This window comes from Dermacentor variabilis, chromosome 5 (genome assembly GCF_050947875.1).
Source record: "Dermacentor variabilis isolate Ectoservices chromosome 5, ASM5094787v1, whole genome shotgun sequence".
NCBI lineage: Eukaryota > Metazoa > Arthropoda > Arachnida > Ixodida > Ixodidae > Dermacentor > Dermacentor variabilis.
Window position 1 is genome coordinate 166,258,748 of NC_134572.1, and position 121,896 is coordinate 166,380,643.

Consider the following 121,896-nt stretch of genomic DNA (forward strand, 5'->3'; position numbering starts at 1 on the left):
CAAAGAACTTTAACTACAAGGTCCTGAGAAGCTTTGCCCTAGGGCAGAGCTGCGGGCCGCTCCCACGTGGGGACGGGTAGGCCGAGCCTAACGAGACAGATCGCGATTAAATTTCCCGACAATTGACTCACTTCCGAAGCTTCCACAAAGGGGTCGATCAAGGTCGAGAAATTCGGTCTCGGTTGAGCTCGCCCGTGATCGAAAATGCACCATGTGACACCCGGCCATATTATATAGCACCTCTCCATCCGCTAGCACGCTGCAAGGTAAGCCTTACCGTTGTCTAAATGGCTGTTGCAAGTGTCCTGCATTTATAATTTCATAGATAGGCAGTATGACACATCGTGGCTGATGTTAGAAGGTGCATTTGAGTTTGAAGCTCGCCATGTTGTCGTGTGTAGTGTAAAGCAACATAAAGAAGTGACATAAGAGGAGAAGTGACGGGGAATGCGGGAGATGGAAATTCAAGATGATGAGCAAAACGTGAACAAGGTGAATGCAGGAGCCAACGTTTCGACAAGTGGACTTGTCTTCTTCGAGGAGAAGCGACAGAAACGTTTGCCTAGCCATTTATAATTTTCTATGTGGCACAAAAAGAATGCCTTGTTAATAGTTTTTATTTTCAAGGATTGATTTATTTCTACTACAATTTAGAAGATTCAAAAAGTAAAAGCACAAATTCACAGTTTAAATCTTACTATTAGTATTCATAATTTACCTTACTCAAGTTTAAGTATATCTTTTTTCTCTTGTTTTTTTTCTTTTTAACATTCCTATCAACGCAAGGCTAACTATAGTATTGACCAACACTTTATCTAATGTAGTCACAGTTTATTTTGCATCTTGGATTATTTGTTTTCCTTTTTTTCGTGTGCTATTTATTTATAACCAATTTATTTTATTTTATTTATTGAATCATATTACCACCCGATTCATGGCCTATCCGCCACAGTGGGTTTGTGCCATTAACTGAGACTTCATCATCATCATCATCATCATCATCATCATCATCTTCGTCTTCTTTCTCTTCGTCTTCTTTCTCTTCGTCTTCTTTCTCTTCGTCTTCTTTCTCTTCGTCTTCTTTCTCTTCGTCTTCTTTCCCTTCGTCTTCTTTCCCTTCGTCTTCTTTCTCTTCGTCTCCTTTCCCTTCGTCTCCTTTCCCTTCGTCTCCTTTCCCTTCCTCTTCTTTCTCTTCGTCTCCTTTCCCTTCGTCTCCTTTCCCTTCGCCTTCTTTCCCTTCGTCTTCTTTCCCTTCGTCTCCTTTCTCTTCGTCTCCTTTCTCTTCGTCTCCTTTCCCTTCGCCTTCTTTCTCTTCGTCTTCTTTCTCTTCGTCTTCTTTCTCTTCGAGCTGGAAATAACAATAAAGGGAAGACAGATGACAGCGGCATCATGTTTTTTCAAAGCAAGGTGAAGGCTTATTGTCCTCAATCTAAAAGAGAGCATTTTTTTCTGTAGCCATATTCAGGCCTTTATATCGATACGAAAAAATATTCGTAGCTAAGTGTTCTCAATTTAATCAGTGTTTATTTGTATCTCCATGTAGGCATTAATCTCTACACCAATTGCGGAGATCCCATTCCCAAAGTCGCGTCCATTCGAATCTCGGGAATAACACTCGAAGGGGCGGGCCCCCCTACGAATAGCATCACCATTCACAAACTAGCAAGAAAGACGGATAGCGGCATCGGTCTAATCAGACGGGTAGCTAACAGAAGGAGAGGCCTGAGCGAAGAGAATCTGATAAGGCTAGTCCACGCTTTCTTGTTGTGCCATATTACGTACGTAGCGGCCATGCACGTCTGGAAGAGGGCCGAACGAGACAAGCTAAATGCCATAGTAAGGAGGGGGATCAAGAGCGCGCTCGGACTACCAAACTACACACGCACCGACCGACTCCTGCAGCTCGGTATTCATAATACCCTGGAAGAAATGGCAGAAGCGCAAGAAAGGGCACAGATTCTCAGGCTCTACGGCACCAGGGCGGGCAGACGACTCCTAACTGAGTTGGGCGCACCCCCGGCCACTATCGAAGACGCCTACCAGGGCCTTCCGAAAGAGCAGAAAGATAACATCATCATATCGCCCGCCCCGCTCAATATGCATCCCCAGCGCAACGTAGAAAGAAGGAAGTCCAGAGCGGTGGTGCTCATACGCCGCGCTGAGTCGCGTACCTCAGGACCTTATTAAAGTTTTGCATCCATCCATCCATCCATGTAGGCAGCACAAGTGCAAGTACTTGATAGCACTGCACTGGACATTCATGCAACAGACGCTGAATTTTCTTTTTTTCTACTGATATGCCTCAGCAGCGGAATAAAGAACAGCTGACAGATACGAGGAAGAAGCACGAAGGTAGGATTAATTTGGAGTTGCCAAGCGCTATAAAGGTAAATGGAACCAGTTTAGCCGTAAATTATTTCCTATAAATTGAATATATAAATTATTTAATATAATAATATATATATAAATTGAATTTTGCATCTTGGATTATTTGTTTTCCTTTTTTTCGTGTGCTATTTATTTATAACCAATTTATTTTATTTTATTTATTGAATCATATTACCACCCGATTCATGGCCTATCCGCCACAGTGGGTTTGTGCCATTAACTGAGACATCATCATCATCATCAGCAGCAGCAGCATCATCATCATCATCAGCATCAGCATCAGCATCATCATCAGCATCAGCATCAGCATCATCATCAGCATCAGCATCATCATCATCATCATCACCTTCTTTCTCTTCGTCTTCTTTCTCTTCGTCTTCGCTCTCTTCGTCTTCGCTCTCTTCGTCTTCGCTCTCTTCGTCTTCTTTCTCTTCGTCTCCTTTCTCTTCGTCTTCCTTCTCTTCGTCTTCTTTCTCTTCGTCTCCTTTCTCTTCGTCTTCCTTCTCTTCGTCTTCTTTCTCTTCGTCTTCTTTCTCTTCGCCTTCTTTCTCTTCGTCTTCTTTCTCTTCGCCTTCTTTCCCTTCGTCTTCTTTCCCTTCGCCTTCTTTCCCTTCGTCTTCTTTCCCTTCGTCTTCTTTCCCTTCGTCTCCTTTCCCTTCGTCTCCTTTCTCTTCGTCTCCTTTCTCTTCGTCTCCTTTCCCTTCGCCTTCTTTCTCTTCGTCTCCTTTCTCTTCGTCTAATTTCTCTTCGTCTCCTTTCTCTTCGTCTCCTTTCCCTTCGCCTTCTTTCCCTTCGTCTCCGTTCCCTTCGTCTCCGTTCCCTTCGCCTTCTTTCCCTTCGTCTTCTTTCTCTTCGTCTCCTTTCCCTTCGTCTCCTTTCCCTTCGTCTTCTTTCTCTTCGTCTTCTTTCTCTTCGTCTTCTTTCCCTTCGAGCTGAAAATAACAATAAAGGGAAGACAGATGACAGCGGCATCATGTTTTTTCAAAGCAAGGTGAAGGCTTATTGTCCTCAATCTAAAAGAGAGCATTTTTTTCTGTAGCCATATTCAGGCCTTTATATCGATACGAAAAAATATTCGTAGCTAAGTGTTCTCAATTTAATCAGTGTTTATTTGTATCTCCATGTAGGCATTAATCTCTACACCAATTGCGGAGATCCCATTCCCAAAGTCGCGTCCATTCGAATCTCGGGAATAACACTCGAAGGGGCGGGCCCCCCTACGAATAGCATCACCATTCACAAACTAGCAAGAAAGACTGATAGCGGCATCGGTCTAATCAGACGGGTAGCTAACAGAAGGAGAGGCCTGAGCGAAGAGAATCTGATAAGGCTAGTCCACGCTTTCTTGTTGTGCCATATTACGTACGTAGCGGCCATGCACGTCTGGAAGAGGGCCGAACGAGACAAGCTAAATGCCATAGTAAGGAGGGGGATCAAGAGCGCGCTCGGACTACCAAACTACACACGCACCGACCGACTCCTGCAGCTCGGTATTCATAATACCCTGGAAGAAATGGCAGAAGCGCAAGAAAGGGCACAGATTCTCAGGCTCTCCGGCACCAGGGCGGGCAGACGACTCCTAACTGAGTTGGGCGCACCCCCGGCCACTATCGAAGACGCCTACCAGGGCCTTCCGAAAGAGCAGAAAGATAACATCATTATATCGCCCGCCCCGCTCAATATGCATCCCCAGCGCAACGTAGAAAGAAGGAAGTCCAGAGCGGTGGTGCTCATACGCCGCGCTGAGTCGCGTACCTCAGGACCTTATTAAAGTTTTGCATCCATCCATCCATCCATGTAGGCAGCACAAGTGCAAGTACTTGATAGCACTGCACTGGACATTCATGCAACAGACGCTGAATTTTCTTTTTTTCTACTGATATGCCTCAGCAGCGGAATAAAGAACAGCTGACAGATACGAGGAAGAAGCACGAAGGTAGGATTAATTTGGAGTTGCCAAGCGCTATAAAGGTAAATGGAACCAGTTTAGCCGTAAATTATTTCCTATAAATTGAATAACTAAAGCTACAGTGTAACATAAGGAAGTCGCAATAGTTGCACATGGCATGCAAGAAATCAGTAGGTAGTTTTTATCATTGAATAAATGAAATTAAGAAATGGCTTGATTGTCAGTGCTTGTTTCGGGTTCTTTTTGCAACACATGTAAACTGCAGCAAATAAAACTAACAAATATAAACATAGTGTTCCATGATAGCCTGAAAACAAGGACATTTGTTTTAAAGTACACTTCAATTTTATATGATGAGAAGCCAATGAACAAGGACGCCAAGGACAACATAGCTGAAATTACTTGTAATCACTTATTGAATTAAAGAAATGATAAATTAATGGCAATGAAACTGGATGAATGAGCAACTTGCCGTAGGTGGGGAACGACCCCACGTCATCGCATTACGCGTGCGATGCTCTGTAGCAATATTGCTCATCGTACGCGTAATGCGAAGACGTGCGATCGTTCCCCACGTGCGGCAAGCTATTTTTCATCCACTTTCATTGTGAATTATATAACATTTCTTTAATTCAATTAGTAAGTAGAAGGAATTTGCCCTATGTTGTCCTTGACGTCCCTGTTCGTTGGCCCTTCTCATAATATAGTGAATAAAAGTCGGACCCCTCAGTTAACCCCTTTCTTCTCGTTCACTTCATTTTTATTAAATATTCATGTAAACTCAAGCAGAGTATATAATCTCATTTTATTCATACCAGGAAAGAAAACGTCCTCGTGACGCTGCTCCATAGATTTTCCCATGTCAGTTCGGCCCTACTCATCAGTGAAGGCATAAGCATGCATGCAATGAAGCTCGTAGCTGCTTGTGATACGGTTGCATGATTGCATGATTATTTAGATTTATTCAGTCTTTAAGCTACTACACCTTTTACCGAGGCATATTGAATAAAGATAAACGCATGTGTAAATCCAAGAAGAAATAGGGCAGAAAAAGTACTAAACTTTTGATATTATTCACCCCATAGCATTCATGCAAGAGCGGTCCTCAATGATTTGCCCATGCCTTCTTGCTTGACAGGAAACAATGTTGTAGCATCAAGGTTGACTTCACTAGCAGTGAAGAAAGACAAGACAGAGGGAACATGCTTACCTCCAGCATCGATTCCAGCCACATCCCAGGAGAATAGTAATGCAATTGTGCAGCAGCAAGACGTCCTCGTCGCGCGACCACGAGCATTCAATGAGGTAGTTGCACAAGCAGCGAGAGCTGGAGTAAAGTCTCCAGATTTCACGTGCAAATACATTCAGCATGCATTCACAGCCTCAAAAATAGAAGGAATCGCATAACTACACTACAAGCAAATTCACGGCACTGAATGCTGTACATAAAAGGGATGGTGGCAGCTTCCATTTCCTATACTTTTTACACAATGGTGTGCACATTAAGTACAAAAATGAGGCCGCATGATATGCGTCCACTTTTGAAATCTATAATAAGAGAGCACAATGTTCAAACTGCTGCAGTGTCAAGAAGGATTTTACTATAGAATACAGCAAAGGAGGTCTACACAGCCACTAGATGGCATTAACATCGTCATGAGGAAAGAGATTGGCCTCTTAATTTCAAAGGAATGCCCTTGTATTGGAGCATCCCCAGATGAGCTAGTCCCTTGCGATTGTTGCCCGCGGATGATTCTAGAGGTAAAATGTCCAATTTGTGTAGAGAAATTCAGGCAGAAGGAGATAGAAGTGCCTAAGAATGAAAGGCTGCCCTTTAAAAAAATCAACCAGGTATTTCTGTTAAGCCAAATTTCAAATGAAGCTTGCAAGTGTTGACAGGAGTGACATTTTTTCAAGCCCCCAAAAACTTTATTTTGTCTTAATTTTGATTAAGTTCATTGCACGTCTGTTGTAGAGAGAGCCCTGTACTTCTTCAAGCAATGTTTGCCTGGTATAGCGCAATAAGATAATAATATGCGTTATAGCGGTTGTTTGAGCTGCGTGCTTATCTTAATAACTTGCTCATGATGCCAGTTGATACCATAAATAGCGCAATAAAGACTATTAGTTTTAACAATAAAACCATGGTGTTTAATTTACTAGTGCCCCGCTGTGCTCTATGAGGGATGCCATACAGCGGGATGTTGCGTTTCGCCTGCGACACGTGGTTTTGCCGGCGCGACTGCGGCGGGGCGGCAGACATTTTGGCCCGATCGTCGTCGCCGCAACGCTCCCCGCCAGGTGTTTCCAGGCGCGACTGCGGCGATGCGACCGCATAGGGATCATCCTCGCATTCCAGTCATTGTGCCAGAACCAGGCGATGCGAAAGCAGGGATCATCCTCTCATTACAGTCATTGTGCCCGACGGGCAGCGCTACAATAGGGTGCTACGAGATCGTGCTCGACATGGTGCTACGGCAGCGCTACAACAGGGTGCTACGAGATCGTGCTCGACATGGTGCTACGGCAGCGCTACGACAGGGTGCTACGAGATCGTGCTCGACATGGTGCTACGGCATCGCTACGACAGTGTGCGTCACCATTAGCCCATTGTACATTCACGTGCTCGTCTTTTGAGGGGTTCCTTCTTGCCCTCAACTGCGAGAGTATAAAAACAGCTGCCCCCGGACGCCAAAAGGAGGGCTCCGATTTCTTCTGCTGAGTAAAGTGCTCTCCCGTCTCTCTACTTCGGTCAACCTGACCGCCAACTCTTTGCGATGTTAAAATAAACAAGTTGTTTTGTTGTTACCAGTCGACTCATGCTTTGCCGGGACCTTCGGATGCTTCCAGTTGTACCCCAGGCCGCCAGGCCAACGCTACCCTTGGGGCTTGCGACCCAGGTACAACCACGGGCGTCAGCGCCGAGTTCCCAACAGATCGTACCAGCGGTGCGATCCAAACATCTGGTGGCAGCGGTGGGATCGCCTCCGACTTCAAACAACTGTCTGCCAGCGGTGAGATCGCGACAACGGAGGCCAGCAGCGAAGAGATGCAGTTGACTGTATGCTGAGCAGCTCATCGACGATCCGGGAGCAGTGCAACGAGCCCTGTGTGATGACTGGTTGCCTGCAGCGGAACGACTGCGCTGGACTCTTGGCTGCGAGGTTTGGTGAGTGCGGGACTTTCTTCTTCTGAGCTTTGCCAGGCTTTTGTTATTGTCAGAAACAGAGCTGGTATTTGTGGTTGTCGTTGCTGCCGGGTTAGTTGCGGCAAGACAATAATAGGCAGTAGAGAAAGCAGCATTCAGAGCAGCCATGGATTTGAAGTCGTTGCGCAAACCGAAATTGTTGGAGCTTGCAAGAGAGTTGGGTCTGGATGTCTCAGACAAACTCAGAAAACCAGAACTGCTAAAGGCTATTCTTGAGTTAGAGGCTGAGGATGACGAGCTGTCGGAATGCCTTGAGACCATTGAAGAGAGGGAGACTGCAAAAAGACAGGAGCGCGAACTTAAAGAGCAAAAAGAAAAAGAAGAGCGCGAACTTAAAGAACAGAAAGAAAAAGAAGAGCGTGAACGTAAAGAACAGAAAGAAAAAGAAGAGCGTGAACGTAAAGAACAGAAAGAGCGAGAGCAACAAGAGCGTGACCGTCAACACGCTTTGGAAATGAAGCGTCTTGAGGTAGAGATGGAACGCGCTCGTAATGGAAGTCAGGCACACGGTGCAGGAGAACGCGTATTGTTCAAAATGACTGACCTGATGCGGCCGTTTAAGCTTGGAGAGGACATTGGTTTGTTCCTGGTTAACTTTGAGCGAACGTGCGAGAAGCAGGGGTTCTCTCGGGAAACGTGGCCACAGCGCTTGCTCACTTTGTTACCCGGCGAGGCGGCCGACGTAGTCGCTCGCTTGGATAGAGAGGAGGCAGAGGATTTCGACAAAGTAAAATCGAGTCTGCTAAAAAAGTACCGGCTGTCTGCGGAGGCGTTCCGTCGGAAGTTTCGGGAAAATGAGAAAGGCAGAAGTGAGTCATATACAGAGTTTGCGTATAGGCTTATGTCGAACATGCAGGAGTGGCTCAAAGAAGAGAAAGCGTTTGATGACCACGATAAAGTTCTGCAGTGTTTCGGGCTAGAACAGTTTTATAGTCGGTTACCGGAGAACGTGCGATACTGGGTCTTGGATAGGCCAGACGTTTGTACGATGGCTAAAGCCGCTGAGCTAGCCGAGGAGTTTGTGACGCGTCGGGCTCGCGGAGCTAAGGACGGTCAAAAGGGTGAATTTGGCTCGAAGTTTGAGAGGCCAAAGTTCACGCCCATGAGATTAAAGGGGGACACGCGTAGTGAGGATGCGAGTGAAAGCAGTCCGACCAAACGTAAAGAGACGGCGGCAGCCAAACGCAGAAAGCGGTTCGAGATGAGGCGAGCGCGCGTGTGTTATACGTGCCAGAAGCCGGGTCACTTTTCGGCGCAGTGTCCGGAAACAACACCAAAAGTTGTGTTTTTTTCAATAGGCAGCACTGACGAGAACATGAAGCTTCTCGAGCCTTACATGCGAGACCTCCTCGTGAACGGGAAAGAGTGCCGAGTGCTTCGCGATTCCGCAGCTACGATGGATGTAGTTCACCCGTCTTATGTAGAACCCCATATGTTCACGGGCGAGTGCGCGTGGATCAAGCAAGCCGTGGAAGCTCATAGCGTGTGTCTGCCAGTAGCAAAGGTGCTTATTGAAGGACCTTTCGGAGCACTTGAGACAGAGGCGGCAGTGTCATCTATGCTGCCACCCCAGTACCCGTACCTATTTTCAAACAGGTCCGATCACCTCCTGCGCGAGAAAGGGCTTTTGTTTGGTGAAGCTAGTGTTCAGGCCTTAACCAGATCGAAGGTTCGGGAGCTCGCTGCAAAGGCGGTAGTTGCGGGGCCGACGTTATCAAACAATGAGAAAGGGTCAGAGGCGCAGCAAGCTGATATTCAGAGCACGCCCGAACTGAATAAAATTGAGTCTGTAGCGTTGAAGGCGCCAGATACTGGAGAGGAACCGCCCGACACGGGAAAGTTAGAAGAGCTATCTACAGATTTGCTCATCGCGCCTACGTCAGACGGACTTGATAGGTTGCTAAAAGTCAGCCGGTCGGCTTTGATAGCCGAGCAAAAAAAGGATGGCAGCCTGGAAAACGTGCGCTGCAATGTCAAAGAAGGTATCGCCAGGAAAACTGCGCGTTTTGTGGAAAGAGGTGGAGTCCTGTACCGGAAGTATCTAGACCGCAGAGGAGTGGAGTTCGATCAGCTGGTCGTGCCTCAATGCTATCGTCAGGATCTGTTGCGCTTGTCACACGGGGGTTCGTGGTCCGGACACCTAGGAGTTAAGAAAACTAAGGACCGTCTCTTGCAAGAGTACTATTGGCCAGGGTGTTTTCGGGACGCAGACCATTTCGTGAGGACATGTGACACTTGTCAGCGGGTGGGCAAACCAGGGGACAAATCGAGGGCGCCGTTGAAATTGGTACCTATCATTACGGAGCCTTTTAGACGGCTCGTTATTGATACTGTGGGACCTCTGCCGGTAACAGCCACGGGGTACAGACACATTTTGACTGTGATCTGCCCAGCGACAAAGTTCCCTGAAGCAGTGCCGCTTAAAGAACTCAGCTCAGTTGAGATAGTTAATGCACTACTGTCCATATTTGCGCGAGTTGGTTTTCCTGCAGAAATTCAATCAGATCAGGGCACAGTGTTTACTAGCGCTTTGACGACAACTTTTCTCGAAAGGTGTGGGGTAAAGCTGCTACACAGCTCAGTGTACCACCCACAGTCGAATTCCGTTGAGAAGCTCCACTCCGTCATGAAGCGCGTGTTGAGAGCGTTGTGTTTTGAACATCGAACTGACTGGGAGCTGTGTCTGCCTGGGGTGATGTTTGCTTTAAGGACCGCGCCGCATGCGGCTACGGGGTTTTCGCCAGCTGAACTGGTGTACGGTCGCTCGCTTCGGTCTCCGCTTCGCATGCTTCGAGAATCATGGGAAGGTAGGGGCGACGACCCAGTCGTGGTGGAGTACGTGCTTAAGCTCCTCGAACGCTTAAGAAGGGCACAGGAGTTGTCAGGTGAAGCAATGACAAAGGCCCAGCAGAGGGCCAAGGTTTATTATGATCGGACAGCCAGGGCCCGTCGTTTTGAGGTTGGCGATGAGGTCATGATATTGCGCACATCGCTAAACAACAAACTAGACGTGCAGTGGGAGGGCCCAGCACGAATTGTTCAGAAACTGTCGGACGTTAACTACGTGGTAAGTCTGCCAGGAAAGCGGAAAGCACAGCAAGTTTACCACTGTAATCTGCTCAAACCTTATAGACAAAGGGAAGCAGTGGTGTGCATGATGGTAAACGTTCCTGAAGAGCTTCCGGTCGAGCTTCCGGGACTAGGCTCAGTGACGAACAGGGAAGACATCGGTCAAGTCATTAGTGACCTTATCAGTAAAGCGCCGCTGTCGCCTGAGCAGAAAACCGAACTACACCAGCTATTACAAGAGTTTCAAGGTCTGTTCTCTGAGAGGCCTGGTAGGACTTCTGTACTTACTCATGATATAGAACTTACCTCCACAGAGCCAGTACGATCCAAGGCGTATCGGGTGTCACCCCGCCAGAGCGATATTATGGAGGCTGAGGTAAAGAAAATGCTACAGCTCGGTGTTATTGAGGCAGGTGAGAGTGATTATACCTCCCCTTTGATTTTAGTTGAGGTACCGGGCAAGGAACCTCGTCCTTGCGTCGACTACCGCAGGCTTAATTCCATCACTAAGGATCAAATTTATCCGATCCCTAACATCGAGGAGCGCCTTGAGAAAGTTAGTAGCGCTCAGTTTATTTCCACCCTAGATCTTGTCAGGGGTTATTGGCAGGTTCCACTTACAGAAGAGGCTAGTAGGTATGCGGCGTTCATTTCACCAATGGGAACATTCCGTCCTAAAGTGTTGAGTTTTGGTTTGAAGAACGCGCCATACTGTTTTTCAAGTCTCATGGATAAAGTGTTGCGGGGACAGCAAGAATTCGCTTTACCGTATTTAGACGACGTAGCGATATTCTCCGCATCCTGGTCTGAGCATATGGCACACTTGCGGGCAGTGCCAACCCGCCTGCGCGAAGCGGGCTTGACAGTAAAGGCTCCTAAGTGCCAGTTAGCACAGGCCGAGGTTGTCTACCTCGGTCACGTGATTGGTCAGGGTCGTCGCCGCCCCTCTGAAATAAAGGTGGCCGCTGTGCGAGACTTCCCGCAACCGCGCACGAAGACCGATATTCGGTCGTTCTTAGGTGTCGCCGACTACTATCAGAGGTACATCCCCAGGTACTCTGATATCGCGGCTCCCCTGACGGATGCTCTAAGAAAAACAGAGCCTCAAACAGTCGTCTGGGACGAGACAAAGGAAAGAGCTTTTAGCGCCCTAAAGAGTGCCCTAACAAACCAGCCTGTGCTACGATCGCCAGACTATACAAAAGGGTTCGTTGTTCAGTGCGATGCTAGTGAGCGAGGCATGGGCGTTGTACTGTGCCAACGGGAAAATGGAGAAGTAGAACACCCCGTCCTGTATGCTAGTCGTAAGCTGTCCAGTCGTGAGCAGGCGTATAGCGCCACCGAGAAAGAGTGTGCGTGTCTCGTGTGGGCCGTTCAGAAATTGTCATGCTATCTAGCCGGCTCGAGGTTTATCATTGAGACGGATCACTGCCCTCTCCAATGGCTGCAGACCATCTCTCCCAAAAATGGCCGCCTCCTGCGCTGGAGCCTCGCTTTACAACAATATTCCTTTGAGGTGCGTTACAAAAAGGGGAGTCTCAACGGTAACGCCGATGGCTTAAGTCGAAGCCCCTAACGTAGGAATCAGCCTCAAAATTGTTTGTTACTGATGTTTTTCTTCCTGAGGCAGGATTTTTTTTTAACATATTGCTTTTGTTTAGTGTTTCAAAGTGATGATATGCTTTCTAGTGCAATTTTTCAATTTGTGGACGCGTTCTGAGTGATGCTAGACTACTGTAAGGAACTAGGCAGTGGTACAAAAAGGGGAAAGAGCCTGGCAGGGCTTAGTGAGGGTTGTGCCGTGCTTGCTGACTGAGCGGTTGAGTTTCAGCGTAGTTCTAACGCTTGCCGGGAACGAGAACAAAAATGTGAACTCTCCCGAAGTCACTTTGCAGTGTCCCGTGCGAACCTGAACGAGAGAACGAGGCCTTCTCTGTGCGCTGCGCTCAAGAAACGTCGAGGGACGCCCGACTTCGGTTATGAGCATCATCGAGCGACATCCCTCCGGACAGCGGATGCAGTCCCCTGTCCATCGGGATCTCCTTCCCCCGGCGGGGCGGTCTGTTGCGTTTCGCCTGCGACACGTGGTTTTGCCGGCGCGACTGCGGCGGGGCGGCAGACATTTTGGCCCGATCGTCGTCGCCGCAACGCTCCCCGCCAGGTGTTTCCAGGCGCGACTGCGGCGATGCGACCGCATAGGGATCATCCTCGCATTCCAGTCATTGTGCCAGAACCAGGCGATGCGAAAGCAGGGATCATCCTCTCATTACAGTCATTGTGCCCGACGGGCAGCGCTACAATAGGGTGCTACGAGATCGTGCTCGACATGGTGCTACGGCAGCGCTACAACAGGGTGCTACGAGATCGTGCTCGACATGGTGCTACGGCAGCGCTACGACAGGGTGCTACGAGATCGTGCTCGACATGGTGCTACGGCATCGCTACGACAGTGTGCGTCACCATTAGCCCATTGTACATTCACGTGCTCGTCTTTTGAGGGGTTCCTTCTTGCCCTCAACTGCGAGAGTATAAAAACAGCTGCCCCCGGACGCCAAAAGGAGGGCTCCGATTTCTTCTGCTGAGTAAAGTGCTCTCCCGTCTCTCTACTTCGGTCAACCTGACCGCCAACTCTTTGCGATGTTAAAATAAACAAGTTGTTTTGTTGTTACCAGTCGACTCATGCTTTGCCGGGACCTTCGGATGCTTCCAGTTGTACCCCAGGCCGCCAGGCCAACGCTACCCTTGGGGCTTGCGACCCAGGTACAACCACGGGCGTCAGCGCCGAGTTCCCAACAGATCGTACCAGCGGTGCGATCCAAACAGGGAATACAGAGTTATGCTGACCACTTCAGTGTTTTTAACGTGCAGATGTTTCAGTAAATCAGCACCTTGGCATTGCAACCCTTTCTGAATCTCGTCCCTATGAGTAAGCAAATAAGGTTAAACAGAGTAAATCATATTAAATGAAAAAACATGTTACAAAAGACATTACAATGACATAGACAAAACAGATGCAATGAACATCATAAATAACTCTATGAAATATGGGGCAAATAACTTTTGCTAGCCACAAGGGTAACGTAATGCAGTAATGTCAGCTTTTGTGCTTTAGAAAACATGAGGAGCAAAGTGTCATAGGTAGTGGCTTCAGAGCTCAAGAAAACACTGATAAACACACGCACTCACACGTCGTCGTTTGCTTCGTCGTCTTTTGCTTCGTCGTCTTTTGCTTCGTCGTCTTCTGCTTCGTCGCGTTTTGCTTCGTCGTCTTTTGCTTCGTCGTCTTCTGCTTCGTCGTCCTTTGCTTCGTCGTCTTTTGCTTCGTCGTCTCTTGCTTCGTCGTCTTTTGCTTCGTCGTCTTTTGCTTCCGCGTCTTCTGCTTCGTCGTCTTTTGCTTCGTCGTCGTTTGCTTCGTCGTCTTTTGCTTCGTCGTCGTTTGCTTCGTCGTCTTCTGCTTCGTCGTCTCTTGCTTCGTCGTCTTTTGCTTCGTCGTCTTCTTCGTCTTCGTCTTTTGCTTCGTCGTCTTTTGCTTCGTCGTCTTCTTCGTCGTCTTTTGCTTCGTCGTCTTTTGCTTCGTCGTCTTTTGCTTCGTCGTCTTTCGCTTCGTCGTCGTTTGCTTCGTCGTCTTTTGCTTCGTCGTCTTTTGCTTTGTCGTCTTCTGCTTCGTCGTCTTTTGCTTCGTCGTCTTCTGCTTCGTCGTCTTTTGCTTCGTCGTCTTTTGCTTCGTCGTCTTTTGCTTCGTCGTCTTCTGCTTCGTCGTCGTCTTCTTTTGCTTCGTCTTCTTTTTCTTCGTCTTCTTTTGCTTCGTCATCTTTCTGCTTCGTCGTCGTCTTCTTTTGCTTCGTCTTCTTTTTCTTCGTCTTCTTTTGCTTCGTCTTCTTCGTCTTCTTTTTCTTCGTCTTCTTCGTCTATAAGCAAGGACCCGCACGAGCTGGAAATAACAATAAAGGGAAGACAGATGACAGCGGCATCATGTTTTTTCAAAGCAAGGTGAAGGCTTATTGTCTTCAATCTAAAAGAGAGCATTTTTTTTCTGTAGCCATATTCAGGCCTTTATATCGATACGAAAGAATATTCGTAGCTAAGTGTTCTCAATTTAATCAGTGTTTATTTGTATCTCGATGTAGGCATTAATCTCTATACCAATTGCGGAGATCCCATTCCCAAAGTCGCGTCCATTCGAATCTCGGGAATAACACTCGAAGGCGCGGGCTCCCCTACGAATAGCATCACCATTCACAAACTAGCAAGAAAGACGGATAGCGGCATCGGTCTAATCAGACGGGTAGCTAACAGAAGGAGAGGCCTGAGCGAAGAAAATCTGATAAGGCTAGTCCACGCTTTCTTGTTGTGCCATATTACGTACGTAGCGGCCATGCACGCCTGGAAGAGGGCCGAACGAGACAAGCTAAATGCCATAGTAAGGAGGGGGATCAAGAGCGCGCTCGGACTACCAAACTACACACGCACCGACCGACTCCTGCAGTTCGGTATTCATAATACCCTGGAAGAAATGGCAGAAGCGCAAGAAAGGGCACAGATTCTGAGGCTCTCCGGCGCCAGGGCGGGCAGACGACTCCTAACTGAGATGGGCGCACCCCCGGCCACTATCGAAGACGCCTACCAGGGCCTTCCGAAAGAGCAGAAAGATAACATCATCATATCGCCCGCCCCGCTCAATATGCATCCCCAGCGCAACGTAGAAAGAAGGAAGTCCAGAGAGGTGGTGCTCATACGCCGCGCTGAGTCGCGTACCTAAGGACCTTATTAAAGTTTTGCATCCATCCATCCATCCATGTAGGCAGCACAAGTGCAAGTACTTGATAGCACTGCACTGGACATTCATGCAACAGACGCTGGATTTTCTTTTTTTCTACTGATATGCCTCAGCAGCGGAATAAAGAACAGCTGACAGATACGAGGAAGAAGCACGAAGGTAGGATTAATTTGGAGTTGCCAAGCTCTATAAAGGTAAATGGAACCAGTTTAGCCGTAAATTATTTCCTATAAATTGAATAACTAAAGCTACAGTGTAACATAAGGAAGTCGCAATAGTTGCACATGGCATGCAAGAAATCAGTAGGTAGTTTTTATCATTGAATAAATGAAATTAAGAAATGGCTTGATTATCAGTGCTTGTTTCGGGTTCTTCTTGCAACACATGTAAACTGCAGCAAATAAAACTAACAAATATAAACATAGTGTTCCATGATAGCCTGAAAACAAGGACATTTGTTTTAAAGTACACTTCAATTTTATATGATGAGAAGTTAATGAACAAGGACGCCAAGGACAACATAGCTGAAATTACTTGTAACCACTTATTGAATTAAAGAAATGATAAATTAATGGCAATGAAACTGGATGACAGAACAACTTGCCGTAGGTGGGGAACGACCCCACGTCATCGCATTACGCGTGCGATGCTCTGTAGCAATATTGCTCATCGTACGCGTAATGCGAAGACGCGCGATCGTTCCCCACGTGCGGCAAGCTATTTTTCATCCACTTTCATTGTGAATTATATAACATTTCTTTAATTCAATTAGTAAGTAGAAGGAATTTGCCCTATGTTGACCTTGACGTCCCTGTTCGTTGGCCCTTCTAATGATATAGTGAATAAAAGTCGGACCCCTCAGTTAACCCCTTTCTTCTCGTTCACTTCATTTTTATTAAATATTCATGTAAACTCAAGCAGAGTATATAATCTCATTTTATTCATACCAGGAAAGAAAACGTCCTCGTGACGCTGCTCCATAGATTTTCCCATGTCAGTTCGGCCCTACTCATCAGTGAAGGCATAAGCATGCATGCAATGAAGCTCGTAGCTGCTTGTGATACGGTTGCATGATTGCATGATTATTTAGATTTATTCAGTCTTTAAGCTACTACACCTTTTACCGAGGCATATTGAATAAAGATAAACGCATGTGTAAATCCAAGAAGAAATAGGGCAGAAAAAGTACTAAACTTTTGATATTATTCACCCCATAGCATTCATGCAAGAGCGGTCCTCAATGATTTGCCCATGCCTTCTTGCTTGACAGGAAACAATGTTGTAGCATCAAGGTTGACTTCACTAGCAGTGAAGAAAGACAAGACAGAGGGAACATGCTCACCTCCAGCATCGATTCCAGCCACATCCCAGGAGAATAGTAATGCAATTGTGCAGCAGCAAGACGTCCTCGTCGCGCGACCACGAGCATTCACTGAGGTAGTTGCACAAGCAGCGAGAGCCGGAGTAAAGTCTCCAGATTTCACGTGCAAATACATTCAGCATGCATTCACAGCCTCAAAAATAGAAGGAATCACATAACTACACTACAAGCAAATTCACGGCACTGAATACTGTACATAAAAGGGATGGTGGCAGCTTCCATTTCCGATACTTTTTACACAACGGTGTGCACATTAAGTACAAAAATGGGGTCGCATGATGTGCGTCCACTTTTGAAATCCATAATACGAGAGCACAATGTTCAAACCGCTGCAGTGTCAAGAAGGATTTTGCTATAGAACACAGCAAAGGAGGTCTACACAGCCACTAGATCGCATTAACATCATCATGTTGAAAGAGATTGGCCACTTAATTTCAAAGGAAAGCCCTTGTATTGGAGCATCCCCAGATGATCTAGTCGCTTGCGATTGTTGCCCGCGGATGATTCTAGAGGTAAAATGTCCAATTTGTGTAGCGAAATTCAGGCTGAAGGAGATGGAAGTGCCTAAGAATGAAAGGCTGCCTTTTAAAAAACGTCAGCCAGGTATTTCTCTTAAGCTAAATTTCAAATGAAGCTTGCAAATGTTGACAGGAGTGACATTTTCAAGCCCCCGAAAACTTTATTTTGTCTTAATTTTGATTAAGTTCATTGTACGTCTGTTGTAGAGAGGGCCCTGTACTTCTTCAAGCAATGTTTACCTGGTATAGCGCAATAAGATAACATGCGTTATAGCGGTTGTTTGAGCTGCGTGTTTATCTTAATAACTTGCTCATGATGCCAGTTGATACCAAAATAGCGCAATAAAAAATATTAGTTTTGATAATAAAACCATGGTGTTTAATTTACTAGTGCCACGCTGTGCTCTATGAGGGATGCCATACAGGGGGAATACAGAGTTATGCTGACCACTTCAGTGTTTTTAACGTGCAGGTGTCTCAGTAAATCAATACCTTGGCATTGCAACCCCTTCTGAATCTCGTCCCTACGAGTAAGCAAATAAGGTTAAACAGAGTAAATCTTATTAAATGAAAAAAACATGTTACAAAAGACATTACAATGACATAGAAAAAACAGATGCACTGAACATTATAAATAACTGTATGAAATATGGGACAAATAATTTTTGCTAGCCACAAGGATAACGTAATGCAGTAATGTCAGCTTTTGTGCTTTAGAAAATATGAAAAGCAAAGTGTCATAGGTAGTGGCTTCAGAGCTCAAGAAAAACACTGATAAACACACGCATTCACAAGAACTCACATTAAGAAAATGGGGGGGGGTGACTATCTAGGGTGTTAACGCGTGCGAGTGCATGCATGTGAGTGCATAGCACACGTGTGTTTTCTTTCATTCAGAAACTGTTATTAGGATTAAATAGTTATCCCAACAAAATGATTTTCTGAAGTGTATTGGACGTTGTTTAGAAGGCAATGAGAAACACAATGAAACAGTTTTCTGTGCATGCATAACGTGTAACTGCACTACAGGCCTTCCTAGTGAATTGGAGCCCTGAAACTGGTGGGATTGTGATGCCCTTTTTGGGCACGTGGCAAAGTGATTTCACAGCACTAAATATCATCAACACTCAGAATTTGTTTTTACAGGTGGACAATTCCAGCAATTACTATTATAACGTCATGAATGTAAGGGAAAAGCTCAGTGCCAAGGTTTCCGGAGAGAATTTTGAAAAATTTTATTCGTTGAATGACGCCATCCACATGAACACGGGCAGCTGCAATGCTCCGGTTTTGCTGAGCCTCACGCTGTGTGTGTGTTGTTTATTTTTGCGCAAGAATGGCGGGTGAACCATGGTTGCATGGGGCTGAAGGCAGAGACCATCAATGAGAAAGTCACTGTCGACGACCTCACTATCTACAGAAGGCAGGAACTTTTCAAGAATCTTGCTTTCTTTTGTTATGAAAGAATGTGATGCCTTCCCACGATAGGGCTGCCTTACAAAGCTAATATGCCCTCCTAGTGTTTCATACACTAAAACCTTATCTGTAGAACTTCCGTTATACCGCCTGCAGTTTAGTAGCCGAGATTCGTGATCCTTTGGTTTCCGAAGCCATTGTGCCATCCAAAACAGCACGGACATTTCGGTATTCCTTGAAGCACACAGTCAGGTTATGAACAATAGCCCTTTCGCTTGGCCAGAATGCTGTGCTGTGCAGTATTTCTGCTAGTTTTATTATGCTTGCTTTGAATATATAAGCCGCTGTAGTGCGATGAATGCCAAAAAGCACACCGATCACTGAAAATGGCAAGTTGGGGTGCAGTTTTATTATTCCCAGCACTGCATATTCGTTGGATAGACAGAAGCTTTTTCCCTGCATAAGTACGCGGTAATCAGTGAACAGATTACAAACATTGTAAATTAACCGGTAGCATGGAAGGCCAGTTATTACATTGATGAAATTTTGAGCTTTTATGTTTGCGATGCTGAACGGCTGATGTCTTTCAGCGTCGAGTGTTCACCTGAATGCCAGTTTCCTTCGTGAAGACAGGTGCTGCGGCAGGAACATCTGAAGCACAAGAATGTTAAAATTTCCTTATGCGAAAAATGAAAAACGAGGCCGGTAGCCACGAATACGATCATCAAACTAGCTTTCTAGGTCATCTTCATTGTTTACATATTGCTGGTCACTGAAGGCAGATGTGCCTGATCTCTACTGCAGCTCACAGCCAGATGATTCGGGCCGGACTACTTGAGTATCTTCTGAGGGCTCAGCGTTGTGATGTACTCTCACCAATGGGATCTCCACTGCAACTAGAAATAAAAATAATGAGTCTAGTTTTTTTTCTATCTATGCCAAGCTACATTGTAAGTGCCCCCTTATAAAAAAGACAGCCACATAAGCAAAAGTTGCATGCTTTCAGTTGTTGTGCTGCTTACTCTACCTAATTTTGGTTGCTGTCATATTTTGTAAATTTTCACAAAGCTGCACAGACTTCTGTGTCTTATTCGGTCAGCACTTGCTGCAAGCAGTGCAACATCTTGTTTAAAGATTTTTTCATACAATTCACTTCGTGTGGTAACATTAGCCATTCAGATAAACTTAACTGTCACATATGAGCTGCTGCATGTTTTAGAGTTCACGTCAAAAATAACAACTGGTTTACAAAGTCGTATGTTATGCTTGGGCATCGACACACTGCAGCGCGAGGCTTTCACCTTTAACCATTTTAGGCGCTAATCTATTCTGTCATTGAAAATTTACTTTCCCTTCACTTCTTTCTTCGTCAAAATTGTAGAAAGCAGAGAGCTGCAACATAGATTAAGAATATGCAAACTCTTTAGAGAGCTTGGCCAAGTTCACAGAATACGTAATCCGTGTGAAAACTCACTACAGGACGATCAGATATGACAGCAACTAGTTCATGTTCATATGCCTTGAAAATCACCTATCCAGCCACTTGAATATTATGCCTGGTGCGACAGATTATAAATCAGAATGAAAGAAAAAGGGAACCCACTACATACAATGACATACCCACTGCATACAATCAGCGAACACACACAACTGCTTGCGTTCCCACTCGTTTCACTGGAACAATTTTCACGCGGTATTCAACTTTGGGGGCACATGGTGATGTTTAATCGTTCCTAAAAGTAGTAAACTGCTTACAGAAGCACACACACAACCACCATCAGCCAGAAATGTTCTTCTCCCAATAATATGCGGTTGATTAGCAGAGTTTCTATTACATTCTTCTATTGTTAGCAGTATTTGAGTCACTTGAAAAGATTTTCTTGCGCTACAGATCACTAAATTTCAGATTCAAGAGCAAAGCAATTACCTATTTATTGAACATCGGGATCGCTTTTTTTTCTGAACACATTTCTTAATATATTCACAGATCTTTTAAAATACCATTGTATGCACTGTTTGTGGACTACGCAACAAGCATTATTTAACAACGAAAAGCTGAAATGGACAAAAATATTTCAACTTCAGCTTGACTAGTGCGCGAACTTTAATATAACTTAGCAATAATTATTGCTCCTTTAGAAAGTAAAAATAATAAGTAAAAAAAGCAGACTTCAATGTTTACTAATGGTTGGCACCGAATCAGCAAACGTGCCAGAGCAGAAGCGATGAAATATTGCGAAGTACTTATTGAAAGCATCGAAGCGGTCTGAACATCCTACGAGCATAAGCATATTCCTTGATAAGCGAGGCCCATGTAACTGACTGAAAAAAACATTGCAGACCAGTTTGTTGCCTCCGGATTCGGCGACGCTGAGTACGCGGGAAATCCAAAGGGCGCACCGGTAAAGTCCTCACTGGCACGGCTCTGGGCGCACCCTGTCGAGAAACAAAAAAAAAATGTTATACTGGTGGTTTGCGTCCAAAGCACACTGCTCAGCGAACGAAACGCGATACTAGGAGCGCGTGGCTGCCGTGACTTCTTGGGCCACCGGTGGGTGCTGGGTACACCGGGCTGATGCATTTCTGTATCGCATGAAAGCGAGAGTCTTTATGACGCATCGAAACTGCATTCACCCCTGGTCGATCACCAAGCACTCAAGAGCAGGGTAAAAAGGAGCAACCGCCATGTCAAGTATTGCGTATCACTCGCTGAACACTACGTGAGCGATCGTCTCGCGCCGTCATAAGGGGCGTTTGCGCTGCGAGTGCCTGCACAGTCTTCTTCGCGGAAATGCTTGTTGCAAGCACGCGCGTAGGAGCTCGGCTCCTTACTCATTCGAAGCTCTATCACGCATGCCTCACGCAGTTTCTTATCTCTGGGGTAAAAGCGAAAGTTCACGCCGTGCTCCTTCCCGTACGTCGCGCACTACGGCACGGAACAGTAAAGTACCATGCTGCCGACAAGTTTGAGCGAACTTTCCAAGCTTGTGTAGTCTCTATACTCCGTTCCATACATAGCAGTCAACGCTGTGGAGGCTAGAGAGACTTCTTGCAGCCACTTATTTGGCGCTTGGATATAGTCCAATGTTTTTGACCGCAGTTGTGCATAACTGTTTTATATAGGCTCAGTAATGAATGAAACATGTTTTAATCTTTAGAAACAAACACACTGTGGTATATGGCTGCTACTGCGTTGTTTAAGATAATTTTGTTTTTGTTGTTCTTTTCTTTCTGTCTTTATTTGCAACTCGTTGCGAGGAGGTTCACGTGCGTAGTCGCGCCAGTGAACGCTGTTGGCAAGCCGCGAAGCATAGACGGAACGCGTGGAGGGATAACTTTTCTTGACTAAACTACTTTCGTCGCTTCCACAGCGTTGACTGCCATTGTGGAAAGGACTATAGGTGTCTGCGCGTATGAAGTGAGTGCAAAGCGACGCTATTCCAAAGGAAAAAGCACTAGGAAATCGCGGTTAAAGATCGCATTCCAACCGTTCGCGTTCTTTCGTCGAAAAAAGTTGGGATCAAGTGATCCGACTTTGCACGTCAAAAAGATTGTAGCACCGGCATCTCCAGTGGTGCGCTCTGCGCCCAATAGCAAAAAAAAAATGAGTGTGGCGTCTGAACAACCAGCGCAACTGGAGCCCTTTGGCGATAATTACAGTATACGTATATACAGAAGGAGGTCCCTTAGTTAGAAACTGAAAAACTACGGGACCTCCTTCTGTATATACATATGCTGTAATTATCCACATTTTGTCATGAATAAACTGATTCTGATTTTGATTCTATGCTAATTGATGCACAGCCTTAGCCGAGAACGATGGTGTAACACACTGTGCCCACATTCTGCGGTCTTTCGTGAGCTGGCGCCCTGCGGTGGGTGCACCTTTCGGGTTGTGGATGAAGCAGTTCCATCTTGCTCCTGTAGCAGCTTGCAGTCATTGTCATACCAAGGAATCTTGAGCGTTGCCCCTTCAGCAATCTATTGAACTTCACCGCAATAGTTCAGCGCAAGTTAATGTGCAGTATTTTAAATATGTCTATACTTCGAGAGATCCGCCCAAGTTGCAAGAAGTTTCAAATAGCACTGTCGAGCCAGTCTAGTTTTATCAAGTCTACTTTATTTATTTTTTCATACTACTGAGAGAGAAGCAAAGTGGTAAAACAGGGTGACCTTGCAATTTGTAAAGTAACCTCATTGTATAGCAAGGATTACTAGAATATTTAGCGAATGTACCAGATACATGGAACAGAATTGGACAAGCTTTAAAAAATACACTATGTGACAGTCTGGAGGGGGAGGAATGAACGTTCATTGTAAGAAACAGCGAGAAAGTGTTCTTTCTTCGGAGAATTAGAAAAAAAAAGAATATGGAACGAGGACCGGAGCAATCACAGGGCATGACTGCCTTATAACTGATCATAGAGGATGTAGAACACCAAAAGCCGTCCCCTTATTTCACTCTGGTTTTACGATAGGTTAAAGGGTCACCTCAGAGAAAAGTTATTCTTGGCGGTTTTTGTAAATTACCTTTTCATAATACCAAAAACAAGAAAGAGAAAGTCACACTTACCCCAAGAATAGGCTTATTGTGTCGTAAAACACAAACACGAAAGACGGATGGCCAAAGCGCATTCACCTTCTCGCCCCAGCTCACGGTGACGTCATTGATTTTGACGCCATCTACTCGGGCCTTGTTAAATTTTATAGGTAAAAATGAACTACATCGTGTCCCAAAAGCACTAAAGACTTACAGAAGAAGCCTAAAGAATGATTACTTCCTCATAGTGGCCCAAACACAGAGAAATACACCGCAATTCGTGACGTGACACTCACGTACCGACCCTGAAATTTCGGCACGAAATTCGAAAATGAAACCATGATGGCAGCTTTTTCTTGTCGTAATTGAATTGAACTAAGAAGTTTTACATGCCGAAACCACCATTTCATTATGCCGCATGCCGCAATGGGAGGGCTCCGGATTAATTTTGACCATCAGGGGATCCTTAACGTGCCCCCAATGTACGGAACGCGGGCGTCTTTGCGTTTCGCCCTAAGTGAAATGCGGTCGCCGCTGCCAGGATTTGATCCTGCGACCTCGTGCTTCAACACCATAGCCCCTAAACCACCGCGGAGGGTCTCTCCTGGTACTACAGCGAAATAAAAAAACGTAGAGTTCTGCAAGGAAACTTTATTATTCCAATCTGATTCAGTTTCTCTTTAGTGTTCTTTAAATGGATACGTATTCCTTTATTAGGGGGGGGGGGGTGCCCACCCCTGCGGCCGGCGCCGGCGTCCCTTGCTTTAACCGATAGAACGAGCACAGCGTAGGATGAAAGCGCGCACGCGGAGCGCAGCGGGGAATAAAAAACGGCGAGAGCGAAGAGAGATGAGAAAAGTGGAGGAGAAGCGTACGGCGAAGAGTGAGAAGAAAAGCCCAGTGCCGCGCAAGACGGGCTCTGTGGCGACGATGGCTACGAGCTGGTGCCAGTGTAGCGCGCGTCGTCTGTTCGCCGATAACGCCACCGATACCATTTCTGGTAACAAAGCGCTGCATGAGCGGAGGTTTTGTCTGCGGCGCTACTGTGAATCGCGGCCATGCGTCATCCGCGCGCTGCCTCCAAGGACGCTAAAAGAAACATTTTTTTTTTAACTTCTTAACCTAAAAAGTTCCTTTTAAAGCTTCTTGGCTGCCTTTCGCGATCTCCTGATTATCGATGCAGTCGCGCCACACTTCGCTCCGTTCGCACCCTGTCGCACGAGACAGATTGTCCGCGCCAGACAATAGATCGCGCAATGAAAACACGTATATAGTCGCGCTCAAATTTTGCAATAGGGAGCATCGTCATCGTAGGTGACTTTCTTTTATTGTATTCAACTCCTTTTCATCCTTGCTATTCTTGTTTATGAATATTTTCCAACTCGTTTAAATATTTACTTTGCTGTTATGCAATGCTTATATGTTTTTGTTTTTGTTTTTGTTTTTGCTGATTTTTGATGACCTTTCATTAATGTCAAGTTATTATACATGCAAGCTCTTTCTTCTGCTTTGTGCGCCCTCTTTCTTTCCCTCTGCAGGGCGATGCAAAGGATATGCGTCTGGGAAATGTGTATTTGGGTCGTCTTTGTGGTACAGGAAGGCTGCCGTTTCTCGTTATGCGTTTTTTAAATACATTTTGCCTGAGATTTTGACTGCTCATCGGACAATTGTTATTTCTTAGCCATAAATTTTACCACTACAAAATGAGAATAATTTTTAAGAAACAAGGAATTTAGGAGCTGCATTTATGCTCCGAAGGACTTCTCACAACCTGTAGAAAAGGCGACGAATGTAAGAATGTATCTGGCATCACAGGGCATCACCTCACGAATGTATTCCAAGAATCAGATACTAGCATGACAATTGAGATCCTTACGTAGTACTGCTTCAATCTTAAATTCGCTGCTACTAACGGATCACACTGAGCGAGCAAGCAGTTAGCGTATCGGTTTATCAGGACATTGCCATTGGTCGCGATTGTACGATGATGTCACCAACTTATCTGTGTAGACATTTCTTCCATATTTTTCCTGACGGACGCAGTAAGTGGTCGGAAACCCCCAAATGTTTCAGTTAATATCGAATGTTGCTCTCGGTGTGCCAAAAGGATCTATAAGAGTGGCCGTGACTCCAAAGGAGCGGAAGGATAAGAGTCTAAAACTTGTTGAGAAAAAGTATAGACTTATGTGGTGTTCAGTAAAGAAATGAACGGGCCTAGTTGGTGGATGTTCATGATTATATTGCGCTCAGTATTACCCTGACGGAATAAATAAAGAACGAACATGAACGAAGAAAAAGTGAACGTATGTGGTACAAGCCACCATGTTGTGTAATACCGCTGTCACAGGAGCATGCAAAAACTCTTTTACGAAAGCGGTCTTTTACCAACTTGAAAGACTTCTTAATGAAGAGGCATTGCACAGCAGACACACGGCACTGACAACATCATTTTGGTGTTTCCTCGTGGATGCGCTACCGAGAGCATGGCGCTCGCGTTCGAAACAAGATGGCGCAAATTAAAGTGACTGATCTCGAAATATAAGTGAAAAGTTGTTGTATTACACGTTCTTCAAATAAGTGAACAACGGCAGATTAAGAAACGTTATAGCAAAATTTTATTCTCGGATTTTAAATAGCGTTTGCAGGACTAGCGAAGTGCACAAGTTTGTCTGGAACATTGGGGTAGTTTTATCGCGTTGGCTGCAGCGTTCCCGCCATAGGGTGCCTTCTGCGTGTGCCCAGGGCTGTTTCGTGAGTGGTTTTGGCCATCGATGTTCACAACGCTGAGCGCGATTTTTCTCGTCTGCACGGCGCGTGTCTGTAAGCGTCATCATGTGAAATCCGCGACCCGTTCGACCTGCTCACGAGAGTACAGGAGAAAATGAACATTACCGAGTTCACTGCACCTTCTGCGAGACATAATTTTTTACGATGATCCTAGGTAACAGAAATATACGCATTCGCTTATTATTTTTTTACATATAATAATTGCTGGCGCCTGCTGGTTTCGAGGCTACTTCTTTTCAGCCACAAAACAGATTGACGAACTCCGTTTCCAGAAAAGACCCCTTCTGAAAAAGAGTTTGCTCCATGTTGTGTGTCACCGGGAGAAACTCCTTTTCGAGAGAAGTAATTTTGTTCAAAAGACTTTCGAGTGCCCGCGTGACAGGGTAGAAAATACTGCTACAGAAAACGCTTATTTGGCGTCTGACAGTACATACTGTCCGGGGTTGCGCTAGCTGACATTGCTCTAAGGTGCGTAATGAAGAGGCACGCGAAAGGGCCACAGCAACTCTTCTAGCCACTCCTGATACGTAGGGCCCTTCCGTGTATGCTATTCGCTTTCCTTATTAACATTCCGAGTCAAAGCACGTCACCGCACTCTGGACCTCCGTTCGCGTCTATTGAATGAATATTTGATTCAAACGTTCCTGACGTCATCGCGTCACGACGAGGCAGGAATCAACAGGCATGTGATTAGGCGATATTAGGAAACAGTAATAGGACGGAACCGTCGTGACTAATACTTACCACAAAGCTAGCAAGTTATGAAAATGTTCGACGGCTGAACACCGCTATCCTCTCTACCTGATCTAAAAATGCGGGTCACACAACTTGCGGGTACGTATACCACTGCAATTCGGGATTGCGGATAAGAGAATTGGCGATAAGAGTTATTAGAAAATACCTTAGTAACTTGCAATTCGCTGATGATAATGCCTCAATTGCTTAGCAACTCAGGGGACCAATTGCAATCCATCCTCACTAACCTGGAAAGGCAAAGCAGAAGCGTTGGTCTAAAAATTATTCTGCAGAAAACTAAAGTAATGTTTAACAGTCTCAGAAGAGAAGAGCATTTTACGATAGGTAGCGAGGGTCTGGAAATGGTAAGGGAATACATCTACATGGGCAGGTAGTGACCGCGGATCCAGATCATAAGACTGAAATAATCAGAAGAATAAGAATGGGCTGGGGTTCGTTTGGCAGGCATTCTCAGATCATGAACAGCAGGTTGTCATTATCCCTCAAAAGAAAAGCGTATAACAGCTGTGTCTTACCAGTACCCACCTACTGGGCTGAATCCTGGAGGCTTAGGAAAAGGGTTCTACATAAATTGAGGACGACGCAAAGAGCTATGGAAAGAAGAATGATGGATGTAACGTTAAGGGAGGGGGGATAAGAAAAGAGCTGCTTGGGTGAGGGAACAAACGGCAGTTAAGGGCAGCTTAGTTGAACCGAATTCCTTCTTCCGCAAGCGGGGTAGCCGAAAGTGGAAGTAGAGGAGCCCGAATGGCGAGACTAGAAATGAAATAGACTTCATACTCAGCGCTAACCGTGGCATCATACAAGATCTGGACGTGCTCGGCAAGGTGGGCTGCAGTGACCATAGCATGGTAAGAATTCGAATTAGCCTGGACTTGAGGAGGGAACGGAAGAAACTGGTACATAAGAAGCCGATCAATGAGTTAGCAGTAAGAGGGAAAATAGAGGGATTCCTGATCAAGCTACCGAACAGTTATTCGGCCTTAACTCAGGAAGAACACCTTAGTGTTGAAGATATGAACGACAATCTTATGGGCATCATTAAGGACTGTGCAATAGAAGTCGGTGGTAATTTCGTTAGGCAGGATGCCAGTAAGATATCCCAGTGGACGAAAGATGTGATCAAGAAACGCCAATGTATGAAAGCCTCTAACCCTACTGCTAGAATAGAACTGGCAGAACTTTAGAAGTTAATCAACAAGCATAAGACTGATGACATAACGAAGTATAGTATGGATAGAATTGAACATGCTCTCAGGAACGGAGGAAGCCTAAAAGCAGTGATGAAGAAACTAGGAATAGGCAAGAATGAGATGTATGCGTTAAGAGACTAAGCAGGCAATATCATTACTAATGTAGATGAGATCGTTCAAGTGGCTGAGGTGTTCTATAGTGATTTATACAGAACCAGTGGCACCCATGACGATAATGGAAGAGAAAATAGTCTAGACGAGTTTGAACTCCCACAAGTAACGCCGGAAGAACTAAAGAAAGCCATGGGAGCTATGCAAAGGGCGAAGGCAGCTGGGGAGGATCAGGTAACTGTAGACTTGTTGAAGGGTGGTGGGCACATTGTTCTAGAAAAACTGGTCACCCTGTATACGCAATGCCTCATGACTTCGAGCGTACCGGAATCTTGGAAGAACGCTAACATAATCCTAATCAATATGAAAGCGGACACCAAAGACTTGAAAAATCATAGACCGATCAGCTTACTGTCCGTTGCCTACAATGTATTTTCTAAGGTAATTGCAAATAGAATCAGGAACACCTTAGATTTCCGTCAATCAAAGGACCCGGCAGGATTCCGTAAAGGCTACTAAACAATAGCCCATATTCACATTATCAATCAGGTAATAGAGAAATGTGCCGAATATAACCAACCCTTATACATACCTTTCATTGATTACGAGAAAGCGTTTGATTCAGTCGAAACCTCAGCAGTCATGGAGGCATTACGGAATCAGGGTGTAGACGAGCCGTATGTAAAAATACTGAAAGATATCTATAGCGGCTCAACAGCCATCGTAGTCCTCCATAGAGAAAGCTGCAATATCGCAATAGAAAAAGGCGTCAGGCAGGGAGATACGATCTCCCCCATGCTATTCACAGCTTGTTTACAGGAGGTATTCAGAAACCTGGATTGGGAAGAATTGGGGATAAAAGTTATTGGAGAATACCTTAGTAAATTGCGATTCGCTGATGATATTGCCTTGCTTAGTAACTCAGGGGACCAACTGCAATGCATGCTCACTGTCCTGGAGAGGCAAAACAGAAGGGTGGGGCTAAAAATTAATCCGCAGAAAACTAAAGTAATGTTTAACAGTCTCGGAAGAGAACAGCAGTTTACGATCGGTAGCGAGGCACTTGAAGTGGTAACTTGGGACAGGCAGTGACCGCGGATCCGGATCATGAGACTGAAATAATCAGAAGAATAAGAATGGGCTGGGGTGCGTTTGGCAGGCATTCTCAATTCATGAACAGCAGGTTGCCATTATCCCTCAAGAGAAAAGGGTATAACAGCTGTGTCTTACCAGTACTCACGTACGGGGCAGAAACCTGGAGGCTTATGAAAAGGGTTCTACTTAACTTGAGGATGACGCAACGAGCTATGGAAAGAAGAATTATAGTTGAACGTTAAGGGATCAGAAAAGAGCAAATTGGGTGAGGGAAGAAACGCGAGATAATAACATCTTAGTTGAAATCCAGAAAAAGAAATGGGCATGGGCGGGACATGTAATGAGGAGGGAAGATAACCGATGGTCATTAAGGGTTACGGGCTGGATTCCAAGGGAAGGGAAGCGTAGCAGGGCGCGGCAGAAAGTTAGGTGGGCGGATGAGATGAAGAAGTTTGCAAGGACAACATGGCCACAATTAGCACAAGACTGGGGTAGTTGGAGAAGTATGGGAGAGGCCTTTGCACTGCAGTGGGCCTAGCCAGGCTGATGATGATAGCACTTCAGAGGCAGGATAATTTCGAGTATTTATTGGCGTTTCCATTTTGCTTTTTATTTTATTACTTGCCCCGTAGGGGCTGTGGCACTATACGTAGTTCTCTTGCATTCGGTGTCGTCTACATTGATTTAATTTTCTTTCATTTGATTTTTATTCGCACATTTCAGAAAATGCCCACGATGAGAGACCAGAGAAGGCTACCTGTCTCCTGACAGCGCCTGTCTTCGTGCTGCACTTCAGACAAATTCATCAAAGCGCAACTGCAACCCAGTTCTGCTTTTGGAATACAGAATTGCAGTAGGCATGGGGCGTTCATTGCGAGTCCAGCGGCCTGTCTATCTGCCCTCTGGGCGCTTCGCCTCCGGCGGCAGTGAGGCCGGCCAGTAACAGTGGCAGCTCCGAGCCACGTTTGCCGCGAGCACCCACGAATCCCGGTGGCTGCTCGAGAATCACGTCTCGACGCCGACCACGAGCCCCGACGAATCCTGGAGGGATCGCATCCTATTCGAAAGACAGAAGGGGACACCATTCAACGGCGATGCACAGGTGGAGAAACGAACGCTGCGGCGTTTTGGCGAACACTCGGATCTCAGGGTCCCCACTCATTTTGAACCACCAGCTCATCCTTTCGATGTCGTACCCTCCCGCCAAACTCCTTGTTCACTCAACCCTCAAAATGCGGGCGGTTGACTTAAACCACCACTCCGGAAGATCAGCGGTATCTGGTGGACTTCGTATAGTCGGCTTTAACGAAATTAACCAGTGGGGCACTGCACTTAGGGACACAGAAAGCCCAATCACTTTAATGGAGTTTTCTCTCTCTTTTAATTACGGACAATTTATAATTACATAAACCAGACACTTCATTGGTTCGCCAATCAATCATAAAATCAATGGATTAATTAATTCGTTCATCAGTTTATCAATCGGTTAGACAGCAGCGACAACATGAGGGATGAAATAAGAGAAGCAGCAGCAATATCCCCGTCATGTTCTCCTTGCGTGAGTATTACGTTCATGCTAATTAGCTTTAGTATAAGAAAATTGTTTGTTTGCAGCATATGACGATGGCTGCTGTGTGCCAACACCGTTTGCTGGAATCAAAACTCCATCAGTACAGTCTATGCGTCTCCGGACATTTTCTCCCTAGTGTCAGGACAAACTACCATTTTTTTAAATGCTCAAACACACACAAGTATCCCCACTTTCAAATACGCAGTGTGCACGTTATTCAGTTTGTAACTCAGTCTGTGCAGCCATAGATACAGAGATTAGCTGCACTAACATATAGAAAAGGGTTATTAGTGAACAAGGTAGAGTCTCACCCGTAAAAGGTAGTGCCTAATGTCACAATTGTCTACGTCACGAAATCTTCACTGAATTTTTGAATGACAGTGCCTGAATAAGGCTGCACATGAGCGCGACAGAAAACACGCTGCACTACTTACAAGCAAAAACTTTGTACCATGGCATCCTGTCATTTTCACTGCATATTGAGACGCTCGAAAAGAACGGTTGCGGTGATGAAACAGCAAAAATGAAAAGTGTCTCTGACAATGGTACTTTCATAACACTTTAGTTAGTTAAGAATATGCTACTAACTACTTGCTTTTTTTCATTAACACAAACTCGAGGAACTATCCCCAACAAGCTGTTTGCTTTACTCTCCAAGTATAGCGACGGCAGTGTGCAGAAACAAGTGCTACCGTTAGCGCCTAATACTGCGTTGGATGCTGCGTGTTTGCAAGAATATTTTGGTTTAAAAAACACCTTACCTGCCCTTCATCGTTGTCTGGTGAGCGTTTGCGTAGCAAAGCGGCGTCTCGTAGTAACCGCTGCAGCAAATATTTCAATTCTGCTCCACTCTGCGTAAAGTAAGTAAAGATCGCCAGCAAATCACATACAGATATCAAGTAACCTTTAGAGAAACTCAAACCTTTCAAACAATACATATCGCATTTAATGAGAAAGATAATACAAAAGATGAAGTTACACCCAATCAAACATGGCATGCACTCAAGCATGGTGCTCTCTCCAGTGAACGGCAGTTTTCAGGCCTAACTCGCACACCCGTTACCTGCCCAGGTCATTCACTGTCACGGCACTGGTGTCCGTTAGAAAAGAGCGCTTCCTCGCATGTTTCTCTTAAAGGAACAGAGTGCCGGTGACGTTACGCAGTGCACTTAACGCGATTGGCATCCAGTTTTTTATGAGAAACCCTCGACAGAGCGCTGGCTCCTTACGGGCGCCGGTGCGGTGCTGTTAACGTGAAGAGGAAGATAATAGCTGTTTTAGTCAGGCCCGTCTTAACGAAAAGTAGTGCAGCCTCGGCCAGAACCGCCATTTCTATAGGCCTCCTGTACTGATATAGTCGCCAATATTTTTCCGGCACAAAAACAGCTGGTCAACTTAAGGTAGCTACACCGATACCCTATAAATGAAGATGTGCTATAGCCAGCAATAATTGATGTTGCACTGCTTTTGTCAGGGAGCTCAGCCGCACCAGTTCAGGTGACCGCGTGGCTTGTTTGAAATTCTGTACTCTGCCCCTTCTTCTGTCTTTCTCTCCCACAACTCTCTCGGACTGCATTTTATTACCACTATTTGCACTCAGAATTTGTTTCTTACCAAAGCCATTTCACTGTCTGTTTAAACACCAGCACGAGGATAACTTCTAGCGACACGTTAGTACTCGCTTGAGCCTACACTACATGGCCTTCTCTATATGACTTCCCGCCACATCCGTCATGTTCTTTTTTTTTTATTTGCTAGCTCGAAATTGGTTCTTGTCACTTTACCATGGAAGAAAAGCTCCGTTGCAGGTTCCTTTGATACGGCTCGGGACCAGCGTCGTACAGTTGCACGTACTGTGCTTGCACGGCAAGCAGGGCCAAGGATCCCGTCAGCAGGGCTAACACCGGCCCGAACCACGTGACCTCCCTCATGGCGATTTGGCTGCAAAGTCTGATATCGTGTCAGTAAAAGCTGTCGTTTTCGAAGAGGCACAATGTTCTGCCGAAGAGTGAGGACAATACAATCGGAGTGTGCGTCCATGTCCGGAGGACATTAGGCGAACGCGGGACAAACAAGGCAAGCCTCAATATGTACACAGACAACATTCTGTCGAGCATGCTTTTCTTCATCAGGGCTTTGACGAAGACGAGTTTTTAGTTGCAACTGCTGGCTTAGGTTTCTTTGTTGACCCACTCTTGATTTCGTGACATCCTTTTAGACCAGTGACACTGTGTGCTAAGTTTATTTTCTTCTGACCCAGTTCTACTTACTCATTTCATTACAACATTTGAATGATATGATACAGTGCTAGATATGGGGTGGTGGTGCTGGGTTATGGCACCAGGCATGTTTACCCTGGTTATCAAGGTCAGTATTGCTTCACCTAAGCGTGTATTGTCACTGAACGGAAGCAGTGGTCTTATGAACCGAAGAAGCCGTGATCCTTCTCGAAATAGAAGGTGCTCCAGGCACTCACTCGGAATGTCCTTCTTGTGTACGTTTTCAATAGAAGCGTCCCTCTCATCTCGGTAGCTTTGGCCCGTTCTCAGAGAAAATTTTTCATTCGAGAGACCCTGCTTGTTTGAAGATTTAGTTTCTTTTATTGCTGCGATAGCGCTTAAATATATATAATCCCGGTTTGATCGGTCTTTTTTGTGTTTTCTGTTTGCCATCGCCCTGACACCACCCCCGCCAAGCCTTCAACAGCGCGTTGCCGCTAAAATTTTATGAAGGCACCTGCTCAGCTTGACACTCGCTATATGGTGAACAAAAGACTTTGCCCCACCAAGCACTACTGGAAATCGAAATCGTGCGCCGGCTGCAAACCAAAGCCTTCGTCAAAATTATACAGGCTACTCCGCCCTATCCGAATATATGCCATTTGACTATTTGGGGAAGTTCCAGTGACACTCTGGATATTACAGAGCTCGTGATGGCGAGTACGACCACTTTCTGCATTTGCACCAGCTGTAATACCTTGGAACAAGGCTACACGATTATGTATTTCCCGTCGTGCACTTGCTCAGATAGAAGCTGCATCCGGTAGCTTTGCCTCAATGAGAATAGGTAGCCTCCGCAGTGCCCCACCCCTTCTCCAAGGAAAAATGAAATTATGTGGTTTGCATGCCAAAACCACGATATGATTATGAGGCACGTCGTAGTGCGGAACTCCGGTAAGTTGGAACCCCTGGGGTTCTTTAACATGCATCTAAGTCTAAGTACACGGGTGTTTTCGCATTTCACTCGCATCGAAATGCGGCCGCCGTGGCGGGGATTCCATCCCGCGACCTCGTGCTCAGCAGCCCAGCACCATCGCCACTAAGCAACCCCAGCGGTTCCGCCGCCATGCCCGACTACTGGTTTCGGTATGTAGCATCAGCGAACTCACACGTGCAGTCCGTACTGCAGTTTCAACATGAGTTTTGGACCCTGAGGTGCTATAAGGTAAAACTATTCCAAACTGTCCAATTCCAATTCTGCAACCAGCCCTCCATGCATGATTGCTAAAAAAAATTTTCGGCCCATCCCCACGTTGCCTATCTCTCACGCGACGTCACGTAAACCGCGATATGATATGATGTCTGCACACTCATTATGCATGATTAGACGGAACGAAAAAAAATAATTATTTCTCATTCGATGCCTTTTCCCCCATAATACTCTGCCATTGATCAAACGTTTTCGGGCCACGTCCACTTCGCCTGGCTCTCACGTGACGTCACAAAACCACCAGAACTCATGGCGTCAAAGTGACGTGTACGCGTTAAAGACGCATTAATATGCCGAAGAAAACGGATTTTTTTTTCTGAATAGCCCGAGAGTGCCCCGTTCCGAAAGAAATAGAAGATGGCTGCCAACCGCTTGCTCTGGCGCTAGCTACTGGGAGCGGCCGCGGAGCATGCATTTATTTGCGTATAGTAGAATTTTTTAGAGCGCAGCTCTTTGGCGTCCGTTCCTGGGTTTCGCGTCGTCGTCGTCGTCGGCGTCGTCGTCGGCCTCGTAACCAGCTCCGCCCCCCTTTCATCCCCCCAGCGCTAGCAGCGACCGACTGATACCGCTGCATGCCGCTGACGCCGCTAGAGAGTCAAGATAACGTGACTGCATAGAACACCGTCGCCGCCATGCAGAAAGAGGAGGAAAGGGTCCCCCCCCCCTGTTCTTGTGTGGCGGATAGCTGGGGTTGACTCACTATCGCCGTCAGCGGCATCAGTCAGTCGCTGCTATCTCTTCCCTCCTCCCTTTATCGTGTTGTCCGCTTGCTGCGCGCGCTTCTGCCCCCATCGTTTGCCGCTGGGTGTACACGCCGCCCCCCTCCGCTTCCGCTTACTGCTGGTTGCTCTCGACGGCGGCGATGAGCCTCCGCTTCGGCGGCGCGAACTGCAGGGTCTTCTCGGCAGCGGCGATGAGCTTCTGCTTCAGCCTCGCTTACTGCTGGTCGCTCTCGACGGCGGCGATGAGCCTCCGCTTCGGCGGCGCGAACGGCAGGGTCTTCTCGGCGGCGGCGCTTAGCCTCTGCTTCCCCCACGGCTGTGACAACCTCGCGAGGCACTTGTATAGATCTCGTCTTTGAGAATCAAGCATTGGTGTACCAAGTCGAACATATATCAGTCTATTTCTCCGACCACAAAGCTTCCTTCATGACTGTCAAGAACTGTTAGTGGAGTCTTTGTTAAAGGAATACGTGTGAAAAATTAAAAAAAATTATGTGATAGCGCATACATGTGTTGCTCGATTTCTTTGCCTCAATCTATCCAAAAGGTGAAACAGCTTATTTGCTGCGCTCACATTTCGCATTAGGAAGTAACGTAATCGTCGGTAATTTTTTTTTCGTGGCAGAATAACGTTATTTTTCCCTTTCGGCACCCCATATGGGACATCACTTTGCCAACTCTTCTTTGCTGAGGATCCGTTCTGGCGGCATTTTTCACGTACCGTTGCACGCCGTCGCGATTTTCGACTATCCACCGCAAGCTAAGTAAGGGAAAGCGGACCACAGACCCCGCCACCACCTTCTTCAGACGGTTATCTACTATCACTGTGCTGTCTCGACCCCATCAAATCCCTCTCCACTTGAGCGCGCTCCTCGACTCTTGTCAGCCAGTTCGATCAGCACATCTGCTTAATGTGGGCAATGCAATTAAATATGAACAGGAAAAAAAATAGTGACCTCCTATATATGAGGAGTGCATTTGCTTGGACTTTTCAAACAACTCTGAGGGTTACCGCCATAAGCTTGCGTCAGTGATTACGTAAATGTAACGTCAGGAGATTGGAATAAAAGCATATTGGAATAGTTTTGCACTATAGGGCCCCGGTAACGCAGCGCTCCTTGAATTATAGCACATTACGTCTTGTTCTTTATTTCTTTTTATATATGTACAGGCCAAGTTGCACTGCGTAGAAAGCCGTCAGGCCGGGCTTTAAATGCCAGACATAATAAAACGTAGCGCTCGTAAACCAAACACGCTGCACGTACACACCGAGCTGACGAACTCGACCTTCTGTGCAGCAGGAGAGCACTAGCAGAAAGCGGTGGCAAAACAACTGTCGAGCGACGAGTGTCACTGTAACGCCAGCCCTAAGCGCGGAGAGCCCATATAGACCATATAGACCATATAGACGGCGAAGTATCTGATGTGTAAGTGCGAAACCCACAATAGCAAACGCGAAATGCACCTGCTTAGAGAAAATACCACCAGCTACGAGGAGTAGATTCGAGCGGTTGACGGTTTGAAGTTTGAAAGTTGTTTTAACATAATGAACGTATACAATTGCAAGGTACACACTTTTGGGACCAACAAATTTGTTAAAGGGTCTATACAGATTGTTGTTAGGGAAAAAAACACTTCTATGGCAGCTGTTTTTTTTTAAATACTGCAAAATCACATAAAACTGAGATAGCTGAATAAGTAAAATAAGAATATTCAGTAGTAGGGAACATTTCACAAATGAGATACATTTTTCTAACAATTTTTTTGTTACGTCCTCGAAAACATTGGCACAGGAAAAGAAAAAAAGGAAAATGAGGGCATGTGCAAGCATGGGCAGTGTTACGCATTGTTAATGAGTGAGAGTTGTAATTGTTTAAGAAATGTATGCAATGCTATTAGAGTGGTTAGGTCACTATGAAGCTTACTCCAAATTGAGGTGCCTGTAAACTGCAGTGTAGAGCGACCGTAGTTAGTATTTACCGTAGGCAATAAAAAACGACAGCGAGATGCGCTTCCAACATGGAAACGCATCTCGCTGGGCACGTACCTCCTCACTTGTTTTCCAACAAGTGAGGGATCGAGCGAGACTGTTGTCAAGGCCAGTTTTTCATTACCTATTTGATACATGACGGAGGCAATGTTGTATGTTGTGAAATCGTAAATGCTGAGGATGTTGAGTTTTTAAATAAATCTTCACTCTTAATATGCATACTGTTGGGTGCTATAATTCGAAGAGCTCTTTTGTGATGTGTAAACACTGGTGACAGATGAGTTTTGTATGTGCAACCCCAGCTCACTAAGCAGTAATTAATGTGAGAGTGAACAAATGCATAGTAAAGATTGATAAGTATGTGGGGAGGGAAATAGTTTCGACATTTCGACAGCACATGCAAGCCATATGAAGCCTTTCGAACTACGGAACGCACATGAAGGCAGAATTTTAAATGGTTATCGATAATAACATCAAGAAATTTTGTCTCACTAGATTGTTTTATCGGATGGCTATTGTAAACTACATCTGAATGAATAGCCGTTTTCCTTTTTTCAGAGTGAAATAAGATAAAAACTGTCTTAGTTGGGTTAAGGCGAAGGGCATTCATTGTACACCAACGGTGCAAAATTTGTAATTCAGCGTTACGCTTATTAATTAGGTTGCATTCCTCACAATGGGCTATAGTAAGGTTAGTATCGTCTGCATAGAGCACACACAAGCTGCGAAGACAAGTCATTTATATAGAGTAAAAAAAAATAAAGTACGGATCCCTGGAGAACGCCAAGGTTAATAACGGTGCTGTTGGACTGAAAATCACCTAGTTAAACAATTTGTTGACGATTTTCTAAGTAACTGCGAATTAATGTCAAAGGTATTCAATTAATTCCGTAACGAAGCAATTTATCGCTGAATCGAAAATGATTGAGGGAATCGAATGCTTTCGCAAAATCTATGAACAATCCCGCGACCAAATAATCACTGTCTATTGATTTTCTAATTAAGTCTGTAAATGTTGAGACTGCAGTTTGTGTGGAAAGGTCGTTTCTAAAACCAAATTGGTGCCGAGAAAGAATGTTGTGCTTGTGCAGGTAGTCATTAAGGCGCCTAGCGAATATTTTTTCGGGTATTTTGCTGAAGAACGGTAGCACTGAAATTGGACGGTAGTTTTCTATTCTATGCTTGTCGTTTGGCTTCTACAGTGGCAGCACCTTGGCAATTTCCATCCGTTCTGGAAACACACCCGTGACAAGTATAGCATTGATTATATGTGCAAGAACCGGTGGCACGGTGTCAGTTACAAGTTTAAGGACATGCGCCGAAACATTGTCAATTCCAGAGGCTGTGTTTCGCAAATTAGAAATAACTGAAGTCACCTCAAGCTCATCTGTAGGGTAAAGGTAAAAAGAAGCATTTGTACGTAGAATGTACGTTGCATCAAAATCCTTACCAGTTGAGTTAATGTGGGACGAAAAATAGGCCCTAAAGCATTACATATACTTTCGGGTGTAGTGTACACAACGTCATTGTAAATTACTTTTTCTGGGGGATGTGGTTTTACGTCTCGCCCTAGAAAGTGGTTGAGAAGGCACCAGTTATTTTTTCGAATCCTTCCCGTTCTGTTCAATGCGATTGCTGAAATAAGCTTTCTTTTCTGCATAAACTGTTCTATTAAGAGTTTGCGAATACTGGAGTATATTTCCTTCAAGGAAGTGTTATAAGGTTGCCTTTTTGTTTCCTATACATGTTATATTTCGTTTTAATAGACCGCAAGAGCGCGCCCGTTACCCAAGGATCTCGCGGGATTGCATGTCTATTGCGCACACAGTAAGTTGTGGAGGTGGTGGCGATCGCCTCAGTAAACATGTCTACAAACATGTTGTAACTATTGTTAGAACATTTCGAAGAGTATACACGTGACCAATCAATTGCGCGTACATTATTTGCAAATACGTCAGAGTTAAATACTGTCCGGGTAAAACGCTTCTTGCTTGAGTTCAGACAGTTTGACATTACAAAAAGCACAGGGTAGTGATCAGTAATACTAACGTCTAAAACTTCCGCATATTTGTAAAAAGGAGAGTTAGACAACAAGTGGTCTGTAAGTGTACTACCTTGTTCTGTTACACGCGTTGGTTTGTCTACAAGCAATGAGTAACCAGAACTAGTAAAACAAGACACATATTCATAACAAGACGAAGAATCAATGTCACTTACATCAATATTAACATCACCCATTATTACCACACGAGCATTAGAACTCAAGAACGCATTAAATATACAGTCAAGGTCATCGTAAAGCCGTGATAAGATGCAGACGGCGACCTATATATAACGCCCACAATGAGGTTCTGCGACGGCTGCAAATGACTTTTATCCACTTCAATCCATACTGATTCACAATGATGTGTTTCAAATTCAGTATCGTATCGTCTCCTGTACGTAATGCTATCGTCTATGTACAGGGCAGCACCAGCATGGGCGATGCCAGATTGGTTGTAGGTAGCGCGGCAGACCACCGCACGACCTCTCTTGCGTGACTCTCTCCCGGCTTTTACCGGGCTGTCGGGGCTATTGCACCGGTTATAGACGTCCCTTCTCGTACAAAGCTCTCTTCTCGACAATATAGACCCATTCCTTTATCACCTACACACTGTTCAAAGCGTCACCATATGAGAATAGCCATATTGTTATTTCTTATAAACAACTGGGAACCATTCTGCAGCTTCCGTAATACTCTTCTCGGAGTTGCCGTAATATGTGCTCAGCGTCTACCTCCGTTCATACTAACTGCGCAACAACAGAGCTACTAAGAAAGTGTGGAGACGAGTGCGCTTACTCTGAACTGGTTTATTTCGGTTAAAAATTAGACAATTAAGAATACCTTCGTTACATGACCACCCTAGTGGCGGAACTGGAAATCACAAGGAAGAACTAAACGAAGGAAATCGCTATCAACTCTTGAGTGGGCCAAATGGGTATCGTGACACATGCTGCATAAGAAGGCAAATTCTTTATCTGACCATGTGATAGAGGCTGATTGACACGGGCGTCACCCGTGTTTCGCATACTAAATGCCGCTGTCAATTCCCTGTTAAGGTTCGTTCGTTTTTCAACTTCTGTTAACAGTTTTATACCACCCTCATTAAATAACATTTCGGAGTATTGCAACAATTATATTCAGCAAATGTGTATTATAGTTCTCGTCGCCACTCTTTATGTAGTCGTTTTTAACAAGAGAGATAATGTGCGGTGTTGAACCCAATATTATAAGCTAAATTTATCCGACTACTTCTCATCTACTCTAAATGTAATCTATCGAGTCACCAAAGGAGTTTGTTATACATAATTTTTTTTTTTTGCTGAATAAGTCACACGAAATGCTGAGGCGTGCGTACATTGCCACTTCTACAACGACCCTCTATTATTATTTAGCCAATGCTTACATCACTGGCAATACGTACGTCATCAATTTATCTGCCTTCTCAGTGCTTACAAGCTTTTCGCAGAAAGGTTTAGACAATGTGGCGCCGATTTGACATACATCTACAACGTACACGGCTCTTCATCTGACTTTACTTGAAGCTCATTCGTGAGTTTTGATGAAGTTAGCAAAAGTCAGTGTGAGTGAACGGAAGGTAGAAAAAAGACACTAAGAAACAGCAGATAAAGGGTCGCTAAGTATCATTTTTCTACACTTGATTCACTCAGTCTGAGCTGCGCTAATCTCTAAAAAACGACATTGAATTCTAGCTCGCTCAAACCGTCACCCTTCTTTTTGACTAGTGTTCTATTCCATTCCTAACATACCGAAGCCTCGTCGTCTGACTAGCACTGCTCCATCCCTTCTGCTAAACGTCCGGGGGGCGGGGGGTGGGGGTGTCATAATTCGACAGGAGCACTCCATACCTTTAGCGAGCTTTACTGATACCCCTAGTGTTCGAAGAGAAGTTGAACTTGCTTCCTGTTAGTTGCCCCCTATTGAATTCGTAGCCAGGGGCGAAAATAGGCTACCATTTAAAATTCGAACGCCACAAAACTGTCTAAGTCGAGACGCCTAGAGTTGAGTAATGCATTTGTTATTGTAGCGTTAAACCGGAGGAAATTGTTCACAGGGAAGCTTCGCTCACCTCTGCGGTACGCCGAGCCACGCAAGTCTCTTCGGCACAACCTGGTCGTGTCTCTTATATACCGGGCCTCAATGGTCTCGGCGCATGGCGGTTGGCCAACGTGCGAAACTGTGGCTACGTCAGCGTGACAGGTGGCGAACTGCTCCCGTAATGCGACCTGCCTGGTAATCCAGCCCTGATCGACGCCGAGCGGTTTTAAATCTGCTTAGCGCGATCAAGCGATCGCGTAGGGGACAATCAGAGCGCATTCCAGGCCCCCTCATTGCGAGCCCGTGCGGTCGCCTCGCCTCCACCAGAGTGCAACCAAGCCGACAGTTCCGTGCACTGTGCATTGACACATGTGCTTCACCAGCCTTAAAAGTTCTAGCACTGCGACAGTTACAGCTTGTATCATCCAACGAGGCGCTGACTTTGCAAGGACGTCCAGGAGAATCGACCTTAATTGGCTGACGCCTATGTGATGCGTAAGTAGTACTTATTGATACATCGTACAATCTTCTATGGTTTAAACATTTGGCGATTCATTGAATTACAGCAAACCTTACTCCAACGTCTTTGTATCTCATTACATTGGAAAACCTGTACAAAATAGCAGTATAAAATGTACCACACTCAGTTGGTGAGAGCAACACCCGTTATAATTTTACCATCTTCTAAGTAAACCTAGTCACCAAGCAAGCATTGCTGGCTTATCCATAGGGAGCGTTGAAATACCACAAATATGGCGAATGGAACTAAACTTAAAAAATGTATTATGCGTGTCGGCCGAACCACTAGCAGTCCTCCTACTTATCTCTTGAACAGTGTTCCTCTAGAATCCGTCACATCTTACAAATACTTGTGTCCATATATCATGTAATCTAAGTTTGATAGTGCACACAGAAAACATTATTAACAATGCTAACCGTATGCTAGGATACTTACGTCGCAACTTTTCCACTATTCCTTCTTTAGTTAAACTAACACTTTACAAAACCTTAATACGATCAAAGGTTGATTACGCTGCTTCTCTCTGCGATCTTATGCATGGAAAGTTAATCACTGCCCTGGAACTTGTTCAGAATAACTCGACTCGTTTCATTCTAACTACAATCGCATTGCTAGCATAACAACCATGAAAGCCAGCCTTTCCTGTCCGTCTGTAGCCACGCGTCGAAAACTTAGCCGTTTGAATTTATTTCCCAACATATATTACCATACCTTTCTTCACTATAAATTTATTCTATCATCGCAATATATGTCCCATAGCATTGATCATCGCCATAAGGTAGGTATCCCATTTTGTAAAACAAAAACGTTTTCCGAATATTTTCTTCCGCGCACAGCAATTGAGTGGAACCACCTTCTTGCTGACATTGCACCAATCATTGATAACCAACGTTTTCGCGAGGCACTAAACAACATTGTTTAAGTTCATGCCCGTTTGAAATTGCTATTGTAACTAACTCAATCTTTTTGTTCTCTTTATTATTGTATTTTTCCCCATTCCCCTCTGTAATGTCATTGGCCTTGAGGGTAAATTACTTATTAATTAACCATTCAACCAATAAATCCATCAATCAATTATTTCTTTCAGTAAATCCTAATTGTCAATAAATGAATTGTCATTACATAATTATGAATTATTTAAATAATTAAAGGTGACGGCTCATGTTTAAATTGATCATGTTTAGAACTTGATCTAAAGACAAATCGTGATGTTTCGATTTCTTGAAGAGTGATGTATGCTTTATATATTCTAACTTCGTTACGTCGGAAATACAATGGCCTTTTATCAGCGCGTGATAGCCTAGGCAGCGCTGCATGTAATTAAAAGGGTTAGGTGTGACGTTTTCCCACGTGCGACAGCCACAGCGCGTGATTCGGAGCAGCATCCGTCGCTACTAATCGACGTTCGCGCACTCGCCCGAAAGAAATACCGGGCGTTCGGCGCACTTTTTTATTAACGTTCTTCTCGCCAACAATAGCGCAGCAGGTTTTTCCGCCTACTGGGAATGGCTCGATAGCCTGCTTGAAGGTCATTCAGAACAACCTGCAGTCCATAAAATTTGTGAACCTCTCAAAGGTGGAGTGCGTTCTTAATTGTACTAAAATCAAAAAGGCGTGCACACGGTTGGAGCAGCACCCTTGGCGTAAAGGTTATAAATGGGGATAAGGTACCTCAGAAAGGCTGGTCAACTTTTCGATAGGAGGGCCTATCCTCGTCAAAGGTGGCCTCATTGTAGTCGGTAAGCTAGATTTAACGGGTTAGTGCAGTGACGTCACGTGCGGTCGTTGTCGGTGACGGCTGGCTGTAAACGGACAAACGGAAAAGAAAATGAGCGCCGTCATCTGATGTCTCTTAGTGTGGTGTCTAACACGAGGGGACAACAGTGGGAGAGGGGGAAAGCGGAAGAAAAGCAAAGGAAAGGAAAAGAAGGAAAAGAAAGAAAAGGACATGGGACGGTGGGGTGTTGGGAAAGTAGGAGGTTAGGGAGCCTTGAGAGGTGTCGTAGGCGGTATGCGCTTATGGTTTTAGAAGAGTCGGTCAGCCAATCAGTCTACGAGTAACAAAAGAAATCGAGTTGAAAGAATGACACAAGTAGCTCAGCAGCAATGCATCGGCAAATGTTGAAGGTGTTAAGTGGGCGACACTGATGCCTAGGTGCAATGTGTGGGGTAATTGGAAGGGAGCAGCTCGGCCTTTAAAGGTACGTTTGCCTGAGTATTTCGGCTAAGGCGTCATCATGGCGGCATACAGAAGCGGCGTGACCCTGTGTGGTGGAGACGCCGAAGAAGGTATCCTGGCGTCTGGGACTCTGGAATGTACCGGTGTGGGTCTTCGAAAGAATTTCAGTGCCCTTCCACTCTGTGAAGAAGGATGACCAGCGGAGCTTTGTATGTCGGCCTCTTAATGGCGAACTGCACCTCCGCCGCAGGTCGGCCCGGCATTGCAGTATCTTAGGGATTGGGCCACGTATGGGGAATGCTTAACGCCTGCTTCACCTCCGTCGCGAGTCGGCCCGGCATGGCACTATCTTCGGAATCGGCCCGCGTACGGAGAGTTTTTTGCTTGCGACACGAGAATTTCCTTGGACGGTAGAGGCATACAGCTTCGTTGTAAAAAGAAACAGAAACAAAGAAGTAAAAAGTACCAGAAGGAAAGAAAAGTGCCTGGGTTCATTGGAGTGGCTGTCCAATGCTGTAGGTGAATCGTGTTTTGTATCAGCGCGACGGCCGTTGATTGTTGTATAGATTTGGTGTCCAGTCTCACCTATGTATTGTTTGTTACAAGCGCACATTCTGTACAGTAGACTACTTTGCTTGACGTGCAGGGGAAACTCGAAGTTGCCTTCTAAAGGTAAGCGTGCTGCCATCGAAACGTTTGCCATCTTTTCTGAGGCGTTTTGTCCCTGTCAATAGCATTTATGCCATGTTCCTGAGTGTACTAACATTTAAGGGCACATTTCGTCGGTAATATATATCAGGGTTCGCATATACACCAAGTTGGCATTTCCAAGTTCCCTGAGTTTTCCAGGTTTTCCCTGAGTGCCTTTGCAAAATTCGCGAGTGACTCACAACTTTGTTTTATGTCAAGGCGGGCTGACATGCATGTTAAAAAATAAAAAATGACTTAATCCGCTTTGAATACAAAGGAGCAGTGTTTATTTTATTCAAAAAGGAAACATAACTGACGGTTTAGTAAAATGCAGAGTGAATAAAATATCTTCGGAAAAATTGGTAAAGCCCATTGCAAATCGAGCCGAACACATTCAAATACAAACAAAAAAAGATGCGTGCGAATGCAAATATTTTTGAATATAAGCAATTTTTATCAACTGATAGCAAGCTAATTGGTATGAGGCCCAAACCTTGTAACATGTGAGAATCTCTCTCAGCAGCTGGAAAGTCAACCTCAATTGTCCTGACATACTCTCAGCCCGCGCACAACGCCTCAGTCTTGCGGTTCCCTGTTTTAAAGAGTTTATTTTAGTTTGGATGAAGGACACCTGCATCTGGGCGTCAGCCAACACTTTGTTTCTTGAGATCAAACTCATTCAAAGAGGCGGCACGCTTCCGTTCCCTTTCATTCTTCAATGCGACGCTCCTTTCTGTTCTCGTCCTCCTTCCGCAGCACGTTCACTCCGAGAACGATTTGAAGCCTCCTCTTGGTCTGTTCTATAGGCAACGTCCAATTTTTCGGACTCCCTTGAAGCCGCGAAAACGGCCGAAAAAAATGAATGCATGCCTTTTACTGCCCTTAAGGGCTCATATCACCACAGGTACACCTGAAAGAGCTCTGAAGGAATGCCACTATACTTATTAGTCATATCGGTGCTCATACTATGACAGTAGACAGTATGTACACGTGTGTATAATTAAGGAATACATAATGTATCCCGTGACAATTGCCCTTTCACATGCTTGTTAGGCTTCATCGCAAAACTTTGCATATGCTTCACCTCGTAATATTCTTGTATTAAGGCAAAGTTGACTATCGGGAACCGGCATTATGCAACGCGCCATGCTTTTCGAGCTTCGAAGCCAATCACGAGGATTACAAAGGGGGAGTCCGGGCCATTAATAACAGTGGCGAATTTATTTAATGAAAAACACTGCAACGAACAGCAAGAAGCTTAACAGCGAACGTCGAAGGAGCTAGGCGTAGCGTTGCCGCGGGGGTGCCTATGGCTGCCAGTGGATCTGCACGCGAGAGCGCCAGTTCGAGGCGGCGATATAATAGAAATTGTAATGGTGGTGCATTTGAGCAATGCCGTTTCGAACTCGCGGTCACGGTAAAAATCCGGAAAATTCGACGGCGAAGCGTTTTCGCTTCCGAACTTTCAGAGGTTCTCATGAATTGACTCTATGGGTTACATGGTGGTGCCACGAAGCCATCCGAATTATTGGGCATGTCCCAAAAGTAGGACGTCCATTGTACATTGAAGACTCCTCCAGCCGATGACGCGGCGTCCAAGTCGATTCGTTACGATCCCTCTCTTTTAGTCTGGCCAGCATTAGGGCTACTATCGTTCCTTTTCTCTTAAACGACAGCTAATTTTCCCTGATAGAAGCAGAAATTCCCTTAATTTTCCCTGAGTATTTCCAGACTATTCAGAAGCCCTGTGCATTGCCGGTTTTCCTGGTTGGTAGAGACCCTGATATTATATCCATGTGGTACAGTGTCTTTACTTTTATCAGTTACTAAAGAAAAAATAATCCTCATCCGGGAAAATTTAACTGTTGCACAACACACTGCTGTTATAAGGAGCAACATGGATAGCTTTATTAATATTAATACGAGAAAAGGAACTACACATTTGGAGAAGTTTGTCCGCTGACAAGAAAGATGAGCCTTTTCTAAGTACTGTTACGGTGTGAACGTTTTAACTACAGTCATGCATATTTGTGATGATAAGTGTTACGTGGTGTAAAATAATTTTTCTGTTCGTCCTGCATTTTCTCGAGTACCTAGATACGCTCTGCAGACAGTAAGCCGGTTAGAGATACGAAGATAATTAACTAAGGTACGGTGGCATCAGAACTATAAAAGAAATGTGGTAGGGTCCACCTCACGATGAATATCGACGTTAATGCGAATAGTAATTAGGTGACTTGGCAACACATACCTTATCGGTGGCAATATATACCGTATTGCCACCACAGAAACGAGTAATGCATCAGGCGTGTCCTCTCGCGCGCTTCCCTCTGGACACACTAGGTCGCTCAGTGGCGACGACGCGAAGTTCGGGAGTGAGGGCTCAGTGAATTTACATTGGGAGAAGGTTGTTTGAATATATATGACGTCAGTTTGATTCCGCCTAACCACCGAAGAGCTCTCAAATATTTTTTTTTTTGCCATTGACAAATGTGTTTTTCTTTTTCATTCAAAAGTGGCACATAGTTACCCACATCGACATAAAAGAGGTTCTTTGAAAGGCGGCACATAAGCAGTGACCCAGGATGCTGTGACAGTTGAGTTCGAACACGGTTCCCTCAGAACGTCAGCTCGATGCTCTGACTAGCAGACCATGAACTTCACAGTTACAAAGTTAATGGGGAATAGAGTTACATAGATAGATAGATAGATAGATAGATAGATAGATAGATAGATAGATAGATAGATAGATAGATAGATAGATAGATAGATAGATAGATAGATAGATAGATAGATAGATAGATAGATAGATAGATAGATAGATAGATAGATAGATAGATAGATAGATAGATAGATAGATAGATAGATAGATAGTGATTTATTTCCCATAGATAACATACATTTGAATATGAACAGGTCTTGAAGAAAAAAGCTGCGTCAGCAGTTTGACTGTCTTAAACCCGTTTTACGGCAACAACAGGGTGAACAACAGTGCATGAGGAATGGTAATAATAAAGCAGAATAAAAAGAACGAAAAAGAAACAAACACACACACACTCAAAAATTATAAACCCTATCAAGTTACTTAGCTTACATAATATCCCGAAATCGGCAATATGGAAAAAAATACGGAACTGAGATCAGTCATGCGCACTAATAACAGATGTTGCATCAAAACTAATATTGTGATGAACAAGTAGAGAGCATTAAGCATAAAACCAGCACTAGCAGTAATAATAATTACAAGACTAGTTAGCGAAGACAGTAAAACATCAATATCATCTGCGATCAGTATGCTGAGTAGGACAGGCAGCGTATAAGCAATCATTTGCTTTCCGGAATTAGTGCGTGGTTGCGCTACATACCAGTATCCTGGAGATAACGTTTCATAACAGTATATGTTTTGCTTAAGGTTAGTTATGGAACGTATATAAGTTATTTCATCTACACTCCCTAAAGTATGCACGAACTAACCTGTAATTGTATGAAGTATACACTTTGTGTACTTTCAGTTCTTGGAAGACACGTTCACTTTCGGAGTCCCATGGCACATCACACATCACACGGATAAATGTTTTTCCTGAAGGATGAATAGCCGACCTATATTTGTGACAAATGTGGTACCCGAGACAAGGCAGCAATAATTCAGATGACTTATGAAAATGGAGTTATATCCAAGCATCTTTACATTGCGTGGAAGGTACCTGAGGGAAGAAACCAGTCCAACTATCTGTGAAAGTTTAGTGACAAGTGATAGTATGTGGCTATTTCATGACATACCGAGGTCAGTATGGTCCCTAGACTTTTTACTGAGCTCAATAGTTCAATTTTCTCCGAATTATGTGTGATGTCAGCTAGCAGCGTGACGTTTTTGTTCTTGGTTTGTAATAATATGGCTTTAGTTTTAGCAGTGTTATGAGACCATTTTTAACAAACCACGCATGAAGTTTATTGAGTACTGCATTAGCAGTTCTTAATAAGTCTTAGGTATGACGAGAGGAAAACAGTAGTGCAGTGTCATTAGCACAGATGATGTATTTGGTATCATTGTCAATATTAACAAGATCATTAAAATAGATATTGAAGAGGAGAGGGCCAAGTAGGCTCCCTTGTGGCACTCCTATCCTTGTGTTCCTTAACTGAGAGGAGGGGTTATTGACGTGTGCAAACTGAACTGTCGAGCTTAGATTTCATCTAATTAAATAACGACAAGGCCGCGAATTTCACAGTTAGCCAATTTTTTTTAGTAGAAATTCGTGATTAATGCAGTCGAACGCGTTCGCAAAGTCTATTAGTGCAACAAATGTCAGCAAGCGTTCTTCAATGTTTTTCAAAATAAATTGTTTTTGATCAATAAGGGCAAGCGGTGTTGACCGTTGTTTATGGAAAGCCTACTGACAGGTAGTAAAGAGGTTTTTATTTTCCATAAATGCAGAAAGACGTTTAAATATAACCTTCTCCAGGCCTTTTGAGAAAACTGGCAAAATGGATATGGGCGTGTAATTTGTTATTACAGTCCTGTCACCACGCTCGAATTACGGGATTACTTTAGCAACTTGCGTTTTATGCGGGAAGACTCCGGCATCGAGGCATAAGTTGTACATGTATACCAGCAATAGGGCAACAATGTCTAGAGCGTACTTAATTGACTTTCTGTACACATTGTCTACATCCAGGCTACGGCTTTTGGTCAGCTCAGAAAAAAGACATGCTAATTCTGATTAACATGTCTTTAAATTAAGTGCAGGAAGATCGTGTCTGGAGCAGTCGTTCTTAGGAAATCGCAGGCACTCATGCGTGATATTGTCACGTGGTGGTGACGTTGAAGAACACAGTAGCAAATACTGTGAAAGACAAAACTAACTTTTATTGGGCGAACCTGTGCCCATTAAAACAGGCTACACTTATAGCACAACAATAGCGGCGTACACGGTCGGCGATCGTCGAAAATCTGATCTGCGGGTCAAGCGCATCGGCTTTTATAGAGCAGTCGTCGTATGTTCCAGAGTAATCGTTCGGACCCGCGTGCCTTCCACAAAATTCGACACCATTCGCGTCAGGTGATGAAATCAGATAACATAATGTTCGGAGACAACAGACAGCGGATAGAAGCATCGATAACTTTCCAGAAACTTCGGATACACGCAGGCGCGTTCCACGCTGTGCGATTACATTTGCTAGGCGGCGAAACGTGGTTGCCCGATAAAGATAAGTACACGTGTCAATATTCTTATCAGTGACTAGAAATTCATGGAATGCTTCAGGCAATGACTCACCAGTCATTTGAACACCATTGCTGACAATCTGCACATGTGACTGGGAAACAAACGCATGATTGCGCAGAACTTTCAGCTGTTTCCATGTCCTCTTGCTGTCGCCTTCACAGGAGTTGAACAAGTCAGTGCGATAACGGTTTTTCGCGCTGCGAAGCTCGTTCGTGAGACGATTGTGAAAGCGTTTTAACTCGTTCCAATCGTTTGGACCTCCTGACTTGCTAAACTTATCATAAAGGCTGTTTCTTGTTTTTATTTGATTGAGAAGTTTTTCTTTTTTTTTTTGTGACGCGTGGTTTGGCGCATCCTAGAAGTTTGTCTTAGTACTAAAGGGGAAATGTCTGTGATAGCAGGAGGAAAATAGTGTGAAGAAGCTCTCATATGCGACATCCGTAATTTCAGACGCTTTTCTTGGTCGGTGCATCCCACCCTAGTCGAGGGCGCAGTTTGCAGGCGTTCTTCGGCGGAGGAAAGGTGGGGTAGTGTTCAGGAAGCGCCTTGAGTGAAGGAAGCCCCGTCACCTCGACTTGGCTGAGTCGAGGAGAGCGCAGAATGGAAGGTTTGTTTGAGAATACGGGGGTAAGTAGTCAATGTAGCGACAAACCAGCAAAGGGCAGAATTAGTCCGCAAAGAGTTCAGAAAAGACGCACAAAGCCTAAGAGTAGAGACGGCAAAATTTGTTACATTAATACGCAGGATGGCCGCAAGAAGTAAAAATGGCTGGTAATTCAAACGCAGCTGAATAACGAAGCTATTAGCGCATACGCCTTCACCGAAACGTATCTACGAGATTTGGAGCAGGCGCTTGTCATTGACAATTTTGCATGGGAGGGGTGTAACAGAATTACTGGGTCACGAAAGGCATATGGTCCAGAAATGGGTCGCGAAATGCTAATTTGGTGAGGTATCAAGCGCCAAAGGGAAAAAAGAGACACGTAAGGACAATTTACTGATTAGCGGCACACGGGAAGGCTAAAAGACGCATGGCGTGGAATAGCTTACCTATGGATAAGTAGTGATAGCATAGATAAAAGTAAATAATTGATTGATTGCACCATTAGAAGCGAAATTAATTAGATCAAGAGAGTTCAAGAGAGAGTTCAGCTTCTGGTAAAAAATAATTCGGTGTTAGACACTACGGCGTGCCACGTTACCAAATCGTGATTTTTTTCTCCTAGAACTCCAATATTCAATTAAATCAGTCATGCTGACGGACTATATTTGGTGATGCGTCTGGTACACACTGTCTGTCAAATCTAGTATTATCTTTTTTTTAAGCAAGCAGCCGGTGTCCCCCTCTAAGGGACGAACCTCCTATTCCACCATGTCATCACCAGCAAAAGCGGCCTGGGGCAGTACCTAAACACATCGAAAGAGAAACGAACGAGCACGGGAAACGTAGATAGACCACTAATGCGTTAGATAAAATAGCGTCAGATTTCCTAGAAAACGTTCGTTTCAGGCAGGGCTACCTTTGCATTGCCAAAGACAAACATAATTTCGCAGATTTGTTAGACGTCAAAGCATTCAATGCGATACCCAGCATTAAACGCGGCTCCAATCATTAGCATTGTGCTGAAGGCGCCTCAGAAAGCTGGAGCGAATAGGAGCACCGCCGATTGCGGCGCAGACAATGGCAGTGCATGAGAATCCATTGGAGAAAAAACAATCAGCCTTCATGGGCGGCCAAGGAAAAGATTGCGTATACTTACTTCGACGTTGTCGGGATGGGCAACATTACATCAACCTGTAATGGACTTCGCGTTCCGACGGCTTCTATCGCCTGGCGGCGAGACAGCTGCAAGCGTGGCCGATCCCGCATTATAGAGTCCACGCGCCATCAGGCATGCGTGGCGATGCATCCATATTGCAGCGAGAGCAGCAATAAGTGAGGAGACTGTAGCAGGCCAGCGTATTAAGTGCGGTAGCGGGAGGCGTGTGCCACGCCGTGCCGTGGGGAAGTCTAGTTACTTACCCTATACCGGTGTTCTAAGGTTTACCCTACCGGTGTTCTAAGGTGATCAAATTTCCAAGTATGTTTTTTGTTTTCTTCTCCTTAAGCTTTCAATTTCTGGTACTTGCGGTTGGAGCACACATTTGCTGTCCGTTCCTGTCAGGCTACATCTTGTCACGTGGCGGTGACGTTGAAGAACACAGTAGCAATACTGTGAACGACAAAACTAACTTTTATTGGGCGAACCTGTGCCCACAAGACAGGCTATTATAGCACAACGATAGCGGCGAACACGGTCGGCGATCGTCGAAAATCTGATCAACGGATCATGCGCGTCGGTTTTTATACATCAATCGTCGAATGTTCCAGACTAATCGGTGGAACCCGCGTGTCTTCCAGAAAGTTCTACAGCATTCGTGTCAGGCGATGAAATCAGATAACATAAGGTTCGGCGACAACAGGCTGTGGATGGAAGCATCGATAACTTTCCAGAAACTTCGGATACATGCAGGCGCGTCCCGCGCTGTGCGATAACATTTCTGAGGCGGCGAAACGTGGTCGCCCAATAAAGATAAGTACACGTGTCAATATAGTATACGAACACAACGTTAAACCGAAATATTTGAGGATTCCGTTCGGTTTCGGATTTGCGCTTTTTAGTTCGGTTCACATTCGGCAAAAGTACTAATGTAGCGAGCTGGTTCAGATCATCCTGAACCCGTTCACGAGGGTTTAAACGCCCTCGAAGAAACAAAACATACGCGTGCCTCCGTTTGAAAAACTTGCGTGGCTTTTATAAATGCGTACAAGTTCCTGTGGCTACTAGCTCTGTAAAGCTACTGCGGACCGTTTTCACTTGCACCGGGTTTAACTTGAAAACAAAGCTATCATAAAAATGATGCACGATGTAAAGTTGCGTTACAGAGGTTGCAGTTTGTACCACATTCAGTGGGCATCGTGGCACCTTGGGCGCCTACGCAAAGCCTTACCTCGTTGCGCCTCCACCAAATTTTCTGCTTCAATGAATTCTTGGAGTTGCTCGCGCTGGTCGCCTATAGCGTGCAAAATGAAGTATAGCTAATCTACTGTTAACTACCAATTTTTGTCCTTATGAAATATTACACCTACTTCTAAGAGAACAAGTCATATGTCATATCATTTCGTAAAAACGGACTTCCCGGCTAGTTGGTTCATGCTCATAACTAAATCTTGAGCACAGAAGCAAGGCAGGAAGAGAGAGGTGACTGGACAGGCACTCGACTCGCAACCAGGTGGACTCCGTACGAGTTGTGCGGAATGCACTTGTGGTGGGGAGCAGGCGTGTGCGTTGTATGGACGCGAGGTTAGAATGGAACTGAGGCGTCAAAATGTTGGTCACCGAACGGGTGCTACATATATAAAATATGGATTGCAACCGTGGATACGGAGTGATGCATTTTGGAGTGCGAGTGAACGGGATAAAATAATGTCTACTTTCATCAGGAGGTCGTTTACATGTTCAATAAACGTGAAGTTGGAACAAAGATATGACGCCGAGGATGTGTATTTAATTGCGATGGCAATTATACGCAAGCTTCAGGCTCATTTCTGCACGCGGCGTCGCCGTCATCGTGAGGATCCGTATAGAGACCAAGGGCGATAAAGTTGCCGCTGCGCATCGTATGCTTTATCTGCTAGTGAAACCTTGCGATGGGTGAGCCGGCGATCGCGGCCCAATCTCGCGCACTGCAACAGTGGGAGCCTGGGAGGAAGTGCGACCTCTTTTCTCGCGCGCAAGGCTCCGCGGGGAGGGTACGGAGGGAGGCGCGTTCCACTCCTGCGGCCCGGGCGGGTGCGCGCGCCCGCCCGGGCAGCCATAAATTTTTAAATTGATTCTGCGACGAGGCCAAACCGACGCGCGTTCTGTTTCCGCGGCTTAGTTCGCGTTGATGCGAAACGCAGCACGAAGATTAATTACCTCGCTGCTGCTGCCGCGCTCTCTCACCCCATCGTTTTGACAGCTAGTTCCCTTGCGTGACAGATTGCTTGTTAAAATACCTAGTGTGCTTATGTTAACAAGTTTATTTCTTTGGTCACCGCCCGCTACCACTCTGTAATGTACGCGATTTGTTCATGCTCGTCTCTATTTCTCTCTGTCTCCCACTTCCGCTCTCTTTTTATCCCCCTTCACGCTTTCCCCGTGCAGGGTAGCCAACCGGAACTGTCTCTGGTTAACCTCCCTGCCTTTCTATGCATCCTTTTCTCTCTCTCTCTACAAGATTACTAGGCCAATAAAACTACTCTGCTTACTTCGTATAGCAGTCCATTAATTTGCTACTACTATCGATGCTTCGCCTTTCGAGCGAAACTGCGACATTTAAGCATGCAATGCTTTTAACTTCCGTTTTCGGCGACTTTCAAGTGACCACGAGTCAAAAGCCAGAGCCGTTACACAGGCACTCAAACGAGGACATTCGGGAATGTTGCGTGAAGAAAATGAGATCATCTGGGCAACCAGTCAAAACTAAATAAAATGCAGTCTCTAGCCCCCAACCCTTCGTACAGGAACTCATTACATACGCTAGTTACTGCCAAAACAAGTTACAAAAAAGCTTGCTTCGAGTTCTACTAATGCTTGTTCAGAATATCGCTCAAGCTGTAAATTCTAGTGTGCTAAGTTTCATTTGTCATCTTCTATAGTGATGTTAAAAAGGTAGATACAGGGCACAATACACTTCACTGATTGATTGATAGAAAACTTTATTGTTCCACCGAGCTGGGGTGCCCGCCTCTTAACCTAGACACAGGTGGGGGGGCGGGAGGACGAAGCAGTCCCCGCGCGTTGAGGACGGTGAGTCTTCACGGACTCAACGGCCAGGCGGATTGCTCGACGCTGGTTCTCTTCAGCCTCGCTCTGGAGCAAGGCCTTCCAGGCTTCTCTACTGTCAATGTTTTCTTGGCCCCTGGGGAGCCAGCACACTCCCATATTATATGGTCTAGCGTACTTTTTTGCTTACAAATTTTGCAGAGGGCGTCGTTATAGTCCCTCGTCTGTGTTAAGTAGATCCAAAGTGGTGATGTATAATTGTTTCCCTGGAGGCGTCGCCAAATGCGAGCGTCCTCCCGAGAGAGAGACCGATGCGGAGGCGGAAAGATTCTTCTTTGGGCTTTGTAGTGATCGACAATTTCCCTGTACGTGATCATGCTATCTTTTGTCCCTGGAACTGGCTGCTCTAGAGTTGCCCGGGGGTAGAGTGCTCGGGCGAGCTCGTGAGCGGCTTCGTTGCGTGGGACTTCTTCATGGGCCGGTACCCAAATAAATGTTATGTTTCTCCTGGGAGGGTGTTTAGTAGAATGTGGAGGGCTTCTTCCGAGATTCTCCCTTTGTTAAAATTTCGGATAGCTAATTTGTTATCGCATAATATTACTCCCGCTTTTGTACCCGCACAAGCGAGCGCTACTGCAATCTCCTCGTCTTTACAGGCATACCTCGTGCACGTGGAGCACGCTATCTTAACGCACCCGTCGCCATCAACCACCGTCGATACCACAGCCCCGTCTGAGCCGCAAGCGGCGTCCACGTACGCTACGTTATGCGCCAGTGCGTTTTTAAGTTTATTCACTAGAGCCTTAGCCCTGTGAGCTCCCAAAAAATGCAACACCCACATCACTCCTCCTGCTCCTGTGCCAGCTGCATCTGGTCAGGAGGAAGAGGATATGAATGTGGATTTTACGAGACAACCCCCTTCCAAACGTAAGGCGGTGGAGACCGACCCGCTGGTGAGCTGGAAAAAGAAAATTGAAACGTGGCTGATGAAAATGGACAAGAAGAACGAAACCATGAAAGCAGAACAGCTACAGAACGGAGGAGCAATTGCGCTATTACAGGTGCAAGTGAACCAAGAGTCTTGCAAGATAGACGCCCTAAGCACGTCGATGGATACCTTAGGCAGGACAATAGCTAGGCTGTGGGAGAAAATCGGCGCCATAGAAGCGATTCTTAATAGAAATGGATAAAAATTCGGTTAAGAAAAATGCCTCCCCATTCTGGCAGTGGAATTGTAGGGGGTACCAGAGGAAAAGAGCGTTGCTGCAACAATACCTCGAGCTGCAACAGGAAGCACCCGTAGCCATAGTCTTGCAGGAAACGGGAAAGGCCCCGGTTAGATTATCGGGTTACCAAAGCTTTGACAGCGGCAAGGGGGATAAATGCCGAGTCGCCACCTTCGTAAAGCGAAACATTGCAACCATTGTCCATGATGTCTCCCCCAGCAAGGTAGAGGCTGTTCTCGTTGAGATTATCACGGGGAAGAAAAATAGAGATAGCATATTCCTGCTGAATGTGTACAGCACACCCAAGCAAAAGAAAATTAGATTCATTACTTTATTCCGCAAAGCATTCTAAGCCGCAGATGGGAGACCTCTCATCATTATGGGAGACTTCAACGCGGCTCACGAGGAACGGGGATATACATACAGGGACCCCAAAGGTAGACGAATATGGGAAGTTATGCAGACGCTAGGTCTTACTCTACATACTGACCCATGCGTCCCTACACGCACAGGCAACAGTATAACCAGGGACACAGCAACCGACCTCACGATAAGCCATATGGCGGGAACAGTAACATGGAAAAGCACAGGACAAAATCTAAGCAGCGACCACTTTATTATTTCGCTCACGCTAGGAAAAGGCGTCAAAACACACCTCATCAAACAACCGAAATTAATGGAGTGGGATAAATTCAGAGAGATAAGAAAGGAGGCCTCACTGCCGGACGATATCTACAATATCGACGAGTGGACACACCTCCCTAAAACGCATATAAAGGAAGCGACTACAACTATAGAGGATGAGGACGCACCCCCAGAAACGTATGCGATTAAGCTCAACGAGCAGAATTGGTACAGTAAGTGCGATGAGATGGAAGCCAATATGAGTCTCTCCAACACATGGAGCCTTCTCAGTCATCTAATCGACCCTAGTAAATCAAAAATGCAAGCTAGTACAAACCAGGTGAGAGCGAGGCATGGCTTTGTTGGCACAGATGACGAGCTCATTAGCGAGCTCCAAGAGACATATCTTGGAAAAGCAGAGAGCCAGGTGTTTAGGGACTACGAGGGACCTCCCAATCCAGATCTCGATGCTCCCATCACCACGACAGAGGTTAGAGCAGACATTAATAACCTCAGAAAGAGATCGGCCCCCGGTCCGGACGGGATAACAAACACAGCTCTTAGGAATCTAAACGATGAGTCCATCATTGCATTAACCAAATTCATGAACCAGGTGTGGCAGAAAGGAGAACTCCCGAAAACATGGAAACAGGCGGACGTAGTCTTTATTCCCAAGCCAGGCAAAGTACCCGGCTTGAACAACGTGCGACCAATCTCCCTCACCTCGTGTGTAGGGAAATTGAAAAAGCATGTTGTTAAAGCGAGACTGACCAGGTACATGGAGGAGAATGATCTCTGGCCGCATGAAATGGTTGGATTCAGGCCAGGGCTCAGTACACAAGATGTCATGCTCAGACTTAAGCATGATATCCTAGACCGATACGACTCAACAGACACCAGGGCGATCCTAAGTCTCGACCTCACCAAGGCATTTGACAACGTTAGCCATAAGGCTATCTTGGTAGGCCTCGAAGAGGTAGGTGTGGGACACAGGGTATATGCATACGTCAAAGACTTTCTGTCACAGAGGGAGGCGAATATAAAATTTCTGGATGTAAAATCCCCTCCCATCACACTTGGGAGCAAGGGAACCCCGCAAGGGTCGGTGCTCTCACCCTTCCTATTCAACATAGCGATGAGGGGTCTCCCGGCGGAACTCAATAAGATTAAATCGATTAAATTTAGCATGTATGCGGATGATATCAACATCTGGGTTAACAGTGGGAGTGACGCAGCCATAAAACTTAAACTACAGATAGCGCCGAATATGGTGGAAGAGTATGCGGCCAGCAGAGGCTTGGCGTGCTCGCCACAGAAATCGGAGCTGTTAATTATTGAGCCAAAACATCAAAGGGGACACGCTGGAAGCAGCAACCCATCACTGTTTTCGTTAACGGAAATGAGGTTCCCAAGGTGGAGGAAATAAGAATTCAGGGCATTCTTATCCAGAGAAATGGATGCAACCTCACGACGATCAAAAAGCTAGAAGGATACGCGGCGCAGGTCACGGGGATCTTTGGGAGAATTTCACTCAAAGGCAGGGGCCTCAAAGAGAACAGCCTCCTCAGACTCATGCAAGCCTTCATTACCAGCCGTATAGCGTATGTCACACCGTATCTTTTGTTTAAACGAGAAGAAAAGGATAAAATAGATGCGATCATTAGGAAGAGCGTTAAGAGAGCCTTAGGGTTCCCAGACTCGACCTCGACAGACCTCCTCCTCAAAATGGGGATTCACAACACGCTAGTTGAACTCACTGAGGCAGTACGAGTGTCTCCGTTGGAAAGATTAGACCAGTCTAAAACAGGGAGAAAAATCATGAAATGGGTAGGAATTCAATGCGACAGGGGTGCTCCGACTGACAAGAATACACTTCTTCTCATCTTTTGGCGCCAGCGATCCGTGAGTTCAGCGGCGCTGGTTTCGCGTCGCCTCGAGAGATAGCACCAGGTTGCGTTGCGCCTCCTTCAGGCGTTTCCACCCGCCGCTGTGGCTTAGCGGTTCTGTTGTTGCGCTGCTAAGCAAGAGGTCTCGGGATCGAATCCCGGCCACGGCGGCCGTGTTTCAATGAAGGCAATGCAATAACGTTCGTGTGCCGTGCACATGACACGTCAAAGATTCCCTGGTGGTCAAAATTAGTCCGGAGTCTCACACTGCGGCGTGCCCTATATAGTCAAATTGTGGTTTTGGTACGTAAAAACCCAGAATTCAATTCATTCTTCTTCTAACCGGGCACTCTTCTCTCTCTCTTTGGCGTCTTGTCTTGTATCCTAAACAGTGGCGCATTCACACTATGGGGGATCGGCCAAGAAGCGGGTGGTTTTCCGCATGCTTAGAAGTAAGGCAAAACTAAATTTGAATAGTAGAGCGTGGGACTATAGAACTGCAATTTAGAATTGTAATGAAATTATTGTCAAGAATTTTGATAAAGTAAATTAACGTAACGAACTGAAATCACAGAAATTATTAAGGATTTTAGGAACTCAGCAAGGTACTCTTTTTGTCTCTCTAATAAAATTGTTGACTACAAGGAAAGCGTCCCTGTGGCTGGATCCCAGTGAAGTCGCCCCAAAAGAAAGAATGGTTGGCGAGGATAGCGATAGCCCAAGTTGGATTTATGAGTTTCCTAATAGTTTTCTTTGTTTTAGAAAGCTGTGGCACGAAAGAAAATAATGTTCGATAGTTTCAGGTGAACTGCAAAAATAACATAAAGGACATCACTATGTCCGACATGAGGACGTATACGACATCTCAATTTTCTAAAAGAAACTTCGAATTGCCTTGAAGGACAGCAAATATTATTCCATGGGATGCCAAGATGGTGAAATTCAGAAGACGATGTTGGCATGGATATTGCAGAGTTTAGCGACATAAGGAAATTTCTGTAGCCTCGGTAATATAAGCTGATGTCGGCAAAACAGATATGATAGGGCAGTTCAGGGATGCTCCTGCGAGTCAATCAGCCATTTCGTTCAAGTGCAACCCACGATGTCCCGGTACCCAAAGCAAAGATACTTTCCGTAAGTACAGGGTGTTGCGTACTCCAGGCTAGCGTACCGTACTGCTGCCGAGAAGTAGCGGCGCCTGCCTGACGAAGCTCGACCGACATTACTTATTGGGTAGCGTGGCGTTGTCGGCGGGCTGCAGGCATCCGGTAGATCATCGCGACCAAGCAGGGGCGAGAAGATTTGCTAGTGCGAAACTTGCACTGTTTATTCAAAGGTAGTTGAAAGAAAATAAGAAAAGCATGAAGTAAAGTCTCAAGTAAGAAGTATATCAAAGTACATTTCGGAGCCTCTTAAATTCCTCTCTACAAGTGTGGGCGGGATCTTGCTTCCATCGATGACACGTGACAGGCACGGGGAGAGGGCCCCTCCTCCTGCAATACCAAGAACGGGTAGGAGAGGTCGATCCTCTCATCGATGAATCCGGGGAGAAGGTCGGGTGAATGACCCCTCCGGTGCACGTGGGCTCCGGTTTAGAGAAGGTCGGGTGAATTACCCCTCCGGTGCACGTGGGCTCCGGTTCAGAAAGGTCGGGTGAATGACCCCTCCGGTGCACGTGGGCTCCGGTTCAGAAGGGGGGTAGGGCGAATGACCTCTCCGCCACGTGGTGTCAGACGCCAACCCTAACAGCATATCCGGCGGGGGAGGAAGATCCCGACGTGTAGGGGCCACCAGCCGCTGTACGAGGGATCGGCGTTTCGGTATCAGGATTCTCCGAAGAGGTCACGAACCCTTCGTTCGTAGCAGGTAGATTCCGGGGAGTGGTCTTCCGCCCTCGTGGCGCTCTTGACTTTTCTCCTTGGTCCGGTCCGGTGAAATTGGTTTTTGCAAGCAGGTCACGCAACTTTTCGTCTCCTGCGTGGGCAAGCAATCACCCCAGAACAGTGCCGGACCCACAAGCGCAAAGCAGCGAGCACAAGGCCACTCTCCCCCAAGACACACCCGGCTTTTAACGAAAAAAAGAAAACCCGCTACACCTTTCCCATTTCCTAGGCGCGCCCTCCCCCCCTTAACACAAAAAACAGCCATTTCTTGAAAGCGCTAAGACGTGGTTATTAAAATCAGCTAACAATCGGCTTCACTTCGGAAAAACATATGAATGCACGAAAAATATGCCATGGAAACCCGGATGAGCATGAGGCTTTCGATACTCTAGGGGCAACGACTTAAACCGTCGGCATTGCCGTTAAGCTTACCCTTCTTGTAGCGAATATCGAAGGTATACTGTTGAAGAGCCAAGCTCCAGCGCAAAACACGACCGTTTTTCGTAGACATGGACTGCAGCCATGTGAGGGTGCAGTGGTCAGTCTCTATGGTGAATCTTGAGCCAGCGATATAGCAAGCTAGCTTCTGTACCGCCCAAACTACGCAGGCGCATTCCTTTTCTGATGCACTGTATGCTTCCTCACGAACTGAAAGCTTTCTACTGGCGTACAGTACAGGGCGTTCGTTCTGGTCATCTTTCTTTTGACAGAGCACCACCCCCATACCCCTGTCACTGGCATCACACTGAAGAATGAATGGCTTAGAGTAGTCGGGCGCGTTCAACACTGGCTGACTCGTTAGTGCGTTCTTCAGCATACTAAAAGCCTTTTCTTTCGCGTCATCCCACTTTACCGTTTGTGGTTCTGTTTTTCTGAGAGCATCCGTTAAAGGACTCGCAATCTCGGAATACCGCGGAATATATTTTTGGTAATAACCCGCCAAGCCAAGGAATGATCTGATGTCCCGCTTGGTGCGTGGTTGCGGGAAGTTGTCTATCGTGGTCAGTTTAACCTCGGAAGGCCCACGATGGCCTTGCCCTATTACATGACCTAGATAAGCTACCTCCGCGCGCCCTAATTGGCATTTGGGAGCCTTAACAGTTAAGTTGGCCTCTCCTAGCCGACACAACACGGTTCGCAGGTGTTGCATATGGTCCGCCCATGATGAAGAAAAGATAGCTATGTCATCGAGGTAGGGAAGTGCAAAGTCCTCCATTCCTCGTAGCACCTGGTCCATAAAGCTAGAGAAGCAATATGGCGCATTCTTTAATCCAAAACTCAGGACTTTCGGACGTAAGGTTCCCATCGGGGAAATAAACGCTGCAAGCCTGCTTGCCCTCTCGGTCAACGGAACCTGCCAATACCCTCTGACTAAATCGAGCTTAGAAATGAAATTAGCACTGCTCACTTTCTCAAGCCTTTCCTCTATATGCGGTATTGGATAAGTCTGGTCCTTCGTGATTAAATTGAGCCTGCGGTAGTCGATACATGGTCGTGGCTCTTTTCCTGGGACATCAACCAAGATAAGAGGCGAGGTATAATCACTCTCTCTTGGCTCGATTACACCTACCTCTAACATCTTGTTTATTTCAGCGGTCATGACTTCACGTTGACGAGGCGAAACGCGATAAGCTTTCGAACGAACAGGGTCCGACGAGGTTAACTCGATATCGTGAATGATCGCAGTCGTCCTGCCCGCTGTGTCTGAAAATACGTCTTTAAATTCAAACACGAGTTCCCTCAGTTCGGCACTCTGAATGGGATTCAACTTCGCCTGTTCTACTAATTTGTCAATGGTTTCGTCAATGTCTTTTGTCTCCGTCACTGCTGGTAACTCTGGAAAGTCGACAGGCATTTCCTCAGGTTGGTTAAGGGACATGTTCACAATGGCTTCCCTCTGCCTGTGGGGTTTAAGTAGATTGCTATGGTACACTTGTGGCGTCCTTCGTTTTCCCGGTACCGTGATTACGTAGTTTGTTTCAGATAATTTCTGAATTATGTCAACCGGTCCTTCCCATTGAACCTCTAGTTTGTTTTTCAACAAGGGTTTCAGGTCATTACCTTTTCCCCCACTTCAAAGCGTCGCGTGCGAGCCGTCCTGTCATAGTAACGCTTAGCCTTGCTTTGTGCCTTACGCATTTCCTGCCCTGCTAATTCCTGAGAAGCGTGCAGACGGTCCAACAGCTCTAGCACGTATGCCACAACCGAAGGATCGCTGCCCGGCCTTCGCAGGCTTCTCGAACAATGCGGAGAGGGGAGCGTAGGCAGCGTCTGTAAACGAGCTCTGAAGGTGAAAAACATGTTGATTCGTGCGGTACAGTTCGAAGCGCGAACATTGCTGCAGGCAAGCAACTCTCCCAATCGGCTTTGTGCTCATAACAAAGGGCTCGCAAAAGCCGTTTCATGACTGAGTGGACTTTCTCTACCGCGTTTGACTGCGGGTGGTACACTGAGCTATAGATAATTTTATTACCGCACCTTTCCAGAAGCGTCGAAGTCAGTGCGCTCGTAAAGACGGATCCTTGATCTGACTGGATTTCCGCGGGAAACCCTACTCGCGCGAAGATAGATAAAAGCGCGTTCACGATCTCCGCCGAGCTTAGTTCCTTGAGAGGCACTGCCTCGGGAAATTTCGTTGCGGGGCATAGTGCAGTAAGAATATGTCGATAGCCAGACTGTGTCACAGGAAGTGGTCCCACTGTGTCTATTATGAGCCTGCGAAATGGCTCCGTGATAATGGGAACAAGTTTCATTGGCGCTTTAGCCTTCTCTCCGGGCTTGCGTATGCGTTGACATGTGTCGCAGCTTCTTACAAATGCTTCTATTTCTCGAGAGCAGCCGGGCCAGTAAAATTCCTGCAATAAGCGGTCCTTTGTTATACGAATGCCCAGATGCCCTGTCCGAAAGCCCCCGTAAACCAGGTGCAGGAGCTGCTCACGATAGGGACGCGGCACCACGAGTTGGTCGAATCGCACACCCTTTCGACTGGTGTACTTTCTATAGAGGACGCCTGCTCTCTTTAGGAACTTCACGTACTGTTTGGCTAAACCTTCTTTAGCGTCAGGCCTTAGGTTACGCAGGGTGGAATCTTTTTCCTGCTCAGCAATCAATGTGGCAGGGCTTACATTCAATAACCTTTGCCTGCATTCGGCCTCGCGAGACTTTTCAGGCTCTGCTTCTTTCCTGACTTCTTCATTAGCTGGTGTACCTTCCGCATCATCCCTTATAGGGCTGTCCAGTTCGGTGCTGGTGGACGAATCCTCCTTCAAACCTGTTTCCTCCATTACTGGACACTCGTACGCTGCCTTGGCCGCGAGCTCCCGTGCCTCGGAACGAGTTAAGGCTTGCACTATCCCTTCACTAAGCCCGATTCCGCTGCGTTGTAGCAAATCCTCAGATTTGTTAAAAAACAAATATGGATACTGAGGCGGGAGACGTGCCGAGACGGCAGCTTCAGTGTCTAGTACTGCGAAAGGTCCTTCGATACGAATCTTGGCCACTGGGAAACAAACACTGGAGGTTTCCACGGCTTGCCTTATCCAAGCACATTCTCCCGTGAACTGGCCTTCCTCTACGTACGACGGATGCACTACGTCCATTGTGGCTGCAGAGTCGCGAAGCACCCTACACGATTTGCCGTTTACCACGAGGTCTCGAATGTATGGTTCTAGCAATTTCAGGTTTTCCTCGTTACTGGTTAGTGACATCAACACTAGTTTGGGATTTTTGCATCCCACGGAGATATGCCCCGTTTGCTGGCAGTTGTAGCAAACTATTGGTTTCTTGGCCTCGAAAGCCCTTTTCTTTTTCCTTTCTGCCCTCTGTTCGGGTGACTCCTCCCTTCCCTTTCTGTTCTCGTCACTACTTTTCACTGAATCTGACCTTTCCTTTGCTTTATACTGATTCGACTTCGACCAACGCTCTGGCTTGTCGGGTCTGTATTTAGTCACCTCCTTCTTAGGAGCTTCGTCGCCTTCGAACGCACGGCGGGTTACGTACTCCTCAGCGAGATTGGCCGCCCTCGTGATAGTGTATACGCCTGGCCTATCCTGAACCCAATGCTTGATGTTTACTGGCAGCCGGCGGTAGAACTGTTCTAAGGCAACGCACTGCATTGTCTTTTCGGCATCGCCGAGTGCACCCTCTTCTCTGAGCCCTTCCTTCAGGTTTACCTCCAAGGTGTACGCAAAATCTGACTATGACTCACTCTTGGTCTCCTCGACTTCCCTGAACTTTCGCCTGAATGCTTCCGCTGATAATATATACTTTTTAAGCAGGGTCGCTTTGACTTCATCGAAGTCCTCTGCTTCTTCCTTCCCCATGCGGGCGATAATATCAGCTACCTCCCGTGGCAGCAACGTAATCAAGCGTTGCGGCCACGTCTTTCTCGCGAATTTTGCCTGCTCACACTTGCGCTCAAACTGCACCAGAAAAAGACCTATGTCTCCTCCTACTGCGTAGGGTGCCATCAAGTCTGTCATTCTGCACTCGCTTTCACGTGCCTCTGTTCTAGATCTTTCGCTATGTTGTGCTTTCAGAAGCTCAATCTCTAGGCGCTTCATTGCGAGTGCGTCGCGGGCGACACGTACTTCCTTCTCCTCTAGGCACTTACGCTCTTCTTTGGCCTCACGTGCTGCCCGTTCGCGCTCCTCTTTTTCCTCTAAGCGCTTACGCTCTTCTTTGGCCTCACGTTCTGCCCGTTTGCGCTCCTCTTTTTCCTCTAGGCGCTTACGCTCTTCTTTTTCCTCTTCAATGCTCTCTAGGCGTTCCGTCAGTTCCTCGTCGTCTGCCCCGGTCGCTTCGATCGCCTCAATGATCTCCGGCTTTCTCTTTGATTAGGCAATTTGGAGGCCCAACTCTTTGGCCAAGCTCAACAATTCCGGCTTCTTTGGTGCCTTCAAGTTCATGGCTGCCCTTAGTGCTGCTAAACCTTCACTCTATACAACCTTGACGTACTCAAATTTCCGTCAACGGTTTAAAGAAAAATCACTGCAATGTACTTTCCAAAAAATACGTAAAAGCCAAGTGATATCTCAGTGAAGAAAAGCCGTGCACTCACCATATGCAGTCATGATCCGGACACCTTCTTTCCGAACGTTGTTGCCAGGACGAAGAGGCTACGATCTCGTAGTTGTCGTCCAAGTTGGGGTCTCGAGGATTCCGTATCCCACCGCTGCCACCAGTTTGTTGCGTACTCCAGGGTAGCGTACCATGCCGCTGCCGAGAAGTAGCGGCGCCTGCCTAACGAAGCTCGACCGACATTACTTATTGGGTAGCGTGGCGTTGTCGGCGGGCTGCAGGCATCCGGTAGATCATGGCGACCAAGCAGGGACGAGACGATTTGCTAGTGCGAAACTTGCACTGTTTATTCAAAGGTAGTTGAAAGAAAATAAGAAAAGCATGAAGTAAAGTCTCAAGTAAGAAGTATATGAAAGTACATTTCGGAACCCCTTAAATAGCTCTCTACAAGTGTGGGCGGGATCTTGCTTTCATCGATGACACGTGACAGGCACGGAGAGAGGGCCCCTCCTCCTGCAATACCAAGCACGGGTAGGAGAGGTCGATCCTCTCATCGACGAATCCGGGGAGAAGGTCGGGTGAATGACCCCTCCGGTGCACGTGGGCTCCGGTTCAGAGAAGGCCAGGTGAATGACCCCTCCGGTTCACGTGGGCTCTGGTTCAGAGAAGGTCGGGTGAATGACCCCTCCGGTGCACGTGGGCTCCGGTTCAGGGGGGAGGGTGAATGACCTCTCCGCCACGTGGTGTCAGACGCCAACCCTAACCGCAGTACCATCTACAAAAATGTTCGTTGAATTCTTGAATTTAAAGATGCAATAACTGCTGTACATATAGATAGCGACTCGGTCACAATAACAGTTAATGGGTCATTTTGGGAAAGGTTTCGTAATGCTAATGTAATCGCTAATAATTCTGCTTGAAATAGAGCTTTGAAGTCGGGAAGGCGAAGGGAGTAAGATCATTGTAAAGGCTCAGTGAATATCCCCACTCCTGCCTTCTCATTGCACACAGAAGCGTCAGTGGCTATTACATTGTCGGTGGTTATGTGGTGTAGGTGGCCGTGCAAGATATTAATTAAATCTCGCCTTGGTAATAGTTCAGGATGATTTAGAAATATGTCCTCGAATTCAATTTTGAGGTATGTTAAGGCTTCATTTGAATGGCAAACTTGGCGTATGGACAGATCCTATTTTTGTAACTGTGTTTGCACAAATATTATTTGAGGACTGTGGAATTTCGACCACGATACTTGAAAAAACTCCGGTTCAGTGATAAATGCATATTGCGTACATCTATTTAAGAAATCATAATTTTTTTAAAATGCCTCAATCGCAAGCTTGCGGAATCTGCAATCTAGGGTGGCTATATGAGCCTCCTGATATAAAACAGTGTTGGCAACAAATCTAGGTAGCCCGACGCATGATCGTAGAGCTTCTCTTTCTAAAAGTATGAGAGCTTTAATTTTGTAGGCGGGGCCACCGGAAAAGATTGCGCAGTCGAATTCTAATATGGGTCGAACAAACATTTTATATATCACCAGTAAGGTAGCCCTGCGCAGTCCAGAGCGACGGTCGCTGAGCCGGTGGAGCATAGCTACAGCAGGTTCTGCCTTTCTTTTAACATGTTCAATGTGACTCCGCCAGGTGAGCTTGTCATCATAAATAACACCAAGGCACTTGACTTGTCAACTTCAGGAATGATTTTCTGTCGCTAATGTAAAGATATATGCTATGCGAAAGATATGCTATAATATATTGTAAAGATATATAGATACGTCGCGCATGTCCGTGATCAAATTTATCAAGTGATTCTGATAATTTGTTTCTTGATAGAATGACAGAGTTGACATTCACGGGCGGCAGGATAACTTTACGAGATCGAAGAAATATAAACAGGGCTTTTTTATTGCTAGACTTCGAAAGGTATGTGTAGTGATTGGAATCATAATCCTCCTTAGTATTTGTGACTGTTCGTTTAAATGTAGTAGCTATATATGTATAATCAGGCCAATTAACATTACATTGGTGGTATAAAAGTTTTTTGCACGCAGCTTTTCTACGTCGAAAATTTCGCTCGCAGTCAGAATTCCACCAGGGACAATATTATCCACCCTTAGTAGATTGCACAACAAATCGAGCTTTTTTTTATAATTGCTTTAGAATTGAACATAGGCTCATTGTTTTAATATCTCTTTCCATGCCCTCCTGAGCATGTAAAGCTGATTTTAACGCATTTTAAGATTATTCGTAAATAATAAAAGTGCGCACATTACTATCTAAACTAGTTAACGGAGTAAGCAGTTCAAAAGTTATAGGGAGGTGATCACTGTTCGTTCCGGTATCAAGTCTTACAGGAGGTGACAGACATGCTCGAGGTAGCCTACGTAAGATGTAGGGCAGGTCATTACTGACCCCGAACAAAAGTATTTGCTCTCGAATTTAAGCAAGAGAAATGATTGGTTAAGACCCAAACCCATAAGAGTTTGCAACAAGTGTCCATTCGAAAACCCCACGATACATAATCAGAATTAAAATCTCCCGCTAGTATGATGTACTTCTGACTTCAAGCAATAGAGGTGTCTAGATAACGGGTATATTGCACTCCAGCGGAGAAGTACGGGTTAATTATAGAAAAAGGTGGTCAACGAGGAAGTATTATATCCAGTGCTAAGATTTCACAGTCTGTTGAAGTTCTCTGGTATGCTATAGCAGCTCTATGGCAGATGTTTGATGAGACAAACAAAACTAAACCACCGCCTCAGGATAGGCGATCCGAACGAAAACATCGGAAATTTTTTAGATGAAAAGTCTGACTAGCAGCAAACCAAGTTTTTCTGTAAAATAATAATATCTGGATAATATTTAGAAATAAGATATAAAAAATCTGTTGTAGCGGTAAGTGTGGAACGAGAGTGCTACTGAATTACTGTTAAGGTTCCTATGGGAAATAAATCCGGGCAGCAGAGACTGCTTGGTCTAAAACGCTCTCTTTTAAGAAGCGCTGCTTAGTCCGAATCTCTCTAACGTACTTTGTTGCTAATTTTTTTCTCTGTCGTTGACCTTGTTCGTTTATTAAGAGATCGGGGGTCCATATCTACATCTTGATTTTCCATCCCATCTGTGTCGGAGAGACAGATGTGGTCGACTTTGTCAGAAGTTGATGGCTTTTAAGAATCGTTAGTAGAGAATGGCTGTGCGTTCGATATTTCAATAGGCGGACTTCACGGTTGACCCGACACCACATCCTTAATATTCGCTTTTTTAGTTAATTGAAGCCACGGAGTTAGTTGTGCTGACAGCATCTGAACAAGGCAGTCGGTGAGATTTGTCACAATGCGCTCCATTGCTTTCTACAATGCCTTTTCAAGGGAAGCTGCCACAGCCCCAGAGACTGTTTTCCATACACAGTATTTGACGGGCTGTTGTTATACCAGCATACCCTTGAGTCCTGCTTTCAATTTCTCCAATGGCCTAATGGCGAGAGAATCGACGTCTATCAATTATTTCGAGGATTTGCACTTCTTTTGATCTTGCAGGGCAATTAGGCTTATCTGCAGGATGGGTACCACTGCAAAGGAAGCAGCACTCATTTCGGGAAGAACAGTCATTTGAATTATGGCCTTCTCCACAAATTCCGCATCGTGTGTTGGACCTGAAACCTTTTATAGTGTGCCCAAACCACCAGCATTTTAGACACTGAAGGACACGAGGTGATAGAGGCTCAACTCGGTATATAAGTTGTCATGCCTCGACTTCCCATGGGCGTTTCATTCCAGCAAAAGTAGATATGACTTTTCTGTGGGCATGCGCTTATTATCACCGACACGGCTGCAACGATACAGAGAGATCACGCCTGCCGCTGAAAACATTTCCAAAATTTCTGCCGGACATAAACTTATGTCGACACCGCAGACAATGCCTTTGGTACATGCAAGGTGATGAGGAATGAAACTGCTCATCGAATGTGTCACAAAAACATCGCATTTCAGTAAATCTTCAATATAAGCCAGGTCTAATAAACAGCAAAGAAGGCCCCCTCGGCCAAACTGTCAAATCTCGGTGATTTGTTGAAAATTGGCCCAGCCCCTCAAGAGTTCGGTTTCAATTGCCTTGGAATTCGTCATGCGAATCACTCCGCCATCACTCGGAGCAAAAGCCAGAGGTACGCTACTCGTCCCACTGCGTAAGCAAAGCTCCACCGGCAGGTCAGGGGTAGGAACAGAAGCCGACCAGGTGGAAGCCTCCTGGCCTGGCGATGAGAGTGACATTGTAGAGAAATAGGAAATTACTCTGGCGCGTTAACGGATATTGAAACAAACAAAAGGTCGAAAACAATTACGTAAAAGAGACAGATCAAACAGGAAAGTACCTTCGAAATCAAAAGAGATGAGTAAAATGTGTCGCGTTTTATTCTTAAATTGAATAACGGTTTTATGGACCGCGTATAAGGCGACGGCTGCACTCTTCTTATACATCTCTGAAACAATGTTGTTTAAGATAAATTAGATAATTAGAGCAGAGGAAATATACTCTACAGTTATATAGAAGTAATTGTACAGTTTGCCAAATGTGGAATTCATTGCAATAAGCCTGCATGATGACACTGATTTCGGTAGTCGATTAAGTTTTGCAATAAAAATATTGGCTCCTTTTCGCTAACAAATAGGAAAGTGCGTTAATTTACTGCAAGAATTAAATAGGAATATAACAAAATTTCGAGTATTTCGAAAAACAAGTCTCAACATGGGAAGAGCAAGCCTGTCCAGTCCATGCTCAGTTCCGATCGCGTGTTAACTTACGTTATATATTGTTCTATTTATACAATGGTGAAAGGTACGTCGTTATTCGGGTAGGGGCAAGGGCATTATTGGCCGCAACTGACGTGACAAACATGCTCAGCGGAGCATGCATAAATTTCTATGCCTAGCAACTCATCCGATTGTCAAACACTAGTTGCAAAAACACCGTCTGTAAGTGGAAGCGGTGGAACTTCTTGCGTTGTGAGCTGTGACCGAATGAGAATAGGAATGGGAGGCCCAATGTTCCCTCCTTCGTTAACGTTGAGCGAGCAATGACGTTTCCAGGCGGTTGTTTTAGCGATATCGATGTTGACTTCATAAGTGGCAAAAGCGTTCTGGTATATGCATTTGTATAACTCTCCAAGACGAGGATTTGTTGCTTTTTGAAATCGCCTACGCTTTGCCACTGTGCGTCTTAGTTCAATCATCGAGCCTGGCATCAACTAGGAGTTGTTTACGCCTGGTAGTCAACGCCTTGTCGTAAATTAGTTTAACGTAAGCGTTTGATAGGAATATGTATAATAATCAGTGACTAACTCTATACCTTATTTTGAGTCAAGAGGAATTTGTTTAACCAGGTGAGTGAAAGGCGATCGTTGCTTTAATAACGAAACATGTAAATATGGGGAAATTTTTTTTTATTGTATATCGAGACATGCAAAACACATCGTCAACAAGCATAATCAATGACACGAAAAGCCGCGGAGCCATCTCCCGATGACTTCCAATGGTATTGTGCTTAGCATTGAATCAATATAGCGACAACGAATTGCCACCGTCGAATCTGCTGCAGCGGCATATTTCTTTCGCGCTTCCCTAACAGCACTTTTACACCATCTAGTGCCACAACCGTGAAGCCTGCGCGCGGCGCAAGGTAGATATACCTGGTAGCGAAGCTTCCGTAGAAGCCCATATGTTTAAAGCATGGCTGTTCATCAGCGGTTCATGGGGCTTAGCGCCATCTGTACAAGGAGGAAACACTTCCGGCGGAAGAAAAGACCATTGTGACGCCGTATCTGTTAATACAGAAGTGACGACATTTTATTCTCAAACGCGCGAAATTTGTTTTGGTGGTCTGCCATTACAGCGGCATATTGAAATGCCCCACCATTCGACTTGATGAGCGTTTCGAGCTTTCAGCGCGGAAAGCAATGCATGAAAAGGCCAGCCTTACAGGTGTCGAAATCGCACCCATAAAAGAACAAACTTTGGAGGCCGACGAAAAATTTAGGTGCAGAGTGCTGGTCCTATCGTCAGAACCCAAGCCCTTTGGCCTGCGCAGTCGCACGAAAATAACTAAAGTAAGCAATTATCTGGCGGTCGGAACTCACTACTTTTGACTGAACGGGTTGAGAAACGGGGAAGCTTGGCGCATCACCAAATTCAGACAAACGTCGACAACCAAAAGAGCACAACTTGTTAGGAAGGCGTATTGTAACAGCTGAACTTCGCGAGCGCGCCTTTCTGAACATTTCAAGAGCTACATTGCTTTGCAATCGATAGCGGCGTCAACGATGGGCGCTGAAGTAAGGTATTTGTTGATAAAATAAAATAGATTTCTCTTTTTTTCTCTCGTCACACATATACAAAATTGATAAGGAATCTTATTTTTGTTGAATGGACCTAACTGTGTCTCGCTTTAATGAAAAAACTCTTTTTTTCTTTCCCAATGTTTGTTCCATCCAAACATAGTCGCGCTTCTATCGCTGCTTCCATTACCACCCTTGCTGATGTTGGTGACAATTTGTTCTGAACCGCTCTTCGCCCGAAGCTTCGCGACCTATTTGGATCGACCCTGCGTGACGTCCGAATAGCATGGGGCGCCGAAGCGTAGGAACGCTGGGAAACGCATCACGCGGCAGCCCAACTCCTCCCCCACGATTCTCCCTGGAAACGATGCACCATCTAGTGTCAATGACAAAAACTCCATGCCTGGCCTCCGAGAAGAGAAGCGCGGCGTGCCTGAGTGTGCGATTGCCGCACAGGTGTCACATACACAGATGTTCAAGTTGGTAAGATCTTCATTGAAGAGCGGTAACATAGCCAAAGCACTGCTGGCGCAGGTCGGTGAAAGCTTTCACATCAAAGGGTACTTTTTATCTATCTATCTATCTTTTTTCAATCTATCTATCTATCTATCTATCTATCTATCTATCTATCTGTCTGTCTGTCTGTCTGTCTGTCTGTCTGTCTGTCTGTCTGTCTGTCTGTCTGTCTGTCTGTCTGTCTGTCTGCCTGTCTGTCTGTCTGTCTGTCTGTCTGTCTGTCTGTCTGTCTGTCTGTCTGTCTGTCTGTCTGTCTGTCATTGAAAACAGCACATACCCACCCAGTGCCTTTGTGGCGCAGCCGGTCCATTCGTCTGGCTGCTGTCTTTGGGGAACCGTTATAGCTTGGGTTCAATTGCGCTCAGCAATGGAGAAATTTAGGCGATCTTTTTCCTCATTGCAAAGTGGCGCATTCGCTGTGGCACTTGCGCAGTTACCCAAGTTAGCATCAAATAGCTTCATTGAAGACAAGCACAGACCAAGCGGCACATACCCAGTGCTCCAAGTCGGCCCCAAAGAGATTCTTCGAACAAAGGTGCCCACAAAGTCCTGCATCTGCAGTGAACCACGTCGGCGCGAAAGAGGTTCGTTGAAGAGCCGCACATTGCCGCATACTCAATGACCCAAGTTAGTCTGATGGTCGATTCGAAGACTGTTATCTCAGCACAGCATCACGATGCGCTAACCATACGACCATCGACTACCCAGAGGACTAGGTGGGTGGTGAAACGGATGGATGGATGGGTGGATGGATCGATGCACGGACGTACGGCAGACAGACAGACAGACAGACAGACAGACAGACAGACAGACAGACAGACAGACGGACAGACGGACAGACAGACAGACAGACAGACAGACAGACAGACAGACAGACAGACAGACAGACAGACAGACAGACAGATAGACAGATAGATAGATAGATAGATAGATAGATAGATAGATAGATAGATAGATAGATAGATAGATAGATAGATAGATAGATAGATAGATAGATAGATAGATAGATTGAAAAAAAGGTAGATAGATAGATAAAAAGTACCCAAAGAATTCGAATGCATTCAAATATTTTGCTGAATTTTTTTCAACAATACGGGGAAAGCGCCACACAGAAAACTGGAAGTGGGCTTCACGCCAAGCCACTTACGGCTTCATTTGGAATTTCTACAGGCAGCTCTTGCCATACTTGAATCATATGTGTACATTTCATTTGGTTTTGTGAGGTGTCAGCCATCCCCCACTGCTTACTTCCTGTGTCTCTGGACAGATGGCAGCACCAGCAGCTGCTCAGTTTAGCATTTCGTCCTCAACCTACGGGAGGGCGCCTGGTCAGGCGCCAGCAGAGACTGCCGAGAACTGGGCGCGTTGTCTGTGGAATGACCGTTTTGTGCGAGTGTGCGAGCGTCGCCCTGTTGCGCCGCAGTGTTTTCCTTTACGGTCGTTATTAAACATGTAATTACCAGGAGACAGTGCCAGTGTGCCTTCATTTGTTCGCCCTCGAGCCTCACGGTTTACATCACGTATGTGACGCTACTGCAGTCGGAGATCTCGCATTGGTCTGTCTTCTCTGAGCGTGATAAGGATGATTTCTGGCTCTGAAAAAATCGAGTCATATGCCAAACTTTTTCGTCTTCCTGCGTTCCTGCTCTTAAAAGCAGCAAATGGCCCTTGCTGCCTGTCAGTAAGTGTCGGTCGAAAACAGTTTAGCGAGAAACTTCGTGATCTATATCGAACACACGTCAAGAATATTTTTGCCTGATGCGTCGCCTTTAGGCAACACTAGTCAAAAAAGGGTTAGAATAAGAGGGGGAATTGAGAATTTTTGTGTTAAAAATTTGGTTAGACGATTCTGTTCGGGTTTGTTTTGACAGGAAATAGTTTTGATGGTCAGGTTCTCGAAATTGCTAACCAGTCATAACGTGCCATATGCTAAAGGCAACAACCAGCCGCATCCGTAGGAGGCGAGAACGAGGGTTGCTAACGTGCTGTGAGCATAGTTTCATCTGTGGGCTGCGAGCAACCCTTACATCGGGATAGACGTCGGGATCGAGGGTTATCGAGCAATACGAAATCACTGGCAGAGGCGAATTTTCATAATTGTGCATCACGCACATGTCGGCCAACGGTGCCGTAAAGTCATTCGCGCTGAAGTCACCAAGAATAATACAAATGTGTTCACGCTGCGTGTGATGCAAACCTGAACTTCGTCGAGCAATGTCGAGTGGAGCACCAGGCGTTAGATTGACTGCGATTCTGGCAAATGTAAAACCGCGAGTTGTGTAGTGCACTTCGACGACAAATCCAGAGGTGCGAAATGCATCATATGCATTTGTGCTTGCTCATAGGTCTACACACAACGGGGGGTTAATGGGTGCACTTCAGCGATCTGTGGCGTTGCCGAGGCAACACGCAACGCGACGCGACTCTCGTCTCGTCGACTCTCGTTAGCGCAGCTGCCGGCAGGGTCGCAGAAATTCTGCAAGAACGACCCAGGGCTGTAGCTGTGGTCGAAACGGTTCGCAACAGTTCCTCCATAAAGTTCGGGTTCGGTTCCAAGATGGCGGAAAACTTATCAGTTTAGTTCATTCCCGTACAGCTGAGAAAAATTGTTCGAAACCGGTTTGTGGTTCAGTTCCGGTTAGGGTTGGTGGTCTGTATGCAGCACCGTAAGCTTGGCACGTAGGTGCTTAGCAGTAACACTAATCAGTGCACGCACAGCTCTCTTGCCAGCAGCGAAAGCCAGAAGGCAGCTCTCACTCCGGCAGAGTGACGGTACGTTCACTAGGATTCTCCACTTTTGCAGACGCCCACTGCGTATCTCTGGAGCCATCCTATCCTGACCCTAAACGCGCCAACAGCACATCTGTGTCGGTCAACACACGGTCAACAGCACGACAACGGCGGCTGCGCAAACGTGTTTCGCTATCATAGAAAGAAAGCAATGAAGACAGGTAGCTCGATGCACCCAGTGTGCGAGTCAGCACTGTAGACAGGTGTAGATTCAGAGTCGCGGAGACAGTAAAAAAAGAGAACTGCATTTTTCAAGTCACGCTATATAGGTGCGCTAGGCGTCGAAGAGTACGTCGACGTCTGTCCACTGCTCCTCGACGAGCTCCTTCCACAGTGCGGCTGCCCGCTCCCGCGTGCGCTTCTCGAGCTCTGGCAGACCTTCCAGGATCTCGTACCGCAGGACGGCGGCCATCACGCGGAAGCGGTCGCCCTCTTGTAGCGCCGAGCACGACAGCTGGAGCTCGCGCTCTAGATAGCGCATGCGCCAGTCGTCGAATTCGTCACAGCTGGACCGGAACACATCTTTCATCTCGGCGATGAGGTCGCGCCGGGCATCGGCCATCTCGTGGCGCAGCTGGTCGCGCTCGCACTCGCCAGGCTCGCACTCCAAGCAGCTGCGGCAGTCGGCGAGGAACTGGTCGTATCTGCGGTCGAGTGGAGAATTCATTCCGCTATGTAATGATGCAAGCTGTAGGTGCACGCTCTAAAAGGGACAACCGCGGCAGCTTTTTTCCTTGAACTCAGCACAGCGTCATCTCCATATTCGTGGCACGACCATTCCCGCATATGCACATCAATAAAAAGGCTATTCAACATGTGCACGGCACATGTATTGCACGCTTCGTCCGTTTTTTGTGGCTAGGTACCCTGCGCCATGCGGGATAATCGGTTTGTAAAAGAGTCACCATATAATAATGCACCGGTTCGTCTCCTGATGATACGATGATAAAACGATATTTTATATCCTTGACAATGTTAAACGCAATCAAGGATGCCCGGCACTTTTACGGTGAAGTAGCACAGCAAGTAACGACAGATAACGTCTACAGTTGTTCTCCCACATACTTATCTGAATGCACGTGTATTTTGGAGGCGTAGGCTCGCTTTGTTCATGTAAAATTTCTAGCCAGTGCACAGTACGTGAGGTTGTTACGTATAAATGCGCTGAAGACTGCGAATGTTTTGAGGCCTTTCTGAGTGCTGTTCTTTCGTCAAGACAATTTGTTCGTCTGGAAGGAGATTACAGGAAGGAGCTGGACGTTCAGATTTATGAGATGGCGCCTCCGTAGCTGTCGACATTCATCGATATCGCAGCAAATATTTTTCTCACTTGTCTCCGCAAACACAAATGTGAAAACTCTTGTCTCTGCAGCCAACGGACCCACACTGTGGGGACGTGATCTTACTGGCCGCCATACATTATCATTTTTTTGGTGACCGCTCATAACATGCGGGAGCAAGGCGCACCCGCGTGTGGTCAGAACTTTCTGTATAGTTGCAGTCAATTCCAGTCGCTATGTATATATATATATATATATATATATATATATATATATATATATATATATATATATATATATATATATATTGTTACGAAGAGTTGCGAAAAACTGGTTTTATTTACAGGAGACGGACGATGATCGTAACGTGATCGCAGCGCAGCCCGGCCTCTCGAACTCCTCGTTCTCTTCGTCTTCTCTTTCTCTTGTTCTTGTCCGTGCCTTTCGTATCTGTTACATTTCCCCGCAAGCAGACGAAGCCCGTGGGGTGAGTCAGGATGGACAAGCAGGGTAGGAAGGCTTCAGGCGAGCAATATGAGTCAGCTGAGTTCTGCTTGATCGCCGACCATTCCACAGTAGGCGAGCTATGGCGTAAGTGAGTTCGCTCAGGCGGTCCACAACTGCAAATGGGCCTGAATATTGTGACAAGAACTTTTGGCAAAATCCACGCTTGCGTTGCGGTGTCCAAAGAAGGACTAAGTCACGGCTTTCCAGCGATACTTGTAGGTGACGGTCGTCGTATCGCTCTTTCGAACGACTTTGCGAGGCCAGAGTACGAAGACGAGCTATTCGACGGGCTTCTTCGGCGAGACACTAAGTCTTCGATACAGAATCATCACTGTGCAGAACGAAGGGTAAACTGTCCAGAGGGCTTCGCGGTAACCTTGCATACAGGAGATAAAATGGGAGATAAAATAGGAGATAAAATAGTTCGTGGTTTCGCGCTTCGCCGTGTTGTATGTGTAAGGGGTGAAGGGCAGCATGTCGTCCCAGTTCTTATGATTCGAGTAGACGTACATGGCAAGCATGTTGGTCACCGTTTTGTTTGTCCTTTCAACGAAGCCGTTGGTCAGTGGATGATACGGCGTGGAATGACGGAACTGTGAAGTGTACAAACGAAGTAACTCTTCAATGGCATCAGCCGTGAACTGGCGACCACGGTCGCTGATGATGACACGTGGTGGGCCATGACGAAGGACCAAGGAACGCAGCAGGAAGACCGCCACGCAAGCAGCGGTGGAAGACGGTATGGCTGCAGTTTCTGCATACCGTGTAAGGTGGTCTACGCAGACAATTATGCAACGGTTCTTGTTGTTAGATAACGGGAATGGACCCAAAATGTCAATGCCTACTTGTTCGAACGGCGTACTCGGCGGTGTCAATGGCCGAAGGGGACGCGGGGCTGTGGTGGTCGGTCGCTTGTGACGTTGGCACGTTTCACAACTAGCGACATAGCGCTTGGTTGTTTCGTACATCTTGGGCGAGTAAAAGCGCTCCTGCGTGCGGTGCAGCGTTCGTACGAAGCCGAAATGGCCAGATGTCATATCGTCATGCATGGCGCGTAGAACGTCGGAGCGGAGACTCTCGGGGACAACAAGCAGAAAACGCGCTCCATGCCCGGAGTAATTAGTTTTGTAGAGCAATTTATCGCGGACAGTAAAGCGACCGCTGCCTATAGAAGTACGGGCGGCGACTAAAAGCGGATCGAGGTTAACATCACCTCGTTGTTCTCGCTGAAAGTCTGCCGCGTCAGGGAACGTAGAAGTAACAGCAGCGAGACAGTCGTCAAAATTCTCAGCATCGCAGTCGGTAGTCGCAAGAGGAATCCGAGAGGGGCAGTCTGCGTCAGCGTGATGACGGCCACTCTTGTACGATACCACAAAGTCGTATTCCTGGAGGCGCAGCGCCCAACGTGCGAGGCGACCAGAGGGATCACGCAGACCGACCAGCCAACATAAAGAATGATGGTCGGTGATAATCTTGGTCTACTTTAAGATAACATCGAAACTTTTGTATGGCGAAAACGGCTGCCAGGCATTCCTGTTCCGTAACCGTATCATTGCGTTCAGATTTGCTCAGGCAACGGCTGGCATATGCGACAACTTGTTCTGCGCCACTGTGACGTTGTACAAGCACCGCTCCTATCCCGATCAGTGTGAACTTCAGTCGGGCAAGATGGATCGAAGTGACGCAAGAGGGGTGCTGACGTTAGTACAAACTTCAGTTGAGAGAATGATGCGTCACACTCTGGTGTCCAATTGAAGGATGTATTTTGTCGCAAAATACTTGTCAATGGGTAAACGTCGGCAAAGCAGGGAACAAAACGACGAAAATACGAACATAGGCCAATGAATGAGCGAAGTTCTCGTGCTTACTGCGGTGGCTTGAAGGAGCTCACCGCTTCAATCTTACGAGGAGCGGGTCTGACGCCATCCTTGTCGACTAAGTGTCCCAGGACCAGTGCTTGACGTTCGCCGAACCGACACTTTCTTGAGTTTAGGATCAGTCCAGCTTTCTCAATGTAGTCGAGAGCGAGGTTGAGGCGTTCGTTATGTTCTTCAAACGTGTGGCCAAAGATTACAACATCATCGAGGTAAGACATGCATATCTCCCACTTTAGACCACGTAGTACTGTGTCCATGAATCTTTCAAAGGTGGCAGGAGCATTGCAAAGGCCAAAAGGCATAACAATAAATTCGAATAGGCCATCTGGAGTCACGAAAGCGGTCTTTTCCTTGTCGGCCGGGTCTATAGGTATTTGCCAATACCCCGATCGCAAATCAAGCGTTTAGAAGTAAGAAGCAGCGTGTAAGCAATCAATGACGTCATCGATTCGCGGTAGTGGATACACATCCTTCTTCGTCACTGCATTTAGATGTCTGTAATCCACGCAGAATCTCCAGGAGCCGTCTTTTTTTCGGACCAGGATTACTGGCGTTGCCCATGGTCTAGACGACTCTTGAACGACACCTTTGTTCATCATCTCCTTCACTTGCTCTGCAATAACTTTGCGCTCGGAGGATGACACTAGGTAGGGCTTCTGGCGGATGGGGTGTGCTGAGCCGGTATCTATTCTGTGACCAGCGCGGGACGACGGTAAATGAAGGGGTGCATCTCCATGCGTGAAGTCGAATGCAGCCTCATGTCTGGCAAGGGCTTGTACCAGTGCTTGCCATTCCGATGTACCGAGAGCCTTGCTGATCATGCCAAGCATTAGCTCTTCAGAATGGCGATTATCACAAGGAGAGCAAGCTGTAGAGACGTCCGTAGTTAGTGCCGCTATTGAGCTACATGCGGCTTCATCGAAGACAGCGATTTTCATACCGCGAGGAAGGACAACCGGCGTGGAAAAACAGTTCAGCGCCCACAATATGGCGACTCCTTTCGTCATGCACACGACAGAACAGGGCACAAGTATATCATTTTAGCACAGTTTATGCAGAGAGGCCTAACTACAAGGTTAACACAATCAGCATCAACAGTAGTTGCAGAAACACGAACGAGCGTCAGGCACCACGACGGTGCAATCGCTTCATCAAGAACACTGAGTGTGTCTGTGTCCCTGTCTTCACCACCCGAGCTTTGTTCAAATAAATAACTTGTTCAATGATATTTCGCCACAACCACAGTCCACGGAAGCGCCGCACTGTTCAATAAAATCGATACCAAGAATAACGTCGTGCGAACAACGAGAAAGAACAAGGAATTCCGACACAAACACTTTCCAAGCAAACAAAACACTCACAGCACAAACACCAACGGGGATCAAGCCTTTCGCCGCCTACTCCACGAAAGGTAATACCATCGTTCCAAGAAAACATAACTTTGTGGCCTAGCCGGTTTTTGAAAGCGAGGCTCATCATAGACACAGTCGCCCCGGTATCAACTAAACCCATGGTCGTATATCGAGACATTCACTTTGTTTTTTGAACATCACAACAGGCAGAGGTATTTCTTGCAAAGACCGTCCGGCGACCACACCTCCATTGGCCGCGGGTGCTAGTTTTCCGGCGGCGGTGACGACGAACGGCGCCGAGGGGACGGAGAGCGACGGGGACGGTTATTTGGTGGCGTCAAACTCCGCTCAGATGCTGGCGAATCGCTGCGTCTGGTCTCGTGTGACAAGTGGTCCATTGGGTGCAAATCGGTCATCCGCAAGTCATATTAAGTATGGGTTCTGGGTGGCGAGAACATTGGTGGTGTCCTACGTGATTGACGGCCTTGGCGACAATACCGAGCTATATGGCCTGTGGAACCGCAGTTGTAGCACACGGGAGGGTCGCAGTTCACAGCGTCTTCCTCGAAACGAATGGTAGGCGGCTGCGGTCGGCGAGAAAGTTCGTTGTCATGTGGATAACGTGCCTCTGCTGCTTGCTGAAATCCGTTATATCGTTCATAAGTCGCGTCATAGTAGTAGGGTCGGTGCTGTTCTTGTCGCGGCCTAACAGAAGTCACATGGCCTCGGGGGTAAAAACACGGCTGCTCTCGTTGTGGCCGAGCGTCGTAAGTAGGGCCTCTGTCGTAGAGACGTGGCTGCTGTCGGGGCGCGAGTTCATTATCCTCAGTGCCTCTCGCCGCAGGATACGGGGAGAAGGATGCCACGTTTGGCTCGAAATCTGGTGGTAGGCGGAAGCTATGAGTACCTGGATGTGTCACTTGCGCGTGCAGGCTGAGCTCTTCCCGAACTATTTGTCGGATCGTTGATGCCAGATCGAGGGGCTGGTTGCTGTCCACGCCTGCAACTGTCGTCACATTGGCTAGCGTGCCAAACTTCGGCGTGATGCATGCGCCTTGTCTTCAGTTGCTCGAAAATACGACAGTGCCGAATGATGTCAGCGACGGAAGCCAGGTTGTATTTTGCGATGAGGAAATTACAAACATTCTCCGCAATTCCTTTTAGGATGTGCCCGACTTTGTCTTCCTCGGACATTCCAGAGTCCACCATCCTACACAGTTTTATTACTGCCTCAATGTAGGTCGTGCAGGTTTCGCCAGGCACTTGCGCACGTTGCAGTAGCGTCTGTACTGCCCTTTTCTTTCGACGAGTCGTCTACAAATCGCCGACCACAGATCACATGTTGCTGATCGAGGCATGCACTCATCAATATCATTCTGCCCGAGTGAAACTTGTTTTTGGGAGCACAGGTCCGCCCAACAAAGTGTTAGCATTGTGACTCACCGTTGTGCCACAGTGGGATGCTTTACCGTCCCGTCAAAGCGACAGCGAACCGCTTTCTGATATTTGTGTGGTTAATCAGAATCGCAGTCTGGTTGATTAGCTATTCTGAACCACCACGCCATGGTAAGCGAACGTTTCGCTTTCCAAACCATTATCAGATTGAACCCTAGCGCTCCTTCCAGAAAGGTTGTGACTTCACTTCGATAGGCAACGAGCACGGTATGGTCATTGTCACGCTGCTCGGCTATTACAAGCCTAGTAGTCAAGCTGTCGACGAAAATTCGCCTGGTCAAGCTATAAAGTGAACAAGGTTTACACTCAATGACTAAGTCAAACGAAACGAAACATGTTTCGGAACCCATCAGGTTCCTTGTTCACAATGAGGCGGACAAGATGAGTAGTGGCATATTAAAGGCTAACTTTGTGATGGAATTACTGATTGTAGATGATTGCCACACTTTCTGCTGCCCGGTTTATCGTCCCGATTGGCGATTGGATGAAGGATGACTCAAGAAGAAGCCACGTCGTCAGATCAAACGTCTGTCAAGGGTATTTCTTTTCGTTTGACTTCGTCAGTGACTGCAAACCTTTTTCACATTTATTACAAGCCTCCTGTCCAGGCTATCGTTGCCACGGCGGCAGTGCTGCTACCATGCTATATATACCGATGAGTCAGCAGGTGATATTTCTCGCTGATCAGGCAAATTATGGCTTGTCTGAACAATAATTTGCAAAATTCTGTTGACTGGTCTCTACACGTATGTTACCGGAGTAGTAACATAATACCAGCGGCACTTGATTTTTCTTTATTTATTTTGCAATATTGAATGTTATGAGCCTCGAAGGCAGGAAACTGATATATCACAAGCCTTCAAGATGTTTTTGTATCGCTGCCCAGTATAAAGGAAATGTGAGGCTTCGCTTTGTCAGGCCCGATGTAACGGCATGCAGCAGTTCGATGTTCTGTACCAATCAAAGAGACACACTTTGACCTCGGGCTTTAAGCGTAAAACTACTACATTAAATTTTATTCCCATATTCTGACGCCAAACCGCACACAAAGTATTAGACGGTGACCTGCAGTGTTGTGTGAACAGCACAATCTAGCGCTCTCCTCATTTAGAAAAGGTCCCTATTTATTTGCTTTCAAAGCTAATGGCATCACCTTCTTTGACAACTTTTTTTATTTAATTGGTTGACAAGAAGCGAGGAAACCACAGAAATGCAGAGAATTTCGGTAGGGCCTAACTATCCAAGTGAAATTAGATACCCGGATGGTGATAGTTGCGCCGGTGCGTGTGATTGACCCGCTTTTTCTTGCTTCGATTGCGGAGGCTGGTCGAAAATCACAACGCCGTGTAGCGGGGAACTTAAAATACCGCTAAAATGGTTTCTCAGAGAAGAGTCGGCAGAGCGATGTCGTATGTGTGCCGAAAGAGCTAGCCAACATAATAGTGCCCAGATAAAGTTGTAATACGCAAATAAAAAAAATAATTCTCACCGGCAGTTTTGCGCATGCCATGCAAGAATGATCGCCGGGAAATCATTTTCTATTCCTTTTGTAGCCAGGCAGTCTACGGTTATTTCAAAAGTGCGAACACGTCACCTTTTTATGTCATTTATAGTGAATAGAGGACACTTTGACGTGGGTAGTTTTTGCGGTTTCCTGATGTTTCGCTATACACAAGCGAGGTAAGTGCTGCCGGAAAAAAAGCTTGACTAATGATGGAGGGTAAAGGCGAAAAAGGAGTATAATCGGAAAAAGAAATTTCTTATGTTCAGCCTTTTCTTGAAGTTGCTCGAGGACAGCTTAAATGGTCGTGACCCAACAATTTTTGACCAAGCGCGGAGGGGTAATGGCAGAAAAGGAATAACAACAGTTTGGAAATTTTTACGTTATAGCGCCCCTTTGTTAACCATGTCACCACTATCATCATGTTTTATTGTTTCGGGTGTTTCAGTTGTTAACATAATTGGTGTAGTTTTACGGCTGGTGCTGGTGTTGTAGAATTTCCTACCGTGTGTTTCTATGCCCCTCCCCTCCGTAGTGTAAGAACCTTGAAGGTAATAATAATAAATAAATAACAATAAAGAGCAGTTGACCCAGTCAGCCGGAGCGAGTGTCTAAACTTCGCGGCGTCTTTCTCCAACGTGGCCAAGTTCTGTCTATTGACGTCATGACACAGTTATTCAATCATTAACGAAACCAAAATTGTCTTAAGGAGGCCTGTGACACTAAATATTTTAGGGGGTTCTTCGGCTTGTAAGTTTTTCCTAAAGTTTAGAGTTCTAGGAACTTCATTTGCCCCAACGAAAATAAAATTATTCGTTAAAAATATCGAGTCAGTACGATTCAAGCTGGTACGAAGAAGCCTCCATAAAGCCATATAATTTATCGTAGACTCTTTAGTTGTTTCTTAAACTGAATCTATACTTATCCGTCGTTGATAAGTAGCAAGAGAAACATGTGTTGGATGTAGATGTAGAGATAGAGAGCGTGAAACTGAGATAAGGCAGTATACATTCCGGAAAACGTCATCACTCCAGTAACCACCTCTTCAATAGCCATGTATTGAGCGGTATTTATTTACTTTTGCCACCAGGCTGCTCTCTCACCGGCAAAACTGGTTTTTAACTTCAAAATACGGGCTGCTGGTTCACTTCTCACATAGGCACTCCAGTGGCTGGTTTTACGGCTCTTCCTATACTGACGCAATATAAATTGCATTGCAAGGGCTCTTTCAGCAGTCCATCCATGCTAGACCAATTTTCGCGAACGAATTCTTAATTCCTTAAAACGCGATGTATTTTCTTGGCGTCTAAATTTCACTGTATAGCTGTGTCATCGGACGCCATCGATGTTTCTCAGGAATAAGTAATTTTGTAGCAACTTCGACACGAAGATTTTAAAGGCGATATAACATTTTTCATTGGGCATCTCAATTTTGGACATGTAAAATTAGTACGCAGTGCATCGTACCCTACTTTATCATTGTGTTTTGTACATTTCGATACAAAGTACGTTTTATTTTACGTTTTCCTGAAAACGCGAGTTCATGTGCACAATTATTAGAATTCAGTTTAAATTATGCGCGCAACTCTGAAATACTTGAGTTACCGCCTTGGCTCTCGACGTGCCATGTCTTGGCTACGCTCCTCACCTGCCGTTGAGATCCGCCCTCAGCTTGTCGCAGACCTCGGCCCAGCGCGACTCGATGTGCTCGTAGATGGCACACAGCTCTTCGCTGACGACGTACCGCCTCGTGTCCACGCGCAGGTTCAGGCTCTCCGGCCCCGGCTCCATGGTGGTCTGCTCCTGCATCGACTCTGGGATGACCTCTGAGGCTGCGGGCGAATCGGTGGTGCCTTGCACCTGCGATGGAGGCAGCACCACCAAGCACGATAAAGGAACTTCAAGAACGAGCAATGCAAATGCAAATGAGCGTTAGTATAGGGTGTTTATTATTGGTTACAGGCAGAATCATTTTGAAAGATGGCGCTAAAACCAGGGATAAGTGATGCTGATTTTATTAATAGATAAAGTTAAGCAACAGACAGGCGATTGATTGATTAATTGATTGATTGATTGATTGATTGATTGATTGATTGATTGATTGATTGATTGATTGATTGATTGATTGATTGATTGATTGATTGATTGATTGATTGATTACTGTTTGGGTGTATATCGCCCAAAATCATTACAAAGTTATACCAGACACCGCAGCGAAGGAATGCAAATTAGTGAAAAACTCCACTTCCATTAAATGACCAGATAAACTTATTACACGAGCCTTTTTGCATTTCCCGTGTATGAAAACGCAGCCGCCATGTTCGGAAATTGTACCCGTGACCTCGCATCAGGTGTGGAACGCAATGGCCAATGAACCATCTCAGCGAGTGAAAAGTGGGCACCCTGCGTGCAGTAAATATATCGTTGGTTCTTTGAACTGGACCAATATTTCTTTAGGATTCCGACTTCAAAGTGTCCATTGAGGAAGGAAAGAAATTCAGTTCTGCAGAAACCAAAAACGACGATTGCCAATGTGAGCGAATCCCCTAACGCGAACGGAAAGCTTTTCGCTCTATCAAGGGAATCATGCGTCTGAAGGAATATATTTGTTATTTAGGCAGCGTTAGTTTAGTTGTTCTTAAATTACAGGGCGAACAGAGTCATTAACCCGCCCACCTACAGCTAGCATAGGTGGCTATCGCACACAAGCTGATTTGCCATATATGCGTCTTCTCCAGCGGCGCGAATACCGACGCCGAAAGGCAAGTGCTATCTTCGCCTCCTGCCGTTGAAGCCCTCTCCCACAGATGCCACAAGGGCAGACGATGTTGTGCGGCGGAGGTGTCATCCATTGAGTGACAACTACTGCGCTGCAATTAACCCCACCTCTTACCCCCTAACCAAGAATCTCTCTCTGTCGGGAGGGGAAGGGGCCTCTCTCCATCTCCAGCGCGCAGCTAAAGGACGCCCCAAAGCTCCCCCGTGACAGCACGCGCGTCTTAAAAGCTCCATAGTTGGCGTTCGTGGAAGAGCACTGCCGCTGCTTGCGCGAGAGCACGTCAACTTTGCGTCGGCGCCTTTGTGCAGGCGGCGAAAGTCCAACAACGCAAAACGGCAAAAATTGCAAAAAAAAATGATACCCGCTCGAGATGGGTTTGCGGGCGCAGCGGTCGTGGAAGTGAGCGTCGCCGAGACGTCACCTCTGCGCGAATTGTGATTTTCACGCTTCCACAACCAGTTCTCTGCAGCCGCCGGTGTATGCTTACAGCAATCCGGACACGTAAAACGCTGCCACAAAATTCGCAAAGATTTTCGTTAATAAGCGTTATTTGCCATTAGCTGTTCGCATTCACTAATAATATTTCCGGCGTCATGATTGCCTCAAATTTCCTATTACGGGCAGTTTGAGCCAAATTATTTTGTGTGTGTGTGTGAATACAGAGGCGCTACGCAGGATGCCCCTAGTTCCTCGCTCACCTGAGTTTTCTCGACGGCAGTCAACGAACAAGGATAGCGAGGAATGCACGAAAGCAGCAAACACTGAACTGTCGAGATGAAACCACGCATGCCAACACTAGCGCCTGCTAGGCAAGCCGCTTCCTTGTTTAGAATACAGTAGACAGGGCTACGTTGTGCGCCAGCGCCGCCAATTGTTATCAACGCAATATCGCAATACCATGACTACCCCCTCTATCTACATACGCACTGTACGCAAACTACCTGCCACGCCTGTCACGTCATGAGGAAATCCCTTCTTTCGGACGTTGTCTGTCTATCTGGCTAATGCGACCAGTGCAGACACACCAACTCTTCTTTCATTTCAATACGTTCAAAGATAGCATTTTTTATAACTTATTTGCAGAAGTGCTTCGCAAGTAAGTTATCTCCCGCTTCGTGGAACGACAAATAAATTAAAGATGCGACCGACTACGGGACTGATTTTCGGCCACCCATAAGGTAACGCCCAAATGATGATAAACGAACAGGGAATTTAGATAATCCAATTAAACTGGAGGCGGGCAGAACGCTGAATTCTGAATTTATGCCATTAGATTATTCAGCTCATGGCTTCGCTAGAGCTCGCGGAGATTTTGAACATAGCCAAACTCGGCCCTTCCTGCGTTGCACCTTAAGGGGCGTTCTGAGTAATCTGGTAATTATTCCTCTGCTTGTATTCTAACATGTTATAAAACACTTGGGGCCGAGTTCACAAAGCTTTTCGTTCGAAAGTGCTGTTTTTGATTGGCCGATCCCCTTCGCTAATATGTCCTACATGACTATTGGCTGGCTAGCGTAAGAACATTTTGTGAATACTGTCTCTGTTGTTGCTCTCCTTAAAGTATCTTAAGGCGCCTTAAAACAGTTGCACCGTTTGGAGTGTATATTTGGCCCACAACCTGATCGCCATCTGCCTCACTTGCGTTTCCTTTCTTGAAAACACTGCGCTCGCTACTTTCCTGCCGAGAGTGCTATGTCACGTTGATAACGCGCATGCCGTTCGTGACTTGCAAGTACCGAGCTCGCAGCGTTAAAGAAAGTAAATGTGGTCAAAGCAGACGACGATTATCGTTGTGGGAGAAGACATGCGCTAGAGAGTGTACATTTTTTTAAGAGTTTAACGTTTCAAAATTCGCGCCACCACTCACGCATTGTAGAAAATGAAAACAAAATACACACAAAAAAACAGCAGGACCACTATGTCACCTTTCACCACCGAGCACAAATCGAGAATCGCCGATCTGACTACCGCCGCGTGTATAAGACGAGCGGCCGACTGGTCCACTGTGAATCACTACTTTTGTTGCAATTCATAGGCGCTCAGGGAACTCGGTCGTGCTTCGGGAAGGTCAGTCAAAATTCCCAAAAATCGACCTGCCAACCCTCCCAATACGCCATGCCTCGTCCAACTTTATTGTCTGATCTGACTGTCATGTGAATTCACCGGGCTTTATCAATTAGAAAGCTTGCTGAATGGCTGTCAGTGCCGCATGCTTCAGAATATGCAGACGCAGATTTGATGTTCTCAATCTCTGTTGGCCTCAATTTACGAGTCCATTTGCGAATTGGCACGAAGGTGCTGGTCACGTTATGTTCGATGCCACAGACATCATCTTTTTTTTTTCATAGGTGGCGTGTGCACACCGAGTACTTTTTCTGATGTCATGGTAAGCGACAAGAGTAAAGTTAGAAATTATTATGAAGCTGCTCAATCTTGAAAAACCTGCTTCGCTAAAGGCATTCAAGTAAGACCCATTAGTTTCAACAACTTAGAATAGTTCCGTCCTTTCACCAGCTGACATTAAAGGTAGAAACCCGAAGTCATTTGTTTCATTATACACATGGCATGAATCGCGCCCTTGCCTTTTTGCTGAGGATTGGTGAAACCGTAATGAATCCGTATACAGACTGATGTACTACACGTCCAAATTAATACTTGCGAAACACAGAGCGTTGGCTCAGTAGCTATGATTGTATGTGCTTTGTATGAGGTCGTGAGATGACACCCGGCTATTGCGGTCGGTTTGTTACAGCGAAGCTGTATATGACTCGGATCAGGGGATCTCTTCGTCTCCGTCGGCAGAACAGTCGACAGAAAACAACTCCGCGAATTGAAGCGAAAATGCATATCTCCATTGAAATTACGCATGCAAGACACGCCCTAGTATTCTTTTCAATAAAGCAAAGTCGGAAACTAGGGTGGAAACCATCAGATAGTCGATAAGGCGCGTTCGAACACTGTGAAGCCCCCTGCGTTCGCCGAATGCGTTTCCCCGATAAAGATTACGGTTGCATAAGCTGCAGTTGTCGAGAAGCGGAAACTGTAGCATACGGAGGAGGGATGATTTTGCTACACTTTTACATGCAAAAGAACCCGCTTCGAAACCCATTTCGTTTGAGCGGTGATAGCGCTATGGGAAGGCCACGCATAGTTAGGGCTCCCGAAGAGCAGCGTGAACACTATGAGTGGCGACGGGACGAGCAACGTCAATATGTACAAGGGCGTCGTGCCCAGGCTAGGCAGGGCCCAGTGGTTCTTGTCTTGCTGTCAATCACTTCATGGAGTGCATTGCTCAATCAATATACAACATATACAAGCAAGACGATTATATTTGGCAGCGCAATTGTGGTGTGCTTTGTTTACGCAAACTAATTGACACATCGTGCTGTTTGCTGTGAGCTACCTATCTGGAATAGCAATTAATTTCGTAATACTGACACGTGTACTTGTCATTATCGGGCGACACGTTTCATCGTGTTAAAAATGTTATCGCTCAGCGCAGGACGCGTCTACATGTATCGGAAGTTTCTAGAATGTTATCGATGCTTCTATCCGCTGTCTGTTGTCGCCGAACCTTGTGTAATCTGTTTGCATGTATGCGCAACGCGAATGGCGTAGAACTTTGTGGAAGGCACGCGGGTCCCAGCGGTTACTCTGGAACATTCGACGACCGATCTATAAAAGCCCACGCGTTTGACCCGCTGATCAGATTTTCGACGTTCACCGACTGTGTTCGCCGCTGTCGCCGTTCTTTGAGCATAGCCTGTTCTTGAGGGCACAAGTTCACCCAATAAAACGCTAGTTTCGTCTTTCGCAGTTTGGCTGTTTTCTTTACTGTCACTAGCAGGTGACAATGCACTAAACCGTGCAGATTCATTAGCATTTCATGGCAATTTGCACGTGGTCTACATATCCGTAGCATTTTTCACCTTTGTTAAAACGTCCGTGCGAGTCCTATGGCCCAGACAAGAGCTACTTCAGTTAACGCAAACTTGATGCAAAATAATAAACTCACTCATGTGCGAGCCTCATCAAACGGCTAATTGACTTTTCGAGTTGAATTTCTCAAATGCACTCACTACTAATAATGTAGGAGCAGTAGTTGGCTCGCTCGTTGGGTGTTTTATCTATGTGGCCTGTATAACCGGCGCGGCCGCCATGTGAGTTTGTGTTCCATCTGCTGAAAATGGAGGGAGCATAAAAGTTTGAAACGCAAAAGTGTTCCACTACCAAAACTGCACTGCAGTTCTGCCAGGAATCTGTAACAGAAGCCGTGGCACCATATAAAACTCTAAATAAATGTAGAGTGAAGTTATCTTCACTTCAAAGGTTGCGTCCCTTTAGTTTCCTCTACTTTATCCATGTCGCCTCTGGTACATGATTTTTTGCTAAGCAACAACCACTGTCCACTTCCATGACCATGTAAAAAAGTAAGATAACGGTAATAATTACTACTACTACCGGTGGCGTAGCGAGAAATTTCGTTCGGGGGGTGGGGGGGGGGGAGCTCACGTTGCAGCTTGGCCTCCTCCTTAAGAGGAAGCTTTATCTCGGATGCTCCTATCTGAATACATGTAGAAAGTGAATTGGTTTTTCTCGGCAACCAGTGCACAAAACTTGATGAGGTTTGTTGCAATTAAAAGAAAAACTTAAATTCTAGTGTCTTCTGGTTCTGAATTTTTCATTTAGGTTGTCAATTTTTTATTAAAGATTGGCAGAAATCTCAAATTTTCAGAAAACGAAAGTATCACGTTTAAAGCTCTGCAACTCAAAAATGAAAAATAATATCACAATTCTGTGAATCATATCTAATACTACATCTATCGCGGACAAAATTGATATGTTACAAATGAATCTCAAACAATTTAGCATTATCGAAATACGGCTTTTGCAGAACCCTTGTGCACCACGTAACTAATTCACGTAAGATACAAATTGACATATCGAATTTGTCCGCTTTCACTCTTATAATAGATGCCGTTTGAAGAACCGCGATATATGTTTTTGATGAAGAAATTTTACTTTGTAAACGTCGTACTTCTATTTTTTTCGCACTTTCAAACTTTTCAAAATAATTTAAACAAAATTCAGGCCCTATATCGAACTTCCGCTTCCAAAAGATACTAGAAGTTAACTTTCTCAAATTCAACAAATTCCATTAAAAGTGATCCAGGGGTTATCTCAGAAAAGCGTTCTGCGTTTTACATTTATTTGAATAGGCCGCGTCGGAGTTGGGCCCGAGCTTAAGCTTCCTCTTAAACAATTTCTCGAGAGATCAAATACATAAATAATAACTGCATTGCCATTGTCAAAGATCCTGCAAACGAATTCTTGAACGCCAGGCCCTGTCAAAACAAGTCATATATGTATTTTTTAATAAAAAGATGTACTCGTATATGCCAGAAATTGAGCTCAAAATAACTTATATCAATGCTTCCATGTTTTTGTCTATTTAAAAAGTAAAGAAAATATCACACACTCCTTAGAACTATATCAGTTCGAAACCAGCAAAGCAGTGCATGCTACTGATATGAGAAATGTAAATGCCAAGAAACGAACAAGTTGAGGAGAAATATGTTATAGAAACTTTGTAATTCAACAACCTTTTTTTACATTTTTGTACATATGCAACGGCCAGTGAAAAATCTCAATTACGCTGTCAGTTATTCCAATGTATTACGCAGGATCAGCTGTCACCGGTCGTCTATCGTGAGTAATTGCACCGAAATTATTGTCCAGCAGAGAGCACCTTTATAAAGCCGTTCTGCAATATACACGAGGGCGAGTCGAATGAAAGTAAAAAAAATTAAATTATGGGGTTTTACGTGCCAAAACCACTTTCTGATTATGAGGCACGCCATAGTGGAGGACTCCGAAAATTTCGACCACCTGGAGTTCTTTAACGTGCACCTAAATCTAAGCACACGGGTGTTTTCGCATTTCGCCCCCATCGAAATGCGGCCACCGTGGCCGGGATTCGATCCCGCAACCTCGTGCTCAGTAGCCCAACACAATAGCCGCTGAGGAACCACGGCGGGTGAGTCAAATGAAAGTGAGCCAATGCAAATATATGACAAACGGGGTACTTAATTTAAAAGTGGTCTCCTTGAGCATTTAGACATTTATCCCATTGACTAACGAGTCAGGTGATTCCCGTCTCATAAAACTCCTCAGGTTGCTGCTTCAACAAATCTGCCAACTGACTCTTTCCCGCCATCGTCCGACACGAATCTGTTTCCCTTAGGCTGTTTTTTTTTTTCATTTTCCCCAAAATGTGGAAGTCGCAAGGCGACAGGTCTTAGCTGTATTGCGGATGTTGCAGCGTTTCCCACTTGAACTTTGCCAGTTTTGTATTAACCACATCAGCGACGTGGGTATGGGCATTGTGGAAAAATTAAAAATTAAATTATGGGGTTTTACCTGTCAAAACCACTTTCTGATCATGAGACACGCCGTAGTGGAGGGCTTCGGAAATTTCGACCACCTGGGGTTCCTTAATGTGCACCTAAATCTAAGTACACGGGTGTCTCCGCATTTCGCCCCCATCTAAATGCGGCCGTCGTGGCCGGGATTCGATTCCGCGACCTCGCTCTCAGCAGCCCAACACCATAGCCAGGTCGTGGAACAAGATGACCCCATTCGTCAATTTTCCACGTCGTTTGTCCTTGATTGCGACACGCAGCCCATCCGGCGTTTCACAATATCAGAAACAAGTGATAGTCTCTCCGGCTTTAGAAAATTCTATCAGTAATGGCCCCTGACGATCGAAAAAAATAGTAAACAACACCTTTCCGGCAGAAATGACGGCCTTTGCTTTCTTTGAGGGTGTTGAATCCGAATGTTTCCATTGTAAGTTTTGCCGTCGTGTTTCAGGCTCGTAGTAGTGCCACCATGGTTCGTTCCCGATCACAACTGCAGACAAGAAGTCGTCACCCTCGTTGTAATACCGGATCAGATGAGTCAAGGCAGCGCAGAACCTTCATCTGGTGGTGGTTCAAAATCTTGGGCATCCATTGCGCACACAAGAGCGAATGACCGAGATGTTCATGAATTATGGCGTGAACCGAACCGCGACTGATGTTCACACCCTCGGCCAGTTCATCGATGTTTATCCTCCGTTCTTGTCTCATCAGCTCATCAACTTTTGCTCTTGTGTTGGGGGTGATTGCACGATGGCTTTGGCCCGGTCCTAGATCATCTTTGCAACTTTCACGTCCTTTTTCAACCGTTTGCTCCAATGCTTCACAGTGGCCAATGAAATGCAATGTTCAACGTACACGGCAGCCGTGAGGCGAATAATTTCCTTTTGGGAAACACTTTCAGCTGTCAAAAAATTCACGACACTCCGCGGCTCAACTTCTGAATTGTCCATTACGTCACGCAACCATGTTCAATCCAGTGTATGAGAGCATTAAAGAACATTTACCCTGACATATGCGTGTCACTTTTGTAAATGAAATGTACCTGTATGTTACGCGCATGCCTCGCAGATAATGAACCGAACCATTATTGCGCGGGGTGGGTAGGCTCACTTTCATTTAACTCGCCCTTGTTCATTAGAAATGCGAAGATACAATGGAATATAGAAATGCTTGATAAAGGGCAAAAAAGTGTCACTGGAAAGAAAGTTCACTGCACGTATACACAAAACCTTGCAACAAGATGTTTAAATATACGTATAAGTCCCCAATAAATCAACGTATCTAAGAAAAAGTCACTGTATATAATGCGTCAAACAAGGCGAATAAACATGTAGCGCAATCACAGATTCACAGAATCCTAGATCCCGCCCCTATTCCATCCACTCCATCCGATGCATTGCGTGCGACGGAAGGCAGCGTGCTTGCTCCCCGCTTTTCCCCTTTGCGCACGCAAGACTGAGCCACCATCGTCGACTCACTTATTCGACCCCCCCTACTCTTTCACTCGCACATAGAGCATGCGGCGCGCGGTCACGACGTTATTGCCCTGAGACTTCATAGGAAACATGAGGGCGACGTCGACAGCAGGAATGCGCCTGGAGTCTTCATATGATTGCTATCACAATAATATAATAATAGTATCCGGCAACCGAAGCGTGCCGTGGCCGATTACTTTCCGCAAAAGAAGTAACAAACTGTCACCATGCGACAGTTCGCTGCGCCGCAACAATGTTTTTTTTTTTCCTTCTGTGGGGCGGGAGCACTGAAATGAAAAAAAAAACGCAAAGGAGAGTATGTCGGCCCCAATCCAATGCCTACTTTCGGCACCTAATGTGGCTACCGAAGGAATATCGAAGAAAACGTGAGACGCTTGGTCCACCGAGAACCATGCGCATAGTGCTCGGTATTTTACACCGGCGAGACAAGACTCTCCGGAGAGGTTGCGCTCAAGCGAACACGGTGTAATCCGTCAAGTCTTCACAGTGATGGCGGTGAGCGACCATTGTTTCTTTTTCTCGTCTGCTAGCCAGGGGCCGTCAAAAACTCTGCCAGGCGAAAATTCACTCGGCCAGAGAAAACTACACGCGCACCGAAGCACGCCGCGCGGTGGTTTCGGGGCAACATAAGAAAAACACATGCGCTCTGGCTGTCTCTGGCAGCCCGCGGCTAGGGTAGCGAGAATAAAAACAAATTAAAAGGGTCAATGTGTCCTCACGAATAAAAATCAAAGTGGAAAAAATAAATGAGAACGTAGTTACCCTAGCTGGCATTAGTGTCTTGATATAGATGCTTTGGCGTAGGTGAAAAAAAAATGTTGATATTTTTTATGCAACATGACGGCACAAATGAGCCACCACAACGCTTTGTCTCATCGTATCTCGCTGCGTGTTTTGTCAACTTGTCTGATACTGTGTTGATTTGGCTTGTCTCGTCGTATGTTCCGCTCTAAGACTTTAGAAAAGCAAATGCACCTTTGGCGTCAAATGTTTATAACAACATTAAGCCCACAAAGTTCCGGAATTGAAAATCTGAAGCACGACTTGGGAAATATTATTGCACCTTTCGCATCAAAAGTCTTTAGAACTTTATACCCATAAAGTGTCAGAATTGAAATCCAAGCGCTCCCGATTCCGCGGCCTCAACGAGAAGCTGCGACGTGCCCACCCACCACGCCTTTGAAACTTTGTGCTCGGATGGAGGTCCTTGCGTTACGATATGTGACTCCCGGTGCATTGGCGTTGCCGCGAAATCCAGCCCGATTTCGCAACGTTCGCGCTAAAATGTTTTTTCGAGCGTGAAAAAGGACATTCTAGACAAAATGGAGCATGATTTGCGCCGCCAGGGGTTGTTTTGGCCTGCGGCGCATGAACAGCACGAATAATTTCAGCGGGGGGGGGGGGGGGGCTGAAGCCCCATAAGCCCCGCCCCCTGGCTACGCCCCTGACTACTACTATTATTACTACAACTTCTGCTAGTACTGTTACTACTACTACTTCTAATGATATTAATAATAAAATATAAGAATAAGCAGAACAATAAAAGCAAAGAAAATCTGGTATCTAATTTCACGTACGGAGCATATAAGGTGAATTTTCTTTTCTGTTATATAAAGTTTTCATATGTGAAATATGTGGCACAGCGCTTCATTTGACGTGGATTAAGCGTAGAATCGTCATTCCGTGGCACACTTATCGTGATTGCCATTTTTCTTTTAATTTGCGATAGACCTAATCTCCAATCTCATAGGCTAACTGGAGTGGACTCCGAACCTTCGCTTACGTATACTGAGAGATAGTATCCCCTTCATATGTTATCGCCGCAACCACAGTTGCGTCTTTCTGTTCCTCCCGCCCCGCGCACTGCCGTGGGCCGCGCGTCGTCAACTCGACAAAAAGTGCTATTGTCGTTTTTGCGCCGTCGTCAAACAGGCATCGTAATACATGCGTTGTCTTACTATCATAGTGATGCCGCTGTGGTGATTTCGTCGTCGTCATTTCAGTTTCCTCGTCCAATTTTGGTCATACCAGTGTCGTAGCATCGTTGTGTTCACGTCACCATCGCCATACAAACGTCGTCACGCTATCGTCGGCATGCATTCGAAGTTATACCATTGCCCTCCTGCCAGTCGTTGCAACGCTGTCGTTTTAGCATCGTCATCATTTCACAATCGTCAGCCCATAGTCGTGATACCGCAATCGTGAAAGCGCCTTCGTCGTTCTATCGACGTCATTGATTTTCTGCCATTCTATTGGCGTCACTATGTCATCGTCATGCCGTCGTGGTCATGATCAACATTTGTGAGCGAATGTCCCAGCAAAGTTGGCCGATCTCGGAGACTGCGTAGGTCGCATATTGCTGGAGCACTGTAAATCTCAAAATGACCACAACTGATCCTAAACAAATGTATCTTCAGCAATAAGATATGTCGCCCCGGTGCTTCAATGCTAATCACATTAATCTCGGCAGTCATCTTGAGATGAGTTCTATCGGAAGTTTTTCCTTTGTAAATTTGATTTGTCCGCCAAGCCGTTGTGCTCCTTACAGAATACCGTTAAATGCCACGTGTCGCAGTAAATCCGGCGTCGGCGTCTGGCGCCGGTTGTCTTTGAGCGAAAAATGATTCCGCACCACGCATACCGAACAACGCAGGACCTCGGAGTGTCGCAGAGGAGTTACTGAACTTATTGAATTTCTCAAAGTGCGCCAGAAAAATCGTGAAGCACAACCTAAACACAACCTATGGACATGGTAGCGTCGGATTGTAATCTTAATATACGAGCACAGATAATTCTGTCACGCGGAAACTCAAACACAAACCCCTTTTCCAGCGTTTGTACCATTCACAGAGCGACGCGCCCAGCGCAGTTCCTTGCAACAACACCATCCAGATGGCGTTCGGCTCTGCGCATCGACCGTAGCGCCGCGCGGAGGCGAAGGAGAAAAAAGAGCGAACCCTACAGCTCGTCTTCGTGCATAGCATTCGCCGCCTAAATTTCTCGGCAAGCATCACAATTACCAGACGCGTTGTCTTAGCGGCTATGGTGTTGCGTTTCTAAGCACGAGGTCGCGGGGCCAAATCCCGGCCATGGCGGCCACGTTTCAATGGGGGCAAAATGCAAGAACGCCCGTGTCTCATGCATTGGGGTCCCGTTAAAGATGCCCTGGTGGTCAAAATTATTCCGGAGTCCCCCCCCCCCCTTGGCGGCGTGCCTCATTACGAAATCGTGGTTTTCTCACTAAATCCCCGGAACTCAATTCATACATACAGTTACATAAGCTGTAGTTGTCGGAAAGCGTGAGAACCAGTCAGCGGTATTTGAATGCTACCGCGTTTCACTCTTCAAGGCGAAGCATAAGCGTCCGCGAAATTTTTTGACACCATACTCCCTCCGGTGCTGCACCATACAACGGAATACGCTTATGACACAATTCCTCATACATGCTCACATGGTTCATCCATTCCCCATAATCGACGCACCGTCGCAAGCGTTCTAGAAGACCCAATACTACAGCCACCACTGGAACCGTTCAGTTCTTTGTTCCAAGCCTCGATCTTGTGTGGTCCCTAAACGACTATGTCAGCCTGTCACGGTTTTCGGCCTACGTCCCACGGCAAATCCTGCAACGACATAGTGGGCCAAAGTCATTTCCGGGCAGGTAGCAGCCATTGACCCCTGTGGCAACATTGTCGTGGCTGCCGACCAACGAAGAAGTACTGGACCAGCATTTCTTCACCACCACTCGAACATTTACAATGTGGATGAGACTGCTTTATTCTAGGAGATGCTTCTATGGAAGACAGACCTTGGACTTAAAAGGCCAGAAATGCTACAAGGGAAAACGCAGCAAGCAACGTGTAACCATTTCGTTGTGCGCTAACATGGATGGCACAGACAAACGTCCACTGTTCGTGATCAGTAGAAATGAGAGGCCCTGTTGCTTCAAGAGAATTAGTAGGTTTTCGGCTAAGAAACTGTTTTCGTGCTATATCGAGCGTGCAAAGTCTTACGAAGCTTTAGCTATGTTAATTACAAAATTGCCCACGTCGACGCCGCCAAGTCGCCTTCCAAGTAAGGAACGGATGCTGTCCACGTATCTCGTCTGAGAGCGTATTATTCGGCTGCCTTGTTCTCGTTCTAACAAGCTCTTAGATTGTGGTCCAGGCGCCCCAAAGATCATGTTGCGGTATCAGTTGAGGAAGCTGCGTGTGCGTGGAAAAGTCACAGAGTTGACATTTTCGTGAGCTGTTAGCGTACTAGCTTGTCTGTCTGATCCCCGGAAGGCGTTAAGCGATATATCGAAGTTGGTGTTTTGAAACAAATGATGATTTCGCATATAATAAATGAGCGGTTGAGACTACCACAGGGCAAGAGATACCGAGTAATTAGTCAGTAATTCATAACAGTGTATATAACTTTCTACTCTTAATTTCAGCGGGCTCATTAATCTGGAGACAATGAAACCAGCTCTCCGTAGAAGCCATTTCAATTTTCGGATATGCAAAAATTTCATCACTCGCGGAACTTTGGCATGCGGAAATACGGCTATCAGAGCACGCGAAAGTGAAACTGCGAGGCTACGGCACGCGCGCAGCCGCGCTCCTTGAGGCGACGTTCTGCTGACGCCAGCTAGCGGCTGGCAGCCAGCGCGTTGCGACTCCTTGCTTCTCGCGCCATTTCCTAATTACTTGAAATTAACTAGCCGGTGGATGATATTGCGTATGATATCCGTGAAGCTATGTTATGCAAGTAACTGAGAACTGCTCAAAATTACTAGTGATCACTAAATACTAGGGCTTATTCGCAATATCTTCCAGCTAATCAATTGTTTATTGTCCCCTACATTGTTTCCACTGGTGATGCGGACGAATGACGATTGTAGCTGCGACAGTTCAAACGTGATTTTCCCTCTCAATGACTCTTTATTGATACATTTAGAGTTATGGGTTGCATATACCCGACAACATCGAATTTACAACATCCCTATCATTAGTCACTCTCGGCATTTGTCATACTGTTTACCTTACTACTTGTTTGTTGATACTTTTATCCAACACAACGACAACGTGGAAATGAAAGCAATCATAGTAAAAAGTGATTTTGTGATCACTAATGACTCAGACTTATCAGTTCCTCATTATGAAAATTGAATCACTATTTAACAATTTCATTTGCTATCCATATAGTTTAGATCTGTATATGATCGCGAACACTCAAATAAAGATAAACGCTAGTGATCCTCAGGATTTCGACCTTGTCTGCTAATATTGAGAAAAAAAGAAGTTAATGAAACTCATTCATAGAAATGACAATGGATAACTGAAGGCTACCACAGTCGAACTAAACAAAGTGGCTCGTGATCATTAGTCACTACCCGACCATCTCCTATTCATAATATATGAATTACCATTTTCATGACGTTTAGTTTGATATTTATGACGCTATCCAGTTTAAAAGTAGGTGCACGTCGAACGTAATGCATCACCAATGACCACTAGTGACTCCACATTATGAAAAAAAGCAAGTAAGCAAGCAAGCAAAAATTTTAATGTGATGAATTTTTTATTGATACCAATAATGACGTGCAGGAATGAAGATCACCACTGTTATACTAAACAAAGTGATTTGGGGTCACTAGTTACTCAATCCTAGCATCTCCTTGTTATTATTACTGAATAATTGTTTGTATTACTTTCCATTCTATATTCATTGCGCTATGTTGCATAAAATAAGAGAATGCCGAACTGAACCTATCACCAATTATCGCTAATAGCCGGGCCTAATATGTTCGCTATGATAACCAAAGAAATGGAGATTTCATGATTTTTCGATTGAAATCAATGACGACGTATATGAATGAACGCTATGACTGACATACTAAACAATGTGATCCATGATCAGTAGCAACTCAGTCCTACCACTCCTAGTTATCATAACCGAGTCACATTTTGAATAACTTTTCATTTGTCATTCATTACGCAATGCTGTAAGAAAGTAGGACCTGGCTTTATCAGTTAGCAGTGGTTGCCATTAAATGTTGACTTAATTACAGTGCAAACGACATAAATGATGACGTAAACGAATGAAAACTGTGATTGGGCCAGTAAAATTAATGAATCAGTATCATTATTTTTGTGCAGTGGTGGCGTAGAGATAGAGCATACGCCTCGCGTGCAAGAGGACCGTGGTTCGAATCCCGGTGCCGCGCGATTTTCCACCAGATTAAAAAAAAACAATCCACGTGTTGATAAAATTGCATAAACAGGACTGGAGTGCAGCCTGATCCCGGTGACCAGACCCGGTAACGCACTCCCTCACCTGAGCAGGATTGGCAACCCGGTGCAGTACTTGGCCACAACTTCCTATATGAGTACAACAATCAATCATTATTTGGTTATTTATAACAGTTGCAAGCATCATCGTGAATCACATGTTTAATTATATTTGGTTTGATATCTATGACCTTCTTGCCGTTAATTAGTTGCATTGTGTAATAACTTATATGTGCACCTAATAATTTAGTGTAATTATTCCTTTTCATGAGATCATAAACCTTTATTTCTCTAAATACCAAATAAAGCATTTTATGATGTGTCGCAATTTTAGAAAAAAAATTACCGACGATTACGTTACTTCCTAATGCGAAATTTGAGCGCAGCAAATAAGCTGTTTCACCTTTTCGATAGATTGAGGCAAAGAAATCGAGCAACACATGTATGCGCTATCACAGAATTTTTCTTTTATTTTTCACACGTATTCCTTTAACAAAGACTCCACTAACAGTTCTTGACAGTCATGAAGGAAGCTTTGTGGTCGGAGAAATAGACTGATATATGTTCGACTTGGTACACCAATGCTTGATTCTCAAAGACGAGATCTATACAAGTGCCTCGCGAGGTTGTCACAGCCGTGGGACGCGTTACGAGCGAGAGGAACGGGATGTTCTCCCGCATAAGTGTTAGGAAATTGCTGTTTGTCTTTATGTCAAGCCGCCACCGATCTGGCTCTCTGATTGCCACCGCACAGGGTGAACGGCAGCGGCAATTTCGGCTCGGGCGGTGCACATATACAGATCCGCCGCCACCGATCTGGTTCTCTGATTGCCACCGCACAGGGGTTGCATTGGAGGAGGAGCGAAGAAAGGAATTAAGTTCGAGCCGGCGCTTTGACAACCGGAGACTCGCAGGAAGAGGGGGGAGGGGGCAGCGTGTACACCCAGCGGCAAACGATGGGGGCAGAAGCGCGCGCAGCAAGCGGACAACACGATAAAGGGAGGAGGGAAGAGATAGCAGCGACTGACTGATGCCGCTGACGCCGATAGTGAGTCAACCCCAGCTGCGGAGTTGGTTTCAGGGACAACGAATAACCGGCGCGTCGGCAACTGAAGAGCACCCTATCCGCCACACAAGAACAGGGGGGGGGGGGCACCCTTTCCTCCTCTTTCTGCATGGCGGCGACGGTGTTCTATGCAGTCACGTTATCTTGACTCTCTAGCGGCGTCAGCGGCATCCAGCGGTATCAGTCGGTCGCTGCTAGCGCTGGGGGGATGAAAGGGGGGCGGAGCTGGTTACGAGGCCGACGACGACGCGAAACCCAGGAACGGACGCCAAAGAGCTGCGCTCTAAAATAGCGCGCCGGGCTTCAGCAGACACTTAACGCAAATACTAAGTCAAATAGGACTGTTTAAATACCATTCAGAAAACCTCGCCACGCTTGTTTTATGCCAAGAACAGACTTAGCTTACGAGAAAATTGGATCTCAAAGGTCCAAATGCCTTTTTGTAAATTCAAATCTCCCGCCACCCAGCCGGGAGAGTGGTGACGTTGCATACGCCATCACCGCGCTTTGCTGCCGTCGGTGAGTAAAACAGCGCCCGAAAGACGCCGGTACCGAGCCGAGATGGAGCGGTGAATTCGCCGCTGCGGCGGCTTTTTGGCCAAGTGGCGTGGACGGTTCGGGCATCCCGTGACATTACATATGGAAGTTAACTTCTCTGCTACTTGCAGTTCGTGGGAGTTTCGCGAGCCAGCAAAACAAGCGCAGCACTACGCGATAATGTTACTGAATCGCGAAAGCGTGGGCGGCGCGGAGTCGAGCGATAGCGACACCTTTAGACCGCCCACGTCGTTGTCAACGGTAATTCCTATGAGCTCGTTTTTCTAAAAATGAAACAGAACTGAAGAAACAGCATTTATTTTGTCTTGAAGTACAAAGATGTCTTTTTTGCAGCTATGTGGCTGAGTACTAGGGACAGAATTTAACTGAGGAATGCTTTCGTCATCGCGTAAGTACTTGAATGTCCCGGGGGAGTCTCTAATCATGCATTTACCTCAGTTTGTCCATTATTCAGTTTCTGTTCGCGATAATATTGATGCCTTAGAGATTCTCGAGCACTAATCTATCACTGTAGTTTGACCTAATATTTGCCTTTTGTGTCTCTTTAATGCTTGGACTAGATAAAGACATTCCGTCCGCTGATTCTTGCAGAATCTGGCACTGTTACCTTTAATTACACGCCTCGGCGCGAATGTGCGTCATCGCTGCAATTCTAATACACCAATTTTCACATGACCGGCAAGCCCTTTCACATCAACTGAACGATCGAGGTACCTCTTGCCCCGGTAGTGCTGCTTCGTCGAATAACAGTAGGACAAAACAGCCCCAGGAAATAATTCCAGGTAGCGGAATAAAACTAAACTGGACCCATATATTCATGCACCCATATTGTTTATGCCACTAGACTGAAATTAGCGAATTAATTTCCGCTGTGTATATTAAGAATCACCCGGTGTATTTCAAAGAGATCTGAAAAAGAGAGCCAGGAAACAAATCCTGCCAGCGAAATTAGACTACACGTGACATATAGCGTCAGACCGTAGCCAGGATTACGTGACTACAGTTCAATTCGCGAAAAACCAAGCATTGCTCTCCGGTTAACGATGTTTCCCCACAGAGTTACGCCGACCGCATAACCCCCGGCTCGGCTTCGCCGCAGCATTCAATGTTCCGAATTTCTGGACTTTCGAGTTTTCGCGGTAATGTGACGTCACGTGACAGACTGGCGAAGTGGGCGCAGCCCCAAAATTTGACCAATTAGGGAACTCTGATGGTAAAAAAAAGCGTAGGATCAGAAATAATTATTGTTCTTTTGTTCGGTCTAATTACGGATAATTAGCGTGTGCACATCATATCAGATGAGGAGCTTTCGTGGTTTGCATGGCGTCGCGTAACAAACAAGCGAATTGGGGATGACCCGAAAAAGTATTGACAAATCGTTAAGGGTTGCTACAGAAATTGATTAAAACAGTTTGGAATAACTTTACCTTATAGCGCCCCTGATCGACTGATCGAAAAATTTCTGATGTATCCGCTTTAGTTCGAAGTAACTCAGCTGCCTCCGAGATCGATAGCATCAAATGCGAGATGAAAATTAGTGGCTGAATTGTCGCTTGATGTAAAGAATGCTAAAGTTTCATGCACAACTGTGCAATAAAGATGGTTCGGAGGTTCCTACAGCTTCCTTTACTTTGTAATTGTTTATCAATAAGGAAGATTATTTTACATTCTACGCGACTAAAGCACTCAATCTGCGTAGTTCAGAAAACATTATCTGCGGTAAAACGGTCCAAATGCGAGAAATTACGTACGAATCAGGGAATTTGGCACTGGGACCCCTCTTCGAGGTACACGCGAGAAATTTAATAGAAAAAGACATTTGCCCGCTTCCTTTTCGCCACTTTGTCCATTATTAAGTTTCTGTTCGCGATAATATTGATGCCTTAGAGATTCTCGAGCGCTAATCTATCACTATAGCTTGACCTTATATTTGCCTTTAGTGTCCATTTAATGCTTGGGCTCTATAAAGCCCCTGATATCTTTACTGAAATATCAGGGGCGTTATAAGCTAAAGCTAGTACAAACAGTTATTATTCCATTTCTGCAAGGAGTTCCACCAGGACTGGTCGAAAACATTTAGGGCCATCCCCACGTCGCCTGCCTGTCACGCGACATTGCAAAGCTGCGAGAACTCTTCATATATTATGACGTGTACACCATTAGCCTTGCTCTATTGGTCAAGATGCTTTCGGACGGCACCCACTGCGCCGGTCTATCATGCGACGTCACAAATCCGTGCGAGTTCGCCACGTCAGGGTGATGTGTGCGCTTCAAAGGTGCATTAATATGGCAAACAACGTTTTTTTTTTTTTTGCAATAGCTAGAGACCACCCCATTTGAAAAGAAATAGTACATGTCTACCCACCGATCACTATCGCACTAGCAACTCGGAGCTCCCCGGAAGAATGCATTTATTTGCCGATATAACTATATTTCTATGGCACCGTAACGTTGTCGCGCACTTTCTGCACCTATGGGACAACACTATGCTGACTCTTGTTTACTGAGGATCCGTTTTAGCGGCAGTAGTAACCTTTTGCACGTCGCTGCATTTTTTTTTGTCGAGCCACCAGAAGCTCAGCAAGGGTAAGTGGGCCAGTCGCACACGCTGGCAGCCCCCCACCCTCCATCAGGCTAACTACTTTCACTGCACTTGCTCGGCCACACCGAAACCTCTCCACGTCTGCGTGCTCCTCGTCTCTAAGCTTGTCAGCCAATTAGAAAAGAAAACCCTGTCAAAGTAGGCAATGTAGCTCGCTTTTAAAACAAACAAACGTAACCTCCTATAAACGAATAGACAGTTTCATTTGGCAGTCCCAAACAACGCAGCGGTTCCCCATCTGATCTTTCCGTTGGCTGTTACGTAAATTTGAAGTCCGGAGATAAAAATGACAACATATTGGAATATTTTTACTTTATAGGGCCCCATTTCAACGTTTTCTTCGTACCAACATACTCTCCATGGCTTGGAATAAATACCAACAAGTTCCTTTAATTTTCTTTGATGTGGTATGTGTACGGTTTTGCGGGGATAAAGATTCCAAGGCGGACAAAATTAATCCGGAGCCCCCAGTACACCGTCTTATAGTGATGTCGGGGTCTCAGCAAGCAAAACTCTATAGTTACCGCTTTTAGAAATAAGATGTGTTTATATTTTGTGTATATTGAAAGCCTCTCATAAAAATCAATAGAGCGAACCCTGGCGCTAATGTCGCTGGGAGTTGTAAGCATGGTGGTTGAGTCAACGTGAGGCTAATCGCTGATGAATGGATTTCCCTAGACTTTCTATGGTTATGTGACTTTCGAAATTAATTATTTGCAAACGCATACTGCCGTATAAAACACACAATTTTCAACTAATGGGCACATCTGCAATGACTACTTGCCCAACTGTATTTGAACACTAGGTGCCTGGAGATAAAGAATTGAGAGACGTGAGTAATAACGTCAGACAAACGCTCGAAGCCACAGATAGAAATCAGAGACACTTCCGCCCATACTGAGAATCATTCATATATAACCGCCAGATGTCCTCCAGTAAATTTTTGTAGGGCCTTCCATAGTGCAACAACGGGCTTCGCCGAGACGCACCTGGAGCGAAGAGGGCGCTAGCAGCGCGCTGGTCGGCGACGAAGGTGGCGAGGCCGCCGGCCGCGTCGAAAACATGGTCTCGAAGATGCCGGACGTCGACGTTGTCGCCGCCACGGCGCGCGGCGAGTCGCGCAACACCTCGAACAGCGTCTCGCGCACCTGGGCCAGAGCCTCGTGCACACTGCGCCGGCGTTCGGTGGCGGTGAGCCGCGGGCTGAACTCTTCGTTGGGCGGGAACAGCGGGGCGCGGCTCCAGTCTCTGCGCGAAAAACACAGAGAACTGACGTGCAAAGGTAACATAAACGGTCGAGAGGGCGCCTGCGCTTTATAGATGCTACGCCTGGCAGTACGAGCGCTATGTTCGTGTACCAACTCGGGGATCGACTATGTATGAGGAGACGTAAATGTCTGCGCGACCCCGACAACTTCTTTCTAAGCACACCAGGAACGTTCACGATATGTTGCAAATTCTCACAATGAAAAAACAAAGAATAATATTTCTCCACTTCATATTTTCAAGAAACTAATATCACTATAGACAGACGCTACCAGCACCCTCTTCGGAGTCATTTCAAACAGCAATTGCGAAAACCGAAGCAAGAATACGTACTTACTGAGATGAAAACTGCAGTAAAAAAATTGTGGATCCCACGCACTTTGTGAATCGCTGCAAGCGAAGCTTTGTGTGGTGTTTGCTATGATTCACAATAACTAGCGGTGATCTTGTCGGCGAATGTGCAATTCCTTCGGCGTTTAGTCCAATACGAGAATGGTGAGTTGGTGTAAAGGGTTACTAATTGTATACATCAAGCTACATCGGCATCGTATACTGTATACATCGGCAGTTTTTCATTTTGCTGCAGAATTTTCTCATTGACACCTCTCATCTAATTATAATAATTGAGAAGTTTCTTAAGTAATTAAGACTAATAATATAATTCTGTGGAATGGAAGAAATACCCTGAGTTTCTCCAAGCGACGCCAACAGTATTACCTTACTTCTGTCCGGCTACGCAGCATTTGCATATATTCAAATTTGGCTGAAGCTCAGTGAAACACCCTGCATAAAGGATAATTTCAAGCGCTTCACTGCTCTAAATAACATGAGTGAAATTAGCAAGTGAACTAAACCAAAAAGAACAATAAAAATACGACAAACAAGTTTTTGCCAAAGAATGAAGGCCTTACTTATAAAAAATCTGCAAGTACTTGATGATGAATTAGAATCGATAGATAAATTATTGTATAGAGCTCTTCATTTACTTTAATTTGACTGTGTGTGTGTGTGTCTGTGTGTGCGTGCGTGCGTGCGTGCGTGCGTGCGTGCGTGCGTGCGTGCGTGCGTGCGTGCGTGCGTGCGTGCGTGCGTGCGTGCGTGCGTGCGTGCGTGCGTGCGCGCGCGCTCGCAAATACAGCTACTATTAGCTATGAGCACACTGCACTACGTCTGCTAGAAGTGGGCGGCTTGCAGGTTCTAACCAGCGGGGCACCCTGATGGAAGGCTAAGGAGTAACCTTGACGACCTCGGTTTTATAGGTACGTCAGCGTTTTTTCTATTGGCTATCAATGGATATGCGGCTGTGGGAAGCTTGCTACTCTGGGAAAAGATGAATTCCCCCAAAAGACATCTACACCATTGTTCGGCAAGCACAATTCGAAAGTTTTTATTCATGAAAGGGCGTGGGTTATTTTTCTAAACATTCAATAGGATCTTCACAGGAATAAGTAGTTTTGCTTGTAAGTAACGTGCATCAGGCCTTGCGAAACGTAACTTCGCGCTCGAAATGTCTATTTAAGTGCTTATGCGTGGGCAAGAATGCCTAACGATCAAATATGGAACGCAGTGTTGAATGCCTGAAGATGCGATAGGCAAATTTTTTTGACAATATGGGGTTACCTAATTACCTTAATTATCTGCCAAGGAAGAAACATTGGGTAATGTGAACCCGAAGCAATGAATAATATATGAGGCAATGAGCACGGAACCGCTGTCGGACCATTCTGAAGATGCTAGTCCGAAGATGAAGTACCACTAAGCAGGGTAGCTGATTGGATTATTTGATGATACACTGTGTGAGCGTACAGCGCGATGGATAAGCGTAGACGTAAACGGGACAAGTCACTTATCCTTGACTTCTCTACGTCGAAGTCTAACATTCATGCTGCACACTCACGATGAAGACGAAGCCAGTCACTTTGATGACATGAACGCAAACACTTACTGGATGCGTTCCCTTGTGGCAAGCTTTTCTTCGGCAGAGCAACCGGCGGCTGCCAAAAAAAAAACGCGAATCAGTAAATCGCGCAATCAATCAATCAATCAATCAAATGATTGAATCTGCGGAACAACAACGTCCGTTTGCACAGGCATTGCTACATAAACATTAGTAAATATATTACCGACAGTATTATAAGACAAATAGCAATATCAAGCGTCAAGGTTACAGCTCACCACATGAGCCAAAATAAGAAAAAATTCGTCCAAGTTACTCAGATTCTATTATTCAAAATATCAGTACGCTTCCAGAAGAATCGTTAGGCAAACTATTTTGTTTTTGTTTTTTTGTTTTTCTTCCACTTCAGATTAAATCTTATTTTCAAACGAAATAACGCGAGTTGTTTGTCCAGCACCCTCCTAGCTAATTCGTGTGCGTCTTTTCCGTGTTTTCTTGAAGTTTTTCTTGCTGTTCCATTCAAACCTTGTATCGAAGACTGTCATCGGTATTAGTACTCTGCAGCATGTGCCCTATCGTATAATGACCACTTATAGCTTGGGTGTTCTTTAACACATTCTCTGCTTGACTCCTGCGTTGAACGTAGAAGGAACAGAAATCCTTTACTGTAATCTCCTTTACGGTTTATTTTCATCATACTTTTGTATTTTTGTGTTTCTCGACCACTAAGCGAAGATTACTTACTATACTGGACTTTCACATTTTGATTCTTGCCGTATTATTCAAATTATTTTTTGTTGTACACATAAAGTATTTCTACTCAAGCGCTATGTATTTCAAGCATTGTGCCTCTATCTCACGTCTTGCTGACTTCAGTGAGCATGCATTATCTTTTCTAATTTTTTTTTCAAGAACGCCATCAATGTATCAAAAGTCTCAATTCATCTGCCGGTCAGTCAATATATATTCATAGTGAGTACTGAACCGCAATAAAACATATCCTACGCAACTAGGTCTGCAGCTGCCGGTTGTTCTTTGGCATACGGCACGCGCTGCAGCGGCGGCAGTCCCCTCTAGCGAAGACCGACATTTGTATCCAGCGAATATGATGCTTCGCCGGGAACGATAACTGGTGGCCACAGTTCCTTTGACATATGAGCAGAATAATGATACATCTGTGCCTTCAAAGAGAACGGAACAGTTGGAGAAATAAATAAAGAACACTGAAATAGTGCGATCCTTTGTGCAAACAAGAGAGTTCTTTTTTTTTTCAAAGCTGGGTCTTCTGAACATTATTCCTATGAATACGGCACAAGTCAGTCACTTCGGACCGGGTCTGCCCACTCTATGCTGGGACAGCGAGGAACCGTGGTTCTGACGTAGGATGGGGACACGTTCGACACGTCTTTGAGAGAAACCATGACCTTAGCGACGAGAATAAGGGGAAAACAGCAAATTAGACGTTTCCAGTGAATAAATATGAGAATTATTTAGGTGGTCTAAGAAAAGAACATCCAAACAAGGATAGCAAATAATCACATTGCAGCCGCGACACTGATTAGGCAGTGCAGCAGCTTATCAGCTGTTAAATAGGAACCGCTATACTACCCGAATTGTCATAGGGCCACGAGCTGCTGCTAAAATGCAAAAATTTTATCCGCTGATTAGGGAAACGCCACACTGATTTTGCCTGCAATGAACAGACCAAAGACGTGTTGCTGAATGAGACCACCTCAAAATATAGTCAAATTATGGCAGTTGGTTGATCAAAGCTTAATGTATAATTCCACATGTTCGAAGAAGATTAACAATGTGCCGCTCTCTCCAACAACCTTAACCACCTGTATATATTCAAACGGCTGTCAAAAATTCACGAACGCGGGCTACACTAAAGCTAAGCATGAAAAGATCGACAAACTATTTTCTTTCTACAACATCTTCTGCAACGAGAACGTGACAACTTCAACATTCTGGCTGCCCGCCGCCTGGCGCTACTCAAAGAAACTGTTACGAATTGTTAAAAAATTGATGACCGGTTCGCGCGTGGCTAAATCGAGCAAAATCTTTCCATCCAGCTATGAAAAACGCCTAGCCTGGCGAGGCCCGTTTCCAGGGAGAACAACCTTAGGACTAGTATGATTCAAGAACTTTTAAAAAAGGAAACGTGTATTGCGATTTTCTCTGAAATACGATAACGCATTGTGTGTGTGCAGACGTGTGTTGAATGCGCTCCAAACTTGAGTTAACAACGAAAACTCGCCGACTGTTCACTAATTTGGAAAATCAAATCAAAGTGTTTTGAACATTGCAATGTCTATCAGTATAATTCCACTTGCGAAACAATTTAGGAAACATTGATACTATTGAATCCAGGAAGGAAATATACGAAATTTACGACCAATATTATAGAACAACAATTGGACGCACATGGCCATCGCATATTGAAGAAGCGTCTACATTTTACGCGCTCAATTCACATCTGGGTCTGCATTTCTTGCAAACAATGTAATCATTCGGCTGACCGCAATTTGTCAATAATAATTGTGGGACACATTTCTCGTTCGTTTTCATCCGTTTAGTTCTGAAAAGTGTTGTTTTGTTTAAGCACCTATAGCTGCAATTCCTTTGTTTTGTTTTTCTAATGGGACTACGACATTTTAGTCTGCTTCTCTGGACCACACTCCGCGTGTGTAATTCCCATTTTGTGTCTTATTTCGGGCCAATATTACCAAATGAGCAAGGCACGGCCGCGAAACGTTCACTGTCTTACTTGATCTTGCTGCATGGTGCGGCGTTACTGTACCGCGCACTGAGGACGTGCCATTGGTAGCAATAGCTCCCAGGTGGATAGATGACTTATGGCACGTGATCTGTTCGCCGAATTCCTGAACTCTCTGTAGAGCCCTTCCGCCTGGCTGGATAGTGCACTTCACCTTTGGTCTCTCAACCGGCGATGGGTCCGTCTGCAACGAAAGCAGATGCGCTCATGCAAAGAAATAATAGGCGCATCGAAATTTGCGCGCTTTGTTTTTTTAAGGGGAGGAGTATTTCTGAGCTAAAATGGGCTTAACGTGTGTATAAGCGCGTTTGCCAAAAGTTTCAATGAATCCGACACTCCATAATGCTGCGCCGAGGTTTGGGAATCAAACGTGAGCTCCCAAGACTTCAGGCCAACCTGTCTAAATGCTACACAACGTCCTTGCTTTTTTCAACCGCTATTATAACCTAAAAAATGGGTTGAAAAACTCCTTGTCTTATAATGGCGAGCATGCATGTACTTAGTACAACGTCCCGCAGACAGAAATATAACCGGTTCTGTACTTTGTTCTTCCCCCATAAATAAATACATTATGTGAATCCAAGCCACAACTTCCCCATTACGGCATGACAGGCGTACTTCCTTGCGGTAAAAAGTTGGCTGTGAGGCCGGGGAGTGGGTAAGCGCCTACTGTCGTTATTGGGTTATGACTATGCAAGGCTCCGAAACTCTTGATTTTTCCTTCACTGCTTCGCTTTCCCCTCCAGCTCACATCATGCTCCCATTGGGTAATTCAATTACTAAAATCATTGTTTCATGCACAAAACCCTTTCATTATTCTCTTGAGTAGAAGGGAGTCGCAGTTCTGCGGCTCTGTCAGCTCTTTTAGTGGTCGTAACGGTCATTGCGTGGAATGACGCTTGTGAGGGGCTTTGAGCATTTACTCAAGATTTTATTTGCAGTGAATTGCTAGCACTCGCCTTGATTCACCATGTGAGCAGACGCCACCGAAACCGAAGTGTCGCGAGTGCATTTCGACGTAATGAACGAACACAATGAGCAAAGGTCCCCGATGGAGAGTGGTACGCTACTGTCATACTTTCGTACACTCCAGTTGCTGTATACAAAGAGATGGCAGCGCCCTTCACCAATATCGCGTCCCCATTGCACACTTTTCTTCCAAGAAGTGATTGAACAATAAGAATATCAAAAGTGCTTAACGGCTCGATTCGTAACCTGCTTCGCAGTAAGCTAAGATATAAATGGCAGGTGTCCGCAGGGCCAGAAAATAAAATAGGGTAAATTGCGCTGGAGCTAACGCTGCAGGTATGTTGTGATCTTGTATTTATTCTTGGTGCTTCAAGCGCGCCTAAGTTGTGTACGGCAAAACGAAACACAATAAAGAAAGGCTGGCCGCGAGAGGACGAGGCCATAGAATTTCCTAATAACATTACTAGAAAGTACCCTGGCGCCGTAATTGTTCAGCTATGCCATGGTAATAATGGTTAGTACGTAGATTAGACTTATGTCCGCGCGTGTGGGTCGAGGCCTCCTTGTGGCTTTGTTTACTATGCTTTACCCGCCTTTATAGAAGTAAGATTTGAAGCAGTCTTTCTTTTTGTGGCGCAAGAAACAATGAGATTCAGCGCACATTCATATTCACTACTAATTTCGCTAAACATACCAGACAATTTTCCCTAATATGATCACTTCGCAATGTCACCATCTTTTAAAGTCACAAGGACGACGTTTAGGGAACTCCGCGTAATAACCATCATTCCAATGCTGTCTGAACCGCCGTGTTCGGAGCTCCTGCATAGACGACGACACTTTGGCCAGAGTTTTGTAATTCTAGCAGGAATCTCTCTGTAAGGGTCCGCATTGGTTACGCCCGGGCTTACAAATATGTGAGCCCAAGGGCTCGCACGTTTGAGAACAGGGTGTTCTCAAACGCGTACCTGCGTTGTCGCCTCAGCAGAGCTGGGCCGAGAGCAAGGGCACTTGATGGTGATCTGCACGTGCAGGTTCTCGTGCTGGTGGCAGCTGCACGATATGACGGACACGGCCGACGGAGGCAGCGGCACACTGCTCGGCTCGCCCGCCGCACCGCAGCGGGCTTGGGGCGGTGGCGCGAGGGGGGCGGCGTCGCCACAGTTGCGGCCGTCGGACATGGACACCAGGCGTTGCACCAGTTCGTCCATCAAGCGGTCGTGCGTGGCTGCAGTGTCCGAGCCCTGGCGGCCACTCATGGCGAAACCACTCACTCCTACGATAAACATCGCAAAGTGCATAAGCAAAATTCAGACTACTTTCTGTAGAAGACAGAAACAGGGCGTTTTACCGCATGGCACCTGCTGTGACACTTAAGCATTGCCCCCATTTCATTAAGCAGCAATACCATTAAAGTGAAGTGGTGGTGCCTCCAGGCTGTTACTGCCAGGCTTCACAGTTCATTAAGGAACGTTGCCCATCTGTGCTAGATGAAGGTTATGTCGCTGCAAAAAATAGCAACTCTACAGATTGAAATTGCGCGTGCGCTGTACATATATGCGAAAGTTTTGACATCGTTAGCAAAACACAGCTCACTATCAACCAACTTGTCGGTTTTCGAACTTCTCTTTTCGATAACACAGCAAAAGTAGAATGTTTGAGCGCAGCGTAACGCAACTAGGGGTCTTGATGAGACGACGGTCTATTCGACAAGAGCCCAGCGTACATCAATTCTTCAATAACGACATGCCAGCAGAGCCTATTTTCATACTATTTCGCGCACTTCCCTGTTCTTGAGCTGCCACCATAATTTTTGCAGGACAAAGGGAAACTGACAATATTCGACAAACAATATATTGATCGTATGCTTTGAGACAACATTTCGTCTTACTGCGCAATTGTCAAAACGAGACAAAATTACCTCTTTGATAATTCAATAATGGTTATACGCGAGGCCACGCCCAGCACTCCGCGATACAAACCTATTTGCATTATCTTTATCTGAAACATGGATTGACGCATTCATTACGAAGTAGGTAACATGAATGGGTGCACATAACTAAATACAGATAAAGGCAGCAAACAAAATAGGCCAGTAGTAAAATTTGCCACGTTCCAGGTGGTTCATTGTGGACGCCATTGAACGGTCCTTGAAGAAATGCTTCTTAGTTGAAGCTAGGCATTCTCATTAACATACTGTCCATTTGGTGCATTCATACATACTGTTTTACATATATACATACACCATGCTGTTTTTAGCAGTACCTAACTATGTTATCACTGTACAGTGTTATGTATTGCAAATGGCATGCCAACTACAATATAACGGAAGAAGGTCTAGTGTAATAATGTAGTGCTGTCGAAGTGAAAGCAGGCTCTCCCTATAATTAGGAAACCCTATTAAATTCAGGCGCATAGCAAACAAATTAGAATACATACTCTTGTTGGAGCTGGTAGTAAGATTAGGCAGGTGGCGTATTGCCACTTTGTCTGGCAACGCTCTAGAAATGGCCGTATCTAAGAACTAGCTCGCCGGCCATTCTTTCTGATGCAGTGAAGCCAAGCTTACATCCAGGCCGATGGGGCCGTATTGCATTTCATCACTTCAAGTCATCATTTTCTCCAAGTCGTGACGTAGTATTTTTATTTTTCAATTCTTCCGTAGCTGTATTCTCCTCTATATTCAAAGTAATTGTAATTTGAAGGTGATCTTGGGAGAATTTGGTCTTCAGCTACTAAAAACACGGCGCGGGAATGTTAACATGAATAAAATGACGGAATGAAAAAAAAACAGAATTGGGCGAGTTTGCAGAATCCCAATCCAATTTCTAACGAAGCTGTTCGAGCCCCAGTAGGGTGCGTGCACGAATTATAGGGAACATTTTAAACGCTGCCCGTGTATGACCAGTCCATTTGGAACTTCGTCCTGTACCTTGCGCCGCTCAAGAAATTTGATCACGACACAATTAAGTTAAGATGTTTTCCATTTCTGCTAAATATCAATCTTGTGCAACGCCAGCTTTACTCGAGACCTTGGGAAACGTACCTCATAACGGCGGTGCGACACTTTCAAACACTTGCTATAGAAATGCTTTGCCAGAACTATAATTTGTTCGCGTCCATTTAACTTCGTACGCTTATTCACCAGAGAGGTCTCATCATTCTGATCAGTTTGATTTTGGTGCCATTCATGCGTATTTATCCTTGGATTGCGTGCTAAGTTTCCCGCCTCTTGTAATATTTAGTCACACGCTGTGGGGTGCTTGAATGCGTGATTCATTTCGAATGCACTAATTGCCCCAAAATGTTTGTCCCCACATAACTCATAACCTTCCGCGTATTTTCCGCAAACATCAACATTATGCAACGTAGAGTTCCTTCGGGGCATTGTGAAACAACTGAAAACGTTCGTTTAACGCTTTGAATTAGTTCAAAAACTAATGCTTTGGAAAGCCAGTATTTCACTCGCATTAATTTCGGTTAGCACACATATTTGTGATAGGCTTCCTTCCATGTTAACTAAATTTCAATTTGGTGAAAGTTGTAGTTATGCGAAGTTAGCAGCTTAAATATTGTGCCACTCGTAAAACTGTCTTATAACGCTTCCAAGCGCTTATATACGTAATTTAATGAAAAGGGTGTATTAAGGCCAGACACTTCCAGCTTTGCCTGCACATGTCCCTAGGTACACCATGAAAAATTGCATAAAAGGGTCCAAAGGGCGCAAAAGGGCTATTTAAGTCGTTGGAGCACTTCATTGGGAATGCTTCACAAACGCTGTATCTGAGCCACATGCATTTAGGTTCGTACACATATTTTCCACAGCGTTTTCCTTCTGTTCGTTATATTTGGCGTCAGTGGCGTTTGTTGATATGCCAGAGGAGTGAGCTACATTTTGAGCCGCTCGTAAAACATAGTCAATATTCGCAGGAGCACTTGCGTACTTTATTGCAGACGTCCCAATTTCCTCATACACTTTAAGTTTTGCCTAAACATGGCCTGCATATTTCCCCTTCATTTCGCCAAGTATAAAGAATTTACACCTTTTACTTCACAGAAGACAGCGGTGAAACCAACCATAAGCCTCGCGTGACCTGAAATTAGGGGAATAATGAGAGTTTGCTAATAGCATGCTTTTAATTAGGACAGGAGAAAAAAGGTTCCTCCACACCTTACGCTTACCACTCCACTTATATTACTGAATGTCAAGTTATACTTTATGTGTTATGATTCTGGGAAACGTCAATAACAGCCTTTTGACACCTTGGAACATTTTATTAGGTAACTTTTTGTAAAGTCTGTAATTAACGTAGCCATACTAGACATGTATCATTTGTCAACGCAGCATAGTTATTTCTTGAACGAAGTATAAACAACGTGCCTTGCATAGTTCTTGAGACAACCGGGAGTAAGTAAATGCATGACTCGTCTAACGCATAAAAATTGGGAGACGACGAGTATTCAGCAAATATCTCGAAAGCACGTAAATAATGTACACGCTTGAAGCTTTCGATTCATATTACCAATGAAGTGGTCCTCTTGTAAATGTGGTGCCATTTTTCATACTCACGATGGTGGGGTGGAACTGTATAAAAATTTCATATGACGCCTCTAAACTGGCCAACAAGGAGGGTTTCGTCGGTCTCATTCCACCCCTAATGACCAAACATAGCTTCAAGTTGCCCTGCACATTGCACCTAATATTCGCCCCATCCTCTGAAATTATAAAGTTCGTGAATCAGTTCGCTTTTTCGGAAAATTTTAACCATTGGAACATAATATTTTCAGCGCTTGTGTTCACATTAACAGCTTCTCTGTAAAATGGACCAGAGGCAGAATAAGGGCCACGGTTAATACATCTCACCTTCATCTGGGAGGAGCAATTATGCACTGGCGATTGTGGAAGTCACTTTCTGTGCTCTATTTGAGATGGCATTATAGTTTATGGCGGTCCTTGTAACAGCTGGCAAGATGTTGTTCAGACTGCTTGCCCGCCACAACAACAACAACAAAATTTTCACAGCCTAAACAAAAGGCTTGAAAGCCTTGCTCGCTTACTTTAACCGCGCTATAGCTTTAAAGAACTAAGCCGCCCATTTCCTATCAGTGTCGAGGCGATAGAACATCTCTGTAGCCAACAGAACGCGCGACTGACCTCTGCACAACGTTTTGAAAGCTACCGGAAGCAGCAAAAGCGAACAGCTGCTTATGCTATTGTCTCAAAATACTCTTCAGTGGCAGCTTCAGCGTCTAAGCTCTTTATCGGTGTTCGATACTCTCCATCCTAAGTATGAAGCATTCTCTTACGCACTTTGAATTGCAGTAACGCCTCGTATCGAGTGACTGAGCGCTCTTGCAACGCTTGCAAAGTGAGCGAGAGAGAGAGAGTAATTGTAGAAAATAGAAAGGCAGCAGGTCACAAGCGGAGGACAGACTCACCACAGACGCTGGGCTAAAGCTCTGGTGTCTGCGCCCGTTGAGTGCGCACCGGTGGCAGGTGTCGCAGTTGCAGCAACCAAGAAGCCCGCTCGACAGCAGTAATGAGGTGCCTGCGTTCGATCCGTTAGGTTCCCTTACCCATCGACGGAATCCACAAAGAACCACAGGTACATCAGGAACGGACAATTCTTCTTACCTGACCGTGTGTGGCATCAACCAATTAAGAGAACACGGGAACGCCGGCCACCCAGCACGCGCCTAAGGCACGAGGGAGGCGTCGCGGTGCTCGCGCTGCCTGCTTGCTCCTCATTCCATGACGGTTGCCCACCACGAGGGGAGATTGGCCGAGAAATCGGCGCTTAAAATGCGAAGCGGAGAGAAAACCGGCCGGCAAATGTAAAGGGTTTGCAGGTATATTAAAAGATACTACGTTTATATGAACTCATTCCCAAAAGAAAGCGTATCGTTTACATATATAGACAGCAAATTCGCAGGCTGTAACTTGACCACAAATGCGAGCAGGGTCCTGGGCATTGCGACGAGGCTCGCGTTGAGAATGATGATGATGATTTGACCTGGTCTCACGATGTCTTCTTTTTTTTTCTTAATCATTATATTCTCTTAATCCTATGATGTTTTCGTCCAAAGTATGGTGCCTGTAAAACGAACGAAAGGATAAGTTGTCGTTAATAGAGGCAGACGATGAGCAAGGAGCACAGGACCGCTCTGTAGCACTAGGCAGTCGCATGCTATTCGTCTTTCGCTTGTCCCACTGTTCAAGCTCCACGAACGGAAACCAGCATTACGGATTGGCGTAATTAACATTTCAAATTTATGTATATATATATATATATATATATATATATATATATATATATATATATATATATATATATATATATATATATATATATATATATTAATTTGTTTTATCGTACATTTTTTTACCTTTTGTTGTCTTAATACTACCCCACAAAACAGTAATCATTATTATCAACAAATCGCTATATCCTCCTGCGACCCGGTTACGGGGATTTGTCCTATGTATCGGGCGCTCAGCAATGAGACAGTAATCCTGTCGTAAGGCATTCATCCGCTTGAGAACCCGCTGTTCACTGTATTCGACACCTGCTGGCGCCGTCTATGCCGCATTGATGAAAATACATCTAATTCCCGACAAAACTGTCCCAGAGTGGCTGCGTTGAGCGGCGCGGCATTTTAATTTAAATTTTAATTATGCCGGTTTTGCGGGCCAAAGCCACTTTTTGATTATGAGGCACACCGTAATGGGGGACTCAGGAAATTTAGACCACCCGGGGTTCTTTAACGTGCACCTAAATCTAAGTACACGAGTGTTTTCGCATTACACCCCCATCGAAATGCAGCCGCCGTGGCCGGAATTCGAACCCGCGACCTCGTGCTTAACAGCCCAACACCGTAGCCACTAAGCAAACACGGTGGGTGCGCGGCATTTTGTAACACCTGCCGGAGAAGTAAGTATTATTTCTCGTATTTCTACCTGCTTTCACGGCATATCCTCGATTTTATGTTAAAGTTCATTCAACCGCGACCGCGCAGAATGCGATCTTTAAACTGTTCACGCCCTTACTTTTATTCACGCTTCCTTTGATTTCACTTGTCCGTTACGTTGAACGCTGGGACTCAACCCGGTTATTTTAATCGCGCTTTTGCAATGGCTTTGTTATGAACAGCAGGCGAGTACTGTTGGTATTTAGCGTTGTGGACAAAATCGCTTCTCTTTCTTTTCTCTTTATTTTTTTTCTTTAGGAGAGCGGCCTCGCGTGTCTGAAGAGAAGGCTGACGCGATTTTGCAAATTGTCGATGGGAACACGTTGGACATTCAGCTTTTCGATAGTGACGACGACGAACAAAATAGCACTGGCCACTTCCCAAGGCTGGCTGGCACTGCCAACGCTGCCCGTTGCAGACTACATGAAACATGAAAAACAAGCAACATGAAAGCAAAGTCTTTTGCACCAAATGTCGATTCTTATTCTGCATAACAAAGAACAGAGCATGTTTTGAAATTGCCTATAAGAAATCAACACAACAACGAGAGAAAAAGGTTTAATGATGCGAAATGCAGCAAGGTCGACCTGAGATATATTCCTCTAGCCAGTTACTCTGCGTTGGGGGAAGGAGTAGAGGGAAAGAAAAAGGAGGGAAAAAGGCGCATGACGGGTGATGATGATGACTGGTGTAACCCATATAGTAAGCTGTTTGGACCACTTAAAACGTACAGTTCAAGCCCGTGCTTTTTAATAAATCAAGTAAGGCCTGGATAACCTTAAAACTTGATTTAACGTCTCGCCAAGGGCTTCAAATAACACAAGAGCAAAATTTGTCTGAGCAGAGGAAGAAACGTCTTTTCGTCCTTTATAATCACTGCTTTACCTTTCGTGTTATTAGTTTTTTGCACGCGAGCTTGAGCGCTATATCTGCGGTACGTACATTACATGTGCGCTGGGTGAAAAGAGACCTGCTAGTATCCCAGTGTCCAATACTTTTGACATTGCGCTGAACTGAAACTGTCAGGGCCGTTGAAAAAATATTGAGCACTTTTCTGCTTTATGGCCCTGCTGAGTTATTCACAATGTTTAGAAAAATATGTGCCCCCAAAGGCGTCCCTGGTCTCAGGAAGACATAGGTTCATTTTGTGCAAAATAGAAATGCCAACAGAACACGTCTCACGGAGAATGTCGGCGTGAACGCGATCAACATTGAAGCAATGTAGCCGCCGCAGTGACGCGTTATCTCTTATGCGTTTGTGCCGCCGGATTCCTCGCCCGTGCTTTGCATTAGAGTTACTATATAGGATCCCTTTAGGGAGGCAGAGTTGCGCGAAGGTACGCCATCTTGGGCTCTGAAGCTACGAGGAAAAACCATTTCCCGTATGCGTAGGAGCCGCGCTGGCGTGGCAACGCCAGCAGGGCTTCTTTTAAAGCGATAGAATTGGATACATCATGTCGCAATAAAATGCGGGGTCGGCGTCAGCGTCCGGCTCCAGCGTTACCGTAAGGGAAAGTTCCTGCACATATTTAGGTATATGTATATGCCACATATTGTCACGTGGTAGTGACGGTGAAGAAAGCAGCAGTACGGTGAAATACAAAACTAACTTTTGTTGGGCGAACCTGTGCCCACAAAAGCAGGCTACACGTATAGCACAACGATTGCGGCGAACACGGTCGGCGACAGTCGAAAATCTGATCAGCGGGCAAAGCGCGTCGGCTTTTATACAGCAGTCGTCGAATGTTCCAGGCTAATCGTTGGGAGCCGCGTGCCTTCCACAAAGTTCTACACCATTCGCGTCACGCGATGAAATCAGATAACACAAGGTTCGACAACAGACAGCGGATAGAAGCATCGATAACTTTCTAGAAACTTCGGATACATGCAGGCGCGTCCTGTGCTGTGCGATAGCATTTGTTAAGCGGTGAAACATGGTCACCCGGGAAAGATAAACATGTACACGTGTCAATAACCCCCTCTTAAAAAGCATCAACCCGATGCTGTAAACAAACTAAAGTAATAAAAAAACACCCGTAACAGAGAAATAACAAAATAAGGAAGTTCATCAGCGTGCGTGGAAGGGTTTAAGACGCACTACGTGGACCACTTCAGATCGTGCCCGGCGCCGCTGTGACTGCGAAATGCCGTCTGGCGTGACCTCATAGTCCAGTTCGCCAACACGCCAGATGATCTTGTAGGGTCCGAGATAACGTCGCAATAGTTTCTCGCTGAGTCCTCGTCGACGTATTGGGGTCCAAACCCAAACACGGTCACCGGGCTGGTACTCAGAGAAGCCTCGTCGGATGTTGTAGTGTCGGCAGAAGGTACGCTGCTGGTTCTCGATCCGTAGGCGGGCGAGCTGTCGGGCTTCTTCGGCGCGCTGGAGATAGGTAGCGACGACAAGATTCTCCTCCTCAGTGACGTGCGGCAGCATGGCGTCGAGCGCCGTCGTCGGGTTCGTGCGTAAACAAGCTTAAATGGCGTGATCTGTGTTGTCATGTAGGGCATGCAGTACTTCGGGACGCAGCGCCGACGGAACAACAAGAAGGTGGTTCGCGCGGACTGGTGCGAAGTTCTTCTTCACAAGTACATTGTTTTGAAGCTTGAAGGAAGATAATCCGCACTTAAATGCCCTGGGGACAGCGTCGGTGTGCCTTTCCAAATATTCGACGGGGCCTTTTAACTCCGGGTCTGCCCGTTGCTGTTCAGCGAAGTCTTCCGCGCTTATCATTCCAAGGAAGGCGTCGTCAGTCTCGTCATCTTGCGGCGGCGGGCCAATGGGGGCGCGTGATAGGCGATCGGCATCGGAGTGTTTTCGTCCGGACTTGTAGGTTACAGTGATGCCGTATTCTTGTATTGTGAGGCTCCACCGCGCCAGCCGTCCTGAAGGATCCTTTATATTCGCTAGCCAACACAAAGCTTGATGGTCACTGAAGACTTTCAATGGCCTGCCATAAAGATAAGGGCGAAATTTAGCTGTAGCCCAAACGATGGCGAGGCATTCCTTTACGGTCGTAGAGTAGTTGCCTTCCGCTTTTGACAGCGACCGGCTACCGTAAGCTATCACCTCTTTGACTCTGTTTCTTCTTTGGACTAGAACGGCACCGAGGCCTAGGCTACTGGCGTCAGTATGGATTTCTGTATCGGCGTACTCGTCGAAGTGCGCAAGTACCGGCGGCGACTGCATGCGTCGTTTGAGCTGTTCAAATGCGTCGGCCTGCGGCGTTTCCCACTTTAATTAAACATCACATTTAGTTAGACGGGTCAACGGCTCAGTGATGCGTGAAAAGTCCTTGACAAAGCGCGTGTAGTAGGCACACATGCCCACGAATCTACGCACTGCCTTCTTGTCAATGGGTTGCGGGAACTGTGCGATGGCAGCTGTCTTTTGCGGGTCTAGACGCACACCAGATTTGCTGATCACGTGGCCTAGGAACAGAAGCTCATCGTAAGCGAAGCGGCATTTTTCCGGCATCAGAGCAAGCCCTGATGACTTGGTGGCCTCTAGTACTGTCGCAAGCCACCTGAGGTGATCGTCGAAATTTCCGGCGAGGACGACGACGTCATCCAAATAAACGAGACAGGTCTGCCACTTCAGTCCTGCTAACACCGTGTCCATGACGCGCTGGAATGTTGCAGGTGCCGAGCACAGTCCGAATGGCATAACCTTGAACTCGTAGAGGCCGTCTGGGGTGATGAAGGCCGTCTTTTCGCGATCTCTTTCGTCAACTTCTATTTGCCAATAGCCAGACTTCAGGTCCATCGACGAGAAGTATTTAGCGTTTCAGAGCCGATCCAATGCGTCGTCTATTCGTGGGAGGGGGTATACGTCCTTCTTCGTGATCTTGTTCAGACGACGATAAAAGACGCAGAAACGTAGGGTTCCTTCTATTTTTGTTCACCAAGACTACAGGAGATGCCCATGGGCTTTTGGACGGCTGGATGATGTCGTCGCGCAGCATTTCGTGGACTTAGTGCCTTATAGCCGCACGTTCTCGCGTAGAAACTCGACAAGGGCTCTGACGGAGTGGTCGAGCACACTCTTCGGTTATTATGCGATGCTTCGCGACTGGCGTTTCTCGAATCCATGACATCGAAAAGCACTCTTTGTATCGTCGAAGTAAGCTTCTCA

General features: G+C 45.8%; 2 protein-coding genes across 2 annotated transcripts; both read right to left on the reverse strand.

Moving 5' to 3' along the window:
• Positions 1-29,732: 29,732 nt before the first annotated feature.
• LOC142582026 (uncharacterized) lies at positions 29,733-32,664 on the reverse strand. Its single transcript, XM_075691448.1, has 3 exons — positions 32,503-32,664; positions 31,480-31,569; positions 29,733-30,205 (listed from the first exon to the last, which is right to left on the reverse strand). Exons 1-3 carry the CDS (start codon positions 32,647-32,649, stop codon positions 30,017-30,019), a joined length of 426 nt encoding a protein of 141 aa, XP_075547563.1. The 5' UTR covers positions 32,650-32,664; the 3' UTR covers positions 29,733-30,016.
• A 42,271-nt stretch (positions 32,665-74,935) lies between these two features.
• On the reverse strand, positions 74,936-116,333 carry LOC142583307 (uncharacterized). Its single transcript, XM_075693725.1, has 7 exons — positions 116,232-116,333; positions 111,761-112,068; positions 109,815-110,007; positions 107,093-107,141; positions 104,871-105,129; positions 84,332-84,543; positions 74,936-75,355 (listed from the first exon to the last, which is right to left on the reverse strand). The coding sequence occupies exons 2-7, from the start codon at positions 112,049-112,051 to the stop codon at positions 74,986-74,988; spliced, it is 1,374 nt and encodes a 457-aa protein (XP_075549840.1). The 5' UTR covers positions 112,052-112,068; positions 116,232-116,333; the 3' UTR covers positions 74,936-74,985.
• Between the last annotated feature and the right edge of the window lie 5,563 nt (positions 116,334-121,896).

Excerpts from the sequence above, each read along its gene's own strand:
- LOC142582026 (XM_075691448.1), bottom strand. The coding sequence starts at position 32,649 with ATGAGGGAGGTCACGTGGTTCGGGCCGGTGTTAGCCCTGCTGACGGGA. Across the intron at positions 31,570-32,502 it reads AACGGAGCTTTTCTTCCATG|AGTGGAGCAGAATTGAAATA; the intron begins GTAAAGTGACAA and ends TACTTTACGCAG. Across the intron at positions 30,206-31,479 it reads CAGACAACGATGAAGGGCAG|GATGCGATCCCTCCAGGATT; the intron begins GTAAGGTGTTTT and ends TCTTTCGAATAG.
- LOC142583307 (XM_075693725.1), bottom strand. The coding sequence starts at position 112,051 with ATGAGTGGCCGCCAGGGCTCGGACACTGCAGCCACGCACGACCGCTTG. Across the intron at positions 107,142-109,814 it reads GCACCATGCAGCAAGATCAA|CCGCCGGTTGCTCTGCCGAA; the intron begins GTAAGACAGTGA and ends TTTTTTTGGCAG. Across the intron at positions 84,544-104,870 it reads TAGCGCCCTCTTCGCTCCAG|GTGCAAGGCACCACCGATTC; the intron begins GTGCGTCTCGGC and ends CCTCCATCGCAG.